The sequence below is a fragment of the Thunnus maccoyii genome, chromosome 19 (assembly GCF_910596095.1).
Source record: "Thunnus maccoyii chromosome 19, fThuMac1.1, whole genome shotgun sequence".
Lineage (NCBI taxonomy): Eukaryota > Metazoa > Chordata > Actinopteri > Scombriformes > Scombridae > Thunnus > Thunnus maccoyii.
Window position 1 is genome coordinate 22,396,338 of NC_056551.1, and position 102,909 is coordinate 22,499,246.

Genomic DNA, 102,909 nt, shown 5'->3' on the forward strand with positions numbered 1-102,909 from the left:
GCCTCTCCATTTAGCCTCTCCATTTAGCTTCTCCATTTAGCCTCTCTGAGACACTTGTGGTCCTCCATAAAAGTATTGCGTTGCTGGGAAAACTCATGTAGACTGGAAATGTTGCAGCAGCAGATTGAGGAGGATAAAAAAAAGTAAAGCTATGTCGCAGTTTTCTGGTGTTTTGACCAAGACTGTATGCTTTTATTTATTAATTTAATTACCTTGAAACGATCTCAATACATAAATGATTTATGAAACAATGGGTATATTTTTAGTTATGTATTGAAATGTAATCAAAACTTGATGCATTGACTGCTGTTATGTAAATATGTTTTGCCTTATAGGCCCCCTCCACTCATGATGTGTTTTTCTTCTTGTTCCCTTCAGTTGGATGTTTGAGCTTCACCTTTCACATTCATCTACTAAAAGTGGAAAGTTTCTCTGTGCTCATTGAGAATCTAAGTTCCCTACAAGCATGATTTGTGACATCACAACTATTTTGGAAGCTGATCCTGGTCCGGTATGTATCTCACGAGTGTGATGTGGAAACTTGAAGCCTCTAGTGTACAGACACTGAGACTTCTCAGTGAAGTAGGAGACATCATGTGTCAGTTAACAGTCAAACTTTTAAAATGAAAAATAATTACATATTCATAGATTTTTAACGGAGTAGATGTCATTTTAAGGATTTCTCACTAGGTAATTCAACTTTTTTGTGGAAAAACCTTATCAGACACAAGTTGTTGTTCAAAGTAGAGTATTTCATATACATTTTAAAACATGTCTGGAGGGGATCCTCAAGTACATTTATTTTAATCATGTACAAGTATTTATTTTATTTTTTATTTTTATTTATGTATCTGTTTTTGTATATTGTCAATGTAGCCTTGCTGTTGTTTTATATCTGATTCTATTTTTTTAAGAATGTATAATCAATATTCTTATAAGAAATTGTACATGTATTGTTCTAAATAATGTTAAAAATATTAAGGAGGATAAACTGTGATTTAGGTGAAACATTTATGTTAAATTGATTAAAAAAACATTATAAACGAAAATAAACATAGACCAAATCACAGCATTATATGCAATACCCATGATAAATGAAATCATATGTTATTATTATTATTACAGACATAGCTTAGACAAACCCTGATGCCCAATCATCTAAAATTTCAGGGTTCTTTTATGCAGGTGTGTATTATATTAATTAGTCTGTTTACAATTTTTAACTGTTGAAATGTTAATATTTCTGACAGTGATCTGGTACTTTAAGGTAGCACAGATTCCACAAATAAGTGCTACAATAAACAACTCGAACACATTCAAGTGTAAATATTTTGGCAAACAACTAGAAAATAGAGAGATTTGAATTCATGCATGGTGCAGCATTGTGATATTTGCATAGCCTCAATTAAATTAGTGTCGTTACACCTTTAAAGGACTCATCGTTAGAGAAAGAAAATAGTGTTTGTGTTATGGATTTCTTCTTTTTTTCTACCTAGATGTACTAAAAATAATGGTATTTAGCTTCATGCATGTATAACCTGTGATGTCAAAATATGTGGATTTGTTGTTTAATTACAGTATAAATACCTGCACAATCGTGTAATTTGTTTATTGACTCCTTATTGCGATTAATCTTTAGAAGTCATCCAGAGATTTCTTTTTTTTTATATTGCTTTTATTCTGATTTTCCTTAAACTATTTCATATCTATCCAACTATTATGATGATACAGTTAAAGCCTATCACAGAACATTTGATTATAATCATACAGTGGACCCACAGTGTGAAATGTGACATGTATGCAAAATCAAATGCAACTCTAAAATCTAGGGCTGGAATCTGTGATTAACCCTTGTCAGGTGACATGAGCCTCAGCCATTGTCTGAACTGATAAAAGATAGGACAGGTCTGACACAGCAGTTAGAAGAAATACTTTAGAGAGGTGCTACTGAACATCAACATCTTCCATGTTTCTTTGCATGTTAACATTGTGCAGTTGCAGTTCGAAAATGATCTGCAAAATTTGAGAAAAAACAAGACAGAGGCCCGTAATAATGTAAACAATTTATTGGAACAATGTACAGATTCAAGCAATGGTAACCAGTCACACCCACTATATCATCTTACAAATATTACAAAATTACTACAGTACAATATAGATTCTTTGCATGATCCAAAATATTTGGTGGCCCCAAAAGTATTACTTTTTTAAAATTCAGCAGCTTATTTAAAAAAAAAAAAAAATCAAAATGTGTCTATCAAAATTATGTTTTTGCTTTTATTAGCAAAAAAGATGAAGGCAGATAGTCTAATCAAGTCTGAAGGCTAAGTGAGGATGAGAATACAGGAGTTCTTTGACTAGACATTCCTTAATATTGGTGGGTGCTTTATAAAATACAAATTTTCAATAAAGCTTCATAGAAAGTCAAACTTATATTTGCAAACATTATGTTTATACCAAGTTGTTGAACTATTTCTTTGCTTTTAAATTAGGCGTTACCTGTCTCTTCAGATACAGTATACTGTATAACTATTGCAAAACACCAACAAAACCTCAAAGTATTTGCTCTCAAGGCGTTGTGTACACATTACACTATATATTATATGTAGTCTGATAACAATCATTTTTGACAAAAGGTACATAAAGTATGTACAAGTTAGCACAATTCCTTCTTCCCCTCTGCTTTTCAGCTGTAATTTTAAGTGTTTGATCATACCGTCACATTTTAGAGCTAGCAGTGTTGCACACATATAACATTAATGTCAATTAACACCCATGGGTATCCATTTCTAATACATAGGGCGAAAGTTTTACTAATCTCAGTTTTTTTTTTCTTAAAGGAGATGCATAAAGGCGTACACATTGGGCAAATGATAAAAACAAATAAGAACAACACTGAACACGGACAACCTGAGGTTAACACATAGAAAACACATATTCAAGTAGTGAAACACACCTACAATGTATAGCAGCAGTCAAGTCAGAAATACAGCACAGTAATGGTGGGGATTGTTTCATGTGTGTTCTATAGACCTACACTCTTTCGGTGAAAGAATAACAGGACTGTGTACACGCACACACCCCATCAAGCCGTGATTACTCCATTTTTTTGCATGCCAAACAGCTGGAATGTGACAGACAAAATCACCTCAAAAACACAAAATGATGTGGCACATACAAGTATTTGCCTCTGTATTCCATGATGCATTAAATCCTGTATTCATTAAATCTCAGAGACCAGTTATACATTTCATATTGTGAAATATATAAAATTTTATCTAAGACACTGAACTACTTGTACAATCTAGTGACCCAATTGCATCACATTTTTTATTGCATTCATTAAATACATTTTAGCAGCAATTACTTAATTAATGATTTGTGTTAACACTAAGGTCATATTCTGAAGGGTTTTGGCTACATTGTTAAATTCAAGCACTTGCAATTTAAATTCTAAGTGCCTGTCATGTGCATCGCAAAGGGTTAAAATACTGCAATTATTACTCTGGCCAGCAGAGGAGAAATGACTGGCTGGGCATTAAAAAACCAAACAATATTTAAAAAAAAAAAATCTTCTGATCTCTCCAACCCATCATGGAATACATTCAGGCTACATGTAACTTATACACTTTAAAAAATATAACAGCGCAAAACAACCAGAGACAATAACATTGTTGTGGTTTCACAGTATTTAAAAACTATACATCCAGCTAAGGGGTAAAAGTTAAGGGAGAACACTCCAGCAAGATTTATGTGAAGTTATAAAAGTCCCAGTGCTGCAATACATAAACGGTCACTATGTACTTTTTAAACCTTTAATTGAAGCTCCCCTCCCTCCCTTAATCCCCTTCCCACTATATGTTGGGGTGTGAGGGGCCACCAACATGCAAGAGATGAAAGCATCCAAGTACCCCACGAAACACAACCACCCAAAACATTACAGTCATCCTCAAGATCATGCTTATAGCACAAGAAGCCAAACAACCGATAACAAAACTTCAGTACATTGTAAAAGAAACATATCTAACATTGATTCGGTGGTTTGCATGGTTCGGACAGCCAAAGTCACAAAAATCACCAAGACAGGATTTGCGTCATAGCGGTTTAAGTCCAAGAAACAAGACTGATGATGACCAGCTAATAGGATGTTAACCTGCGTGCTTCTCCTTCATTTTTCCTTCATGAGGCTCAGACAGTGTTAAGGATTGTAAGCATCTAAAGCTCTGATATGCTTGCTGATGAATGTCCATGTCACATTCACACCACAAGACCAAACTGAGAGATTCACTCCGACGTTACATCACAGTCAAGATTTGACACATTTCCTAAATTTTGGTGTGTAAACCCAGTCATGCTACGTTACAGCTGATTGCTGTAATTCTCTGGTAGAGGAAATAAAACAAAACAAAAAAAGTACTGTAAATAGATAAATTACAAGGTCAAAGAAGAACCTTATCACAGGGCAATGACAGCTGTCAAACGCAACATACATCACTAATGTTCTACAGCTTTCCACAATGATACAAGCATGCTACCTATTCCCAGAAAAGCTGCTCTTAAAAAGAAAAATCTTGTGCCTCCAGTGACATAATTAACAGCCTTTGCCCTGCTAAGGAATAGGAACACTGAAATCATCTGGTAACTATAAAGATGATAACTTATTCTTGGTGATATGCAGCATTATAAAACTATATTCTCCAGGGTTGGATCCAATAGGATGCATTCTTAGCGTCAGCTGCTCTCCCTTAGCTTTAAGCTATCAAATATCTTCTGATGAACCTTCAAACTTCACGTTTCAAGAACAGTCTTCTATTCCACTGGTAGAATTCAGTTTCATTGTACTGCCACATGCCATTTACGTGGCTTAAATGATTACTCTGAAGACCATTTTAAACACTAAACCTTTCAATATGTGCAAACTCCTTATCTAACCAAAATTAAAGAGCAAATGCTATAGAGTTTTGCAAAGTTTTCTCCATTCTTTTCAGTAGTTCAAGTGACAGAAAATGATGTTTGAGGAATAAATGTAGAGAAAAAAGGTGATAAATTTCATTATTTCTGATTGAGATGTGATTACATGAATTTTCCTCCCATGATAAGGTTGTTCTGCCAGTCCCGTTCCCCCCTTTGCCTGTGCATAGGGGCACTGGGCACTGCAGGTACCACCTCCCTCCCACCCCGTCCACCAGGTCGGGGAGGGGTTTGCACCCCTTCCCTCCCCTTATCAGGCAGACCCTTCCCCCCAGTAAAGGGTAACATGTTCCCTGGGTAAAAGAGGTTCCCTATATTGTCTCCCATCATGAATGACCTGTGCAGAAAAAGAGAGACCGGAGTCAGACTGGAACACACTCCTACAGCAACGTTTCTTCTACATCACTGTAAATAAGTAGTATTTAGTAGTACAAGTAGTACAATAGCAAATTATATCAGATAAGAAACTGACCCCAGTGATGAGGCACACTGCTGTGGAAACAGTTACACCCCGTAAAAGGTTGCCAGCCGCTCTTTCAGTGGCATGGGGAACTGATCCGAGAAGCGCCTCCAGTTCTCCTCGCCCACCTGGTTCTTAAACCCGTGAAGGATCTGAAATTAAACACCGGGGGGAAGTTCATACCAAGTTAAAACCAAGCCTGTCAAAATAGATCTAGTGCATGACAGGTTTATTGCAGACACTGCCCTTCTTCCAGTTGGCCACTGGGGGGCAGGAGGGGTGACTAAGTCAGTAAATGAACAAATTAATGAATGCTTGAGTGAATTGTATTGTTAAGCCTAAATGAGTTTTTCTAATTTCAGTTTTAGTTTGAACAGAATAAGAAATCCATTCCAAGTCATCTGAATTTGAGTCATTTGTGTTTAAAACGCAGCTTTTCAGCTTTTACCTTGTAGAACATGTCTCGCAGATCATCCTTTGGATTTACCCAGGAGGCCACTGCGTCACAGAAGAATATAAAATCCTGTTCCAGAAAAGAGAGGTGAGGCAACTTTTCAACTTCCGGAGCGATTAACAACACATTGACCACGCTACCATCTTATTGCTTGACCTCACCTGCACTACACCTCCCGGGTTTACACTGATCATAGTGCAAATTCCTCTGAACGCAGAGTCTTTCTCCTCATTGTCTCTTATATTTCGTAGAGAGGTGCACCTGACAACAGGGACGGCCACATTTAACATCAGACATATCAAAAGAATGCTCAAGTAACAGTTTTAGAAACTTGTATGAATCTATCAGCTGACACTATGAATGACTAAAGCAAACATTAATATCTCTATAAAAAATATCAACACATTTGTAAGAAATGTAAGAGATATGTAACAAATATAGCTTATTGCTACCCTTAATACAAATGTAACATTTAGGTGTTTTCTTATCATCAGTACTCGTCTTCCTTACAAATACATGTTACACTCTATGTGAGGAGAAAATTGTGTCTATCACGACCCGAGATAACCACAAAAAGTCAAGCATGCACACAAAACAGATCAAAATAAAAACAAATCAAACATTTTACTTTTAAAACACAACTACTCTGAGCTCTAAGAACTTTCAAATTTTGTCTATGAGCAGTGTGTTCAGCAAAACCTCATCTATAGCACCTTGAAAATATTACTTTTTGACAGATTGACTAGAGAAGGTTTGGGGTACTTTTGGGACAGGCACATGCAGCTGGGTGACTACTAAATGAGAAAGGGCTTTAGGAATGCTCTTTTGCAGCAAAGACTGCATCCTTTCTCTGTTGTTGAACCAGCAGGCATGTGACAAATCTGATCCCATGCATCTTTTAGGTTGTTAGCGACAGTTAACAATGACAAAAAACTAGAAATTAAACAAATTAATGTATAATACATGAAGGTGCTACTGAGGCAAAAAACAAATCACAAGTAGGACCTAAAAGAGGACAGGGTTAGTCACATGGTTGGCAATGATTACAAACTGATAAGAAAAAAACAAAAACTAAAAAAAAAAAAAACTAAAAAAACTGAAAAGACTTCTTTTGAGAAGGAAAGTGAGGAGAGGAGAGCAACAGGGAAGAAAAAAGGGGAGCAACAGGAGACAGACGAGAAGAGAGGAAGAAAGCAGAGAGAAGATGAATTAAATAAAAGATTGAATAATACACACCAGGGTCTTATAAACTGCTGTAGCATGGGTGCCACCTCTTGAGGACAAACGTAACCAAGACGACCAATTGTTATTGCTAAGGTAACGCAATCACGGTTACACACCACCAAACGCCAACCAAGACATGAGCAATGAGGAGGGGAGGAGAAAAATAAAGAAAAAACAAACAACTCAGAGACATAAATCAACAGAATCTGTGTATGATAATAAACAGAAGATTTCACTAGTGTTGATTATTACTGCCCCTTCAGTCATGGGGGAGAATGTAAAATATGACACTCTAAAAAAACATACAACACGTTTAAGGGAGAACACATTGACAACTTTGACAAGACATTCATAGAAAAAGGCAAACAATGGCATCTGCTTTCAGAAATCATATGGATCAAACAGCTATTCAAATCTTTGATGATTGAAGTTCATTAGCTTGAATTAAAATATAGGTTTTTTTTAAATGTAAAGACACAGGCTAGCTAAGCTGTAGCATGTGTATGTGACTGGCCTAAACAAGAGCAGTTCACTTGGGTTTTCAGAGATTTCTCCCTTAAACTCACAAATGTTAATTTTACATAAGAAACAGAAATGTTTTTTTTTGTTTTTTTTTTGTTCTTTTGAAAAGAAATGACAGATTACTCCAAGCCAACTACATGGAGGGAGACTAGTATCCAGCACAGCAGGTTCTTATGAGGCAGAGAGGAGGGAGGACCTAAGTTTAAAAGACACAAAACTATGCAACATTCTCATTAACAAACAGGCATTTATGAACAGTCCAATGACACATGCAGAAAGCAGATGGTATGCTCATTAGAATAAAGTTCAGTGCAGGATCAGCTGATCAGAGAGAAGCTGAAAAGTGCCGCCATGCACTCCAAAAATGCGTCGCCACACCCACCTTTAGCTGTGGTTTTACATGGCTTTCTGTTCAAAATTAGTTCCAGCAATAAACTGGTTTCTTTTTGGAAATCTCTAAAGCAAATATTAAAATTTATAAAAAAAAAAAGGCCAAACCGTACAATTTAGTTGATTCATTTTGTATCCTTTGTATCCACTGTCGTGTTTTCAATTAATACATTGAAAACATGCGACAAATGGTGAAAAGGGTCAGATGCAGACTTTAATGAAGTCTTATGAAATTCCACTGGCGTGACACAGTTATGAATATCATGTATCCTGCATCAAACATTGGCCATTCTTAACAACATTTAACATCTATTGGCAGATATGCATCCACATTTAAAGAACAGTAAATAAAAGCAACAAATAAACTGACAGCAAACAAACAGGAACACATCTACTGAGTCCCTAGTTTTTCTTTTATTTAGGCAGGTTACACTTAACCCTTGCATGAATCTTTTTAAATGGGATGGTCTCTTTGACTCATCAAATCACAATTTCCAGTTAAATCTGTGATACAAGAGCAGAGTGTAACCTTTCTTTTAAGAATGCTCTAGACTAGTTGCCCTACATTTAGTCACGTTAGGTGTTCTCTAAATCATTGATGAGTAGTTATTGTTTCAGTGTAAATATGTCTGTCTTAAGTCTTATGGTAAAATTTAACTATGTGAGGCTGTGAACTTACCTATCTATCTCACACACTGCTTATGCCTTGCATTTTGTTCTGTTTCAATATTCTACTTCACCTGACGGTGCACAGTCAATCCACATTGGTTAATTCCAAGTCTGGGCACTTACATGGCTCGCTCGATTCAAGAGTGTCAAGAATTTCACACCAGGGTATGCCCGGGGTTTAATTTTCTTTCATCTCTGTTTATAAGGCCACGCTGCCAGGTAACAAATCAGTAGCTGAAATATTTTGCATAGTTTGGAGAAACCAGCGAAACCTGTAAGGCTCACGGCTTGGGAAGGGTTTTTGACAAAGATTAAAGGGCAGGGCAGGCACTCCAGTGGGTGTGGTGAGTCCTGGCTGAATGGACCTAAGTGTGTGAGCACCTCCCTGCATGTGTGGCAACCTGGCTGGCTGGCTCAGCACTGCCACAGAGTGGTACCTGTGTTTTCCAGTAGAGTCTTTGGGGTATTGGGCCTGTTAATGATCTCCACCAGCTGGTGCAGGACCATGGCAACATACGGCTGCATTTCAGCCCCTAGAAAGTAGGAACAATAAAAATTGATGGAAAGAAATCTGTTGACGGTTCACTCTGGTGACTGTATTTTGCAGCACAATATACAGAAAATATAGTGAACATGTGTTACAAGTGAAGCACTCACCCATTTGTATAGATATCTCTCCGATTGCCCATGTAGCATTGTTGCACACTGATATTAGCTCTGGGTTTAAATTAGTACCCAGTATGGGCATAAAATCAGCTGGAAGAAGGAAAGTGAGTCAATTTAGCAATTGACTAACAATTTATTGCCACATCAGTGCTTCATAGTCAACTTAAAAGAACATACCAATGCATGGTTTGACGTGCTGGAAACAAGCCTTGGTCAGATCCCCCAGCAGAGCAAAAGAACTCTGACGTACTTCTGGCATTTTGTCCTGAATGGTTGGGGAGAACAACAAAAGGTGAACTATGCAATCAGTTTATCAGATAAGTGGAATGTTGCACATTTTCACAGGTCTTCACCTGCATGCACTGGTACATGAGGGTCAGGATGTTGCTACGAGCAACCAACTGCTCAATGGTGCCTCCCAAACCCTCCGCCAGTCCACTGAGGAGATCCAAAGCCACGATCATGAAGTCTTTGTCGGGGGCCTCATACTGGTCTGGCTGGGACTGATGAAGCTAGAAGAGTAAAGGATGGTAGATGAGTTGAATTTAATTAACTACTGGATAATCATATTATACTTATTTAAAAAGCGTGAGTTACAAAGTCAGTTCTCTATCCTGAAGATGTAGTTCCCATCATCTGTGGTGGTGATTGAAGGTATAATTTATCTGTACACTTGTATATTAAACCTGCAGTAATGTAAATTTTTGGCCACTTGGGGGCAGCTCAACCAACAGTAAATGCAACACTGACACATTGTCGATTTATAAAGTTCATATAAAATGTGTAAACAACATTTAGAGTTGTTCCCAAGGAAAATATCTGGCTCTTTAGCTGCTTTAGCTGAGGGGAACTAGTTTCAGGTTATAATTATTGGTGTTTTTTTTCACTACAAGTGTCTCCTTTCACATTATACATAGCTATTTGATCCATTGTTCATATAAAAATTACAGATTAGGGCAGCTTTAAGTTTTACCTGGCTTGGCAGGAAGTGGGGTCTATAACTTGTATTTAAAAATAATAGTAAAGTGTGTTTGAGGGTCCTAAACACCCACCATGGCTTGAGCAAGGGTCTTCTGGACCAGGTTAACACAGCGTTGGTACACAGGCTCACAGTAGGGCAGGAAGCCACTCTGCAGGGCGGTGGCTACAGATGACAGACACTGAAGAAGGCAGACAGGGAGTACATACAGTCAGACAACTTAGCCTGAAACAACTGATGCTATGCCAAGTTAATGTTAGCGAAGATTTTTGCAGCTTCTAATTATGCATTAAGAAACTCACTTCTAATAAAGGGAAGAGATCTTTATCTTCATCTTTCAGTTGGTTCCATTTCTGGATCAGTGGAGGCATCAACATCTGGATGTACTCCTAATAATTAAATTGAATTAGTCTTTACAAAAAACACAGTATGCAAGTGATGAGTGAGTATGATAATTACACAGTAATTCATTCAAACAAATGAATCTTAGAAGCATGAATTTGTTGACACTGGTTTACCTTCTGGATATCCTGTCTAGAACTATAACTTCTGAAAGTACACTTACCACGACTAGTACTTCAAAAGTAAAATGAGGAAGAAGGCGTAAATCGTATGGGCTAATATTAGATTCACATGGAAATGTGAAGTGAAACTGACTACTCATTTCTGTTCTGCATACCGGTTTATTCAGATGATGCCCCACTGAGTCTGCAAGTGTTCCTATGGCGTCGTAAAGAATCAGCAGATTTTTGTGCTGGTACTTGTTGAAAGCAAACACCAGTGTGTCCAGGATGAATGCCAGGTAGGGCACCAGCTCTGTACAAGCCTCCTCCTCCAAAGTGGCAAAGGCACTGAGGGAAGAACACACTGTTACCAAGAAATCTGGATGCATTTCAACACCTGAAGGAAAACCGAGTGGGTGGCACCGGTCCAAATGCAGAGCAGAGTTCCTAATTTGCTGTAAAATTGCACGGCCTCATCGGGACTTGTTGCTCACCTGCAAGCGGCCTCCTGCACACGCTTGTTGCTGTCTAGAATACGTTTGAGTAACTCCGTCATTAGAGGCTTCAGGTAAATATCTGGCGGCTGGCTAACGACCCAGTGGGCGTAGCGGCTCAGTGTCCAGCAGGTGATCGAACGCACCAGGGCCTTCTTGTCAGACAGACACAGGATGAGATGGGGAATAAGCTCGGGCAGGTATGGGATCATGCCCTGCATGCAGCCTGGAGATAGAAGGATAGGAACAGTCGTCTTTTGAAGCAGGCATTTCTTATTCCATATCCCGTGGAGGAACTTAATCCCTATATTTAGTCCCTTACTTCATTTTCTTTCCCTTCTTACCTTCAGCTATAGCACCCAGCACTAGGATGCCAGACTCTTTAACTACCCACTCTGGATGGAAGAGCAGCTCTTTGAGTAGGGGCAGAATGTGCAGCAACAGATCATCCCTGAACACATTGGCCAACACGTCCAAAGCTGCTGCCGAACACTTACCTAACATTTAGAGAAAAAGTAGAGAGACATACATACAAACAAAGATGTTTGCAGACAAACATCATACAGACATCACAGGTACAGTAAACACAAACACAAGACAGGTAATCAGTACACATCCCAATACTGATTCAGTAAATGAGGGGAAGGGAGACTGTGAAAGTGGAAGATTTATATCAATAAGGAGCCCGACGCTGGAGAGAGATCTAGACAGCTCCATTTACGCAGGCACTGAACTCACGCAGGTTCCAATCAGAGATTGTATCATCATCGTCCAGTTCGTCATCATCATCTTCCTCTTCCTCTATCCCGTCGCCCTCGTGCTGCTGGGCAACTGTGCGGGAACGGTGGAAGCGGGGTCTGATGTCTTGCTCGCTGTCGGGAATGGCCTCGTCTTCCTCGATGTCCCCCTGACGATGAACGTACAGGAACACAGAGGTAAACTCATATGTTGCATGAGCATTACTTTTAAAAGGATAGGTTCACAGTTTGTTAAGTATGTTTTAAAACAATAGTCAGGAGCCCAAATGAACACTGACACGTTTTTCTTGCTGTAATCATTCCTCCTGTTCATAGTGGCCATTAGAAGATCCTTTCATAATGCACTTTAAATGCAAGTGATGGGGGACAAAAACTTCCTTCCATACAAAAATGTATTTAAAAGTTGACTTGAAGCTAATGTGAGGCTTGCAGCCACCCAAATGAAATCAAGTCTTTCAAATTTACAGTCATTTGAGTGCCATATTCACTCTTTTTATTACTATCCTTCCACTGCAGCTGAACAGGAAAACACTGTCCGTCGAGACAGAAAGAGGTTTTTTTTTTTGTTTTTTTTTTACTAAAAAGGCTAAAACATCCACTTTATTCGTCTAACTCAGATGGCCGAAACCTCATACTAAACTTTTAAATACATTTTTTTGCTCAAGGACTGTGGATTTAGTTCCCCATCATTTAAATTGTAAGCGTACTTGGAGGGGATCTTCTAATGGTCATTATGAACAGAATGAAGTATTACAGCCAGCAAAAGCTGTTTCAATATTAATTTGGGCGCCTGACTGTTGTTTTAAGACAGACTTGAAAAATTGTGAACTTATCCTCTGACACGGCTGAATGGTCTACAAACATCAGAACGTACCAACGTCTACAAATGATTGCGGTAAAAATATATTTAACTCAAATGTACTTGAACCACACAGTCACTACGAACCGCTTAATTGAACTGTATGTCATCCTGAGTCATGGGGCAATTTCATCGCCTTACCTACAGGTACAAATATTAAGCTATATAAACTGACCTTGAGTAGAATAATGTCAATCTCAGAGTACTTCATCCCGTTGACAAGCACCGGAGTGAGCCTGGAGAGGAGGCCAGAGGAAAAATTATGAGAACAAAGGGCAAGGGTAGGTTAAAGCCCACGAGCGATCACTCACATCTGATTCCTGCTGTGGGCACAGTTTAATGTGACAGCAGGGTGACAGATGTTACGGCTGAGGTCAACAGCCAAGGTTCTTAATCAGCCGTCTTGAGGTGAGGAGGAAGAATATCATCCTGGGACAAGGTCTTCACTGACTTATTGCCAAGGTTGCTATGATTCAACAGCTTTCAATATTTGGACTGGAGTGTCAGTCTATGAATTGTATGCTGATGTGTGTGTGTGCGTGTGTGTGTGTGTGTGTGTGTGTGTGTGTGTGTGTGTGTATTCTTACTGGGAGAGGTGTCCACACAGCACTTCCTTACACACCGGCTGCTCTGCCAGAGTAAGCCAGAACTCACAGGCCTCCAGCGCCACGTTTTCATCTTGGTCCTGAGTCCTCTGCAGCATGTACTGAGATGAAATGAAGAGAAAATGAATTTTATATCCTTAACACTATAATCTTAAAGTACCAAACTCAAATCACTGCTGCATCCTAACTGAGACAACATCTTCCATATGGTGCCATCAAGGGCATATACACTCTTAATCTTTATAGCACATTATATAAGTATTTAGCTGAGCCTCACCTCAGCCTGCAGCCCCCCCTCCCAGCTTCACTCACCTCTATGATGTTATGCATGTGTGGCAGGAGACGGTCCAGACGAACCTCCAGCAGCATGACTAGAGCCCTGCACACATTCTTCCTCACTTCTGGTTCCTCATCTGTCGCCAGTGCAAACAGGTTCTATAGAGGACAGAAAGACACCAGGATATGAATAACTGGTTAATTAAACAATACATGTTGCTATTTAAAAAGCACTAAAACTCTAGGTATTTTACCAGTCAAAAGTTTGGACACACTTTCTCATTCAAGTGAATGGGAAGGTGTGTCCAAACTTCTGACTGGTATTGTGGGTTTATACAATGAATAAATAAAATCTGTATGTAATTGCCTGTATTGTGATACATGTTACTGTGGGAAAAATATCAGGCTAGCGTTTTATTGCGAGTTGTTTCTACTGTGAAACCTCTAAATATGAATGACACATTCAGAAATAAAAACAAGACGTAAAAATTGTGAAACTAAGTAAAAAGGCCAAGAAAAGTTTGGGACTACAAAGAAGAGGTTTAATGGAAACTACAAAACAAAACCACAAGCAAACTGTGAGGTAGCTTGTGTATTATTTGCTGAAGTGACAGTGACCTGAAAGAGGAAGCTACACATATGCTAAGATGTTATTGTGATATTACAACCAGACTTGCCTCAATAAAAGGGTCGATGTGCAGCATAAGAGCCTGAGTCCTGCTGATGATGAACTGATTGACGCAGGCGATGGCGTGAGACCTGCAACACAATAACCACAACTTAACAGTCGCGAAAACATGTTTTCCTCACATGTTGCACGCTATGAATGCAGCCTCTGTCTTCTTCTTTTTACACCATCTCCTCTAATTTAATCCTCTAATATGAGAAACTCTTTTCTTCTGTCAACTGAAGAACAGACTAGAGTCTTCAACTGTATAGTTATACAGACCTTTAGTCCTGCACAATTAGACGTTTAGCCGCTCTTGCACGTATACTGTATGTTATGCAAATCTAAATAAATGTATTTGCAGCATAAAACATGCTCACAAGTTGATGATTAAACCGTAAGTTAAAAAGTGGGACTAAAAATAAATAAATAACTTGTAATTTTCCCTTTATAGCTCATAATTCTATGCAACAAATACAATAAATGTTGGACCTGTGATTCATACAATTAGAGAGCAGAAGTCAGGAAAATATCTTCAAAATAAACTAACAAACTCTTTACTAACTAAACATACAGTATATTAACAATAAGTAACTGGAATTCATAAACATTTTAACTGCAATGCAATAGATCCTTTAAAAGAATACTGCAGCAGTAACAGATTTAACAAATGTGCCTCCTTTGGAAAGCAACGTGTTTGATGTAGGCACGATTTAAAGTTTGCTTTAAAGTATCGGAAGAAAATTTGATACCTAATTTTGGGGCTGCTGTGCTTGAAAAACTGCAAGAACTTGGGGATCATGATGTTAAGAGGACGATCCAGCATGTCGCTGTCCAGGATCTCAGCAGAGTCTTCACATATTTTCTGCAAGGCTCCAAACGCTCCCTGAGGGACGAGGAGAAAAGGAAAAAAAAAAAATCAAAGAAAGTGATGAGAATTCCATAACAAATTTCATAACTATGTTATTCGAGTAGGCAGGTTATTCTCCCGACTACTGAGATACCACTGGCAATAATAATAACAGCAATAATACTCAGCTCAGCCCCCACCCAACCTCAAGGCAGGTTCAACTGCAGGCTCAGCTATACACAGAAGGGCTTGTGGAGGTGGAAGACTCTGTTTGGCCTTTTTGGTTTTGTGTTTCCATCCTGTTTTCCGGTACATTCTCAACACACTGTTAACAGATGTTCATATTTTATCGACCCTGTAAACATACAGATAGGTCAAAGGACCTTGCTATAATTTTTTGCACGGTGATCTTCAATAGGATTCATCCACTTCTGCTTTAATAATCTTCAAACAGTTGACAAGCAGTCACACACACACACACACACACACACACACACACACACACACACACACAGACACACACACATACAGGATCTCTCTTGCAACACTTTCTTAATACTAGCTGCTTGACTGATGGTTAGTATGCACGCTCACGATATGCTGCAGACGTCAGTCTCTCTCCCACAAAAATGCAGTCGGAGTAACAGATACAAGAAACAGCACGGCGCTGACACTGACGCTGTCTGAAATGTGTTTCCATGGAAACTGTTCCTGTGTCGGCATTCCTTTCAGATGACAGATACAGAATGGTTTTAAAAAAAAAAAAAAAAAAATATGTGGGGGAGCTGAAGGGATGAAACGAGATGAGGAGGGTAAGGCTGAGAATGTGTCAAGGTCGCTGACGGGAGGAGACAAGGTGAAAGCGTATTTAGAAAAACACCTTAGTCATTGATCCTTACAGCAACTATGCATATAAAAACCCCCCAAAAAGTATTAAGTGACCTGAAGCGTGTGTGACTTGCTTGCTGGTGTCGAGTCTTTGAAATACAATATAATAATATAAGTATGTGATGTAGACCTGATGTAGCTGAAAGAGTAAGTTTGATACTTGTGAAGCTAAAAAGCAGCCTTAAATTTCCCCAATCAATAATAAAAAAAGGAGCAGAATTCTATAATTTTGCTTAGTTTTATAAATGATCAGCATCATATTTGGGCTCTGGGAACAATAATATGCTGAAATGTAACTGCTTGTGAAAATGTATGAAGCAGGACCGCTCACGTTGACTTAAAAATGTAATATAGTGTGTTTGTATGTGAACAGAGAAGGGCAGAGAAACGGGAGTGGCCTTCAAGCATTCCAGTGACGCTGAGTGTTTAAAGTGTAATCCTCCCTTCGAGTCCTGCTATGGAAGGTCATTAAACGCGAGAATGTAAGTCATGCAGATGACAGCGAGCCAGGGCGAAGAGAGGCATGCATTTAGTCAACTCAACAGCTCCTTCCTTCAGACTCCTCCTGCTCTGGAAATTTGAATGTGCCGCTGTTGAAACGAGCACCGAGGTGAAAAAGCATTAACATGCGTGATCGTTCGCCCTCTAGAGCGGAATCAAACTCGACCCTCGCGACACCATGGCAAACACTTTCAAACTGCCGTTAATCAAAATAGTAAAACAGCTCCCGGGTAAAAACCTATATAAAGCGAACCACCAATATTCACACTTGGCATCCGACACACCTGCTGGTGTCTTTTTATAGAGCGTGTAGACGGGGGCACGGCAGCGCGGTGGCACAGGGAGCTCTTCCAACAACTGCTGCTGCTGTTAAACCACAAACATGACAGTACCTGTGGTGCAGCTGCAAATCCTGATGTTATAGGTTTTGTATTGCCTTTTTATGCAGTGTATATTTACAGTTGGGGTAGTGCATGTGTACAGTACCGTGTATCCAACCAACCCTTCCTTTTTCCACTGACATCAGCAAGAATTATGGCTCAGTGCAAGACTTTTGCACACTCATAGTAAGGACGGTCATCTTGCATAGATACAAATGGATAACAGATATATTGCACAATGCTGAACATGTAGACTGATCAAAAAAGGCCTGAAGTCAACATATGATATTTGTATTCACATGTGCTGGCATACATCTCCCAGAGTTCAAAAATATTCCCAAAATAGATGTGGATTATTTATGGTTTGCTACAACAATTAGCAAGCTGGAACATTTACATGGTGTGCAGAAGAGTCTACTGTATTCTTCCTGGTTTAGATAAACCCTGACATCCACTTAAGCTTTACTGAGAAAAAAATATATTCAAGCAAGAAAAAACAAACAGCTACTAATTCCTTCACAAAGCCAAACAAAGCAGATTAGGCTATTGTCCACAACAAAGGAAAAAAAAGCGTAGTGAAAACAGATATGAAAGAGCTTTCCATATTAAACCCCCCCTCCCCCCAGGTAATATATCCAACAGATAACAGTATGGCAGTAGCTCCATCAATTTGAGGTCTAACATTGTCTATTTTCATTCACTTCATTATGTGAGAGCAAAAAGGAGGGATGGTTTCCAAATGAAGACTCTAGCTAGCTAGCGTGTGCTAAAGAGCATTGAAAATATTCTTCATTGCGCCTTTAAAATTAGGCAGAAGCGGTCACTTTTTGTAATCTTTTAAATCTATAGTTAAGTATCATTATTGCTATTATCATTATTGGGAAAATTCACCACATCCATTTAAACAAGACAGAGTCTATGACCATAAAAGTATGAAAAAACTTAAACGAAACCTATGTAACTGCAAAATGTCTTTGCTTCCCTAACTCAATGACACCAGGGATAAAACATTTTGATACTTTTTATAAAAGTGTTTTCACTATATAATTAGAAGACACTTTTTTTTTTTCATTCCCGCGCCAATTGAACTATCTTCAACATCAGATGCTAAGAAGCTTTCCAGCCTCGCAAGCTGCTTTTCAAAAAAACATACTGAGTCTTATGAGGAGCCGCTACATTCGGTCGCTGTTCGGTGTTAAGCCTTGCACACACATACACTTAAAGATCCTCTGCAGTAAATAGCTGACCTAAATCTCTGCTTCTGAATGAGCTTTATAAGAGAGAGAAAAGAGAGAGAGAGAGAGAGAGAGAGCGGCGGGCTGTGGTGCTCCACCGAGAGCCATTTTTGTGTCACTCCTCAAATTTAAATTTCAGATAAGCTGTGGTGAACAACTCTGTCCGGGATACTTTTTTCGACAGAGCCGAATATAGCACGACTGGTTTGACGTGCTGTTTAATTTGTGTGTGTATGTGTGTGTGTGTGTGTTCTCCGACGTAATGTATCCACCTTCCCTATAGAGGCTGATGTCACAGGCACATGCAGCTGACAGCCTATTAACTACCGCGGAGTTTATGCGAGTCTAAGTATGGGTGCGGTATCATTACACGGATCAGATGATCCACTACGAGCTGCTGTACTGGCACAGAGATTTTAGCGTTTGCCACAATGGGGGCATTTATGCACCATCCCCATCTTGTAACCGGAGAAGTGTTTGATATCATCGGCGACGGATGACATCAAGCACTTCTACTGAGGAGAAAAGGCTCTACTTGATACGATGGATGATAAATATTATACTACAGAGCAATAAAGGATAATGAAGGATTACGGCGACACCTGTTCTGAGATTCTGTTTCTTGACTGTGTGTTTGTCCGTCTGTTGCTTTGTGTGTTTCTCCTCTTCGGCAAGTGTGTGGTTTTAATTTAGCGGTGGATGGGTGGGTGGGTAGGCGGGCTGGTTGGGTGGATACTTGGGATTAGTTTGGATACTGTTTTCTATTTTGCATATGGTGAAAAATAAATAAAAATAAAAACGACCTTGATCAAAAAGGATAAATCACTGTTGTTTTTGCTGATGTGCGCATTATTAAAAAAAAAAAAAAAAAAAAAGCTATTCTGGGTAATGGTGTGAGCCAAAGTCAGAAAATGAGGTCATATGGTTTTCTGGTAAAAAAGGATAAAAAAAAAAGAGAATAAAATGATTCCGTGTTGAATAATCTGTAGCTGTGGCTGCTTGCTCCAGCTGTGAGACTGCCTTTAGCTCATCTGGCCAACGGGATGCTATCCAGATGCCGCTTTTGTAGCTGACCCAGCTCTTTCCTTTCCACAATAAATAAATAAACAAATGAACAGGCATGCAGCGGTCTGTGCCCAGACATAGAAACACGCTTACTTATAGCATAAGTGAGCGATGACTGGTGATCGCAAATATCTGTCCCCATCTCTCTCCCTCCCCCACACTCAAACACACACATACCTTATGGCAAAAAGCTGTTGCAAAAACACATTTTAACCAACTTCTGATGAGAATTTATATTAAAAAAACCTCAGTACTGCCAGCTCCCACTACAAAAACTACAATAAAGCATCGACAAATGTAGCAGCGTTCAATTTTTCATCCATTTTTAATGCTCCCCAGTTTTGTCAGAGGATATATTTCATTCTGATATCAACTATCATCTAATATGATTTCTGCAAAAGATTTTAGCTGCTGTTGCATTTATCAAATCTTGCACATCCTGCATATAACGGTGTTACAGGGTGAAAGGATTTTTAAGGTCTCGACAGACAGACAGGCACTAATGTCTGTACGGGGGAGGGGTGGGGAGAGACATGTTTTCTGTCATCATTAGTCCAGTGAACTCATAATCCCAGACTCCTCTGTGTATCCTCACCTCACATGTGTTGTAGTCCTCAGAATCCAGCAGCTGGCAGAGTTTAGGCAGAAGCTCCGGCCAGTTTTGTAGCTCTCCCTTGGAAGCGATGGTGGTGATGAGGATACCTGTTTTTGGGGAACAATAATTGACGTCGGTTGTGACAAAACTACAAAGAAGGCACAGACGTTGCTATTTAAAGTGAAACAAATCCAGGAAACACGCTGAGACGCTTTCTGCTATCCCTTTGTATGGATATGCTTTGAATAAATATGCATTAGATGAGCATTCGCAAAAACAAAATGTTTGATGTAGTAATTAAATAGCTTTAACGTTGGTCGACTGACTGCGTGGCCACTGCTTGTGCATGCATAAATAAACAGTATCAGCGTGTTGCAACAGTCACAAGTAAAGTTGAATGCAGCAATAATCATAATAACAGGAAGAGACTGGGAGACTGACTTCTCTGTAAATGTATTTGACTGAGAGGTGAAGCATTAAAAGCTGGCCTTAATCATGGGGATATGTTTTTTTCAGTGCTAATACATCTTAGAAGTGCTGTGCTGTGTTTAATACCAGACCCAAATAAAGAATGATACAAAGCAGAAAGTCCTATTCTAACCAAAAAACCTAATCTTCCATCTCCAGACACATTTACACCACGATATACAGTATAATCAATATTTAACATTCAGTATTGACCAGAGGTTTGGCATTTAAGAGCGGTGATTCATTTCCGTGGTAGACTCACTTTCCTTTAACCTGCTTTGTTTACTGCAGATGCTGACATAATTGATGTGAAGCTGTTGAATTAAGCCGTAGGTTCGATGTGACAGCATGATGTGTCAGCAAATCTGCATCACCAGACAACTAAACAAGACAAATAACGCAAGGTACATCACAAAAACAAAAGGTTTTAGCAGCCCTATACTTCAGTATTGAGATGGATATTTTTCTTTTATAGACATGAATGATCGAGTAATGGTTGCTACCGGTCTAAATGTGTATGGAAATCAGAAACAGTCAGCGGACCCAGAGGATGTGACTTACCAACTGTGGCCCGGATTAGTGGAGAAGAGTCTCCGATGTTTTGGAGGCACTCGCTCTTGATGAAATCAGACACGCCATTAGGGAAGTTCTGATAGTGGGCTTTCACATTGTTCTTCAGTATCAGCCCACTCAGGGACCGCGTTGGTTCATCTTAGAAGGGGAGGGGGGTGGAAGAAAGGACCAATGAATGAACGGCTGAGTAATGTTTTTGCTGAGCATAAATATACTGGTAGAGTGGAGACAAAGGTTACAGTGCAGTGCAGGTTGGTGACTCAGTCATTAATTGCTTACAGGATCTTATTACCTCCTCTTTCTCTTTTCCTGCTCTACAACATGGTGCACGCAAGCATCGCCACATAATAAAAAATGCTTAACTAGACACTGAAAAATATTGCCACTTGTTAATATATTTGTATAAATAAACGGCAATATATTTCCATTATAAATAGTTGTTTTGGACTGAATATTTCCAGCTCGTTGTAACTCGTTTAAAAGCAATAGTGCGACGGCATTCTAAAATGTCTTAACACCACTTAACATTTGGGTCATCTACTGTGCAGACAGTGAAGCCAAAAGTTGAGTGGTGCCAGGAATTAGGTTTAAAATTAGAGTGACCCATATTCTGAGTGCCACATCATCTGTGGCAAAGATGCCATCGGGTCACCTGAGTCACGGCCAAACAGACCTGTCACTGAACAGTTACATAAAAATGACATGTGTGACGCCCACGCTGTCCAGTACCATCAGATGATCTAAGGACACAACACGGACACACAACAAAACAACACACTGAAACAGACGGACGGCTCACCTTCTGATTTTAACTTTGTCAACACAAATATTAAATAGTTGTTGAAGTCTGGATACTGGTTCAGCTGCTCGAGTCTCTGGGAGAAGTGGTTGAGGAAGACAAGATGCTAACGGCGCATATGGCATGTTAAAAAGGTTGTAAGCACATTACCACGGTAACACGGTTAGAACGGCAATAACTTGGTTTTTTTCCCCATCTGAAGAAACATAGAAATAGCAAGTGTTTATGTGGTCAAGTGGTAATGTAATGTAACACTGTAAAGGCATGTGTGTGTGTGAGGGGAGTGAGTGTATGTTTGTAGGTGGTCATAAATATGTCATTTGGTGTGACTGAACCCAGCCAGATGGTGTATTTATTACAGCAGGTCATTTATGAGTTAATGATGCAATGCATATGAGGCGTTACATAAGCAAATCATTTAGTTTCAGTATGCAAAACAGACAAAAAAACATAAGGGCCGGCAGCGCGAAGCAGACAATAGTAATTGTTCCCTGATGCAAAAGAATGAGTTGACTTATGCAAATAAACTGTAGTGCATTTGCGTCAACAATAACAAAAACAGAACATGAGCTACACAACAGATTTATAATGCACTTAACAAGTTTGCATAGCATTCTTGTTTGAGTATAATGCTTGCAGATGAAGCGGGTTGGGGGGCCGTCTTAGTGTGTCAAACATGTTTGATTTTTTAGGATTTGAACATGGACAAATCCTGACAGTGCTCTATAAAGTGAGACGGAGCAAAAGTCATTGAAAGCTTTAATAAACAGCATTCAGGTTTTAACGTTTCATTCATGTTTAATGCTAACCAAGTTATTCTTGCCAGAGGATATAAAAGATTTACATCCAAATCCTTTCTCTAGTTTTAATTTTCCTGTGACGAGAGAATTGCGAATGTTTTGGATGCTGATGAATGTATCAAATCAAGGGATTTCACGTTAATATAGACTGCTCTTTCTCTCCTGCTTTTCAGGGTTACACCATATCATTTCTTTGAAGATTGCTGTTGTGTTTACAGTGTAAGATGATTTACGGGGGGAGGCGCCCGCTGGCTGCATAAGAACACCTTACCTGTCATCATTAATCATTACATCATTATTACAGTACACTAGACTTTAACTGCACAAATGTCTGGTAGCTTGGAAACATATAATCTGTGACATTGCACATGCAAAGCTCTATATAATGCTGTGTAAAATTAATATTATGTGCAACTGATACCTCATTAGTTCAGACTGTAATCCAAAGTGAACAGCACAACACCCAGTGCAGGGAAACATGTTGTTTGAAGATTATGTGCAGAGGTTTTACAGGAGGGTTGCATGCATTAGCTGTTAATGAAATTAGCTGCTGAAGCACAATGAAAAGCCTCATTTAGCGCTGCTTGCATGTAAAGTAAAACCTGACATATGACTTATGTTAAATATGACTAGATACAGTTAATTCAGGAGGACAAGGCCTGTTTTTTTCTATTAGCATGGGTGAGTTGTTGAGCTTTAGAGACAAAAAGCACCAAACGGTCAGCACCTGCGTACCTGCTCATAACGGTAACCACCCCGGCTAGTGTTGGCTATAGCTAGCCTGTTGAGTCTATCTACCGTTATTAAGCGCTAACTAACTCGTAACAAAACATGTCTTAACATCCAAATGTGGCTCAGGAAAGGATACTTGCTGGACGGATCTCTGTGTGGACGTGTCTGGCGACTGAGACTCTTTCAGCAGCTGTAAAATTTGTTGAAGTCCTTGCTCGTCTGGCTTCCACGCACACTCCATCTTGCTCTGCTGCTGCTGCTGCGGATAAAGACATTAACATTAGCTAACACATAGGATTTGTCATCAAACGATGCTCTGGTTACTACATTGGCTAGACTCGTAAACTAATTGAAGATACAGAGAGGCTTTTTACCTGTTTTGACTTAGCCGACGTATTCGAGTGTAGCTGACTTTCTGATGAAATGTGACCGTCTGTCTGGGTTTTCAGACATGGGCCTGTTACGGCAGGCACATCCGTTTTCGCAACAAGCTGGAAAAGCTGCGGGCCATACAGACTCCCGTCGCATTTAATGGGCTGCGTCATCAGCTGACACGGGGCTGGGTGGTCCTAGTGCCTACCTTTTTCAGTCAAACATGTTCACAAATCAACCGACATTTTTATTATCATGATTTAATACCTATACATTCACAGGGTTTTTGGCATGGGATTACTCTCAAACCCCATTCAGTCAGATAAGGAGTGGCTATGGGAGAGGGTAGAAGGGTTTGGAATGCAGCCTTTAAAAAAATGCATATTTCTGACAGCACTTGAACGCAGCACGACTCACCTGAAGGCCCCATGATGTCGCTATTGTGTTCAACATCGTTGGTTTATAAATTGCGTACATAAGACAGCGACATCTAGCGGCTGTTCACACAAATACACAAATAATAAGAAACTAATTTTTTTTGTTTACTGGTAAATTAAGAGAATAAAGTACTAGCAAAATATACATATATAAACAATGTAGTGAGTAAAAGATCCAACAGACCCAATTCTCTAATTCAATTCTTCATGAGCACAACTTTTAATTTTCTCCTAGTAGTAGGACATTAGCTCAATGTTGAAAACTGGGAAAATTGAGATAATCTAAAAACAGCTATAGTTGTGAACAAAATAGACACATAACTACAACGTTACAACGTTGACACAGAAATATATATATTCTGTATTATATCTATGTATTATAAAAAACAATGTAATAACGTATTATTCATATTCCCCATCTCAATCTCTGTTTTATTACACAAACTCAACAAACTAAATATAATTTATCAGTGTTATCAAAATGTTGGAGAGAATGCAGTGAACATCATGCTTAATTTGGCCATATTTGTTGGTTTTGCCCAAATTTTCAGACATTTTGGTAGATTAAAAGGAATATAACAGAGAGTTTCTTGTTTTGGATGAAGAATTTGTATTGCTTGGTAGAATGTAGGGCTGCAACTAACAATTATTTTTTATTATCGATTAATCGGTTGATTATTTTCTCAATTAATCCATCAGTCATTTGGTCTTTAAAATGTCAGAAAAAGTTTAAAAATGTCACTCACCACTTCCCATAAGCACAAGGTGCAACCTAAAATGTGCTGTTTTGTCTAAATCAACACTGACAACAGAAAATATTCACATTTAAAAAGTTGGAATGGAATACAAAAAAAACAGAAATCAAAATAGTTGGTGATTAATTTTCTGGCAATAGACTAATTTTTTCAGTTCCAGTAGAATGCCAACAGAAACTCAATTTAGAATGATATATAATACTGTGCAAAAGTTTTCGGCAGTTTATATGTTTAGATTCTTATTCATTCTTGCAGTACCATCGGGGAGGCATCTGATTGGTCCCAAATTTATTCTGCAGCATGACATCGACCCCAAACATACAGCCAGAGTCATAAAGAACTATTTTTAGCAACAAGAGGAACAAGGAGTCCTGCAACTGATTATATGGTCCCCGCGACAAAGCCCTGATCTCAACATCATCGAGTCAATCTGGGATTAAATGGACTGGAAAGAACAACTAATTGAAAATTTGGTCTGATTACCAGCCTAATAAATATATTTAGGGTGTATATTGTGTTCACATATGTCAACAAAGTCAGTGAACATAGCTGGTATAATTTTTAATTCTTCATTCTAGAGCCTACATGTATATTACAGTGTTACTTCCAACTCAAATTAAAAGATAGGTTCACAGTTTTTCAAGTCTGTCTTAAAAACAACAGTCAGGTGTCCATATGAACACTGAAAGATGTTTTCCTCGCTGTAATCATTCCTCCTGTTTATACTGACTATTAAAAGATCCCTTTCAAATGCACTTTCAATGTAAGTGATGGGGGCCAAAATCCACAGTGAGTCCACACAGTCATTTTGTGGGGGGAAAAAATGCATTTAAAACTTTATCTGAAGCTTATATGAGGCTTCAGCAGTCTGAGTTACTCACATCAAGTGGATATCTGCCACATTTACAATCTTCATTCCTCAGACAGTGTTTCCCTGCTGAGCTGCAGTGGAAGTATACTAATAATAATTATAATAATAATAGTAATAATAAACTTTATTTCCATAGCTTCTTTCAAAACCAGAGTTACAAGGTACTGTAACATTGAAAGATATCTATTTGATATGACTAATTTGGACGACTGAAGCTTCATCTTAGCTTCAGAGAAACTTTTAAACACATTTTTGCACACAAGGAAGACTATGGATCTTGTCCACCATCTCTTACATTGTCAGTGCATTATGAAGGGATCTTATAATGACAAGTATGAACAGGAGAAATGATTACGGAAAGAAAAAAACCTGTTTCAATGTTTGGACTATTTTTTTAAGACAGACGTGAAAAATAGTGAACTCATCCTTTAAAGATCGTCTGTGTTTACATTGTTTTCCGCTAGGTGGCAGCACACAACAGAAATGCGTCTAGTTTGCCTCGAAGCGTCACATGAAGAAGTCAGTATTGCCTTCAGTACGCTGCTGCCTCTCAGCGTACAGAGCAGCAGCCGGTGGACCAGCTTGTATTTAAAATTAACCTATTTTCGTTCACACTAACGTGCAGTCATTTCTGTTACTGTAATATTTATTTTGGATTTTTTTTAAAAACAAGAACAGCAAGGACGCCCGAGAAGTACCGAGGACGTGTGAGAGTTTTGTCAAACAACCCCTCTGGTCCTGGTCCGCCTCCACTCTGCTCGCTAGCTATTTGCCAAGAGAGTCATTTTCTGCGGTCCGAGGAAACATGAGCTTTCTTTTGTGAGTTACAGCTGATTGTGTGATGATTGCTTATTTTTAACTTGCCATGCAGCTGTGTTTGGAAAATGTCAGTGCCTCGAAGCTAAGTAGCTGTGCTAGCTGTTATAGCCTAGTACGGGCTAAGACTATTTCCTGAACTAACCCCGAATGACTGATGTAATTCGCGTTGCTTTCCGTAGATTTAAAAAAAAAATGAAAAGTAGCACCATTGGCGATAGTGTGTTAATAGTAATTAAAGAATAGCTGATGTTATGTCCTGCCACAAAACCATAACCTCTATAGTGGCGACCCCAGAGTAAAATTTAACTAAGAGATGTTTGGCCTGGGTAGTTGCTGGTGTGAACACTTTGTTGTCATGGGCTAATCCTGCCCTTATGTTGCAGAACGCACCGATCTTTGACCCAATATTTTGTCAAAGTAACACGATTATCTGCGTGATAATTGATATTTAGGTAGTTACATAAAAAGCCTGTGTATGGATGAAATGAAAGGGCGGAGGATAAATTCTGAATGCGCCCTCTGGTGAGGATGTGAGTATTTTTAGGTAATTTTTTTTAAAAAAAGAGAAGCTGAGTTTAAAAACCCAACACGCAACCCCAGAAAAGCTCTTACTGAATAGGTCACCACTTTGTACTTTCATTTAATCCAAGCTGCTGAATTTATGAGACATTCAGTTTTCATTTGAGTCGTTTGAAATGGATTCAAACCTCTGTCATTTCTGTTGTACAGCAGGGACACGTTTGATGAGCTACAGCTGGTTCATCTAATGCTAAATTGATTAAAAGTACATTTAATTTGATGCAGAGGTCATAGGTAACATTTTACTCCAACCACTGTTATGTATCAATAGAACAATCTTCTCTTGCCCTACCAAATTCAATAGAATTTCATATTTTCATAAAATAACATCTTACATTAAGCTTTCAAGTGAAATGTTGATATAAGTTGGCTTTAAAGGATAGGTTCACAGTTTTTCAAGTATGTCTTAAAACAACAGACAGGAGCCCAAATGAACAGTGAAACCGGTTTTTCTTGCTGTAATCATTCCTCTTGTTTTGATGGGAAACAAAATCCACAAAAGCTTCCTTCTGTGCAATAGTGTATTTAAAAGTTTATCTGAAGCTAATATGACGCTTCAGCTGTCCACTTGAGTGAAATCAAGTAGATATTTTTCAAAGTTACAGTCCTTTTAGTGCCAAAGTCCCTCTTTTTGTTACTATACGTGCACCGCAGCTCAACAGGGAAACACTGTCTGGGGAAACACAGGGAATTTTATGCTAAAAAGTCTGCAAATGTGGCAGATACCCAATTGATTTGACTAACTCAGACTGCTGAAGCCTCATATAAGCTTCAGAATAACTTTTAAATGCATTTTGCACAAACTGACTGTGGATTTCGGCCCCCATCACTTACACTGAAAGAACATTTGAGGGGGATCTTTTAATGGCCAGCATGAACAGGAGGAATGATTACAGCGAGGAAAACCTCCTTCGGTGATCATATGGACACCTGACTGTTGTTTTAAGACAGACTTGAAAAATTGTATACCTATCCTTTAATTTGAGTTAGAGATAACACTGTAATGTACATGCCTATATATCGCAATTGCGATATCAGTCCAAATAATCGCAATTAGATTTTTTTTTTTTTTTTCAAATTTGTTCAGCCCTAATTAAAAGAAAAACTATCTTAGTGTGTAACCTACCATGTTGTGATGACTCGCATGAATTCTTGTTTAATGGGGCAGTGAGAGAGATTGAATACAGCACCTCTCCAAATGGCCTCATTACACAATATACACAGAGAGACGCTCTGTTCTGGTTAACCGTTCTGTTTCTGCCAAACACATGAAGTCAACAAGAGCTCTTTTGCCAGCATTTAAAAAAAAAAAAAAAAAAAAGATCTTGACTTCTTGTTAATGAAAGCGCCTCACCTAAGGGCCCCATGAACTCATGATTTGTCATCATATCTGACTACCTCTGTGTTTTGTCACACTATTAATCTTTCTCTTTAAAAAATGTGACTCACACAGTGGAAATCGTTCATCCAAGACATTCAAGCCCAAGAAGAATATCCCGGAGGGTTCTCACCAGTACGAGCTGTTGAAACATGCAGAAGCTACACTGGGAAGTGGAAACCTGCGCATGGCAGTCATGTTGCCCGAGGGTGAAGACTTAAACGAATGGGTCGCAGTCAACAGTAAGCGCCAAGTTTACCTTTCCCCCCCTTTTTCCTTTGATACACCCCTTTTTCTTGGTTGAGCTTCCTGGAAAAATGACCTCACAAGCCTTTTATTTATTTATATCTGTCAGTCTTTCTTTTTATTTGCATCAGTTGTCCTGTTCCCGAAATCTCAATGAATCCACATCAAGAATCAGTTGAAAGTGAACTATCACGGTGTGAGATCTTGGCGTCCCCTCTAAAGACCATGTGCATTCATGCTGGAAAAAGCACTGTGAATGTTAAATAGACTTTATTGTCTGAGCTGTGAGAGACTTGTTTACTTTCCTCTAAATTGAGACTAATGGTTGGTCAGTAGGACACAGCGCCTTTAGGGATTGAACTGTCGAGCGGCTCAGCATGTCAATTGAATAAAGCTTTTATTTGAAGTAGAATAAAACTTTGTCGCCCCAAAAAATGTGCAAACTAAAACAAGGAACTGTTTTGACATAATGTTAACAGAAGTTCTCATGTTTCCGCACACAAGTTCACAAACTTTCTAGCTTTTTTTTTTTTAAACTGTGCTGCAAAACCGGCTTAGTTTTGTGACATTGCATCGCAATAGAGAACAAGGTTAGTTAGAATGGATGGATGTTGGTCAGTATCACACAGGCTATTTTCATTTGCACAATAAAGGGAAGTTGTGAGTATAACTTCTGTCACCACTGATGACGCTCCGCATGATCTCTATTCACGAGAAGCACGTCAGTCATTTTTTTTTCTGTTTTTTTTTTTTTTTTTTTTTTTTTTTTTTTTTTTTTTGGCATTTCGCCTACAATCAATAGCGACATTAGAGGGAGAGAGGGTTATGACATGCAACGAATGTCCCCGACTAGAATCGAACTGTGGGGAGGTTATATGGTAAAAACCACCGGCGCTTTTCATGTTATTTTAACTAAACAATACCAGCAACTTTTTCCGTATCACCTGACGTCTCTGTGGCTCTGACGTCTCGTGGCAAACAGCTCTCAGTCTAGGCTCTAGGAAAAATCTGTCATGGTGATGAGGACGTTGGCACCTGTCATGGCAAAGTCAACATGTTTACCAGTCGAGGGCATGACGGAGACAACAGACTTGTTTTTGTTTATAGTTTTCCCCATTCTGCCACCCAGTGTTTTTTTTTAATTTTTTTTTTTATGAAGAATCTGAAGATCACTCAGTGACTTGGCAGAGCAATAAAAAGCTTAAAGATCACACATCAGTACTGCCTTGAAGTGTGCATTTTTCTGTATTATTGGAGGTATCTCTCATTCTGCTTCCCTCACTGAGCAAGCAACCTTATTGGCTTTTTACCAGCAGCATTTGGAAGACACTAAAATCTACAGTGTCCTATATGTTTTTATTATTGTCAGGTTGTCACCTGGCTATGAATAAGAATGTTTTGGACAAAAACAACCGCAAGGGAGTCAAGGGAGAATATAATCACACATAAAAGAGAGCAGATGTCTCCTTAAACTGGACTTCACACAAAACACATCAGCTGTTCAATATGTTTTTGTTTTTTTTCTCCCCCCCCTGTGAGATTAGCAAATGGAGCACCAACATTAAACACTGCCAACTCTTTAAATGGATCTGACCGACTGATGGAAAGCCAAAGTTGGCTGTACGCCCCTGGGAATGAGTGATAACACCATTTGTGCCAGATAACTGGAGTGCGCACTGGTCTTCGGGTTTGGACTGGGCAGTGAAGTGGGGCGGGTTGAAAGCTGTGGGGGAAACATGATGCCAGCTAGTTGTGCTGCTATTTGGTCTCATGTGCACTTGATTTGAATATGGTTTTTTTTTTTTTTTTTCCAGCTGTGGATTTCTTCAACCAGATCAACATGCTGTACGGCACCATCACAGACTTTTGCACAGAGGAAAGCTGTCCGGTCATGTCTGCTGGTCCTAAGTAAGTTTATCATTACAGGTATGAAAAGGTTCCCAGTCCTATAAAACCAGCCCACCAGTTTTGCATAGTCATCATCATGGTCTGACATGACTCAACAGGGCGATGGAGTTAGTGGGAATACAGCAAAATGACTTGGATCAATTAGACTTTTGAAACAGACAAAACAATTAAAATAAAATTTATATTCAAAAATCTAGCATACTTGTTGTCATGATTGTCTAAAACACTCACCACAGACCGCCATAGTCAGTAGTGTTGCCTCCAGCTGCCAGACTCTGGATGATTTACATGCTGATATCTCGTAGGGAAAACTGAGCTTGTGAGATTTAGATTGGCTTGTGCAGTGTTGCAAGAGTCCACGTGAGAATGACAGTGACTTGCATCAGTCTTTTGTAAACGAGGCATCTTATCTGCTCCATCAGACATTTTTTTGTCGGACACGGAATGACGTCGGTTGCAAATGCCTGCTCTAAATATTTTTAAAACATACTGGTCTGTATTTTCTCTAGGTATGAGTACCATTGGGCCGACGGAACCAACATCAAGAAGCCAATCAAATGCTCCGCTCCCAAGTATATCGATTACCTCATGACCTGGGTGCAAGACCAGCTCGACGATGAGACACTATTCCCTTCAAAGATCGGTATGTTTTGTGTCTTGTCTGTTCTCTTCCTGGTTTCTATTAGTGCTCAACTATTAAGGAGAGCATCTTTCATACACCTGCAGAATATCCAGTGATTAGGTGTGTGCAAAGTAACCGTTTCACTCAGAGAACGGGAAAAAAAAAGCACTCTGCAACCAGTAAGTGCCATCACTAACAAGCAACTCTAAAAAGTTGTTCTAGTTCCTGTGAAATTCAACCACAATGCAAAATGAATGGATGTTAAATATAATATAGATTATGCAAGTATATCTTGGCAGCAATACAGTCAGTGTTTTTTGGTTTTTCATTTGCATGTAATCAAGTAGACTAATTCAAATATGGAGGTTTCATTTTTACCATGTAGGTTTGCTTGAAGTTAATGCAGAATAAATAGCGGAGTATATTAAAGTTGTGTGATGTGGAATTGTTGAGGGAATAAGTGTTATATAAATAAACAAAGTTTTGGCTGTTGATCTGACAAAACAAGACTTATGAAGATGTCACCATTAGCTCTGAGAAAGAAGACATTTTTCTCTAGAAGGCTGTGAAGAACATAAACAGTGTACAGGGCCACTGAAAAGCGTTTACATACATACCAACTCTCAACCCTGAAGCTAGCTGAGGCTTGTGCTGTCTAGGGTGGAGCTTTAATAGACCTGGATGGCGGCCAGCACAAATACATGTCTGATCTATCCCTCAGTACATCTCTGCGGAACGAGCCAAGGACTAAAGTTGCTCCCCCGGAGTGACAGAATTTACTTCATTGTCCACGATCAATAGATCTGTTATTCATTTTGTGCCAGCAGCACCTCAAAACCTCTTAACCGTCTTCAAGCTGGGAGTATCCTGTGAGGTAAACAGCACGGGAAAGAACATTTTCCCACCATGTTATGATGGAATATGCACAGAAACCTGTTGCACATGTTAAAATTTTAAAACTTATCAGGACTAATGTCATTCTCTAACCTGTAAATGTTTGATGTTCCTGGAATAGTCCAGTTTGGTACCAAAATGGAAAAGTTAAGTATTTCAAAGAGCGGGCCATGTGCATGTCCAGCCCTAGGTGATAGCATTCATTTAAAAACTCCTCCGCCTGTCAGTCACCAGCTTCTTCTGAATAATTGATGTTGAGTTATACTGTAGGTAGCTGTGAGAAGAAGGCTTCTGCACGGTTACTTTGCACCCCTACAGTATAGGGATAGTAGCAGAACCGCACAACACATCAGCAGGTTACAGCGGGGGTGGTGTTGCTGTTGCAACAACATCAAAATTTCCTAACTACAGAGCAACACTTAACACATTGTTTCCATGAGAAGGTTCCCTGTTAAGTCATGATTGTTTGCACTTCATGTTGCGGCCTGCCTGTGCAGACATGTGCGGTCCAGGAGAACACGGTGTATCTGCATCTGCCTTCATCGCTTTGAGCCTCTCGAGCTTATTGAGATGGGCAGCGACAACAGAGAGATAAAAAGGAAAAACAGTCACGCACAGCTCGAGTGAGTGATTGAGTGAACTTTTTCAATCCTTCACTCCTCCTAGTGTTTGCTTTGTATTTAAGCTATTCCTGAAGAAAGCACATACAATAAGTGACATATCCGCTAGGGATGTGCCGGTATCAAATGTTCATACTGTGATTATTGTAGGCAAAAATATCACAGTAAATGGTATTATTATGACAGTCATCACACTTTTCTGAAATAATATGTTGTAAAATTACTTTACAACATGATCGTCAGATGAACAGAGAAATGTATATTGCGTTACCCTGCAAACGAACATCAAGAATACTAAAAAAACAAAAACAAACAAAAGCAGGTTGTTGTTTTTAAAGTTTAAGACAGTTGACTGGAAATGACTTATAATGCAGCTCAGTGTCTCTTTCTGTTAGATTCTGTGCATGTTCTGATATGTTTTGGGTATTAATAGTTTTTAAAAAAAAAAATCCTGCATACTGTCAATCACTTGTACTCACTTAACTATAAGCTAGACGCACTTAAGTAGCGTTAGCAGGAGCTAGACAGACAAAGAGCCTGGTTCTCTGGTCCTGCTGTGTCTCTGTTTGAGTGGCAAAAATGTGTTTTCTTGTGGTTTATCAAAACAAAACTGCTAATAAAAATGTTAATGGTGGTAACAGAAATGGTTGGCGGTATTTCTACTATGAGAATTCTCACCATAGTATATAGTAAAAACGGTATACCTGCACATCGCTAATATCAACAGTGTTGAAAAATCCTAAGTATTCCTCAAAGAGATCCTCTTTCCATCAAGTACTTTGCTCAATCTGACTAGTGACAGTATTACACATATCTTTGGTTGAATGTGTGATGAGGGTCTGACTAACAGCTCTTCTTTCTTGTCCTCCTCTGTTCCCAAGGCGTCCCCTTTAAGCGAAACTTTATGTCCGTGGCGAAGACCATTCTGAAGCGCCTGTTCAGGGTCTACGCCCACATCTACCACCAGCACTTTGACTCCGTCATGCAGCTGCAAGAGGAGGCCCACCTCAACACGTCATTCAAACACTTCATCTTTTTTGTTCAGGTAAAGAAACCGACAAACACGTATTGATGTGATGTTATTTTTTTCCTACCAGTATAAAATACAGCATGCCGCGGGTAAACTCACTCTCGTTCCTTTGTCTCGTCCAGGAGTTCAACCTCATCGACAGGAAAGAGCTGGTCCCACTACAGGAGCTGATTGAAAAACTGACAACCAAGGATAGATAAACAGCAATGTAATTGTTATTTTATTGGTCTTGTAGTTTTTGCACAGATACCCACCCCACCCTGGCTATATGTATGCAGTATATACTATATTTCCATTTGGGGAAATGTTTTTAATAAGGCCAGGAAGAAGGAAGGGTCTTGATAGGTTTAAGGCACCAGGACTAATGCTATCAGGGATTACACACTTGATTGAACAAACCACAGATCAACATAAGAGAAAATGGTTTTATCTGTACGGAAAAATCCCCAGTATTCAGTCATGGCTTACATTTAGGTTAGTATAGATTTATGTTGATAAGTTTTATATTAAACTGCACAGAATTTTTTTTTTTTCCTCACTTGGATTTACGGCAACAAGAGGCATTTTCATGCTCTCAAGATTCCCATTTCCAGCTTGCCTGCAGGGAAGAATAGTGTGTAAGCAAAGTTGCTGTATCATAACAGGAAGGTTTTTTGTTGGTGTTATGACCATGAATTTAAGCCAGCCTTTTAAGCCAATTCAAGAGCTAGTTATATTATCTATTAATCTGCACAGAATGAGCTGGGTTTGCAGTTTGCTATTCATCAGTAATTACCCACATCTGTCAATACAAGAGAATCCTAAGTGCCTAGCATGGCTCGTAATTGCCCTATATCAACAGTGAGAACTGTAAGAAGATAAAGGCCATACACTACTGACATGATTGACACAACATCAAATTTTACACCCCACCTCCCTTTAAGTTTATACTCCTGTTCTACTTGTATTTTAACTTGTTTTGGGTTTTTTTTCCTTCTCTTTAAAACCACACTACTCCTCAACATCATCCTTACTATGTCACCCAGTGTTCTGTGCAGGTTATGATAAATGAATGTGTTGAAGGACATAGAAGTGAGGCTAGATTATGTCGTAGCAGGGACTGAAAATTAACTTTTAGCGCGTTCTAGTGACATGTTTCTGCGTACTAGTCCCCCCCCCCACAACTTAAAGTAGAAATTTTTTAGAAAAAAAGTCTCCAAGGCATCGAAAACTTTAAATTGTACATAAAGGGTTATAAATAGAAATATAGACCCGTGTTCAAAGTCACAACCTCTGCTGTTAAATATACAAATCAAGCATTTTTTAAAATTGGATTATGCTGCATACCTTGTTATCTCACTAGCCATAAAGCACTTTGAACAATTTTCCTGACCTCTCTCGCCTGAATGTGTATTCTGCATAGACCGTGCTTTGTGAGAAGCTGTATCATGTGACTGATCATAGTTTCTTTCCTCCCCCATATTTCCCCAAAATGAATGTCGAATTGCTTAAGCTCCTCTGAAATCGGCTATAAGGCACAAGTGAGGGTTTCTTACGCTTTTTTATGGTCCGAGTTGTTTGTCGCCATGCTTCAAACAACAAACGCATGTACCTTTTCCCAATCTCAAAGTGTAGTTTACTATGCAATAATTGACACAACACTAAAAAGGGTTACCAGTTGGCTCATTCATACTTTATCTAATATTCATTTTCCTTTTCTTTTTTTTTTATAGTGCTTAAATTCTGGTTTATGATAGAAATAGATTTGCTTCTCTTTCAGGTTTGGTTTCAAAATCAGTGACATGAACATTTTATATATCTTACTATTGAAATTTGTCAGAGAGGTGTAATACTTCAATGCACACATGTAAATACTGAGGGTTAGACCTGTCTTTAAAAATAATTTTCAGCGAGCATGGAGTGGTAGCGTTTGGTTAAAAGAATGCATCGAGTCTTTTTAGAGGCTGCTTTCCCTTCCTCCGATTTTGAATATTAAAATCTTGTTTGTTTGTTTTAATTGTTGAGTATCTCTCTCCCCCCCCGCCCCCGCCCCTTCGCCCCCCCCACTTCCTTAGCTAACTATTATGAATGTTACTGCTCACCAGATGTCTGAAAATGTCATCCTGAAAGCATCTCATCCTTATGAAATGCCCACAGCATAGCCTATTGCCTACAGTTTTTCTCCTTTTGACTGTAATAATTGATGAAATGTTTGTAAATAATGGCTTGGTAGGGGGTTTTCAATGCTACTGAATTGATTTATGCTGTTTACAAGGCAAATAAAGATGGTCTTGACTCTTTGAATGATTTGTACGTTTACTCTTTACAAGTTTACAACAGATTTTTTTTTTCCTTTCATTTTCTGTATTAATACAAGAGAATAATACTTTTTGCCACACACACACACTCCATGCACTGACTGAGTGTTGTGTTGTATGAAGCAGAAATCATATCATCAGGTTAAAAGCAATGGAGGGCTGGGGGTCTACAGTTCTGAGGGACTGTAGCTGCCCTGTGTTTTCTCTTTGATTTACTCATTTCATTTAGCATTTTTAACACTGACCTGATACTGTTTTTGATAGTTCATTATAAATAAAATGCTCAATACACGTGTATAATAGTGTTTGATGTTTTTACATTAAGGTTTTAATACCTAACATAATGTAAATTATAAGGTTTAGTATAATTACATTGAACAATTTAAGTGATATATGTACACACATACCAATCATAGGTCAAAACATTGGACATGAAGAGCCGTTTGGGAGCCGAAAGAGTCGTTATTGCTGAACTGAGACAAATGATCCGGTTCACTAAGCAGAACCGGAATTCCCACCACTGCCGGACTGTGGACACACGTGAGGACCAGCTGCTGCTTCCTGGGCGGAGACGCATCTGTGCAAACTGCCGCTTCCTGACGTTTGTTGCCGCCAAAACTTTAAAACAACAAGGGAGCCTGCACCAGCTGCACAGTCCGCTTTAATCAGCAAAAAAAAGGTTTTCATTTATTTGCTGGAAATGTCTTTTCATCCGAAGAGACCCTGCCCCGACCCCGACCCGATGAACGACTCCATGGAGAAGGTGATAAAACGGATATCGATCGAGGGGAACATCGGTGAGTTAATACGCTGGTTTTGGAACAATTTATATTACAAACTGGCTTAAATCCTAAACTGCAAGCTGACATAACTAACTTGCAAGTAAACACTAAACTTGTCAGTCTGTGTGTAATAGTGGGTGGCTTCAGAAAGGCATTAACCCTTTATCGATACTTTTTTTTTTTTTTTAAAGGTAACTTACAATTTTAGCGCCAACTGCAAAACTCTTGTCACTGTATATAAAAGTACTAATAGTTAATATACCTGCAGTGTAGTGTGTAACGTTAGCATAGATGTCAAATGCAAATATGACTGAACTTTTAATTTATGCATCCTTTGTGTTCAGCGGCGGGCAAATCCACCTTTGTCCGCCTTTTGGAGCAGGAGAGCGCGGACTGGGAGGTGGTGCCAGAGCCCATCGCCAGGTGGTGCAATGTACAAACAAAAGGCAGCGACTTTGAGGTATGATGCAGTATATTGCGGCATTAAGAAGTTAGAGTCTTAAATGACGGGTATTAAAACAAAAGCTAGGCGCCCAAATGATGATTGAAATAGGGTTTTTCTCGCCATAGTCATTCCTCCTGTTCATACTGGCCATTAGAAGATCCCTATAATGAACATGCAATGTAAGTGATGGGGGGCAAAAATCCACAAGCCTCCTCCTGTGCAAAAATGTATCTAAAAGTTTATCTAAAGCTAATATGAAGCATCAACCGTCCAAATCAGTCAAATCAGGTAGATAGCTTTTATCATTAGTGTTTTTAGTTCCTCTTTTTGTTACTTTACTTCCACCACAGCTTGACAGGGAAACCCTGTTAGAGGAAACACAATTGATGCTAAAAAGACTGTATGTAGCAGATACCCACTTGATTTGACTAGCTCAGACTGCTGAAGCCTCATATAAGCTTCAGATCAACTTTTAAATGCATTTTTGCAGAAAATGACTGTGTGGACACATTGTGGATTTTGGCCCCCGTCACTTACACTGAAAGCACATTTGAAGGGGATCTTTTAATAGCCAGAATGAACAGGAGGAATGATTACAGTGAGGAAAACCTCCTTTTTAAATGTTCATATGGGTGCCTGACACTGTCTCTAACATCTGGTTTCTTGCCAGTTGGAGGCGAATCTTGGATCTTAGCAGACAGTATAAATGAGAGATCAGGGTTCAATGTTTATGTTTTTTTTTCTTCACTCGCCTGGTCGGGTAAGTTTGTCAGAAATCTATTTGCCCAAAGTCAACTTTTACTTGCTTCTATACAAATTGTTTTATTTATTAGTGGTTATCAAATAACAACAAAGACTAAAGTTAATTGTCATGTTTAATGAAGTAAATGAAACAGAATAAGGGCGCAGAGTGTCATAGACATTCTTGCATATCGAAAATGGTTTGACCCGTCCCCTATACCTCACTGAGCACTAAATTTCTTTCGATCAGCCCATTTTCTTTTAAAATAATGGGATTAGACTCTCTAACCTGATGGCAAATACATTTTTTAGACTAATTTCATCCATTCCAGTCTTCCTGATTTCCCTCTTTTAATGTTTCTCGTTCTTAAGAGTATTTAAGGCAGAGAAAAATGACACGCTCCACTGATTCCTCTGTTTGACAGTGTTCACTTAATCCTGAAGGATGTTTGCTTCAAACGTCACATTACTAGCCTACTTGATTCTTGACTGGCCGACTGCGCCTGCCAATACCCTCCGATCCGTGCAAGGGGAGGGGGGCTATGCTGTGTGCCAGAGAACGAGAACATAATTTGTGATACGACGATGATTGAAAAAAAAAAAATTATTGAAATATTTTTTTATTTTATTTATTTTTTTATTTTTTTTAACACTGGCCCAAAAAGTCAAATGAGTTGCTAGATTTGCTAGCCCAACGTGGCATTTTACTTGCCCCGGGCAATTGGTCAAGCCTTATTCATTATTGCCCTTTCAGAGGAACATGATCCTCCAATCCTCTCACTGCCACTGATTCAACATGCAGTGTGCTCCTGTTAAGATAACTGTCTGAAAGAGTCTTCATCTGTATTTAGAGTGCAGCTGCCATCTGTCCCTATATATGCACTGGTTACTGCTAGAGCAGCAGCAGCACATACTCAGAGGAACAGATGGTCCCACTCTGGACAGATGAACATGCCATCATAAGGACAAACATCTCTACTTCCCACACAACTGCAGGCTGAGCCTCACCCTCAGCCTCATTTTCAGGGGTTAAATGCACCCATAAACAGTTTACAGCTGCTGCTGTAGATCTGACATAAAGCAGCACGTTCGTTAAATTAGAGTATGTATTTTGAAGTACGGCTGCAACGGATGATTCTGCCAATTATTTACTCAATAAATCATTTAGTCGATGAAAAAAATAGTGAAAAATTTGCATTCACAAATTCTTGGAGGTCACAACGACGTTTTGTTTTGCCTGATTAACAGTCTAAAACATATATTAATATTATATGTATAATTATATATTAAATTCACTGTCATATGACAACAACAAAAAAGCAAATTATGAGAAACTGGAACCTGAAAATGTTTTGTATTTTACATCCAGTAATAACTGAATCAATTATTCGATTATCAAAATAGCTGCAGCTCTAGAAATGTAAAACAACATTCAGATATCAGTTGAAAATAGATTTTATCATGTTGAACATGCATTGGCTCTGTATTAAGGATATGTGACTGCATTTATGTAGGCTGGCTGAATCTACCCATTATTTTCATTGTTGATTAATGATATCCATTAATCTTTTTGGTCTATAAAATGTCAGAAAATAATGAAAAATGCCTGTGATAATTTCCCACAGTCTTTAGATGTCGTCTTTTGTCTGACTAACAGTCCAAAAGATATTTGCTGCTTATTAAGATATTCAGTTTACTACCATGAGTGACAAAGAATCATCAAAGCCTCACACTGAGAAGCTGAAACCTGCAAATGTTTGGTATTTTTGTGGAAGAAGAAGAAGAAGAAGAAGAAGAAGAAGGGAAAAAAAAGCAGATTATCAGAATAGTTGTAGTTTTATTTAATTTTTTTCAATCAACCAATTGTTGCAGCTCTGCATTTATGGTATTTTTAACATTATTTTTGCTTTCTAAATCAGTTAACGTGACCAATGACAAAAAATGGGAAGTTGTCTTTCAGAACTCAATTAGTCGAGCGTGACCAGTTTGAAGAAAAACACTTTTATATTTAAACTGAGTTTTTCTTACATTAAATCTATCAGTCTTAAATGATCTTTTCTTAAATCCATGATAAGAATAATGTAAAGGCAGAACTATTTTCATCTCAAAGATTATTTTCTGCTCTACACTTGTATACTGTAACACACACTGCACTTTATGCTACATTACACACTGTGTAGTAAAGTGTAAAGTGATAGCAGAGGGTTATTATCAGAATATACAACTGTTATGAAGTCCTCTAACAAGGCTCCTCGCTCATCTGCCACCACAACTATGAACCGTACAGCTACAGTAGTTTGATCCTGCGCCCTCTGCTGATCATTGGACAGAGTTTATAGAAGCAAGTCTTCACAGATTTTGACCAAATGTCAACTAAGAGTTTTGAAATGTTTGTTTGCAAATGTACAGTATGCAGGAAGTTGTACCTGCACTAATATAATACAAAGAGTCAGCAAGAATTAATGACAATTTATTACATGAAATGTCGGCTAAGAGTTTTGTATACACAAATCTTCAAGCAGCCACTTCAAATGATGAAATACCACATTTAACCAATTTCAAACATCTCAATTGCAACAAATGTATTAAACTCAAATTTTAAATCTCATTTACCAGGAGCTGACCACATCTCAGAGGAGTGGAGGGAATGTATTGCAGATGATGTATGAGAAACCGGAGAGGTGGGCCTACACCTTCCAGAGCTACGCCTGCATCAGCCGGGTGCGAGCCCAGATCAGGTCAGCCAACGGGAAGCTCCGAGAGGCTGAGAACCCCGTGCAGTTCTTCGAGCGGTCCATCTACAGTGACAGGTATCAGTGAAATCAGTGAGTTTTTAATGAGAAGGAACATGCTGGTAACTTCCTGACCTCATAGCTCATGACTTTAATTTGAAAATATCTTTTGAAAGATAAGAAAGTAAGTTTATAGTTCATGTTCATTCCTTTCCCTGTGTTCCTCATGTCACAGGTACATCTTTGCAGCCAATCTCTATGAGGGCGAGTGTCTGAATGAGACAGAGTGGTCTGTCTACCAGGACTGGCACGGCTGGCTGCACAGCCAGTTTGGCAAGCATATCGAGCTGGATGGTATCATCTACCTCAGAGCTCCACCGGAGGTAGCCCACCCCACCCCCCCTCTCCAGCTTCTTTTACTGCATTGTTATTCAATCACATCTAGATAAAAAAGGCTTTTGCTTTAGAAATTTTTAATTTTACTCTTGACCCAAAAAAAAAAGAAGAATTGAAATGTCACTACACAAAGATGTCAATAATTTCCTTCCTCTTGTCGTGTGCAGAGATGTTTAGAGAGGTTGCACCTGAGAGGCAGAGAAGAAGAGCAGGACATCCCCTTGGAGTATTTGGAGAAACTCCACTTCAAGCACGAGAGCTGGCTGCAGCACAAGACCATGACGTGAGCACACGCACGCACACACATGCTAACTTTTATGGCACCAGAAACTGTACTCGTGTTTGTGAGGACAACAGATGTATTTGTGTTACAGTATAGAAGAGTGTGTGGGCATTAGAAAAAGACCCAATTCATGAAGTAACCTGGGGGCAACTTAGTCATCGAAACTGTCTCTCATACATGTGATCTGCATCTCCCCCCATTAATAGAGTTTAGAAATGCATGAGGCCGGAAATGAGTTGTTTCTTTAGTCCATTCATGTGTGTAAGCTTTTCCTTACATAGACAAATGTTTCCTGAAGGATATAACCTAAACATGATGGGGAAAAAAAGATGCTGATTCATGGAAATAAATAGTTAAACATCACTAACAGCGTGTCCCATGTCACCTTTGACCCACAGCATGGAGTTTGACTACCTCAGTGACGTGCCAGTCCTGACAATAGATGTGAATGAAGACTTTAAGGGAAATAAAATGAAGTGTGCTGACATGATTGAGAAGGTGAGTAACGAGTTCGATAGTGCTTTAGGATTTGTCTCCATCCAAATATTCCAAAAGGACGTTGAATCAAAAACCCTGTAGATGTTTCCTATAACACTTTACTGTTCACTATAAACAACATCCACCAGCTGGATTACTGCTACTTTGAGTATTTCTATTTTATCTTACTTTATACTTCTACTTTATTACATTTCAGAGGGAAATATTGTACTTTTTTTACTTGATTTTCATTTCATTTCTTTGACAGTGAGAATGCTCATTGAGCAACAGAAAGAAACAATGTCACAACACAATACAGAGTAGTTAACAATTCATATTAAGTAAGCTGGAAAAAAAAAAAACTTGCAAAGACAGGAAAAGCGAAGTATCGATAACGACAGACAACAGGAAGGCAGCAGAGAACGGCAACCAGTATTCTGATGATCTAATTGTACTTCACATGTATTTTGACACCTGCAGTTTGCAGATTTAATAATTTATCTAAAAATATAATCTGGCATCATAAATAAGGTATTGTTTTACGTAAAACTACCCTACTGCAAGCCCCACCATGACCAGCTACAACATTTAAATGCTGCTTATATGTTAAGGCATCAATAATGATAATCCTAATTATATGTATAAAATATACCAATGGCAGCACTTCAAAAAGTCTCCAATCTATTAAGTGTCTTTTGTCAATTATTGAGCCATAAAAGTCGTATTTTCTTAAACCAAGTGAAAGAATCTGTCAGCTGTAGAAACATGTTTTAAATACACATCAACTTGTTTCAAGAACTACAAATGTCAGTATTTTTGAAAGAAGACAGAATAAGAAAAATGACACAAATGATTTTACAAATTTGGTTTGTGTTGGAAACATGTAGAAATGATCTCACCACACTGGCAAACTTTTTCACTTTCACTTTAGCAGAACGAGACTTTTGGGACTTGATAATGGACAAATGTACTTGATAAGATGTTGTTTTTAGCAGTGAGGCGCCTTTCTGCCTCTGATAATACTTAATACTACAATAATATTTTGACTGTAGTAGTATTTTACATTGTGTGAAGAATTTGAATACTTGAGTTTTGATTCCAGCTTATCTTTGTACACTTCTGATGAAGTTGGTCACTACTTAAAATAATAAAAACTCTCACATGTTGCATCAGATGTTTTTTTTGCACAAACTGACTGGAGCCTTTAAAACATTTGTATACTGCGCTATCATCAGGATCAAACAGGCTGAAATGAGGAATTTAAAATTTGTTAGGTTATATGCACTGAACTGAGTATGATCTCTGATACTGAGACTCACACTCTCACACACACACACACACACACACACACACAGGTTTCACAAGGAAATGGAAATGAGGCCTGAAGAGTTGCTTAGGTAGTAGTTTCGTGTTGATGGTAAACACAGACGCTTTTTCGAGATTCCCCTCCCATTCAAAAGAAACTGGCAAAGAATTAAACCCAGTTGTACACACAATGCTTAACATAAATGACACAACACGACTTGTTTTTCAGTTAGTGTTGAACTAAACAGAGGAAATCAAAGTTATGATTGTCACCAGTGTTAGCGTTCACTGCTAATGCTAATCGTTTACCTGTTGTGCTTCTTTTTCAGGTGAAAGAGTTCTTGAGCACCTTGTGAAGATGTAAAGATCACCTGGTGGTGGAAAATAAAAAATGGTGCTCAAAAGTGAAGTGACGTATTACTTGTGAAACAATGAAATGCCTCAACATCACAATTCCTCTATATGATCATGAAAAATGATCAGCAGTTTTTTATCATCTGTAATATATTTATAAATGCTTTTGTGTGCAAATGATGTGTATTTTTTTTTTGGTATTAAAAAATGACAATAAACTTGAAATACTTGATCATTTTGAGTTTTGGTTTTTTAATATGTGACCTTCGCTGCTGTTAAAAAAATGTGTCCTGAGAAGAAAGAGCATCTTAAGTTAAAGTTAAAACCAGACACATAAAGTATTGCTCACATAACTTTATGTTTCAGTCATACTGGTCTTCCAGAAGATGTCGCCAGTCCCCATAACAACATTCCAGTCAGCTATTCTTGACTGCTGAGCTTGCCTTTACCTGGTAGCTCCAATAGGATTTGAGTAAAGCTACCTGGAATAGGTGCTTCAACTTTCTCTTATAATGACTTATAATTAGAGATCAGGTCAGGATGCATACCGAAGTCAAGCTCCAGGACTTTTTGGTGCACAATTAAGTAAAAATCATAGTATTTAAAAATCTGCAGTAGTGTAGTTATACGTCCAGTTAATGTTTAAGACTGTGTGGCAAAAGCCTAAAATTAATATACCGGCACATGGTGCAATTATCCGTAATTAATGGTCGAATTTGAAGCGCCGGAAAAAAAAAAGTAGTGAAACTGTCAGGATTGCGTGCAATTAACTTCACTCAGTAAAGTGCTGCAAATTCCAATGTTCTAGTATGTTTCAAATACTTTAGCAGGTCCACTGAAACTATAATCTGCTTCTTTTAAAATGCAAAGTGAACAATGGAGAAACCATTTGTGAATTTAAGGGTTTGGTGCGCCACCCAAGAGCAACTTTATGACCTCCACCCCCCCTCCGGTGGCGTCACGCAGGAGGAGGGATGGCACTTTAAATATGGAAAAAGACACGCTGCGCTCACACTGAGAGTCTCCACACGCTTCCAGCGGGACACATAACACGAGTCTCTTCTCCCAAGATGTTACCTGGGCACAACCTGAAGGAGTCTAGCACGATATGAGGATTGTGTGTCTTTTTTTTTTTTAAGTTTGTTTTGTAGAGCCGAAGAAATCATTCCAGCGAGATAGCTCCAGCTCATCGACTACTTACTTCTTACTTTTTTATCCACTTGAAAAGCGCGACATCCAGAGTAGGAGAAGATTTTTCCCAACACAGACTAAAAGAGACACTGAGTCTACTGAACATCAGACTGATCAACTTTAAAAGCGAAGCTTGCCACCATGAGTTCCGAAAAGACCAAGTAAGTTTATAATCTCTCTCTTCTTTCCTTGTGAAACTTTACCTTATGGCTTGCAGCTCATACGTCAGAGCGATTTCCTGGCTAGGTAAATAACGCAACAGGTGAAACCCACCAACTAATTTCAAATCGGACGCATTCAGTGTGTTATCCGGTGTCTTTAGAGGATTTTCTCTGCGTAAATCTGGGTTCATCTGGGGTTAATTTGCCATTAGTGACATACCTTTAGTCAAATGCATGTAGACTATTTATTAGGCTACTATCACGTTAGGAAATATTTCATTCATTTGATTAGAGTAATACTCTTGGCCGCCACTGTTGCCGCACCGCTGTGACTACGAACTGCCGGTAATCTATTTTCCAAGAACCTGTCACTATCAATTAAAGAGACGCAGGGAGCGCAGGCCAAGTGGTTGGGATCTTTGTCTTCAATACAACTTTTATGAATAAAGTTGCGAGTATGACTCACAGACCATGTGGTCCGTGAGTTGAAACCCCAAAAATCCACATTTCAGCGTGTGCGTCCACATTGCGCAATGACGCGCATGCCAGAGCCGCAACAAATCAGGCTTCGGGGGTTACTGTCAGACACGGAAACACACACACGCACGAGTCTACATGCGGCAGAAATTCAACTTCATTTGCAGCCAGTGTGGGTTAGTTATAGATATTAAGGTTTGAAGTATGAGGATATTTACTATGTGGGGCTCAGTCCCTCAGTGTTACTAACACCCCCCCTCCCCCCCCTCCAAGCAGCAAGTGAAACCAGTAGAAAGCGTTGACTCATTTAAATGGCTACAGAAACTGTCAAAACACAAAGCAATTCTTCATTCCTCTTTCGCATCTTTTGTAGAGATTGCGAAACGGGGAAATGTTTTTCTCTTTTAATGTTTGTGACTCTTCCTTCTCGGTGGTAACTGGAATCTTGTGGCGCATGAATGCTCTTTTGTGTTTTGCTGAATGATCTGTGAGCAATCAGACATCCATCCATTTCCTCGTTCATTTAAGTTGAAAATTCCAAAAGTCAAGACGGACCTGAGCAGCAGGCAGCTTAATTGTAATACAATTGGTGCTTAAAAGACACATAATCACCTGATGGCGTGCCTCCTTTTTGTCATCTCTCTGCTCTACTGTCAGTTTGACGTGCAAACACACAAACTGCTACATCCTGTATTCCATTAATGAGGAAATAAATAACTGAAAAAAGTTGTTGAATGATCAATTAGTCGTTCCAAAAAATGAATCTGCATTGATTTAATCTTTGAAATCATTTTACAAGAAGAAAACTCCAAATGTGATGATTTGCTGCTTTTCTCTTTTTTAAAATCACTGTAAATTGAATATTTTGGGGTTTTTGACTGTTGTTCAGATATCATTTTGGACTGTGGGAAGCTGTAATGCAAATGTTTTATAACCCAACCGATTGATTTAAGATTTATTGAAATAATTGGCAGATTAATTAATAGTGAAAATCATTGTTTTTTTGCAGCCCTAAAAAATATTGCATCACTCAACTACTGCAGACTTACAGGTGGCTGTGAAAAGTTCTTACTTGCTGAATTGATGTTTGACTGCTGGCTCTGTTCCGTATGTAGCGAAATGTTTTACAGCCACCTTTTCCAAGTCTAGCGTCACTTTAAGGCTCAGAAATCATCACCGTACTGCGTGTTGCGTTGGCCGTGGCTGGGGGCACCTGTGCTCTCGTTGAACCCTGCTGGTGGGATTGGGTGCGTCATTCTGTTAAAGAGAAGAGATGGGGATGATCCCTGATCCTGAGCAGCTGATCCTGGCTCCTCACGCACCGACAGGTTTATCCAGCCTCATCAGGTCACCATGCAAACAGAAGCAAAATGAGAAGTTCACCCCAGCATGAGATGAATGATGAATGCAGATGGTTTCTCTGACCCTCACTCATCTCTGATTTTTTTTTTTTTATTAATCAGGCAGAGGAAGTCATAGCAGGAAATGAAAAAGAAGATCAAGAAGATTTCCTGCATTTACAGTGACGTGAATGAGGATCTTATCTGCCTTATGTTTTTATACACAGACACAAGATATGCATTCAGCCTCTGCTTTGCTTCCTGTTATCTGATTTTAACTTAGGGAATAAGTCATTTAGACTTTGCAGACTATTGCTGAAGAGTAGATTTAAGTTTCTTATCCTCTCCATCTACCTGCTTTAAATATTCAGCCCAAAATTACAATATCCTTTCTGCCTAATCCCACTTTTACATATCAGTCCAATTAATTTTGATTTAGCACTAATTCAAAACAGGAATGCTGAGCTCATCTCACTCCTCCTGCATCCTAGCTGTCTGTGTGCCACCTGTGGGTCTCCCCCCCCCCCCCCCCCCCCCCCCCCGTCTGAGGCCTCAGTGTGGAGTGATTAACATGGCTCCGTGGACTTGCTATAACCAGCAGTAAACCTGCAACATGAGCTTTCCTCGCTCTCCTGTGTGGCCGACGGTTTTCTGAAGGCGCTCTCTCTGTGTCACATGGCCTACCTCCATGCACACACACACACACCATCACTAACAGCTTGGTACCTGTTGCAGAGGTAAATGCTATAAGACTGAGCTGTGTTCCTGGAAAGCTTTAGGACAATATAAGACCCTGAAGCATACTTTCTGTTGCACATGTTTGTTTTGAAGAATTAATTAAAGAAGAATATGATTCACTGATCATATTCTCAGTTGTATTGCTTGAACTGGTGCAAGTATTTCACAAAAGAAAAGAGTGTGACAAAGGTAACTGCCTGAAGCTGGTGGTATTTTCTGTACGCGCTGTCCTGGAGGGAAAGAAGATAGAGTACAAGCAGAGAAGAGAACACGCAAAGAAATCTGGAGCTAAATGATAAGGTGCCTTGTGGGAACTCGACCTTTCTCTTTTTTTTGTGAGCAACAATGGGCAACAAAAGGAGGGTACAGGGGCTAATCGCTGTATTAGTATTGCTTGTAAACTTGGCACCAACCTTGGCCACTCCTCATCACTTGTTTGATCTTGGAGCCGGTAGCTCAACATTACATCTGCTATCAGCGTTATACCTCTATCTCTCTCAAGGCCAGATATGATATCCACTAGGGAAATTCAGATGAGCTCGCAGTGCAATCAGAGGAACATGTTGTATCCTTCCTGACTTTGTTTATTTAGCAGTTTGTGTACACTGCTAGCATCCCCTCATTTTTCGTACTGTGTCATCCTCAGACGGGGATTGTTCAGTGGCAAATGCTAACTGTCCTTATGTTTATTGACATTCTTGATACGCATCCTAAATCAAATATTTATTTTTTTGGTGTTTAGCAAAACACTTTCCATACAGCGGTTGGCCAGATAATCCACGGCAGATGAACCGCTAATTTTATGCTGACACGCGTACACCGTCTCCTCATTACAGAGTGAAAAGAATTGACTTATATATATTTATGCACAGACTATCCAAACTGTCTGTATTTATGTTGAAGCCTCATTGGAAATTAGATAAAACTAGTTATGAATTCCTTATGTAATGAAATTGCAGCCTCTGTTTTTCTTCTCTTTTTGTAGTTAGAAGTGGGTGTGTTGTTTGCTCCATATCTGTTTTTGGCATAAATATATTCCTAAATTGAGAATTGCAATATGTTGTGGCCTAAACCACTTTTCATGGCCTGGATTAGTCCACACTTTGCTGGACTGGAGGAGCCACATTCCTACAACCTTCCCGGAAGGTTCAGGCTTGATGATCAAAGGAAAGTCCAAGTCATGTAGCCAAGGAAGATGTCTCTGGCCTCGTTGGGACCTGGAAGTAAACATGTGGCCGTCTGAGTGCATTTGAAACCCCAGTATGACTGTCAGTCTTATAACGCAGGTCCATCTTACTGTGAAAACAGTGTTGTGCAATTTATATGTGCAATGACAGAGAGAAAAAAGGAGCCGGTTTTAAAAATATATTCATGTTGTGTGCAGCAGAGTAGGTGGATTGTTGTATGTGGGTGATAGCTTTAGAAATGCTGATGCACTTAAGGCAAGACAACTCATTTCGCAATATTGCCATGCAGTTTTACATAATGTTTTTAAATAACTCCTGCTTCTATTTTCATACAAAAATATCACATTCCAACCCAAAAACAAAAGAATGTGACGATTGTCTTGGTATTGCTCTCATTGTAACATGTGGTTTGTCTGTACTCTTTTGTTGTTGTACCACAACTGGAGGCTGACGCGTCCAAAATAAGAGAGAAATGGCTTGTCGGGCTGTTATTCAGAGATTATGTTGCTGAATAGCAGTCATTATCAGGATTGTGTTTCATGGTAACCCAAATTTGACTCTATTGGGCATAAAATTGGGCTTTGAATGAAAACATTTCATTGGTTATTCGCCTCAGGGCTGAAAATGACACCGCTTAATCCAATCCAAATGAATTCATATCCAAATTAATTAGACTACAAATTGAGGATGTTTTTTTGATGGGAAAGGTTGTGGATAATATGGCACTACATTATGAGCTGTACTTGGATCCATGTGTGTAGTAGCAAACATTTTGCAATCTGCCTAATGTGGTGATTCTTATTATTTTTCTCTTTTGTAGGATGGAAGATGAAGCAGTCTTGGACAGAGGAGCGTCCTTTGTCAAGCATGTCTGTGATGAAGAGGAAGTAGAAGGTAAGAGCAGTGATGAATACCTGTATGTTATCTAGCTGATGGACACGTTCAACCGTTCTTTTCATAAATGTCCCCGTCTGTCAACACACACGCACACATATACCCACCGCATTGTATTTCATCCCATGATGTTCTCTGACCAGGTTAAAATGGGAGTTTCCCTCTAGTATCAGCACAGAATTAGACTTACAAGATGAGTAATATCCACTGAAGCTAACGTTTCTGTACAGGAAGATGTTTCTTCAAGTGTTCTAATCCTGTCCAGTGCTGGCTGTCAGCTAAAGCCACAAAAGAATTTATCTGGAGACGCACACATTGAATTAACGGGACATTCACTTGTTTCACAAACCAACACTTAAGGGTGCACACAAAGAGAACCACGTCAGAGCTTTTGGCATTATGTCAAGCTGTTTTTTTGTGTATTCAGTAGTAGCTTGCAAGACCCTTTGCTTGCCTGAATGGGAATGTGGTGGAAGTGAGTTGTTTAGTGTGCACCTCAGGTGTACTTGGCTTCTACTAGGAAGCAGGACTGACCACAGTGAAGTATGAAAGATATCATTAAAACCCACAATACATGTTAATGGAATTCATGGTTGAATGGAAAAATACATGGTTGCCTCAAAGCTAACTTTGTCAGTCAATCCCAGTAAGAGTTTTTTCTCTCCCTCTCTTTCTCTATAATTACTTCCTGGAGACATTAAGTCATCATTTCCTGCATGAGCTGCTGTGTAGGAAGTAGTTGGCATTAATTTAATTTTGCAGCGTGACTGACTGACAACATACTATATCTCTTCCTGATTGGGAAATAAGCAACCACCAATTATCTCTGAACAGTTTCAACTTTGGCGCAAGCTAAACATGATGCGTCAAAGAAGCCTCATGATAAGCAAACATTTCATATCTCACCTCATCACTGTAGATCAACCAGTCCCTCCAGAGATGTTGATTACCAGCATGGAGGATTAATGTGATTTTTTTTTTTTTTTTTTTTTTTTTTCTCCTTTTTAACTGCAGAGCATAATCTGACTTGCATTCCTTGTATTGTGTTGTGGCAGGTCACCACACTGTATACATTGGTGTGCATGTTCCCAAGAGCTACCACCGGAGGAGACGCCACAGACGCAAGTCGAGCCACAAGGAGAAGCGGGAACGACCCGAACAGAGTACGGAAGGATACAAGTCGGATGGGGAGAACGCAGATGAATCCACTGCAAATGTCCTCAAACCTCTCAGTGAGTTCTTATGAAACTAACTAATCCTCACACTCGGTTAAAGCAGCCATGTATAGAATATGAGTTTTGGATCCCACATTAATAATGGATAAATTACTATAATGTTAGTTAAGTCAGTTGGGTGAAGTCTAGCAGCACTCTGCGAATCACAGCCTACAGGATATCAGTGCTTAAGGAGGTAGTCATTCAAATAGAACAGGGAGGGCTGGATGGGGTAGCAGCCAAGAAAGCAAAAAAAACAAAACAAAACAAAAACCAACTCAACAGAATTAATGGAACAAGGGAATGGGAACACGTTTAATACTAAGCTGGAAACGATGGATTGTCTTAAAGTGTGTAAAGTAAATACAAGAGGGGTATTATCTGTCACCTTGATGATTAAGACTGTACTTTGAGGGATTTGTGGGAGAGGATTCTCAGAAGCTAAAAACTAGGTAGATGGTGGGGGGTGAAGTAGTAAAGCAGAAAGGGCAGCACACACACACACACACACACACACACACACGGCAAAATATCAAGATGTTACACAAGCTATTGCTGTGTAATAGCTTGTGTAACGTCTTATTGCTGAATTACATGTTGACCTAATAAAATTTTAGTACTGACAAGTGCAAAGAAAGAACACATAAAGGTCAAATTTGTGAAATTATCTGTCAAAGTGGTAATCTGAAGTGACAAAAGCAGGATCTACCAACAGCACTAAATAAATGTTAGTCTGCAATGTGGATGGTGATGCAAAATGCGCATTAAGAATGTCATAAAGATTGTTGTCAATCTCTAGAGTCTTCTTCCGGCTGTAAAGCACACCAGATGTCCTTCTTTATATAGAAGCTTAGAAAAGTGGCATGGTAGAACCATTAATCCCAAGATCATTTTCTAGAGCAGGAGGAATTCTAAATCCAAAAGTCTTTATAGGTCAGTCTTAGCCCGTATATCTCCTGAATGTATGAGAACAGACATTTTTTTATGTGGTAATACAGGTGGGAAAGAATTAAACCAAGAGCCCTTATGATTTATCATCAGTGTACAGTAAGTGAGCCATTTAATTGTATGGGGGATCTTCATGTTGCATCTCTAAGCTGTGATGAAGGGTCTGTACTACCAGACAAACCTCTTAGGTAGGTAATTTTTTTAAGAGCACCCAACATTACAGTCTGGTTAAAAGCTGTTTGTAAGACACACAATTATCATTCACAGTACTGGAATTCACCTAAAAATGGCACAGCCTGGAAACTGGCATAATGGGAGGGTGTTTACGCTTTACTACTGCTGGTGGAGGTTACCATTAAGGTATCAAAATAGGTTTGAGATGGGAAAAGGAAGAGATTTGCCTCCCAACTCATCACGGCATGTGTAGACAATAAGATTCCAAACCGAAGCAATTGTTGCAATCACTTGCAGCCCCTACCAGCCAATTGTCAGCAGTCAACGGTGCTGTAAAATAGGTTTTTCAACAATTGTGGTCCTTGAGCATACAGTCATAAATGTGCACAAAATGTATTAGGCTGATGGGTCCAATAGTATGTGAGATTAGCTGTGGACAGTTAAACACACACACACACACCAATACACAACCCCTCCGGGCTTACACCTGGCGGAGATAATGATAGACTAATGGCAAAACCACCACTGCAAATGCTTCACACAAGAGTTCAAAGACACAAAGTGTGTATTAAGCAATAGACATTTTTTTGGTGGAGATACAGTAGATAAATCTTAAGGTGAATGCTGTGGGAACATAGTTTTCAGCAACACCCATAGATGAGGTAACTGCTAGTGTGGGAGATACATCATGAAACCATAAGGCATGCCAAAATAGTTTCTCAGGCTAAGAGGGGGATGCTGGATCTACTTGGGTGACCTCAGAGACAGAAGCACGTAGTTTGAAAAAATAAATGAAATATGGGCGTATGATTCAAAAATGAATATTTGCAAAAATCAAATCATCAAGGAGAACTTCAAATGGATTGGGAGTTTAGAAATGGGAGGACACTGTGTGGTACAGATCAGGGTGGGGTTGCAGTATCGAGCATCAGGAGTATCAGGAGGAATTTATCAACTTTTTTTTTTTTCTTAATATTTGCAGCAACTGTTACAACCTGGTGTCATGACATATAACTGTTCACTCAACATTGATTCAGGGTGGGGCTGCAGTATCGAGCATCAGGAGTATCAGGAGGAATTTATCAACTTTTTTTTTTTTTTTCTTAATATTTGCAGGAGCTGTTACAACCTGGTATCATGACATATAACTGTTCACTCAACATTTATTCAGGACTTCAATCACACAAAGGTCTGTTTTTACAAATTGGATCCAGATCAGTACAGATGAGGGGGGTCCTTGTAGACGCCTCCACATCATTTGTGTGGTAACAGTTGGTTAAAAGCGCTGTAATGGGCAGAATTAGTCAGGATTTTAATAAAACAGCATGAAAAGGTGATAATAATGTAAGAAATGAAGCATTATCATATCAAACAGGAATAAAATGTAATCCTTCACACCTTTAGATTCATTTACCCGCCCACTGTACGATCATACCTTTTGTTGATCATGCCAGCGCCACATTAAGCTGTCAGTTCGCAACCTCTACACTGCAGACAACCACTTGAGTAATCCCCTCATGCTGCTAGCTCCTCTGACGTTGTAATCCTCCTTTGTTGCACCTCATGCTCAGATGTAAACCAGCCTGTGTGCTTAGTCATCCAAAGGTGCCATGATATGATAAGAGTTTTGCTCACATTAATCTCTGTCTGAATGTTGTAGGCCCTATCTGATTACTGTACCAGTCATGCAAAGTTTGAGTGTTTAGCTACACACTGTAGCCCTGTCACCAAAGTAAAAGTAAAATTTCATTGTCATAGTACTTTTCTATCAATTACTGCCTTTTCCAATAGTTACACATCCCTTATGCGGTAATGGAAGAACCATCAAAAAAAAAAGATTATTTGCTGATTTGATAACAGCTTTACAACTATCTACTGCTCTATTAACCAGAACAGTAGCGGTGAATATCGCGTAGCTCGTCATAAATTGTGACTTCAAGGTCAGTGGCACTCCGAAGCTATCGGCATTAAAGATATGGCCTGTTCCATAATGACCTCTCCAAATCTTTGGGGTCTTAAATTAGTGCCCTTCATTAACCCTGTAGCATTTTATGTGTTTAGTACAAACATGGCAACATGTGTGTAAATGCAAATAATGATGATGTTCATCCATCAGACTGTAAGTCAGGCGGCGGCGGTGGCAGGACAGAAGTTGAACCAAACTAAACACAGGAGTTGGTTTTTAACTGAACTGTGGTTCACTTTAAATGCTACCCCCCTATCTCTCTCACACACACACACACACATGGCCACAGACTCCAACTTCTTTCTCATCCTGTTGTATCTCTGTAGAAGATCTGAACAGTAAACAGTCCTGTAAGGTTGAACGAGAGGGCAGACTCAACTGTATGATGAGGCTAGAGCCACTGTTGGGATAAACATTTTTCTCCTGTTGAGCAGTAAACCACTTCAGTGACCCCCTGCAAAGATTTTCATATTAGCTCTTTGCCCTTTTATTTAATAAGAGGGCATGTTGCCTCTTGCTGTTGCCCTACAACTTGCCTTTACCCTTCTCCTGTCCCTGCTTCCAACCCCAGCTCATTACGAATAACTGCGGAGCATAATGGATTTGTATTGGCATGTGTATTTAAGGTTTGAAGTGATGATAAGAGTTCCCTAATGGCAGCATGTGTGCAAAGGACATGTTGAGGAATTGTGTAAATATACACATCATGCAAGATGACTGTCAAAATGTAATGTGTGGGTAGCGTTCAGGCTGACATGTGCCAACAACAAAGCCCCAACTCAAAACACACACACACACACTCCTTGACAGTGCATACAGAGCTCTCCACTTGTTGGATTTTCCGCTGTTTTGCCCTCCATCCAAATCCCCGTAATCCTATTGATTCTGGCAAACCCTGTGGAGCTGTCCACTTAAAAGTTGTGTGTAACCACAACAAAGGCCTGGTTTTCATTGATAACACCAGTTGTGAGACTTAAGAGGTGAATGGTGTTGTGTACACCATGTGGCGTCAGGAAGTGTCACGTTAAAAGTCAAGTTCTGCAAGTAAGACAGCCAGCAAAAGGACAAACCTATTGGAGGAAAACTGAACAATCTGTTGTGTTTCTGTTTTGGGTCATTGTCGGATGACATTGATGTCTGTACTGCGCAATAATGCTGATATACGAGATGAGGAGACACAAGGAGTTCTGTATCCTAAAGCTGTTTTCTAAGACATAGACCTTGACCTTCATGTAGCTTAACTGTTGTTATATTTTCTGCCTACAGTCGAAGAGTTCCCACTGTACTATTTTTAAAAACAAGCATCCTAAATTAAGCTCAGTGCGCAATGTCTAAGGATTAAAAGGTGAGAAGAACTGTTACGTTGTTGAGGAATTCACCTGTAGAACTGCAACTGGTACAAGTGAAAGCTGCAAAAATAGCCTCCTGTGACTTACCGCCTGACTTTCACTGTCGCATCACTTCAGAGTTGCACAACTTCCCTAGAAGTAACTACAAGAATAAAAAGTCTGACAATGGATAATCCATTATATACAGCATAATAAAACATTGAGGCTCTCCCTATTGTTATATAAGTGGGACTTTTATCAGGGTTCCAGACATGGAGATGAGGTTGTCACTATATCTTTTTATGTCTATAATCTCTGAAAAGTGGAGAGCATCAGGAAGATAAACATTTAAGTGATGCATACCAGTATTCACAGATCAGTTAAACAATCTTGACACACCCTCCATCACAACATCTGATCACAAATACTTAGAAGGAAGTAAAAGTTATATGCCAAGGCAAAGTTCTTCCTCCTTTGAGGGCGTGTTGCCAAAGTCTTTTCTTCTGGTTCGAACACAAGTGATCTATTCATGGGTTCAAGCTGGTCAACAGACTTCTGTCTTACTGCTTAGAGAGGCTGTTTTTAACTTCCCTGCAGATCAAGATGGTCAAAAAGTAACTCGCATGTAAAGATGCCTGCATTGCCTTTATGTATCTACCTCATTGTTTGTTCAAAACACAGCTTTTGATCTCCCGACTATGACTCAGATTATTCAACTTGCTTGAGGTTATTTTAAAGGCTAATAGAGAATGTTGCTCATTGTTCTCTTTCAGTATAACATGACCTTTATGGCCATGTTTTCCTGAATAGTTAATCACTGTTGAATCATTGTTAAATTATTCTTGAGACAATAAAATCCATTGTTGTGACTGTCGGTAGTGCTAGTGAGATACTGTCTAAATATTTGACTTTTTCATGTACTTACTTGCAGAGGTGATGAGTGTTGTATGTAACACTACTCAAGAAACCCTATAAATAATCCTATAAATATATAGCAGTGTGAAGCTGAACTATATCTCAAGGGTTCAATTTTGACAGCCAGATTCAAGTCTGGGGAAACACCCTCTGTGTTTGAGCCTGATAGATGTGTCAGGGCAATCACTGAATCAGAGTGTTTACATGATGACATGACTTCATGAACAACTATTCAGACTGTGTAATACATAAGAAATCAATCAAGATTCTGAAACCGGATGGCTTATTTCCTGCCTCAGGTTTATTCATGCACATGCATTGGTCCATAACTTGCCTCTTTCTCTGCTCAGTTTCTCCAGCAGAAAGGATCAGGTTTATCCTGGGAGAGGAGGACGATGGCCCCCCACCTCCTCAGCTTTTCACCGAGCTGGACGAGCTGCTGGCTGTGGACGGGCAGGAGATGGAGTGGAAGGAGACTGCCAGGTGAGCCACAAAGCCAAATGTCTTTTTTTAAAGTCAATCAAGCGTGCAATCTGTCACCCCACCTCCAACTTTATCTCTTGTGTTCACAATGAGTAACGATGCCCGAGGTCGTTCACAGTCAGGTGTCACTCTAAGGATGACCAAATTTGAGGAACTTTTACATTAAAAGCAGTAGGCAGTGTTTATGCACGGGTCAAATATTTCCTGCTACACAATGGTGCAGTCAGCGAAACACAATCCCTCAGGAATAATCGTGTTTTGTGTGCGTAGGGAAATAGGCCGTACTTCAGTGAACTCCCAGTCTGCACTTATCAGATTGAGATCTCTAGTACCTGCTCTGTGAGACCAGGAAAAGGCAGAAACTCCCACATGGTCAGGACAAGAATGAGTGTTACAAGTAGGTCTGGAGCACATGAAATAAGGGCATCAAAATGTGGATATCCATTAAACTGTTTAAACTGTTGGTTCCTTATGTTAATGTGCAAAGTGGCCTTTTATGTAGTTCTGTAAGAATATATTGCAGATAAAAAAGTTAAATGTTGGTCATTCAGGTTATATGAGATGCATGAAAAATAGGAAATATTTAAAAAGCAACAAAAAAGGCATCAAAATGCCTAAAATTGTTTGTCAATCACATTTCTGGTGATTAAGTTGCATCTTCATAGCATTCTTTTTGCCTTTCTTGGACTTTACAGACTAGTGATAAGTGTTTCTTTTTTATTGCAAGTACTTATAACTTTTGTTCTGTTTTTGGAAGTGAAACTGGGGGGTTTACATGAAGGGGAAGTTAAATGAACTCCTTGAGGTCGATGGTGTCTCTTTGGCCACGTTGCCCCTCCCAATAAGACGTCTGGTCACAGACGTGTGGACCATAGCCAGAGGGATACTCTATCCCCAGAGGAAACCCCATCCTCAGGCCTCAGGAGAATGGCTCTTTTGTAGTGGTGACATGTGAGGCATGATTATTAAAAAGAATCCTTGTCCCCAGTCTTTCCTTCAAGGCTAAGCTTATCCGTAGTAACCAAGTCTCGTTTTGCAAGATTTAGACATGTGTGGTCTGATAGTTATGGAAGACTGTCGCCCTTCCAGCATGTCATGTATTTCCTCAACTCTAGTGACTTATTTTTTATTTCTACACTGTCCTGCATCCCCTATTCTGGCCTTGCAAACTGTGACCAATTGACAACACAGTGGGGTTGTTTTGTAAAGAAAAGAGAACCCATCTCGGCGCCTTTTGTTTGCTGCCCGTATTTGTTAAGAAACTTATAAAGCTACTGTTATATACTTTTTATTTATACTCTGCAGTGAGCTTTTACTTTCAGGAAGATGTCTGAAAGAGAGAGGGGGGGAAAAAATGATTATACACACTCTGGCATCTGGGCTTTTTCAAGAACACCAAGTTTACTGGCAAGGTCCAACACAGCAGTACCAGTCCAGAACTATAAAAACAACTAAACTCTCTCTCTCCGTCCGTGTCTTTTGTCATGCTCGGCTCAGATGGATCAAGTTTGAGGAAAAAGTGGAGAAAGGCGGCGAGCGCTGGAGTAAGCCTCACGTGGCCACGCTGTCCTTACATAGCTTGATGGAGCTCAAAACGTGCATCGAGAAGGGCACAATCATGCTGGACCTGGAGGCCTCCACATTGCCACAGGTTGTCGGTAAGTGTGTTTGACTATACCCCGAATTCCAGCACACTCTTGAAGGTAACCAAAAAACTTGAGGATGACTCGATTTTTTTGTTGTCCTTCTAACAGAGATGATCACCGACAGCCAGATTGAGACTGGTCAGTTGAAGGCAGAGCTGAAGGAGAAGGTCATGTACACGCTGCTACGGAAGCATCGCCACCAGACCAAGAAGTCCAACTTGCGCTCCCTTGCAGACATTGGCAAGAGTGTTTCCAGTGCAAGTAGGCTGTTTTCCAACCAGGAAAATGGTAAAAAAAAGCCTTCATTTTTTATTACTCCAAACCCATACACTCACTTTCATTCTTTGCCTTCCGATTTCTTATTTCTTAAATCCATTCTGACGCTATCTACTGTTGCTATTTTTCCCTTTCCTAATACAAACTCTCACTTATTTTCCTTCTTGTCTTTTTCTCCTCTTTTCCTCTTCAACTTTCTTTTCCTTCTCTTTGGGTTTGACTTCCTGCACCCGGGGGCGTTATAGCACGCAACCCCGTTGAGCCCCCTGTGCCTTGTGTAACCCCACAAGACTCAGAGGAACCATGCGAGGTCATGAGGAGCTCCAGCATGGGATACCTCTGTAAGTGAGGTCACAGCTCGCATGGAGATCCACAAATATGAGTAGAGCCAAAAATCAGAAAACTGTTGAATTCCCCTTTCCTTCCACTGATATAACAAGTGTGTTTATTTGTGCTACAAACGGAAGTAAATCAGCGTAGGAACAAAAATAGAATAGCTTCATTTAATAACTCTTAATGGACTTAACCAAATATTTTTTTGGTCACAAAAAGTTAAACTATTGTAGACTCTGTCCTCTTAACATAGTCAGCAGCAGTGACTGAGTAAATGGGCCGTATCGAAGTTCCAAAGTTTACATTCTCACTTATTTGCCCCTAGTTGCTGAAGCATGTTTCTGCAGACGTGTAAGAAGCAAACCTAAGACGGCCTCTCTCTCTGGAGTGCCTGAATGAATGACCATCTGGCATTAGTCCTAAAGCTTAAGCCTTGCCACATTTAGCTAGGTCCTGATGTTTCTGGCTCTCTTCATCTACTTTCTTTTCTGGGATTTGTCTTCCCTCACAGCCAAAAATGTCTAATTGGAAGCTCTGCGGTCTTGCCAGCCTTCTTAAGACCCTAACAGTGTCTTACCTTTCTGCAGGTAGCCCAACTACTGCCCATCGAAACCTCACCTCCAACAGCCTGAGCGACTTCTCTGACAAACCAGAGAAGGATCAGGTAAATATATTTGTCTCTCCCGGTATTATTGCATTGGAAACAGGAATTGCTTTGAGCTTTGCAAGCGATTCTGCAGCCTAACAGACAACTCTTAAGGTCAACATTCACAAAGCAGCACTATGCAGGGTCATGTGTTGGGCCGTATGTATGCATGAGCTTGTGAGCCTCACACACTGATAGATAAGATCCCTGGCTCTCTCTGCTCTGTACAACAAAAGCTCACTGTCTCCCATTTTTTGTTGTGTGGGTTTCTATCATCTACACATGCAGTTTCTCTCTCTGTCATGACTCATGATTGAGTGGCTAACTTGTAAATTTGCGGTGTGGTTTACAGAAACACTGCACAGAGATAAAAGATCACAGGAGCAGTTAAACTGTAACAAATGGAATTACGCTCCAGCAACAGTTAATGAAACTGGATTTGTCACAATGGCCTGGCCTTTGACATAACAGCAAGGTCTTAGTTAATCATCTCCCTGCAAGTTTGTTTTTTTTCTGTCATCCACAGCATGGTTGTATATTCCTTTGCTAAATGCAAAATCAGTGTAAAAATGTGTGACTTTACAAGTCAGTTGTTAAGTGTAAGACACTCTAGTAAAGCGCGTTTATTAGGTGGCATAAAGTCAAGCTGTTGTACAGCACATAATTGTAGGAAAGGGCGTGTACTACCTGTTCTTACGTGCATATAGAGACAGTAAAAACACCATGTCAGTCTCCCAGTCTTGTTATAGCTACATTTTAATCAGCATATTTATTTAAAATGTCACATATATCATTGATCATACCGCCTGTGACTGAGAAAAGGAGCAAGAGTTTATTGTTACAATGCTGCCTGATGTTTTCACACACAGACTCTGACCTCATTTCTTCTTTCATACTAGCTGAAGAATAAGTTCATGAAAAAATTGCCCCGAGATGCTGAGGCATCAAACGTGCTGGTTGGAGAGGTAGATTTCCTGGAAACTCCCTTTGTGGCGTTTGTTCGTCTGCAGCACGCCGTCATGCTTGGGGCTCTCACCGAGGTCCCCGTGCCCACAAGGTAGACACAAATGCTGCATCATTAACTGTAAAAAGATTACAGGCGCTCATGCTGGAGACACAGATTTCATTGATAACTTTTCCTCTCATTTTCTCGTTGTTACCTAGATTTCTCTTTGTGCTGCTGGGCCCCAAAGGTAAAGCAAAGTCCTACCATGAGATTGGAAGAGCCATTGCCACCCTGATGTCAGATGAGGTACGTTATGATCACGTTATGTCATATTTGTCCAACATTTACTTTTGAGCTGGGACAGAGAAATTACCCTTATTCGGATGTGAGGCAGACGTATTTGCTCAACCTCAAGTAACAGGTGCTGCATTCGAAAAAATCATGTTTAATGTTTCACAAGTTTTACAATAATGATAAATGAGTTGGGTTGTTAAAACTCTAACAGATCAGCATGCTAACATGCTCTCATTGACAATGCTAACATGCTGATGTTTAGCAGGTTTAATGTTTACCATGTTCTTCCTAACATGTGTTAATTAGTGCTAAAAACAAAATATAGCTAAAGTTAATGAGAATATCAATAGTTTTCCAGGTGTTTGTTGATAAACCGAAGTTCTAGACAAGCTGAAATTTCGTCCTGTTGATGGCGCTAGATGAATTGTGAAGTTATTACACTTGTGGGAAACATGATTGTCCGTACCAAATTTCATGACAAATGTGATTTCGCTGCTGAGATATTTCATTCAAAGCCACAAATGGAAATCTTGTGATGGCACTAGAGGAAAAGTCAGGAGATCGCTGACGTCAGTGGGATTCATCCTCTGGGGATCGTCAATGTCTGTACAGAATTTCACATTCAACATTCAGTAGCTGTTGAAATATTTCAGACTAGACCAAAGTGATGGACCAACCAATTGGCTTGACATTGCCATCCCTGGAGCAACACTACAAGCATGACTAAAAATGACCAGATGACGCATTATCAGTAATAATTTTTCCTCATTATCTTGGTATTTATATGATCCAGTTGTACCAGTGTAGTACGGGCTGTCCACCACTGCTTGTTCTCTGCAGTTGCAGCCAAATCTCTCAGCTCTCTGGATATTGCTGTATTAATCATCACAGCAGTTGGCCTGGCCAGTCTGGTTGGCAGTGACCAAATTAGAGCTTAATTGTTAAGCTGTGTGTTGTGGGAGACAGGTTTTGGTGCCTATGATGCAATAAAGCGTACAATACATCTTGCATCATATGCTGTTAATATATACATTTTATATCATTTATTAGCTTGTTTCTTGTAGTAAATGTATCTCCTCATATTTTCATCTATCTTCCTTGTGTCTCTGGTGTGTATCTTCACATCTCCTGAATAACCTCTCTGTGTTGTCAGGAATGTTAACACACGGCTCAGATACCCTGAGAGCATCTGGCCCGCAAATTCCCACAGGCCTCAGCTCTTCCCAGTATAACCCTCGTATGTCAACATGACAGGAAGTGTTTTTCCAGGATTTCCTCAAGTTAAACTTTACCCTCCCAGCTCTCTCGTGACAGTTGTACCACAGGTTTATCAGATGTTTGTGTTTTTGAGTCATCAGCCGCCTCTTTGCCCCGTAGCGCTCTACCTGCTTGTGCCTGCGGTCCTGGCATGAAAATGGATAATGAATCATTATTTTTGTGTACATTGTGAAACAGTTTAGAAAATTCTTGGTTGTTGTCAGTAATGTAGTGTTGAGGTTGGTTGCCATGATTTGCATTCTCAATGACGTGCAGCACTCTGTGTCCCAGTACTCCGTGTTTTCCACTGAGCTGTTGAATTGCACATTTTGTGATTTTTCCCTCAAGCTTAAGATAAATAACTTAAGGACATGTTGCATTTTGATTGGTTGATTACTAATAGGTTTGTTATGTTTGTTTGCTGGCAGGTATTCCATGATATCGCCTATAAAGCGAAGGACAGGCAGGACCTGCTGGCTGGTATTGAGGAGTTTCTGGATGAGGTCATCGTCTTGCCTCCTGGCGAGTGGGACCCTGACATCAGGATAGAGCCACCCAAGTCTCTGCCCTCCTCGGACAAGAGGTCCGCTCTAATTCATACGACCTAATCCAAATTAAGAGATAGTGATGTCACTGCTCATTAATCTATTTTAATCTATCAAGTGTGTCACATGAACATTCGTTTATCGTCTCATTCTCTCTTTCTTAAAGCAAGACCATGTAACTTTTGTAGGAAATGTCAATTATTGGATGCTGCTAAGTGCAAAACTGCTTAGCATTTAGCTAAACGGCTAAAAAGCTTTTTATAACAGTGGCACAAGTGGAGTTATAAAGGCAGCAAAGTGACCTAATATTTACCTAAAGTTTGCCAACATTAGTCATCATAACCTGCTGGTTACCAAGTAAAGCTGTAGCAGCAAAACCTCGGAGTGTATTGAACTGGGCTGTGGTGTGTTTTATCACTTATGAATTCAGCCTTTCATTCATAAGAGGAAGAAAGTGTTATCTCCTCTCTCAAAAGTTAAAGTTTCACTTTTAGTCAAGTGTAAATAATGACTCCGCCGCATTAAACATGTAGACTGTTGCATAGTTACAATATTATGTGCTGTACATGTGTCACCAGCACAGAACACTACTCTCCTTTATTACACTTGATTGATATGTTTTGCCTGTATAGCATAATTGGAAATGGCTGATCTTTCTTACATAGACAAATGGTTTGTTGTTTTCAGTTTCATCTATATATACTGTAGACTTAATGGCTTGTATGTGACATACAGTGCATACAGTGTTAAATGTTTTTCAAAAGAAAGATTTATGTAATGTTTTACAAGATGTATTTGTAAAAATGATTTGATGTGTGTGTGACCCCACAGATCTGTTGTTGGGGTATACAGTTAGACAGAATTTCTCATTGACAAAGCTTCAGATTTCATGCTGTTTTCTCTGCCTGCTTGAATTTATTGATGGCTCGTGGTTTGTGACCGTGTTTGTCTGACCTCCTATCCAAAGGAAGAACATGTACGCTGGATTAGACCCACCTCAGATGAATGGCGACACTCCTCATGATGCAGGACATGGAGGGGGAGGAGGACACCAGGTTGGAGAGGAGCTTCAGTGCACCAGAAAGTAATTAGGATTTCACTTTCTTACATCAAATTGTTGCAAATTCTGCACTCTAACACTGCAGTGATTTTCATACTATTAGGTGAATACATGTGCCTTTATGGAAATGTGATTGTTGGTTATGAAAATATGTATCATGGAGTGAAAACAAACTTAGAAAAATATTGTTTTAGTCTCCCTATGAGGAAATGTTCCACACATGACTAAAGAACAATGAAAGCACTTCACTATTGCGTAACCTTTTGTTTCCTTTATTCAAAAGATGTTTTCCTTTCTTTGGAAACATTGACAAAAACATTTCCAAATTAATCTTTTATTCCCACCTCATGCACATCATGAGTCATTTATATAGCTGAAGACAAAAAGTTATGACATGGATTAGTGTTGTACCAACTAACTTGAATGGTTCGGCTTTTAAGGTTTTGTGGAGGTCTTATCCTGGATATCAAGCGGAAGCTGCCATTTTTTGCCAGTGACTTCTATGACGCACTAAATATCCAGTCTCTGTCAACCATCTTGTTCATCTACCTGGGCACGGTCACCAATGCAATCACATTTGGAGGCTTACTTGGAGATGCCACAGAAAACATGCAGGTAACCCCCTCCCCCATCTCTTTCTTTAATTATGGTATTTGGTTTTACTATATCTATAATGAGCAAGGTTTGTTTCTGTAGAGAGATTGTGTTGCACATTAAAAGGGAAAGCTCCACACTGCTGTTTTTTCTACAGCTGACTTGAAGACAAAACAAGCCTCCTGTTAACCTTGAACCAGTTTAACATGATGCCTAAAAGATGAGCCTTGACCTAAATATGACCACTCACAAAAGCTGGGCCTGAACTAGGCTGATCCAGTTTGGGTTCAGGTGGCCTTGACACCTACAGAGCTTGCACTGAACTGAATCAAACAATAATTTATACTGCATATTGATATTTTATTAACTTGTAAATGTCAAAACAAACATGTGGCATAACTTGTAACGCATTAACAGCTATGAATGACATTTACCACAGCACTTCCCTTATGAGATTTAAAAGGTTAAAATTAAACAGCCTATAACATGTTGTTGCATAATTTCTAAACGGATTCTAATGTTGAAGTAGGCTGTATTTTGCGGAAGTGCGATTCTTTTTCTTCATTGTGGTCACACGTGATGTGAAAGTATCTAGAATAAAGAGCTGATGACCTTGTATAGCTGTAATGTCTCAGTACTAAACAAATTTTTAGCATATCTCTCTTCCTTTGCTCTTATTTTTAATCACATAGCACTTTTTGCTTTTTTCCTAATGTGACCAAAATGGAATATAGTGACCAAGAGCTGGCCACACACTGTATGTGCACTATATAGCCTTAATGGTATGGGTTTGAATGTGCCTTTTTTAAAATATTTTGTTGTATCCACTACCTATTTAGTTACAAACTAATGAACAAAAAGAGTTCACTTCAGCTGATAAGCCATGCTAATTTGGAGCTCAGAGGCTCATACTGCATCCATCTGTTGTACCGGCTGTTGGCAGGATTGCATATGGAAGAATTGTACAATTACATTATAATGGCATACACTTCTGCATCCATACTGGTGCCTCTGACAGCTTAGTGTATAAGTTTGTCTACTGACTGAGTTACATGCTTTAGCCTCTATCCTGGCAAAGAGCTGCATCCTTGCAGACCTGCAGAGCACGGGCCTCAGGGATTTGCCCAAGCTGTAAATAACCACAGATCCAGATTACTCAGCCACTGCAGCCTCGTCATGGCTGCATTTCCACTAACCCCCTCCTCCCCACCCCCACCAACAGTGCTCCTCAATCCTCCATCATTCCCTTTTCCACTCTGAGCACCGCAGAGGGAATCCCTGCCCTCACCTGACCTTTCTTGGTGCAAGTCTCAGAAGTGCAGCCTACTTGTCAACCACTCATTTATTTACTTTATCTACTGTATGTAGCATTAGGCTTGTAAAATACACTTAGTATGAACTACCGACACGGCTGGAAATAAAACAGGCCTGTCCTGATGGGCCAGCCCTGCAGCTTTGTGGTGTGTGTATGTGTGTGTATGTGTGTGTATGTGTGTGTATGTGTGTGTATGTGTGTGTGTGTGTGTGTATAGGGAAAACAAAGTTTCCAGCTGAGTAAGCAGAATTATGTCATTGATGTTTAGTAGCTCAGAAAGCAAAAAAAGTGAAAATATGTTTAGTACTGCTTAAAGAATTGTTAACAATTTCTGTTCAGGATAGTTAATAGGGATGCTCATTATATGAATGCACAGTCTCATGTCTTCTGCGTATCTTCTAGGCCTAACATGCTTCATGAGCTCTGTTTAAAGTGTGTGTGTGTGTGTTTTCCATGTGTGCTGTGTTGCAGGGAGTGTTGGAAAGTTTCCTGGGTACGGCACTGACAGGAGCTGTGTTCTGTTTGCTGGCTGGTCAGCCTCTGACTATTCTCAGCAGCACAGGTCCAGTACTTGTCTTTGAAAGACTCCTCTTCAACTTCAGCCGGTGAGTGATAATTGATCAAACTCCTTCAGTCACTTTAAAGTCAATGAATATTTTTGCAAGGGTGAAATAAAGCTAAAAAAAACTGCAGCAGTATCCTGGTAGATATTTATAGACTTCCCCCAAAAGGTCAGATGTTTGTGCATTTACAGAAATGGTATCCCCCCCGCCCTCCTACTATAAATACAATCAAAATACAAACATAATGAGTACATATAAATAAGCAGGCTGGCAACTTCACTTATCTGAACAATATCTCGCTGGAACTTCTTGTGCTTACTGTAAATCTCTGGGCAGTAACAGATTGTCCCGGGTACTGACTGTTAATTTTCCATGTGTTTTTTGCCGTCAACTTCCTGTCCCAAATGGACTTGGGGACAAGACCTGCACCACACACACATACTTGTGTAGAACCAGATGCAGGAGAAAGTAAAATTAAGCACATTCAACAAAAGACGTTACATCCTGTAATAGTGCTATCTATGAACAAAGGGAAATGTAGTCTTAATAAGTCATAAGGACATGTATAATAGGGTGTATATTATAAAAAAGGACATAAGGGTATATATATATATAACACTGAATGTATAATAATTTAGCCATCGAAATGTTGACTTCTCTCTCCTCCCCCACTGTACTCCCTTCCTCTCCCAGCGAGTCTTCTAGCATTACCAAACACCATGCTGATTATGTTCCATTATTAATAATTCACTCTCATTTAATTTCACACTGTGAGTGAAGAATGTTGTGGCTTCTGTGTCCTCCAAATGTTTCCATGCCTCCTCGAGTAAATGGTTGCTGAGTCAGTTGCAGCTGCCCGTCCATCCACAGCTGCTGGGATACATACTGTACTGTGTATATGTATACGACAGATGCATCTTATCCATATAACAGCCTGCTGACGACTCTGGTTGCAATCATTTCACAGCTTCCAAATTCACAGAATTCAAGCTAGACAGGCATAACAGGAAGTACAGTGAATTCTTGGAGGAATTATAATAAAATACATAAAGGTGTATGAATACACGATTAACCATTCCCTCTGCATCTCCTCAGAGACAACGGCTTCAACTACCTTGAGTTCCGGCTGTGGATCGGCCTGTGGTCGGGTCTATTCTGTCTGGTGCTGGTCGCCACAGATGCCAGCTTCCTGGTGCAGTACTTCACACGCTTCACTGAGGAAGGCTTCTCTGCGCTTATCAGCTTCATCTTCATTTATGACGCTTTCAAAAAGATGATAAAGCTGGCGCACCACAACCCAATTAACTCCGAATATGATCCAGACTTCATCACTCAGTACGACTGCCACTGCATACCTGGTACGTAGCCATCGCTCTTGAAATTGTTGGAATGGTCAAATAAGATGGATTACAGGAGGTGGTTCGCTATATCCAGTAACACGGGCAGTGTGTGATAGGACCACTCCGAAATCTTGAAACATCTTTACCCTAAAAACTCTTCATTGTTGATGTTGTTTCAGGGCGCCATCAGAATCTCAGTATCACCAGTGATACCAGATAGTGAAAGATGACCAGTCCTATTGAGTTTTGTCCCATTTGGCACCAACTTACTATTGTCTGTTAAACAAAGCTTTCAACTTATTTTTGCCGTGTTTACAGTGGAGATAACAAATGATACTAATATGCGTCAGCCTGTAGATACCACTGTTTACTTTCTCAACAGCCCTATCAGTCTCTGTGTGGCGAATGACTTGGCAGGATTGTCAGTGAAAGAGACGTTGACACAGATCCAAAATGGCAAGTGTTATACTGCATGTAAGAGAAGTGTTTTGGTGATTAGATATTGTTTCTCTTCACTAGGCAACTCATCAGAACTCAATGATTTCTCTGCCTGGACAAACAGTACTGATCTGGTACGTGATGTTCCTGTTTTTGTAACATTAATAGCTTAACATCAAAGCATAGATTTCAAATTTCAAAACTTTTGCTGCATTCATTGGTAGAGTTGGGGTTTTTTCCCCAAATATTGTTGTTTGTTGGTTAAAAGAACCTCTTTGTCCTCATCTCCGCAGCCAGTAAATGCCACCTGGGCGTCCCTGAGCATTCAGCAGTGTAAGACGTACGGAGGGCAGCTGGTCGGAGAGGCCTGTGGCTACGTGCCTGACATCACCCTGATGTCCTTCATCCTGTTCTTTGGGACCTACACCTGCTCCATGGCTCTGAAGAAGTTCAAGACAAGCCGCTTCTTTCCCACCAAAGTGAGTGATAGCAACTGTCACTTAAGTTTTTCCAATCTTGGTGAAGAGGATTGAAACAATTGGCTTGTTCACCAAACAAAAGTTAACTAGCAATTCTCAGTTTTGGTGACAAACTCAAGGGTCAAAGAGAGTCAGTGTGGGAAGGTCAGCTTTAACGTTAGCAGTGTTTGAAATGAGCCGGCATGAGGCTCCAGCTCAGATTCATACATTACTGCTACTTCATTTGCATTTTATTCAAATCAGTAACAGCACTTGTCTGGTAAATAACCAAACCATTTCAATAAAACCACAACTGTCAAACTCATGGTGGCACTAGAGGAGAAGTAATAGCGTCACCAAAGTCTGTATGATTCATGGACTGGGAACCATGAATGTCTGTACAAAATTTCATGGCAATCCATCCAATAGTCTGGACCAAAATGGTGGACTCGCCAACAGACATCGTCTTCCCCAGAGCCATGCCTCTTGCATGTCCAATATAAACCCAGTATTGACCAGTATATTTGACTGTTTTTTACCATTTACATGATTATCCTTTTAGCAAATAATTTAATTACCTTTTTTATTAGCCTCTTGTCTGGTTAGAAAGTATTGGAGCCCAGTTACTGAGCGAATGTGTTTACTTATTATAAATGCTACTTATTATTGCACTCGCTGTACTCTTGCAGTAGTAAAAGCACGCACTCAGCATGGTAATATCTGCCAGTGTTTGTTTATCCACAAACATGTATTTTAACAGGGTGTAGTCCTTTGCCAAACATATGAAGAAAAATTACACAAGAGCCAGCACTGCTGCAAGCTGAAAAACACTGTCAAACCTGCTTTTTCCCTTCCAGGTGAGGAAGCTCATCAGCGACTTTGCGATCATCTTGACCATTCTTCTCTTCTGCGGCGTGGATGCCTTTGTCGGTGTGGGCACTCCAAAGCTCATAGTGCCAAGTGAATTCAAGGTACATAACACATATGGAAGAAGTACTTCTAATAGAAAAGTGATGCACATCCACAAGAAAACTACTCGCCATCTCATTGCATTGAATTGTTTTTTAGTTGAACTGCCAGGTGCAGTTTCCTTCTCATTACTCTGATAATGATCCATGTTTCTGCTAGAAAGGGACTGTAATTCTTTAAAATCCCAGTAGAATGCTTTCTTTGTAGTTTGCCCAGTAAGCGATACACATTACCTGAAACTAAGACAGAGTCATTCTTTGAGATTTCTAAGCTCAAATGTTCCTCAGCCAGCCTTAAGATTCCCCCCTGACATAAAAGAAGGGAATGATGGGGTTAGAGGAGCAGGAACCTTCATCAAATAACACCTTGATTATAGGTGATGTGAGAACACAGACGGTCTTATAGTTGCAAGTACAGAGCCAGCTTTGTTTGACCACAGAGACTGAATTCACAATTCTGTCATGTAATGATGCACCAGGTAATTTTAGCCTCAGCTCAGTGTTAAGACTCACTGAAAGGGTAATCAAGTAACACTTCAAATTAGGTGTTTTTTCTGTTCTAGTTGAGATGTTATTTAATGTCTAGGAGATGTGGACTGTGCATGAGGTGGTACAACACCAGTCAGGCATCTCCATGTTTTGAGCTCTATATCTGTAATGGCTCACTTTAACAATCTTTTTCTTATTGTTTTTGTTTTCTAGCCCACACATCCACAGAGGGGCTGGTTTATTCCTCCTTTTGGAGGGAACCCTTGGTGGGTGTACCTTGCAGCCGCACTTCCCGCTCTGCTGGTCACCATTCTCATATTTATGGATCAGCAGATCACTGCTGTGATTGTCAACAGGAAAGAGCACAAACTCAAGGTCAGTACTCTACCTCAAAGATTTACCCATTCCAAGAGGGCCGTACTGAAGATTTTTAGATATTCGTAATGATGTCAAAAGTCCAAAGTTCATCCAATGTAACTCTGCCCTGACTTAAGAAATGTTGACTAGCTGCCCAAAAAAGTTTTTAAATGTGTCTTTCTGTATTAATTAAACTGTAAAATAAAAAGAAATTTATATCTTCTGAAAATGTTGCCCCCCTGTTGGATAGTCTGTAGGTTTCCCCACAATGTCAGGAACACATGGTGGCAAATTCCTGGTGGAAAAATACAAAATCCCTTCATCTGAATTTGTTTTTGGCCTAATTTTGGTCAAATTTAATAATTTATACTGTATTATATATGTGTGTAATTGTAGAGTGTAAACTCTTTCTCATTAAGGTCGGTAAAACTCGGGACATGCTAGTAGTTTGTCACTACGTCACTATTACTGCACTATTACTTACATTTTTAGGGCACCATGATCACGATGATCACAAGGTCATTTTGATGTCTGGAGAAATCGTCATTAAACAAGTGCATCCTAATGCACACTAAATCTTTGTACTTTGGGTCACTGTGAGAATCTCTCCTCCTGTGGTTTAATCCCTTATGAGCTCATTCTTCTGCTCTGCTGTCTCTCCTCAGAAAGGGGCAGGGTATCACTTGGACCTGTTCTGGGTGGCCATCCTGATGATTATCTGCTCTTTCATGGGCCTGCCTTGGTATGTGGCTGCCACTGTCATCTCGATTGCCCACATTGATTCTCTGAAAATGGAGACCGAGACTTCGGCCCCCGGGGAACAGCCCAAATTTCTGGGTGTCAGGTAAGTTAACACAGCTGCAGGACACAGTGACGTCATCTGGATGATGAAATTAAATTGTTTCTTACAGTTTCGGTCCAGAGCAGAAGTTTCTACTCCTTTCTCTATTTTCCCAGAGTGTTGTTGGCTTTTGACTGGGCCAAGTAGTTAATTGCATTCATTTTGGATTCCCAGGTGTAAATAAATCCCTCAGACTAACACACGGGGGCCAGGTCTTTAAGGCCTAATTTATAAAATTGTGTGTAGAATCCACACCAAAAGTTTACATGCTGACAAAACTGCATACGCCAAAAAAATCTGTCTCAATCAATTTGCAAATGCTCATAAGTGGACGAGCCTCATTTCCATGCTACCCTCTTCAAAAGTCTGCTTTTGTCCTGACCAACAGTCCATAACCCAAAGATATTTGGCGATGAATTTTCTGTTGATTGATTAATCGACTCATTACGTTACAACTCTACAAGTTTTACATGTGGTGTAAATTTGAAGCAGCAGATTGACACATAGTATTAACTGTTCTTCAGCATTGACTCAAATCTTTTGATTAATTTTGTGTTTTTGCTGTTTTTTTCCCCCCAATCTAGGGAGCAAAGAGTCACCGGTATCTTTGTGTTCATCCTGACGGGACTCTCTGTGTTCATGGCCCCTATCCTCAAGGTAGTGCTCAAATTTCTTAATTCTTCCATGGAAATATGGATTACTGTCCGCCTCTTTTAGGACAAACTCCTGTCACCCCTCTTAAATTTAAAATAATTTCAAATCTTTAATTCATCCGATTAGGAACTCCCATAGTTGAAGTAATGTGATGTGAAATAAGCATGTTCATCAGGGCTTAAGATCGGATTGCAGCTGAGTGCCTTCTCTAGTTTCCATTCCCTCATTAAGCCGCCCACCATGGCTGTGAAATCACTGAGGGGGGATTGTTGGGGCTGGTACTCCCCCTTGTGGACATTTTGAATATTGCGCCTCTGGTTCTGTGGAGACTTGAAGAGATTTTTTATTTCTAGACTGGCTTGTCATCTTATACTATTGTTATGGCTGTAACAATAATATAAGATGACAAAGGTACACAGTGATTAAGTGTAAAGTAAGACTGATTCTCCCTGTCGTCATATTTTATGTTTAATCTACTTCTGGCTTAAATGTTGCCTGTTTATTTAGATGGCACATTTTTGCATTTGCTTGCCAGTTTGTAGTGAATTTCTCCACTCTGTTTAGTGTAGATGCAAGACTCCATAGTGATAATTCTTGAGTAACACTTATACAACCTGAAGAAATGGCAGCCAAGTGTTGCAAGTGTCTATTACAAGAACATTCTTAGAAAAGCTGCTTGTGAACTATTTTTAAACCAAGAATATATACTACCAATGTTGACAAAATTACCAGTCACACATCACGTTAAAACCTGTTTTGCTTTGTGTCCTTCAGTTCATTCCCATGCCTGTGCTATATGGTGTGTTCCTCTACATGGGTGTGGCGTCACTCAATGGTGTCCAGGTGAGTGAGTCTTACCTGTTCAGTGCTTGCTAACCAGTGTTGGGAAAAGTACTTGAAAGAAATATAATTAATTACTCACTACATTGTATTCATAGAAGAAGGGATACTTAAAGTCCTTTTGATTTATTAAATGACTTTATTTTATTACTTTACTTAGTCCAGCTCCATCAAAGGTGCCTTTTTAAAAAAAAAACATCCACATGTCCCATCTTTTGTGTTTTTAAAGGACGGGTTCACAATTGAGAAATTGAAATAAGACACATTGAAATAAGTTTTTCTTACCATAATCATTCCTCTGTTTTTACTGGCAATTAGAGGATCCCTTCATAATGTACTTATAATGTAAGTGATGGGGGCCAAAATCCACAAGCCGCCTCCTGCGCAAAACTGTATGTCTCTGGTGCGCATGCACAGTATGCATTCATCTGGCCAGTGCGGGAATGTAGCCACAGACACCAGATTTAAAAACTCTGTATACTGTGAACTACAGAGAGATTTATCTGGCGGTGATGGGCTTGATCAGCATTGTGTGAACTCATTTGGCAAGGGCTTGAATGTAACGGACATTCATTTATATGTAAAAGTTCCGCACTATAGCTTTAAAACCTACTGTACAACTTTTCACTTACTTACAGTAACAACCATAACCTAAAGAGATAATGAGCTCATATGAATTGAAGATGTCTGCATCATCTTGCATATAAATAACACAGTTCTACATTATATCCAAATATTGTTAAAGCTTTGACAGCAGCATCTCCAGTTTCCAGTCTTATCTGACCCCTGTGTGTCTTTTTGCTCGTGTCAGTTCATGGACCGCCTGCAGCTGCTCCTGATGCCAGCCAAGCACCAGCCGGACCTCATCTACCTGCGGCACGTCCCCCAGAGACGCATCCACCTTTTCACCTTCATCCAGGGCCTGTGTTTGGCCCTCCTCTGGATCCTCAAATCTACAGTGGCTGCCATCATCTTCCCTGTCATGGTGAGAAACGGCTGCAGTCACTCACGTAACTGAACACAAAAGCATAGAGATCGATAAAAGCTCATAAAACAATTTCCCGGTCTACAGATATTGGCGTTGGTTGCGGTCCGAAAGGCCATGGACTACTTGTTCTCCCAACATGACCTCAGCTACCTGGACGACGTCATCCCAGAGAAGGACAAAAAGAAGAAAGAGGATGAGAAGAAAAAGAAAAACAAGAAGAAGGGAAGCATTGACAGTGAAATAGAGTTTGTAAGTAAAAAAATTCTTTAAAACTAAATCTTTCCAAATGTCTCTATATGTAGATGTATGTATGTCCAGTAATGTCTTGTGATTGTCTACAGCCTCCTGTAGATCCTCACCTTTTTAAAAGAAAGTCCCAACGTATTAATGTTCTCCCTCCCTCCTCCCACAGTCTGACTATCCCTACCATGAAAAGATCCCCAGTATAAAAATCTCTATGGATATGATGGAGCAGGAGCCCATGTTGGGGGATAAATCTTTGGATAGTGAGTACCAGCCAGGGTTTGCTTTGCGGTAGTTACACGAGCTTCATGCTGGCTGATCAAAACTTTGCTTCTAAAGGCTTCGTGTTCACAATTTTCTTCTGTCACACTAGTCCTTCTTGCATGCGCTTTATCAAATTTAACATCTAAAAGGATCACTGTGCTTTTCTGACTGTTCTTTTAATGCTGCTTTAACCTCCCACTTTGAACTGTTAAAGATGTTCTAACTCCTAAAATCAGCTTTGCTGCGTTTGCTTTCTTGTCTTAACTTTTCTTTTCTCTTAGTCCATTTGAAAATTCAGAGTGACAGTGAAGTATTTTTAAAAAAAGTGTTTTTCTGTTTCTTCTCCCTCAGGAGATCAATCCCAGACTCTCCTTAACACGCATTCGCCGTGCTGAGCGCTACTTTGACTCTCCCACAGTGGCTGAGTAAGTGAATATCAGCTGGCATTCGCATCACACATTTTCCGTGGAAGGAAATGCACAAGGACTTCATGCTGTATGATTTTGAGTTCACACGACACCACGTTTATATCGCACTATATCTCTTCTTGCTCTTTCAGTCTTGACAGAGGTTCATATAAAGGCATGCCTCAGATTCGAATAGACCGAGACTTTGAGGACAATGGTTTCTTCTGGAAGAAGGGCTCTGAAACTGATCTGTGAATGAATTATCCAAAGATACAGCAGAACCAGCACAACATAAACATAATTTTCTACTGTAGTACCACTTCATAACGGTATTTTTAATATTCCTCATGTGAGGATTTCAATCAAAATGGCTGGAAATATTTGTCTTAAAATTTAAAACGCTTTGGCGGTACTGAATTTTAATGAGGGGGTGACAAGATCTGTTTGATCATTCTTCATCTGCATGACTGCTTGTATAAAAAAAGGGCTACAAAAGGTCATCTGTATGCAGTTTTTACGAGACATTAATGTCTTATTAATGCATATGCTAATAATTTACCAAGCGTCCAAGTAAAGACGTCCAGGATGGGTTTGTACAGTAGATTGCAGATAATTTTCATACCAACCAGACCAATTTTTATTTCACTCTGTACATATTAGGAGGAGTTCCTCGCAGTTTTTATATATTATTCCAAAGAACACCAAACATAACCAGCCCTCTCATCTGATAGTACTGTTTTTATAGTCTTAAGTTTAAAACATAGTGGAGGTACTGCATGTTCAGGGGACACACATGAAAAATCCTCCTTTTTCTTGTAGTGAACAAAAGGTCATCTATGCACAGTCATGAGCGGACATTCATTTTGTATTCATGGGCATATTCATTATTTATCAAGCATCCATCTAAGGCTGCATATTCATAAAATACATCCAGAAGATAATGTAAGAATACCATGTTTGTTTCAGTTTTGTAAGAAGTAAATGGTTCAGCACCATACAAACTGGAACAATCTTATTTTTATGTTTTCTTATCCTCCTTTTCTTCCATTTTTCCCTATATTTATTATATTTAAAGTCTTGGCAAAATAATTTGCCATTTGAATCTTGAGTATGGCTTTTACCACTTAACTTCCCAATTTGTGCAAATTTGAAGATATTCTTTCTCAGTGGTCTGTATCCACTCAGCTGTCTTTTCCCTGTTTTAGGGAGATATAGATGTATTATATCTGTATGTAGCTCTACCTCTTATTTCTCTGTAGGTGCCAGGCATTATATATATTAAAAACATCTGTTGTGCAATTATTTGTGTTCAAACACTGATTTTTTTCTTCAACTGGCACTGCATAGGATCTTCACTTTGAGTTCCTTTTTGTTCAGTGACACTTAAGATATTGTATTTTTGTTTTGTTTTTTGTTTATCAATATGAAATATGTATGATTTTTTTTTTTTTTTTTTTGCAGTGTTTTTAAAGGGTAATTCCATCAAAATTACTTGTTAGCGTTTTCCTTCAAAACCAAAAATGCTACGTATTTTAACGATCTCTACAGATACAGGGAAAATCAAACATGAAAATTGAATTATCTGATTTTTTTTCCCTTGACGTTTCCTGTACTGTAGGTAGGGCGGGGGAGTGATGGCCTATTCTTTTTAACCCATCTCAAACAATGAATGCAGTTTGATGATCTCACACGCTTCACCATGAACTCAGCCTAAGAGTTTATTTAAATTTTCCTTTTACAATGTGATCATATTCAAAAGCTGTTAATGTGAGAAATTTTCATTCTTTTAGTAATTTTTTTAAAACTATGTAATATATGTGTTATTGTTTTTTTGGTTTTTTTTTTTAATGAAAATCAAACAATCACTGTGAGGCAATGCAAGGTTGTAACTTCCAGTCCTGGAAGAAGAACTGCTTTTATAGTGTACAGGGTAAAAAGTGCTTTTGCAACAGCTTCTCTTCAAAATTGATGTTTTGCTGAGACCGTATCTTTAATAGATCATCATCTAAAATCCATTTTAGTGGCAGTTTAATAAGAAATGAAATGCACCAGTTGTTAATTTTCGTGTATTTCTCTAATGACTTGATCATGCTGGGTTTTTTTTTTGTTTTTTGTTTTTTTTGCAGAATGAAGTATTTACTGTAACTGATTCAGTAAACTTAGGATATTAATGCATATCTGAATGTAATACATCTCAGTCATCTGAAATCCATCACACATGATTGAAGAGAAGGTGCACAATCAGTGCTGCTTGATGTGTAATGCAAATAAGGGCTTTAATTAATGCTTTCACAATCACATCGTTATGCTGTCGAAATGTGAAGCACAAGACTGTTTAAACCAAAAATCTGAAACCACTTTGTCTTCCGTCTTTGTTGTGTAATCTGTATATGTTGACTTTTTGACTTCTGATTCCTCAATTAATGTCATATTTTTGATGTTCTAACTCTGAAACCAATTTTATACAAGCATCTTATGTGCTCAATAACCATAGGTTACTCAGAAGAAAGCAGAACTCAGTGTTTTTTTTATGGAGTAGTGTTTTGACTGAGAGCAATAAAACAGTCCAAATGATTCTTAAATGCATGATTGTGTGTGGTGTGTTTTTCTAGCCCATGCAGCTGCTAATGGGTGGGGTTTCAAATCACAAAGGGAGCTTGAAACAATGCTGTGCAAAATAAGTGTGAATACAGAGTTTATCTTGTGAATATGCATTTTACAGAAGGCCAGTTAAGAAGTCACAAAGTGTTTTAGACTTCTTACAGTGCCTATTATTATTTTTAAGTACAACGATAGGATTGTTGCAGCAAATTGAATCTGAAATTCATAAAGATAAGATGTGATTAGGGTATTAATTATCTGGTTAGGGAGATGCAAACGTGGACTGCACATGTGGATTGCACATGTGTTTTTAAGGGAATCATCTGGGTTAAATGCTGTACACACAATCACCACATCCTGCTGTAAGTGCTCAGTCTCACAGCAAAGATGAGAAATTAGGGCTGCATAGTTTCCACGATCACAGGACATGCGTTTGGCTGTAATGAAACTAATTGGCTCATCACTGTGAGTAACCGGGTTCTTGTCATTGCTGGGAGGAAAGATATGTGTAATAATGAAATCCTGTGTGGGAGACCACGTCAGACATCCGCTCAGGTTAGCGCTATTAGATATTACAGGTTTTGCCCGAGTGACTGGATATGAATGACAGTATGACTGCCAAAGCTCAGGAAGGGATTACCTGTCTGAGTTAGACAAACGAGTAACATCCTGAAACCCCTGCATGTGTCGATTACATAACCGCAGACAGTTCCGACAAGTGTGATAAATCCAGTAACATCCCAGCCAATATCATGTTCACACTTTAAACATTTCACTATGTAAACAAAAATGAGCAAATATATTATTTAAATGTATGTATGTATTGGTTTATCTTTGCTCAGATAATGTCCGAATGGTGTACAATATATTTCCAAACTGCATTGTATTCTGGCTCAAGGGGGCAGTAGTGACTCTTTCCAAAAAGGCACATGTACTGTAGGAGTGCAATGCAGGTGACAAACATGAGCCCTGAGAAACAGAGAAACCTGAACTTCAACTGTTCAAATCAGCTGCTGGATCATCAGTTGTTAAGGCATCCAACAACATCTGAAAGTGAGAAAAATGGGAAAACCTGTGCAGTGTGATGAAATCCAATCCAATATCACTGTAATATACCTTTGTCAAACATGCATTTTGTTTGACACTATGTTGGGGGGGTGTTGATTCAACTTAAAGGTGTTTCTAATATTTTTCTCCACACTTTTAGAAACTCATTGAAAATCAAACAACCACTGTGAGGCAGTGCAAGGTTGTAACTTCCAGTCCTGGAAGAAGAACTGCTTTTATAGTGTACAGGGTAAAAAGTGCTTTTGCAACAGCTTCTCTTCAAAATTGACATTTTGCTGGGACAGTATCTTTAATAGACCATCATCTAAAATCCATTTTAGTGGCATGATAACACCATAGTCTTACAATATCTACTACCTTTTTAGAAGATGAGAACACCTTGTATTTTAAAGGAGTCTGCTACAACAACAAGTCACTCGATGCCGGCCTTAATATAAAGACACTAGAGCTCTGTATTTGTGATTCAGTTAAACATGTTGTAGGTACCAGTTTGCAGTCTCAAAAAGATTGATTTGTTCGCCTAAATGCATTGCCACTTGGAAATGTTCTGCAAGAAATCACAGAGGCAGCGTAGGCAATGTCTGCATAACTGTGCTAATTTGAAACCAAGAAAAGATGAGTGCTTATAAGCATATCTGGACAGAAATAAGGTCTTGTACAGCTCTCTATACAAGAGACATTTACAGCACATCTGAATGCAGGGGTAATGACAGCATAACTCTTATGACACAAGTGTCATATTCAAGTCTTGTCAGCCTGGTCAGACTAGAAATACTACATAGAAATAATGTAAAAAAAAAGGATGCTATCAATTGATTTGGAGATGTGGAAACTAAATGTTTTGGGAAAAAAAACAATCAGCATATGCAGGGATAGAAATTGACATTCTGCTCTGAAGCTTCTTCCTCCGCCTTTGCTTTAACACTCTTAATAAACTGACGGTGCACCCGCTGGCTCTCAACACGTACTGTACAACCCTCCCATGACATGGTCTCCAAGGATCGTAACAATGTCCTGTGATTGTCTGTCCAGACTCTGCTCACTGTGTCATTTCTCAGTCGAGAGGAGCCATTAGCGTGTTTTCCCTCTGGGCGTTGTAGGCAGTTCATCAAGGCCATACTGCCAGTTTTTTCTTAATAAAATGTCTTTCACTTAGACCAGCGAAGGCAATCATGGATTTATAATTAGTCTCTTAATTAATATTCCTATGTTCTAACTCAGGCAAGGAACATGATGTTGGAAAAGTGTTGAATCTCAGGCATCAGGGTGATGGGTCCACAGCACAAACTGTGCAGCTCATGCAGTTTCAATGGCCCTGTCTTTGCCCTGTCACACTGTGAGATCTGAAGACAATAAGAATGCTACATTATGCTAATTATACTATCATTACAATGCGTAAAAGAAAACAAAAGCAAATGTATATACGTACAATCCAAATAAAGCAATGGATACTGAGAGAAAACGTATTACAGTTAGCTCTCAGAGGGGCTAATAAGAGGAGGGGTGGGACTTTTGGTAGACAATTTAATAATGAGGTTAATGACACTGCAACATATTTTCTTTTTGACTCATGAGGCCTGTAATTATTGTTCTATTTAATGTCGTGTTGTTAACCCAGATTTTTAGTTGTAGTTAATGTGCAGTGTCCCGCCTTCTTTTGTTGAGCCTTGAAAACAAAAAATGAGGTCACTATTTTGTACTGTGATTATAACACTTTCATGTCTTTTTTAGTATTTTGATCGATAACAGTAACAACTACTAACTCAAAATTGTTTGATAAATGACTTTTATGCTGTTGTGGGAGGTAACTAAGTACATTTTTTCAATTTCTGTACAGTTTTGAGGGACTTGAGTGTTTCCATTTTATGCTCCTTTTACTTCTACTGCACTACATTTCAGAGAGAAATATTATATTTTTTGCTCTTCCACATTTATTTGACAACTAAAGGCCTGGTTACTAGTTACTTTACAATTAGAGTTTTCAAACAAATATATGATCATCTAATAAATTGTGATGCATTCGTATAGATTACATTACTAAACAGGAAATAAAGCAGCCAAAATTAGCTCAAACTTGATTAGCACAAATATTAGTGATAATAATTCAATAGTAGGCTATAATATATACAGCAATATACAACTCTAGATTGGACCATTCTACATAATGAGTTCCTTTGATACTTTAAGTGTATTTTCTGTTCTTTTACTTACTTACTACTTACTTTCAACCACATTGTAAATTTCTCAAAGAACTTAAGTAAAAAGTCAAGGGGTTGTGATATGTAGCACAACAAGCTAACGTGGCACTGTAAACGTAACTATGTTCCCCAGTGGTGCAGTGGTGTCTGCCTTACACTGAACTACTCTCTGGAGACTGAAGACTTGACGGCTGTTTTAAGTCTTTGGAGCTGTTTCTAAACCAATTAACATGCCTGTAATCTTTGTAGTGAAGGAACAGGTCACTCAGTGCAACTATGTGGCTCATTGACGTGTTTTTAATAGTTTTTGTACAACAACGGAGGTCTACGGCACAGAGGAATACAATATATCAGGATGTGGATACACACGCAATACTTGGCTCTGAAGTTGAGATTTGTTAACAATAAGGATATAGAAAAACGCCAGCCTTATCATTTAAGTAAAATTTTAAATGCATGACTTTCTTAATAGAGAATTCCATTGTAAGCCAACCTTACACATTTACCAGCACAGAGTGCTGATTCAAAACTCAACAGTAAAAATATGATTTCTGAACTGCTTATGCTTAAAAATGATGAAAACAAAAATGCTTACAGTAAGTCAAATTTGTGAGATAAGAGGTCAAGATTTTGACTTTATCATGAGTATTTTTATTTTTTACCCTGTATTTTCATCTTTTTTTTTTCTTTTCATGGCACAAATGGGTTTCCAAAGACAGGAAGGGAGATTGTGCCTCACACTCATGATGGTAATTAATTAAAACTTTAACAGAAAAATAAGTTTTATAGTCTATTACTGTTGTGAGAACAGCAAACACTCTTCCTCCTTTATATCATTACTTTTCCAGCACTGACACTGCTCCCCCTTGCACACCCGATACCAAATATCGTACAAACACGTGGTTATTTCCGTAAATGTATTCAGTGTCAAACAGCTACATAGACAAACACATTCACACTTACAGCATGGGAAATATAGTTTCCTGTTTACTAGAGCTGCATGTTTTTGGACTGTGGAAGGAAACCAGCACAGACATGGAGAGAGCACGTAAAGTCCAAAGAGAAAGAACCCAACTAGATGGCAGATTCATTCTAATGGCCTTCCTGCTATGAGAAAGGGTCACTCAATTAATCAGGCCATATGTCTAAATGCATCCATTTGAAAAATGTATTTTTGCACATTTTTGAATTGGTGTTCAATGTATTAAAGTTACTACATGTATTATGCATTTTAACCAAGTTCCAACTGGCACACACATTTATGTCAGACTGCAGTTTTTTTTAAAACTAAAATACAAAGCCATGCATTTTAAAACACAAATAGCTCATTTTAGTGGGTTTCATTCGTTTGCAAGGTGCACAAATGGGGAGACAATGCTCTCAGTATGGTTTTTGGTTTCGACATTGACACTAAATTTGAAAAGCCCATTAGAGGCATAGCAAAAACTGCTGTTCACGACAGAAATATAGAAAAGGTTGTATATATTTCTCTCTCCAGATAACACTGAAAGGCTAATGTATTTTTTTTTTATTACCAGTAAGGTAATGCACTCCTCTCTCTCTTCCCTAAATAGACAATAGCCGAACTAGAATTAGAACTGCTGTGAGAGTTTTAATGTGAACCAGAAGGGGAATGCAAATTACTGTTTTAAAATCCTGTCATATCTTCTTGTGAGTTTTAGAAAATAAAAGTCTCTATTCTCTTCTATTCTCTATTCTCTCGCCCTCTACTTTTTTGTGGATTTGCACCTCAGGACATACATATATTCATATTCATGTTGCTCTGAAGAGGCATGGTAATGTAATGTAGTTCAACCATTTTTTTGTATTTCATGGAATTTTTGTGTCATCTGCAGGCAATAAGGTTACACTCAAAATCATGTTTCATAATTAAATTAAGATTATGTGATTCTGAATAAAGGGTTTAATTCAATAAAAGTTCAGGTGTTTGTGCAACACTTAGTTATTGCTTTTGTGTAAGCAGTTGTACTTCAATTATCTTTTCTTGATATACTGTATCACATAATTAAATTATACTTTTTCAATATCTATATGAAAAAGCTTGACACACATGAAAAATGTTCTGTGCCCATTATTGATCACTATTGATCACTAGTCCTGCAGAGGTCAGTTCGGTGAAAGGTAATGATGAGTTGCAAACATGCATTTTTTAAGTGAGGGGACAAGATATAAGGACACTAAGCAGAAATGTTGCCTGGAGAGATGAGTGCAGGCAGCCATGGAAGAAAAAAAAGAGCACTGTTAGAAAATGTGATTGGCCAATAGCCTCAGGCAAGGAGAGGAGGAAGGGCAATGGGATTATTTAATCCCTTAATGGACAATTTCTGCTTGATAGTTATTTTTAGTTTACTTTATTTTTTTTTTACATTTAAATAATTCATCATCATCACTCATTATTAACTCACTGAGTCACTGTGAATAAGAAACCAACAAGGCAAACTACAGCATGGACACTTTTTGTTAACTGCCTGTAATTATCATTTTTGATGATCACTATGTAATAGTCTTGCAATCATTAACACGCATTTGTCGGAGAAATCGAAGGCCCAGCTAAATGCACCATTTATTAATTCACCATAGATTATTTTTAGTATTTTTTAGTATTGTTGTTATCTGTTTTTAGCAATGCTGTTACTATGGCTCTATAGATGGCAATGTCAGTCTGTCTGTTGATCAGTCGATCCACCATTTTGGTCCAGGCTGAAATAGCTCAACAACCTTCGGATGGTCTGTCATGAAATTTTGTGTAGACATTCATGACCCCCAGTTGATGAATCCCAAGGTCTTTGGTGATCCCCTGATTTGTCCTCTACCACCACCAGCAGGTCAAAATGTTCACTTTTTCAGTGAAATATCTCAACAGCTATTGAGCGGATTGCCATGAAATTTGGTACACACTTTATATATCCTCTCAGGGTTAATTGCAGGTCAAAATTACAATTTGTCCAATACTTTAGTTTATGATCAAATACATACAAAACTAATGACATTCCCTTCAGACTCAGCTGTAGATTGAGTTCTGTGCTAATTAGCAAATATTAGCATTCTATCATGCTAAGTTAAGATGGTGGACAAGGAAAATGGTAAACACTACCCCTGCTAAAGATCAGCATGTTAGCATCATTGTAGCATGTTAGCATGCTAATGTTAGTAACAGGGCTGCCAACTCTCACGCACTGACCGTGAGACTCATGCAGTTGACACTTTTCACACACTCTCACGCCACACGTCCATTTTCTCACACAGAAAAACAAATTCATAACTGATAACGTTGCGGCACGAAAAGAGGACACTGACAGCGCACGGACAGACAAGTTAGAGCAGCACAGCGCAACAGCAGCACCATGAAACAACGGTTAATCAGACCATTAGGGGGAAAGTCAGTAATATACACAAATCTATTAGAGTATATTGTAATTTATTCTCATGCATGCTGCTCAGAGTAACCCCCATCCCCTCAGGGACAAATCTCACTCCAAGCTGAAGTCAAAGGTTGGCAACCCTGATGTTAGCATTTAGCTCAAAGCACCGCTGTGCCTCAGTACAGCTTCACAGAGCTGCTAGTGTGGCTTCCAACCTCAATAGGACTTACCTGGTCAAACAATGGTTAGATAAATAAATAACATTTCACTGTTGTAGGACAGGGTTACAGGTGTTACTCGACCCAGGTGTAACTTTCTCCCTCTGTCCTTCTTTCTGTATTAACATAACAACAAAAACAACATTCTCAATGTTTTCATTAAATGAGATGAAGTGAAAAAAATACATAATTAGACCATAAAATAACTTGCTGGCGTTGCTTGAAATCATTGTCTTATTGTTATTTTATATGTGTGTGTATGCGTCTGTGAAAGAACATTTCTAATTAGTGCTGTTTAACAATGCCTGAGACTAATTAAGCCAACAGGCAATGAGCCAAAAAACTGCAGAGATGAGAAAAGTTGAGAGTGAATTTTTTGATGGGAGCTTATTATCATTTTTGCATCCTTGATTTTCCACGTCCTTCACACAAAAATACACACACTCTCTCTCTATCTCTATCTCTCTCTCTCTCTCACACACACACACAATCAATCACAACATAATTCTTATAACTTAACATGACAACCATTAGAAATTTCAGTACACACTGAAAGCTCTATTTTTAAAACGCCTCGTCTATCAAACTTCATACAAACTCTAGCTGACAGTGCGTTTCCTCCCTCTCACCTCTCCCTGAGCTAAGAATCCCAACAGTTTGACAGGATTTGTGCTCAAGGCATTTCAACGTGTTAATTAAGCATTCTACAGCAACTGCAGTAGTTTAAAGGGTTTAATTGAACTGTTGTTTCTTGCCCTTCTATCTTCATTTCTACTCAGGTCAAATGTAAGTCATCTACTTATCAAACCTCCTCCTCAACCTACTGCACAGTGGCCACCCTGCACGATTAATCTTGACCTCTTCATCTTACCTTTCACTCCTGTGCATTGATCAGGTGTTGCCCCTTCATTAAGTCTCACCTCTGCTTCTAATCCCTCGACCCATCATCCCTCTGTTTTTACCTTCTGAGCCAATTTTTCTCTCATGTATGCCATTAAACACAAATTCTGTTTGCAATATTGTGTATCTTTGTTGCACCCTTTAATTTGTGGGGCGTGCTGCAGCCTGCATTAATGACATTTTAGTCGACATGTACCAGTTAAAATACCAATTAAAACAGATTCAGTTACAGACACTTCTGTGCAGCACTTAGACTTCACTTTTTCCACTCTGAAGGAGTGAAGATGTGAAGGGTGAGTGGTGAGACTTGACTCATGGAAGACCTGATTAGTGCAGGAGTGAGCACTGAGGAGGAGGCCTGACACCTCGTAAGAGTTGGTCTAAGATTCCCCAACACCTATCTGCCTGATTTATGACGTCCAACCTTTGCCCCCCCATTTCTACAGAGTCATTGCACAGTGTGACAATTAGAAGAATCAACACCCACAGAGTCAGGTGCAGACTACACCTGCAGAAACTGCAAAAAAAGACTGCCACTCGAAAATTAGCACAGCAGGTGCTGCAACTCAACCACTGACTAATCCTTGGTGCATACTCCAACACACACACATATATATAATTCAATTTACACAACATATATTGCTCCCTGTGCCTGCACCGCCCAGTACATCTCTCTTGAGTGAATCTGCTCTCTGTCATCTATAAGCGCTACAGCAGTCTCTGCCTGGCAGGCGCATTGAGCAGACACGCAGGGTTTAACATAGGGATGAGAGTGCGCAGCTTTGCTCTATGAGTGGAATTTCTGTCAAACGGATTTACAACGCCTGTACGGAGAGAAGATAGGAATACAAGTCAGATACTGTTTCCTGAAAGGTAAGAAAGTATCTAGAGTTATTTGTGAAATTTGAGAATTTATAAACTAGATAATCCACTGTACTTCTGTATCAAACTGTCATTTCCCATCTCATCACCTGGGCTAATTTATTAGGAATGTACTGTATTATTTACTTTTGTTGTTACATGAATCAATTGCAAATCAACAGAGATATTAAAGCTGTATGATTGCACATGGATGACAAATCAAGACAGACTTTGACAGATAAAGACGGACTTTTTAATCACTTATATTGAACTGTTATTACTCAGGCAGTGTAAAGGCTGATACCCACCAGGCATGACTTTTGAAAGTGTAGTAGGTACAATAACTTAAGTCCTTGGATCATAAAGTGATAAAACTGTCTGATTCTGTATATCATAGGAATATTGAAGCTCAGTCAGGCTACAGATCTGCAGGAATAATGATTTTCTCTTTAATCCCAGATATACTGCATGTATGACATTTTGGAAATGAGCTCAAACTCAAAAAATCTTCTCAGTCATCCATTTAATTGTTAAAAGAACAATAGGGCAAAGGGTTTCAAGGAAAACAATCCAGATAGATTAAAAACAAATTTTAAATGTTTGAATTGTAGGTGTTTGCTACTCATAGATTATGTTAATTAATTATTTGTTGATGCATGCAGTTGGTAGCAAGATTAATTTTATTTTATAGGCAAGGAGCTATAACTAACAGTGCAGCTATAATCTCTGATCACCTTTTTCAAGAGTTAAACTGTCACAGTGGTGCTGCTCAGTCAGTTTTGGAAATAATTCAAACTGAAAATTTACTCAGAGGGTTGACAGAACAAAAAGTATCTTTTAACAGCTCATTTTTTGAGGAAAAATGTATTATCATTTATTAGATACAATTACAGGTTTTCAAAATACTGTTCGTGATTAAGTGTGAAAATGAAATTATTTAGACTGCATGATTTCATATGTAATTACTTATTAACATGCTAATAATTGATTCATCACATACTATCAATTAAATATTCATCACTGAATAAACCTGGCCTACTTTTTTTTGTTTGTCCCACTGAAAACCATTTTCACATGAGAAAGACTTCACTTTATAAACAGTTGTACAGCAGATGTTCAGCTGCAAGAAATTAATACATGAAATAGCCTAACAATTTTCCTGCCTTAACAATGCCTGGACAATAAAGTTTATTCTATCCTATTCTATGAAAATAGGACTTTGATTAATCTTAATATTCTGCAGTATTGCAGGCTCTGCAGAAGGCATGAGCCTAACCTTGCAGAAGATATAAAGGTCCCAAAATACATTAAGATGTGTCAAATTTAAGTGTCATAAATAATTTGAAGTCAATAGTAACCTAATTCCTTCCCCACAGTGCTGCATTCACATGATTGATGTAACCAATCGGCAAGCTATCAAGCGCACCTCCCCACTGCTCTCAGAATAGATTGGTCACTTTGGTATTGATATTAGAGTGTGTGAGAGAGCATGCACTTGACTGGATCAACCAACCCACAATAATCAAAAGAGGCAAAAATTGGACTATTGATTTCTGGAGAGGTTCTATTGTTTGTAATTACCAATTGATCTATAGGATTGTACTGGGAGGATGTGTGTAATGTTGTTCTGGTTTATAATTGGCTGATTTTGTTAAAGGAGAATAATGTATACACATGCACCAACATGCCAAGCACATAATAAGTTATCCATGTATTACACCTCTGCCTTTCTTTCTCTGTTACTCTCAGATATCACCATGACCCAGAATCTAATTCTCAACACCACCAGGGAGGACATGAACCCTTTCAATTCCTCAAGTTTGCAGGAAAACCCTTTGACTCGCCAGAATATCACCTATGTTGATTTCTACCTCCACAAGCCTTCTGTTGCTGCAATCTTCACCGTCTCCTACCTGCTCATTTTCCTGGTGTGCATGTTGGGCAACGGGGTGGTGTGTTTCGTCGTGCTGCGCAGCAAGAATATGCGCACGGTCACTAACCTGTTCATTCTCAACCTCGCCATCAGTGATCTGCTGGTTGGCATCTTTTGCATGCCAACCACGCTGGTGGACAACATCATAACAGGTCAGGATATAACGTATTTTGTTTGTTCTACTTGTTCTCTCTTTAATCACGCAACTAAATCTAAATTTAAATTTGGAGGTATTACCGTCCACCTGTTTCATTGATGTACTTGCTGCTGCTTTGGATTTATTAATGATGAAGAAAAACTGTCAGTCTTTTCAAAAGTGAAAATCACTCTCCCACAGCTGATTTTTCAAATGTATTGTATTCATCCTGCTTTTACCCTCTCATATACAAACCAACTAGAGTGACAAATAAAACGGCCACCCTAATTGACAGTATTTTAAAAAAATCTTTTGTGTATCCAACTCAGGGATGCTGTGCACAGACATTTCAGACCACTTCCCCGTATTGACTTCAGCAACTGATGTCATACATGTGTGTAAAGATAAAGCATGCTTTTGTAGGTTTAGGGAAGGGAATTTAGGATGCTTCAAATCCATGATTGAGGATGTTCCATAGGATAATATTTATACTCAACTGGATGCTGAATTGGCATACCAATCATTTTCACAAATAATCAACTCTACATTTCAATAAATGCTTTCCTTTAGTTGCTAGTAAATCGTGGTTCTGTTTGGGATTATTGAAGTCCTCTATAAAGAAAAATAAACTATATAAATGATTTCTGCTAAATCCACCTCCCCACAACTTTGATACATACAAATACAAAAACAAATTTCCACATCTATCCCATATAGCAAAAAAGAAATACTATTCAGACAAATTTAAAGAGGCTGCTAGTAACATAAAATCCACGTAAAACATCATTAATCAATTACTTAATAAGAAAAAGGCTCCTGTGAAAATTCCATCTCAATTTACTGATGGTGACATTTCATTTACTAACCCTTCTGATATAGCATTGCCAGTGTGGTTAGCACTCTTGCAAAAAAAATTGTTCATACAGATGAATGTCCAATAGATAAGAATACTGGTTATTTTCCCGCATTGTGTAGATTTGAACCCCCTACATCCAGAGAAGTGCTTGACATTATTGTCAATCTCAATCACTCTGCAGGAGGTCATGATGAAATCAAGGCAAAGCTTTTAAAAGAAGTAACATCTTCAATAAGTGAGCCACTAACTCATGTCCTCTCAGTCTCTTTAAAATTTGGGTTGTCCCAAGAGACCTGAGAGTTGCAAAGATCATACGTTGGATCCTAGCCTTTTCACCAATTACCGGCCAATTTCTATTTTAACTTACTTCTCCAAAATTTTGGAAAAGCTAGTCTTTGCAAGAGAGTTAAAACACCTCAATGATAACAATATCCTCTATAAACACCACTATGGATTTGAACAAAATCACTCAACATGCATAGCTCTCTTGCAACTTATAGAAAAATCTTTACAGCTTTAGACAATATGTTCACAGTTGGTATATTCTTGGATTTATTGAAGGCTTTTACAGTTGATCATAAAATTCTCATTTCTGAACTTCACCGCTATGGCTTTCAGGATGTTGTTATCTATCGGCTTAGTGACTACCTTAATAATAGAGATAAATATGTATCTATAAACGATGGTATTTCTAATGGAATCAAGCTTTATTGTGGAGTGCCCCTAGGATCTATTCTTGGGCCACTTCTATTTCTCATCTACGTAAATGACTTGGCTTGGATGTCTGAATCTGCATTACCCATTCTGTTTGCTGATGATACCAGTATTGTCATATCAGAAGTTAACTTTGGTTCCTTGATCAGAGAAGCTAATGATATTCTATCATATACTGCAAAGTGGTTCCAGATGAACAAACTTTCCCCAAATGTCAAAAAATCCTATTTTATCATTTTCAGAAATAAAAATAAATGTTATACAAAGGAAGATGCTAAATTGTTTCTTAATAATACTGAAATCAACCAAGTCACTACTGCAAATTTTTTTAGGTGTATTAGTAGATAAATAGATAGTATAATGTATCCTGTTTGGGCCAGTACATACCCCTCTTCGATTCAAAAAATTATTTTAATCCAAAAGAAATTTTTAATATTGGCAATTGCGACAAATTGCCATGAACCATCAGAGCCCCTGTTTAAGAAAATAAATGTTATCCATTTCCAACATTAATATTTATCAAACATGTATCTTTATGTGTAAATATATGTTTCAAAAGTATAGCTTAGCTAAAGTATTTCACAACTTATTTTTAATTAACTCTGATGTCCATTCATATCCAACTAGACAAGCAAAGGATATTCCTCTTCCCTATTATCACACAACTCATGGACAATATGCTATAAAAATACAGAAGCCCATCACTTTGGAATATGAAACCTGTCCATCATTGTCAGTATTTGTTCCATATTTATTCATATTTATTTTTGAATTTTCTTACCTCTGCTGCACAATCCCTGCTATGTTTGTGTTTATATACTTTTGCTTTTATTACTTCCTTTGTGCTAATAAATCAAAATAAATCAATCTGTGAACAGAGACTGTGTTATAAAATGACAGCATTATCAATTCATCATTTATATACCACAAGCTTCTGTGTTAGCTTTGATTCAGAAATGGTGAAATATTCATTACTAGAAAGCGTCTGATACTTTCTGCCCATTAGGAGTAATCCTAGCATTTAAATTATTCATGTTGTCTCCCTTTCTTTATGTTTTTACACTTGCACATTTAACAGTTTTTCTTTTTTCTGCAGGATGGCCATTCGGTAGCGTAGTGTGTAAGCTAAGTGGTATGGTTCAAGGCATATCTGTGTCAGCATCTGTCTTCACTCTAGTGGCAATAGCTGTTGACAGGTGAGGGTTGTAATTGTACAGTATGACTGGTTATCATCTGCTTGTGTGCGTGTTTTTTTTCTTCATGCATGTCCATCAATCCCCTTTGTGTTAGGTTCCGGTGCATCGTCTACCCTTTCAAGCAGAAGCTGACCATCAACACCTCAAAGTTAATTATCGTTATCATATGGGTCCTGGCTGTGTCCATCATGTTTCCTTCTGGGGTGATGCTGCAGGTCACCAAGGAGCAGAGGGTGCGAATAGTCCTTGGCCACAACAACAACACCCGCCCCTTCTACTGGTGCCGGGAAAACTGGCCCAATCAGGAGATGCGGAAAATCTACACCACCGTCCTCTTTGCAAACATCTACCTCGCCCCTCTCAGCCTTATCGTCATCATGTACGCTCGTATTGGCCTCACCCTCTTCAAGACCACTGTTCCCCCATTAAGAGGCAGTGGAATTGTTTCTGGAGAGGGCAGTGGCAACAACAAACCAAGCATGGAGGGTCGTCACACAATTTCACGGAAGAAGAAGAGGGTGATAATGATGCTGCTGGTGGTGGCTCTGCTCTTCATCTTATCTTGGTTGCCGCTGTGGACGCTGATGATGCTGAGTGACTATGCCAGCCTGACAGAGCACCAGTATCGTGTCATTAATATCTACGTCTATCCCTTAGCTCACTGGTTGGCCTTCTTCAACAGCAGCGTCAACCCCATCATCTACGGGTTCTTTAACGAGAACTTCCGTAGAGGCTTTCAGGCGGCATTCAAATTCCAGCTGTGCTCCGCTGACATTGAACGCCAGAAGACCTACTCGCATCGGATCCGAGCAAACGCTGTGCTTCCGGTCCAGCCAGCCATCCTAAGTAGATCAGGCTCAGAACTCGGATCAGTGTTGGTGAGGAACGGTAAGTGCTCATGTCAGGAAGCAGAGTGCTTGGCAGGTAGAGGTGACATCAAAGAGCAGGATCTGATCATGGAGGACCTCGAAAAGGTGTCCCAGATTTAGACAGACTGTGCAGCGCAAAGACACTTTCAAAGGTTCTGGGGCTTCTGGAGAATCATGTATTGCATTTTAAGGGCAAACGAGAAACATGCTTCAGAAATACATGATTAAACTCCATGTATGTTTGTTAAAAGTGAATGTACACGCAAGCTTGCTTGAATAATTTTGAATATCTCTTGTGAATGTTTTTTTCAAAGTATATATAGCAAATAATATAAACAAAGAGTTTAAAATACGAATCTGAATGTCCATTATCGCAGTGTAAAGAAATGAATCAGATGACATGAGATTACTGTGTTCATTGCTTCAATTGTGTTTTTGTTGTTCACATATTGTAAAATTAGCCAACCGTATTGACTCTGTGTACAGATTTTCTTTGCAGGTGATGTAATACCTGTGAGATTCAATGAATGGCACAGTGGCACAGTTCAATCGGGCTTTTATACAATGTGTAATGCGCTGAACATTACCACTTTACAGCTTACTCCTGGAAGGTTTTATGTTCCAGGAAGATTATAGGCCTATCTAGACATCTTTGGCAATTGAAGATATTGAGATTAGAATAGCACTGCTCTCAAGGGTGAAGCACAAGGCAGTGTGAGCAGAATTGTGTCAGCTTCCTTCAGTCAAAGAGCATGTTTTAGTGCCCTAAGGCAGTTGGTGTTGGGCTGGCGGCCGTGACATGCAGCAGCAGGAGAAGAAGATCGTGGGCTCATTTGGAAAGCGTCCATGTGCCCTCCCGTTCTCTGCTTTCCTTCCTCGGAGGATTTGGATATTTAAAACAATGTAAAAGGGAAGAAAGTTACATTTATTAGCAGTAGTAAGATTCGGGAAAAGAATAAGTGTGCGTAGTGAATAAAGCAGAGCAGATAACACTGAATGCATGAGCACATATGCATAATGTGGTTATTTACATAAAAAGGGTACGCTCAACATAAACGGGTAGTGGAGATTCACTGTCTGTCGAAGCCTGAATCAAATATGGAAACAAAGCTTATAGATATATAATGCTTAATAGCCTTTTTTGCTCTGATCTTTTTTCAGAACCATTTCAACTGCTGTTTTTTTTTTTTTTTTTTACTGTACATAAGGTTTTTAAATCCCAGGAAAACCACCAGGTCTCACTGTTATGACCTGGCTCAAGTGGCCACAACTAAGAGGAGACACAAAAGTTTATTAAACAGAGTAACCCAGATTAACCAAATTAAAGTTGCAGCTAAATACATACAGTATGGGGTGTGGAGATTGATATGAGGTGCGTGATGCATGAATGGAGAGTGTGTGTGTGTGTCAGGTGAATGAAAGCAAAGTAAATAACTAAGACAGCATAACTAAACCAAACTAGTAGAGAGCTGCAAGCAGCAGCAACAAGCAGTCAGGAGGGAGAGAGATTACTGCAGATGCACCCCAGACTTCAATAATCTGGCAACCCCATGGGCCCCCAGGTGTCGCCAGTTGTCCTATTGAGCATGTGCAGAGAGAGAGTAGACAAGTTAATCACAATGCCAAACAAAAATGACACCAGGGGTCACCAGGTCTCAGTCTTTTTGTGCCTCTTCACAGTCTATGATCAAATGTCCAAATGGCTGGCTAACGGCTGGAATGGGACAAGACAGAGCAGGCTCAACAACCTGACTTGCTTCCCCAGCCAGCGCGATATATGGCATGTCTTGACATATTTGGATAAATCATGCTTTAACCGCGGCCAAGAGAAACTTCACAGGACAAGTTGATATGTTTTCTTTATCCCCAAATGTCCACAGTTATCTTGCGCTGCTTGTAACCACACCACATCACGGAAGTTACTTGGCGCAACAACCTGAAAACTCACTTCCCACTTCCTCACCAGCAAATCGTCCTGGAAAAAAAGTATCCATGTGCAGCATCTTTCTTTTTCAACTGGCAAAGCCTCTTTCCATAAGTCAGACAGATGAATCAACCCTTTGGCTCTTGCCCCATTGCTCCCTCCAAAACAGCTGGAGGAAGATCAGGCAGCGAAACCACATGTTCTGCACTCACCATACCTTCACTACAGGCGTTCCTGGATCAGACATATTACAGCTCTGTGCGTGCGTCACAGAACTATAATATGGAAAAATCTTTGGATCAGGCAGGTCTTGGGCAAACACATCAGGGCCCTGTGCACACGCCACGGTGCAGGCTGGAAAAACCCCTGGATCACTCCGACCACTCTCATCCGGCTCCCCAGACGCTAGTGGTTTGGAAATAATCACAGGAGACTCCGGCACATTGGCCCACACAGCACCACAAGCCACGTCGCTGCCCGAAATCATAACCACATCGTCAAGTGGCAACACAGGGCTCATGCCAACAGGAACAATGCCCTGTACCAACTTACAATTCAGCACCATAAAATGATGGGGCACAGCAATCAAGCCCATCTCCATACCGTGCATCAGGACGAAATCCCCCGTTTCTGTCTAAAAAAGGTAAAAGAAGGCAATATCAATTCCACAATAAATGAGTATTGAGCACCTGTGTCACGCAACAGCTTAATCGGAACATGCTTCTCACTATCAACCAAGGACACAAAAGCATTGGCTGATGAATGGCTCAAAACCAGAACCAGTTTTGGAATCAGGCCAGAACCAGAACTTAAAACCACACACACACACACACACACACACACACACACACAATGGCCTCTGCTCCGAAACTGTAGAGCATAGCATAGCTGGCGAACAATGCGACGGAGAATGATGCAGAGGTGATGGTGAATGACACTTAGCTCTTAGATTCAACAATGGATCCAAGAGCTAAGCGTTGCCCCGTACATGCAGCCCTGTACATGCAGGCTTATGTGAGGGACGAGGCAAAAGTTTTGCACCACCGCAGGAATTACCTCAATTATCTTTTCCGCTTCTCCAATCACTGCGGTGACTCAAGACATACCGATCTGCTAACGCAGCTGCCTCACCAACTGTACCTGTTGCTCTGTTATATATGTGGCAATACAGCTGGGAACTGCATTTCTGAACTGTTCCAAAACAATAAGATCACACAAATCATCAAAAGTTTACACATCAGAAGCTGTGTGCCAACAATTAAAAGTATTCAGCAAATTGTGTGAAAACTCAAGGACTGTTTATCTTCCTTTCTACCATTCCTAAACTGCTGGCGATAAACATCGGGAACCATCTCATAGACCTTAAGACTAGTGGCTTTCACTGATACATAACTCAAGCTATCTGTCACAGAAAAAGCTGCATATGCCTCCTACGCCTTCCTGTCAGTACACACTGCAACATGATTGTGCGTCTGGCGTCCGTCACTCTTTCAAACAGAAAAAAAATGTTTCAGGGTCCCTCTCATTGAACCTTGGAACAAGCTCCAAACTACCCACCGGATTAAAAATTGAGGAGAAGCAGTTACCGGATAAGAAACTATCTCCACCTTGCCCTTGACCAGCTTCCAGGCTCAACCTAACCTCTCTGATCAAACTTAATTTTTCATGCTCCAAAGTAATCCCAGCCTGTTCTGTGTCACACTTCATTTTTTCCAAACCCAATTCTTTATCAAGTTGACATTTACTTTTCTCATTTTTCCTCAGTTTCAACCTGATGCTTTAACTTTTCATGTTCCATTTGCAACAATGGTAACTCCCTCTGCTGTTTAAAGGACAAACCAGTACTGTGACCTAATGGCGAAGACAAACCAGTAGCATCCTCAACTACACTTCCCGCTGCACCTTGCAACACATAAAAGTTAGCCTTTAAAATAGACTTAATCGTGTCCTTGAGACTTTTGTCACCGATTTCAACCTTATAGTGATCCGCAGTGTTCAACTGCTCTTTTGTGCAGCCATTCAAAAATGCTTCCTTTAGCTGCCTCAAAAAAATTTGTTAAGGAAGCCAAACACTTGAGGCACAACTTAATCCTCACATAGACTTTCCCCCTAACTGCCTAACCAAAACTTACTAACAACTCACCCAGTCTTCATGTGGTTTGCGGCAGGTATTTACAGACTGCAAACCAGCAGACTTGTAAAGTGACCTGTCAGCAGGCAACCCCACAAAATCACGTGGATGTGCCCCTGAGACAGTTGTCTGAAAACAACTGACACTAACCATGTTGCTAAACACACACACAAAAACAAATGGGCAACCCAAAGGGGAAACTCCAATACAGCCCAAAGGGGAAATCTCTGTACACAGCGCATCGGGACAGTAATACTTACCTTCTGAACAGTACTCGACAATCCAAAACTGGGTCGGAAACCAATGTTTCCATAGAGAGAAAAAAAAAAACACATGGTGTACCTCCCAAAAACCAGAAACCAGAGCAAAACCAGAGCTAAACCAGAGCTGCTCTGGCAAACAAAGCATGCAGCCAAAACCAGCAAACAGCTGGACCAAATCAACTGATCAGTGTGTGCAATCAACACCATGTGTCCACTGCTACGCGAGGCACAAACAAACTTTCTTAGTAAAACAACCTAAATGGACGAGCCCCCGATTGTTATGACCTGGCCCCAGTGGCCACAACAAAGAGGAGACACACCCTGTTAAAGAGTTAACAAAAGATAAATTTGTTTATCAAAGTAACCCAGATTAAACCAAATTCGGTCAAATTAAAGGTATTAAATATATACAGTACGGGGTGTACGGGGTGTGGAGATCCGTGATATCAGTGTGAGTTGCGTGATGCATGAATGGAGAGTGTGTGTGTGTGTGTCGGTGTGGGTGTTGTCAGGTGCCTGAAAGCAAATTAAATAACTGAGGCAGCATAACTCAACCAAACCAGAACATGTGCCTGAAGAGAGAAGCAGAGAGAAGCAGAGAGCTGCAAGTAGCAGCAGCAAGCAGTCAGAGGTAGAGAGACTGCTGCAGATGCAGTCCGGACTTTAATAACCTGGCAACCTGGTGGGCCCCCAGGTGTCGCCAGTTGCCCTAATGAGCACCTGCAGAGACAGAGCAGACAGGTAAATCACAAGGCCAAACAAAGAAGACACCAGGGGTCATCACATCACGAATATACCTACACTGACAGTGTTTTCCCAAGAAAAATGACAGGCAATCTATTGTTTGTGATAAATGACAGAGCCCTCTGGCTGTAATAGTTTGAACAGAGACAAGAAAGGTGATGTTACTGTGTAACTAAGTCCGCATAGGAAAGAGGTCTGTGTGGATGGGAGAGTCAACAAAATGTCTAACTTTAAAGGATATGGTTGAAAGTCTTCTGTATTCTTCTTATTGTTAACAAATCTCACACATGTGCAGAGCCATGTGTGTATCCAAAGCCTGATGTTTCTCTTCTTCCTTATTTCTCCATGCTGAAGACCTCAATTGTCGTTCAGAAACTATTAAAGCACATCAATGAGCCACACCGTTGCACTGGGTGACATGCACTTTCACCACAAAAATTGCAGTCACATTAGTTTGTTTATCAACAGCAACCACTTGACTTTGTACTGAAGTGCTTTGAGAAATTAAAAATGTATTGGACAAAGTCAAGAGGGTGTGAGATGTATCATAACAAGCTAGCGAAGTTCTGAGTTGTGCATGCGCAGTGGTGTCTGCCTTACACAGTACTACTCTGTAGAGATTGAAAACATGATTTCTGTTATTAGTCTTTGGAGCCATTTTAAAACAAACTTACATGACTAATCTTTGTGGTGAAGGAACATGTCATGTAGCGCAATGGTGTTTTTTATATGGCTCAGAGGAATAAGATATATCAGGCTTTGGATACACACCTACTACGTGTAAGTGATCAATTCATTGTTGGTTTGACTCAACATATGATATTTGTTGACAATAATAAAAATATTAAAAAATTCGCCAGCCTTATCCTTTAAAATGGGAGATTGCAGTTTGTTTCTCATTTCCAACTGCAAATCAACATAATTTTTTTTCAAACTATGACAATGATCGTCTCCTAACCTTAACCAAGTGGTTATTATTGTAACCATGACGATCAAAGTCCCCTTAAGGAAGAAGTAATTCCAACCCAAACCATGACCTTTCCCTAAATATCAAACATCATTTTTTGCTTAATCCTACATCGACTTTAACTATAGCCTTGTTGCATAATAAAATGTTTATTGTTCAAAAGTGATTTGTAGTATTTTTGGAAAGCATTGATAAATGCTGTCGTCCTGCCGATAACTGCTGATAACTGCCAATAGGGGCTTCAGATTAGAAAACATTTTGATATGTCAGTCTGGAGTGGATGGACCGACAACAAATTCATTTTGGAGGACATGTTGCCCGTATGTCAACTATATGTTCTGATATGGTGAGAGCCTGATCTCATAGCTGAAAGTAGGCCAAGCATTCTCAAATAATGATAGTGTTATTATGCTATTGCCACAAAGGTAATAGCTGTCTGAGGAATGTACAGCATTGATGTAAAATGAGTTATTTTCTGGAAAGTATGGGGTTTGTGCCCTATTTCCAAATGCAATTATATTTTAAATGGTTGCCTCAACATGTGATTGTGTTATTACACAGTGCTGATGCTGACACCAGTGCATAAATGTGTACAGTATATTCAATAGATATTTATTTAATAGATATTTATTATGATTGTAAAAAAAAACAAAAAACAATTTAATGGAAATCCTTATATTAACTTATTATGGGATTCTTTCATTTTTGTGTATATTTGTAATAATTTTGTACAATTATGTTTAAAATAATTGCCATTTTATTTCATTTTTTTGTGATCAATATTTGGCAAGCTACAATACATAATGTGTTTATGCCAAAATCTTAAAGGTACCCAGTGATGTTTTTAACCACTGGTAGTGCTCTGGAGCAATGTTTTTGAGAGGTTGTTTTTTTTTATGTTTGTTTATATCAGGAAAATGTGATACACAATCCTGACATTAATGATTCAATTATTAATTAAGGATTAATATATATATAGTATATATTTGATTTTATGAAGAAGGAAATACATTCAACAAGTTTGTTTAACCTCAAAGATGCACACAGTGTGTTTTGGTGAGTATTACTTTTGTTTGTTTACAAGACAACACCACAGGGCACATTTAAGGTCTTTAATCATTTACAAATCATAAAAATGATAATGATGTGTATAGTCCTTTCTTTCTGCAGCTACATAATTACTATCATTATTATTATTACTGTTATTGGTGGTCTGATTTTTGTGTGCTGTGCATCTTAAGTGTACTTGTGCATGCTTTTCCTTTATTACGGTGTGTTAGCAAAGATTCTTCATCATGTGTCTAAAAGCAACTCTTTTTTTTTTAACAACAGCTCTGTATAAAAAGTTCTACATATGTGATGATTATGAAAGCACTCTCAATGACACTATCTAGAGCAGCCAAACAAAGCAGCCTCAGGGATTGAAGGAAAAGAAGAATAGTTAATGGATAGAACCATGAAGTGAATGCAATGTTCAGTTCGTGGTTTCAAGCTAATCTGCACATAGATTGTACTGAACAGGCTTGTTTATCAATCACCAAAAGACCCATGTAATGAAATAAGAAAAAATGTTCCTCAGAAGGGGATCTGAAAGTCTAAAGGTGTACGAATGTATTCACACGATCTGTTTTCATAAACATATACAGTATATGTTTATAATTTGTATTTCAACCACCCTCTTTTGGCTTATTACACATTTTAATATTTATATTTGAAAAAAATATGGATAAACACACTGCCAATGATCTTTGCTGCTTGTTTGCGAAATATAAAAGGCAATTTTCAGACAGTTTGCTAATGAAATTCCAGCTTCTCTGTGGTTCTCAGGCTCAAACACAGTGGTTCCTACTGAAGACGTAAATGGGTCATAAATATACACTTTCATTTCGAAATGTTAGACAGCTAGGCACTGGAGTTTTTAGCAAACTTTAGAAACTGTGTATTTGTTGGGGGATATTTTCAATGGTGGGTTAATGCACATTTGGAGCTTACTGGTGTATGTGGGATTGTCTCAGAATAAACTACAGTGCCCATGTCCATTGTAATGAAGAAGAATGTGAAGAAGTGCAACGGTGTGGCTCACTGATATGTTTTTTAATGGTTATTGGACAACAATGGAAGTCTATGGTTCAGAGAAATAAACTAAATCAGACTGGATACACAGACAATACCTGTTGGAGGATCAATTCACTGTTGGTTTTGGTCTTAAATTACCAGATTTATCCTTTAATCACTTATATTAGAGGATGAGTGCCAGAAAGCAGCATTGAACATGCAGCACTGGATTAATTGCTAGTTTTTGGAAATTACGTGTGCTAATTATTCACTATTTCACCATGTAATAATAACATGAAATCAGTCTTTAGTCACTGTGAACATTGCAAACAGAATAACCCTCAGAATAGCCTTTGATTTGGTACACTTAAAGGGGACATATCATGCACATTTACAGGTCTATATTTATATTCTGGTGCTTTACTGGAATATCTTTGCATAATTTACAGTTAAAAAAAACTCCTTATTTATATTGGCCCTTAATTCAGCCTCTGTCTGAAACAGACTGCTTTAGCTCCTGTCTCTTTAAGACCCCTGCCCAGTGAGCCCACTCTGTTCTGATTGGTTAGTTTCCAGAAGCTGCACCTCGGCCAACTTCTGGCAGTTCATGAGGCTACGTCAATAAACTATGACAGTCTGATATCACTTTATTTTTCTTCCAGGGAGCATTTTTCCAGATGTTCACCCAATGTTTTGGAATTGTGACCATGTTTAACACAGACATCCACCATCATAACAGTATAAAATAACAGAAAATCACAAAAAGCATATGTCCCCTTTAAAGTTCATATGTTTTGCATTATACTGACAGTACAAAGGTAATGCACCATCTGGTACTGTGTCTGCTGATTTGTGTGGCACTTGCATATACAACTGCAGTTCATTTCAGTCGCACTTCAAGATGATAAGAATGGAGTGATCTACAACACAACCTCCCAACCCCCACCACTAACAGAAAACTGTATAATAGCTTTAATGAGCTGGCCATTATAGATTGAAGGGGTTGGATATCTATTGTATTGCTTCTGCTGCCAACAGGGACAACTATGAGAAATTGATTTTGAAAGAAAATCTTTAACACTTACAGATGACCTCATCTAGAAACCAGTTGTCTGAATCTTATAGTTAAATACTTATAGTCCCATCACCTGATGTACAGACCATAATTAACTCTGAGGTTGCCAACTGCCAACAGACAGATTGTTAGTTTCCTTGAATTAATTTGAATTAATGCATAATAGTGACTATTATTAATCTTAAGATGCAATTTAATAACAGAATCCTGATTTTAGTGTGTATTCAACCTTAAAGGTATACTGTGCAGGATTTGTCAGGTTGGTGTTTGTATTTAAAGTTGGCCCCTCCTCCCCGGCTCAACCAAAGCAAGCTGAGAGCAGAGAGAGAAAGAGAGCAGCGGTGGTCGTGTGAGCTAGGGTGTGAATGAAGACAGCGAGCAGCACTGGGTGAGAACAAAGCTGTGAATCAGATAAATAAAATGTTATTTTTATTCTGATTGTTTCACAGAGGTTAGCTCTAAAGCACAAATAAACACTCCCACACCTCTACACAAACCTGCGGGAAGGTTCCGCATTGCCATATTTTGTGTGAATGCAGAACTTCATCCTGTCCGCTGTGGCCTCTCTGCTCTGCATGTGTGTAGCTCAGCCCCAACCTTGGTCAAGCAGACACACAGACCTGCAGGTCTTTATACATCCATGACACAAAGACAGAGAGTAGAGCGGAGCAGAGGAGAGAGACGGAGACAGACATGTAGCCTGGTCCCGACCTCACACCAGTGTGCTGTTATTGGCTGGAGGCTACACACTCATAGTCCAAAGGTAAACGCCCAGAAGGGTCCCGAACACAGCTAAATAATAATAAAAAATAAGAAAATACAGGCAGAGGGCAGAGTTTATGTAGATACACACCCCCCTACATGGTTCAAAGGGGTCATAAGTGATTATTGAAAGGGATTACTTTTGTATGAGTCTATACATAGTTTTTTTTAGGAAAATCTTACATAGTATACCTTTAAATGTATACAGAAAACTAAGTACTATTTATTCAAGCCAATATTACATCCAGCACAGTTGTCAGTCTGTTTTTTTGTGCCAGAAATGCCACATTAAGTCCCAAAAATCGAAATTTAAATAAATTTGCAGCTGATGTAGATTCACCAAAATAGCTTATAGGATTTTCCTCAATTTGACTAAACTGCAGACATCAGGGAGTTTTTAGAACGACTCTATAACAATCAATGCAAGATGTCAGATATTTTATAGAAATGCTCCTGAGAACAAGACCTCCTATAAGGACTTCCGAATCAAAAATGACTCCCAACGTCCTAGCAGCTAATTTCATATTGCTTGCACACTTTTTCAGAATTTCCCATATCTCCATATTGCAGATATCCAGATAGCATGTGTTCAGCCAAATATTCTGTGACAGCCTCTTATTTGTCATCATTACACCGGAAAACTATTTGAGATAGTCAGCTGTTTAATATCAGCAAGGCAGTCCATTTAGTGTATCAGTGGCCTTTGTTTCACTGGGTTTAACCAGCAGAAACAGATGGGAATCATAAACTGGATGATCAAAACACTTGGATTATACATTCAACTGGGATCAAAGGGATAAAGACACAACTTGTTGGGTTTGGAACGTCGTTGCTCTGTCCAATACTGACAAAGTAATCATCACATCTTTTAAACAGATCAACTTTGAAATCGCATCCTGTTCTAAAAAAAAAAAAGCGGCTGTCAGAATGAGATTTCCGCTTCCACTTGTTTGCTCATCCCAGACAAGACTTTAATAAAGAGTTTAATACATTTAAACTTTTATTAAGCTTTTACTAAATCTGGGATAAGCAGAGATATTTCCTAATGCCGGAAATCTGCTACCGGGTAAGCAACCATGACAGGGTTGGAGAAACACATCTTTGTCTCCCCCCCGGGGATATTACACTTCTCACTCTGCTTTCATTTTCACGCTTTAATATGCACCCACGCTAATACACTATATTAAATCTCTGAAGGAAAAACCTCTCAGCGAACCACAGCATCACTTAAGCCATCTACAAATAATAAATGAAGATGTATATTCCTGTTTGTGTGCATCTTTTTATTGGCTTAGAATTGTAAAAAAATTAATATCACTGATCCTCAAAAGGTGGCGTTAAAAGATCTTTTCTGTGGCTGGTCCATTGCTTAATAGAAGAGTCATTTATTGGGACCCGGCTCATTGGCCACAACAAAAAGGGAGACACAGCGTGTAGTTTTAACAAAAGATAAGTTTATTTTACAAAGTGAGCCAGATAAAAGGATGGAAGTATTTACAATATGAGGTATGGAAATCAGTTGTATCAGTCGTGTATGTGATGCATGAGTGG

General features: G+C 39.2%; 5 protein-coding genes across 9 annotated transcripts; 4 read left to right on the top strand and 1 right to left on the bottom strand.

The window, feature by feature from the left end:
* Nucleotides 1-2,051: 2,051 nt before the first annotated feature.
* On the bottom strand, nt 2,052-23,909 carry tnpo1 (transportin 1). 4 transcript variants are annotated; one of them, XM_042395051.1, is made up of 25 exons: nt 23,758-23,909; nt 23,520-23,639; nt 21,852-21,927; nt 21,041-21,190; nt 20,012-20,118; nt 15,250-15,383; nt 14,508-14,589; nt 13,867-13,989; nt 13,537-13,655; nt 13,125-13,185; nt 12,071-12,239; nt 11,677-11,829; nt 11,333-11,558; nt 11,015-11,186; nt 10,638-10,724; nt 10,409-10,516; nt 9,710-9,868; nt 9,534-9,621; nt 9,348-9,446; nt 9,128-9,223; nt 7,122-7,197; nt 6,047-6,146; nt 5,880-5,954; nt 5,444-5,583; nt 2,052-5,308 (listed from the first exon to the last, which is right to left on the bottom strand). In XM_042395051.1, exons 2-24 carry the CDS (start codon nt 23,622-23,624, stop codon nt 5,476-5,478), a joined length of 2,673 nt encoding a protein of 890 aa, XP_042250985.1. In that variant the 5' UTR covers nt 23,625-23,639; nt 23,758-23,909; the 3' UTR covers nt 2,052-5,308; nt 5,444-5,475. The 4 variants fall into 4 exon arrangements, 3 of the variants coding, with proteins under 3 accessions (XP_042250985.1, XP_042250984.1, XP_042250986.1); XM_042395050.1 differs by having other exon boundaries at nt 23,520-23,642; XM_042395052.1 differs by lacking the exons at nt 21,852-21,927; nt 23,520-23,639; nt 23,758-23,909 and adding an exon at nt 20,742-20,860 and having other exon boundaries at nt 21,041-21,131.
* Nucleotides 23,910-26,329: 2,420 nt separating this feature from the next.
* On the top strand, nt 26,330-36,197 carry LOC121885984 (MOB kinase activator 1B). Its single transcript, XM_042395850.1, has 6 exons — nt 26,330-26,637; nt 28,670-28,836; nt 30,655-30,748; nt 31,258-31,391; nt 33,766-33,929; nt 34,037-36,197. The coding sequence occupies exons 1-6, from the start codon at nt 26,624-26,626 to the stop codon at nt 34,112-34,114; spliced, it is 651 nt and encodes a 216-aa protein (XP_042251784.1). The 5' UTR covers nt 26,330-26,623; the 3' UTR covers nt 34,115-36,197.
* A 592-nt stretch (nt 36,198-36,789) lies between these two features.
* On the top strand, nt 36,790-43,924 carry dck (deoxycytidine kinase). The gene is made up of 7 exons (XM_042394538.1): nt 36,790-37,008; nt 37,338-37,453; nt 40,796-40,989; nt 41,147-41,294; nt 41,475-41,590; nt 41,989-42,088; nt 43,702-43,924. The coding sequence occupies exons 1-7, from the start codon at nt 36,912-36,914 to the stop codon at nt 43,726-43,728; spliced, it is 798 nt and encodes a 265-aa protein (XP_042250472.1). The 5' UTR covers nt 36,790-36,911; the 3' UTR covers nt 43,729-43,924.
* A 625-nt stretch (nt 43,925-44,549) lies between these two features.
* On the top strand, nt 44,550-75,850 carry LOC121885257 (electrogenic sodium bicarbonate cotransporter 1-like). Of its 2 annotated transcripts, none has more exons than XM_042394537.1 (26): nt 44,550-45,078; nt 49,641-49,714; nt 50,770-50,946; nt 56,610-56,742; nt 58,240-58,400; nt 58,497-58,676; nt 58,910-59,005; nt 59,585-59,661; nt 60,543-60,700; nt 60,808-60,895; nt 62,569-62,723; nt 63,653-63,769; nt 64,186-64,360; nt 66,126-66,259; nt 67,313-67,575; nt 68,077-68,129; nt 68,289-68,474; nt 69,311-69,424; nt 70,124-70,285; nt 70,933-71,111; nt 71,693-71,765; nt 72,537-72,605; nt 73,414-73,587; nt 73,675-73,839; nt 74,449-74,522; nt 74,666-75,850. In XM_042394537.1, the coding sequence occupies exons 1-26, from the start codon at nt 45,059-45,061 to the stop codon at nt 74,757-74,759; spliced, it is 3,351 nt and encodes a 1,116-aa protein (XP_042250471.1). In that variant the 5' UTR covers nt 44,550-45,058; the 3' UTR covers nt 74,760-75,850. The 2 variants fall into 2 exon arrangements, with proteins under 2 accessions (XP_042250471.1, XP_042250470.1); XM_042394536.1 differs by lacking the exon at nt 58,910-59,005 and adding an exon at nt 74,003-74,096 and having other exon boundaries at nt 44,555-45,078; nt 74,657-75,850.
* Nucleotides 75,851-87,490: 11,640 nt separating this feature from the next.
* On the top strand, nt 87,491-92,578 carry LOC121885693 (neuropeptide FF receptor 2-like). The gene is made up of 3 exons (XM_042395380.1): nt 87,491-87,818; nt 90,469-90,568; nt 90,663-92,578. Exons 1-3 carry the CDS (start codon nt 87,491-87,493, stop codon nt 91,555-91,557), a joined length of 1,323 nt encoding a protein of 440 aa, XP_042251314.1. The 3' UTR covers nt 91,558-92,578.
* The last annotated feature ends 10,331 nt before the right edge of the window (nt 92,579-102,909 follow it).

Coding starts and splice junctions, on each gene's coding strand:
- LOC121885693 (XM_042395380.1), top strand. CDS start 87,491: ATGACCCAGAATCTAATTCTCAACACCACCAGGGAGGACATGAACCCT. Junction 87,819..90,468: donor GGTGGACAACATCATAACAG/GTCAGGATATAA, acceptor TTTTTTCTGCAG/GATGGCCATTCGGTAGCGTA. Junction 90,569..90,662: donor GTGGCAATAGCTGTTGACAG/GTGAGGGTTGTA, acceptor CCTTTGTGTTAG/GTTCCGGTGCATCGTCTACC.
- LOC121885984 (XM_042395850.1), top strand. Junction 28,837..30,654: donor CGAATGGGTCGCAGTCAACA/GTAAGCGCCAAG, acceptor TTTTTTTTCCAG/CTGTGGATTTCTTCAACCAG. Junction 31,392..33,765: donor ACTATTCCCTTCAAAGATCG/GTATGTTTTGTG, acceptor TCTGTTCCCAAG/GCGTCCCCTTTAAGCGAAAC.
- LOC121885257 (XM_042394537.1), top strand. CDS start 45,059: ATGAGTTCCGAAAAGACCAA. Junction 49,715..50,769: donor TGATGAAGAGGAAGTAGAAG/GTAAGAGCAGTG, acceptor GTGTTGTGGCAG/GTCACCACACTGTATACATT. Junction 59,662..60,542: donor ACAAACCAGAGAAGGATCAG/GTAAATATATTT, acceptor CTTTCATACTAG/CTGAAGAATAAGTTCATGAA.
- dck (XM_042394538.1), top strand. CDS start 36,912: ATGTCTTTTCATCCGAAGAGACCCTGCCCCGACCCCGACCCGATGAAC. Junction 37,454..40,795: donor CAAAAGGCAGCGACTTTGAG/GTATGATGCAGT, acceptor CTCATTTACCAG/GAGCTGACCACATCTCAGAG. Junction 41,295..41,474: donor ACCTCAGAGCTCCACCGGAG/GTAGCCCACCCC, acceptor TGTCGTGTGCAG/AGATGTTTAGAGAGGTTGCA.
- tnpo1 (XM_042395051.1), bottom strand. CDS start 23,624: ATGGAGTGTGCGTGGAAGCCAGACGAGCAAGGACTTCAACAAATTTTA. Junction 21,928..23,519: donor CACAGAGATCCGTCCAGCAA/GTATCCTTTCCT, acceptor CACTTCTCCCAG/AGACTCGAGCAGCTGAACCA. Junction 5,955..6,046: donor ACCCGGGAGGTGTAGTGCAG/GTGAGGTCAAGC, acceptor TTTCTGGAACAG/GATTTTATATTCTTCTGTGA.